The following is a 142,645-nucleotide window of genomic DNA, read 5'->3' on the forward strand; positions in this document are numbered from 1 at the left end:
CACCTCCTGCCCACAAAACATTGCTCCTAACTCCACCGCCTATCCCAAAACCTTTAAGAATTAATGATAATCCCATCACCCTTTGCTCTCTTTTCGGACTCGGCCTGCCTGCACCCAGGTGAAATAAACAGCCTTGTTGCTGAAAAAAAAAAAAAAAAAAAGAAAGAAAAGTGAAAATGGCCTGTTCCTGCCTTAACTGATGACATTGTCTTGTGAAATTCCTTCTCCTGGCTCATCCTGGCTCAAAACCTCCCACACTGAGTACCTTGTGACCCCCACTCTGCCCACCAGAGAACAACCCCCCTTTGACTGTAATTTTCCTTTACCTATGCAAATCCTATAAAATGGCCCCACGCCTGTCTCCCTTCACTGACTCTCTTTTCAGACTCAGCCCGCCTGCACCCAGGTGAAATAAACAGCCATGTTGCTCACACAAAGCCTGTTTGGTGGCCTCTTCACATGGACGTGCATGAAAGTGGGGTCCTCATGCCCACCAGTCCAGAGTGCTCTCTAGAGGAAGGCTACAGACACTTCCTGGCTCGCTCATCCAGATGTTAGCTGTCTTGCTGAAACTCCTTTTTTCACCCTTGAAAACCACTGGAAGAATGGCCAAGAACCCAGCTATCCTGAGTAAGTTCACTTAGAGAAGCAAAATCTAACATGAGTGGCAAAATGGACATTGGCACCAGGAGTGTGGGTCAGAATCCTGCCCCTTGGAACTACATCATCGCTTGTACAGTGTACCCCCCAGGCACCAAGAGACCAGGCCGAGACCCTTCAGTGTCCCTGGGCCTCTGGTCAGTGTCTTCCCACCTGGCACACAGGCAGGCCCTCATAAAACAATGAGTACTGAAAGTTCCAGCCTTCTTGGTGGGTTCTCAGCACCCCGTCGTGAGCCACACCCTGACCCAGGGAAATCAGGATCACCCTGATGCTACCCGTAGGCTAGTGCCCCTTCTGAAGTGCCCCAGGCTGGCACCCCTATACTTAGATCTCTTCAGCCTCCTCATGAAAACCTTCTTGTCCATCACCCCAGCAGTCCCCACACTGTGCAAAATGAGCAGCTGACCACACGTCAAATCAATTTTCAGAGTTTGCCTTTGGTTTAATATTGACGGCTCATCCAAAAGATCTTGTCACTATAGCTAGATGAAAAAAATGACAAGGCTCTGGAGAAGCAGAGCCACAACATGGAAGATACCTGGGTCCCAGGTTCATGAGGAGAGGAGCTGCCTGCTCCACAGACTGTCACATGAGTGGGAATGAAACTTTTTCTGCGTTTAGACCATTACCTTTCTTCAGTCTGTCCCATAGTCTACCCCCGCTAAACAGAACTTGACCTCCACCAGACCGTTTACATCAAGACCTGTATGTGCAGTGCAGTGGCCTGAGCCTCCAATCCATGCCCCACCTATCCAACCGGCCTTGCCATATTCTTACTCTGAGAGTGGTATTCTGGGGACAGAAGCTCAGTGCATAGAATTGACTAATGCCAGATCCTTCAGGCGCTTTGCACTTTGAAGTCTATCTGTCCTAGCACATTCCAAGTACAAAGAAGACACTTCAACAGTACAACCTGGCCTACACTCAGTTCAATTCCTTCTTCAAAAACCTAGGCCCGGCCAGGTGTGGTGGCTCACATCTGTAATCCCAACACTTTGGGAGGCTGAGACGGATGGATCACCTGAGGTCAGGAGTTCGAGACCAGCCTGGCCAACATGGTGAAATTCCATCTCTACTAAAAATGCAAAAAATTAGCCGGGTGTGGTGGCACGCCCCTGTAATTGCAGCTACGCTGGAGGCTGAGGTGGCGGAATTGGTTGAACCCCGGAGGTGGAGGCTGCAGTGAGCTGAGATTGTGCCACTGCACTCCAGCTGGGGAAACAGAGCAAAACCCCATCTCAAACAACAACAACAACAACAACAACAACAACAACAACAACAAACAAAGAAGCCTAGGCCCATATCCAGACAATGGAATGTTATTTAGCACTAAAATGAAATGAGCTATCAAACCACAAAAAGACATGGAGAAACCTTAAATGCATACTCCTAAGTGAAAGAAGCCCTTCTGAAAAGGCTGCACACTGTATGATTCCAACTATATGACATTCTGGATAAAGCAAAACTATGGAGACAGTGAAAATATCCACGGTTGCCAGAGGTCAGCAGAAAGGAGGAATGAATTGGTGAAAGACAGGATTTTTAGGGCAGTGAAACTACTCTGGGTGATACTACAATGGTGGATCCACGTCATTGTCCATATGTACAAACCCATGCAATGTACAACACCAAGAGTGAGCCCTCATGTAAACTATGGACTCTGGTTGATAGTGATGTGTCAATGTAGATTTATTGACTATGACAAATATCCCACTCAGGTTTGATATTGCTAGTGGGGAAGCTGCGCATGTGTGTGTGTGTGGCAGGTGGCAGTAGAGGTTGATGAAAACTCTGCACTTTCTGCTCCATTTTTCTTTCTTTCTTTTCTTTTCCCTTTCTTTCCTTTTCCCTTCCTTCCTTCCTTTCTTCCTTCCTTCCTTTCTTCCTTCCTTCCTTCCTTCCTTCCTTCCTTCCTTCCTTCCCTCCCTCCCTCCTTTCTTTCTTTCTCTCTCTCTCTCCTTTCTGTTTTTCTTTCTTTGTCACCCAGGCTGGAATACAATGGTAAGATCTCAGCCCACTGCAACCTCCACCTCCCAGGTTCAAGCAGTTCTCCTGCCTCAGCCTCCCAAGTAGCTAGGATTACAGGCATGCACCACCACACCCGGCTAATTTTTTGTATTTTTAGTAGAGACGGGGATTCATCATGTTGGTCAGGCTGGTCTCGAACTCCTGACCTCGTGATCTGCCCGCCTCGGCCTCTCAAAGTGCTGGGATTACACGTGTGAGCCACAGCACCTGGCCTCTGCTCCATTTTTCTATGAATCTAGAACTTCTCTAACACATTAAGTCTATTTAAAAGGAAAAAAAAAATCACAAAGGTAGCATTACCTTTGTGAGGAGAGGAGCTAACGTTAGGGAGGGGAGAACGAGGAGATCAGGCAAGCTGGCCATGCCCTGTTCCTTGATCTGCATGGCATGCATGTGCTTTACTTTGTGAAAGCTCACCCAGTTATCAACTTTGGATGTGTAAACAAAAATGTTTAAGAAAACTTCACCTGCAGTTATCTGATCCACACTCTTAAGCAATAAAGAAAGCCTAGGCACACGGAGCCTTGGGTAACTCATGGAGCAAGGGGGTGTGGAATGCCTTCTGTAGCCAGCCTCAGTCCCACGAGGATGTGCTGCTGGGTGACAGCAGGACAGGTTCATGAGGACCAGCCATCGCCCAAATGCTCTGTTCCTCCAGGCTGCCTGCCTATGTCTCAAGCTGTTTGGTCTACAGTGCCCAAAGGTCAAGAAGAAGGACAGTTAGAACAATCCCATGGTTTCAGCAACATGGAGGCCATCAAGAACCATTTTGAAACCATATGGAATGGGGGGTGGGACAGAAGCTTGTTTGGAAAAGGTTGAAAAGTGAGTGGAGGGGCCAGGTGCGGTGGCTCACGCTTGTAATCTCAGCACTTTGGGAGGCTGAGGCAGGCAGATCACCTGAGATGGAGAGTTCAAGACCAGCCTGACTACATAGAAAACCCCCGTCTCTGCTAAAAATACAAAATTAGCCGGGCGTGGTGGCAGGTGCTTGTAATCCCAGTGAGGAAGCTGAGGCAGCTGAATGACTTGAATCTGGGAGGCAGAGTTTGCAGTGAGCTGAGACTGCGCCATTGCATGCCAGCCTGGGCAACAAGAGATAATCTCCACCTCAAAAAAAAAAAAAAAAAAAAAAAGAAAAAGAAAAAGGGAAAGAAAAAAGAAAAGTGAGTGGGAGGTAAGAAAGTCAAAGATGGTCCATGTAGTAGTCAGAGTAACGGCCCCCAAAGATGTCCACAGGCCTTAATCCCCAGGCAGTGATTATGTTACCAGACATTCATGGTAAAAGGGACTGGCAGATGTGATTAAGTTCAGGATTTTGAGTGGGGAAGATTATCCTGGATTATCTGGAAGGGGTTTATATAATCACAAGGGTCCTTAAAAGGAGGAAGGTGGCTGAGTGCAGTGGCTCACACCTGTAATCCCAGCACTTTGGGAGGCCAAGGTGGGTGGATCACCTGAGGTCAGGAGTTCGAGACCAGCCTGGCCAACATGGTGAAATCCCATGTCTACTAAAAATATGAAAATTAGCCAGGGATGGTGGTGCATGCCTGTAATCCCAGCTACTTGGGAGGCTGAGGCAGGAGAATTGCTTGAACCCAGGAGGTGGAGGTTGCAGTGAACCGAGATTGCACCATTGCACTCCAGCCTGGGCAACAAGAGAAAAACTCCATCTCAAAAAAAAAAAAAGGAGGAAGGCAAGAGAGTCAGAGTCAGAGAGTCAGAAAAAGGAGTTGTGACAACAGAACCAGCAGTTGGAACGATGAAGCCATGAGTCCAAGAATGTAGGCAGTCTTTAGAAATGGGAAAAGGCAAGGAAAAAGATTTTGCCTTGAAACCTCCAAAAGGAATGCAGCCATGCAGAAATCTTCATTGCAAACATCTGACTACTAGAACTGTAAGAGAATACATGTGTGCTGTTTTAAACCACTGAGTTTGTGGCAATTTGTTACAGAAGCAATAGGAATACTAGTACAGTTTGTATAGATGACTGTGGCAACAGTGTGGTGAAGATGAGAGAAACAGAGCTGTGCCGGGCACAGTGGCTCACGCCTGCAATGCCAACACTTTGGGAGGCTGAGGTGGGCAGATCCCGAGGTCAGGAGATCGAGACCATACTGGCTAACACGGTGAAACCCCATCTCTACTAAAAATACAAGAAATTAGCCGGGCGTGGTGGCAGACGCAGGGAGGCTGTGGCAGGAGAATGGCGTGAACCTGGAAGGTGGAGTTGCAGTGAGCTGAGATCACACCACTGCACTCCAGCCTGGGCGAAAGAGCAAGACTCCATCTCAAAAAAAAAGAGAGAGAGAAACATAGCTGTAAGAAGGATCAGGGAGAGATTTTTAAATAATTGTGACTGAGTTAAAGTTGAAAGAGGCTTGTGTATATATGTATGTGTATAGATAAATACGTATGCAGATGACCCTCAGATCATAAGTATTTCGATTTCTTTCTTTTTTTTTTTTCCCCTGAGACGGAGTCTCCCTTTGTCACCCAGACTGGAGTGCTGTGGCGTGATTTCAGTTGGCTGCAACCTCCACCTTCCTGGTTCAAGCAGTTCTCCTGCCTCAGCCTCCAGAGTAGCTGGGATTACAGGTGCCCGCAACATGCCCGGCTAATTTTTGTTTTTGGCCAGGCTGGTCTGGAACTCCTGACCTCAAGTGATCCACCCACCTCAGCCTCCCAAAGTGCTGGGGTTACAGGTGTGAGCCACTGCACCTGGCTCATATGTATTAGATTTCTTACTGTGGGTTATGGTCCGACAAGTTTGAAGGGGGATATTGTCGAGAGACTGCTCAAAATGATGAACCGTGGGCTCCAAGCTAATTATAAGAAAGGAAATGAGCACAGAAGAGGCAAGGGGCCCAAGGGATCAGAGATTCTGATGAGGACCAGCAAGGTCAGAGTGAGGGAATCACACAGCAGGCTGGAAAGGCAGGAGGCTGTGCCCATGAGTTGTTTGAGGAGTGATTTCAAGGTGGATTTGCAGGTTATGGAAAAGTCCAGGAGTGGCCATAGAAGGAGGTTGGTGGAGAAGGTTGCTGGAAACAAGGATGCCAGGACTGAGAGTGAAGATGCCCTGTGGACCAGGCATCTCCCAGGATGAAGGTAGGAAGTGGGTTGGAGCAGGAGTCAGCTGCCAAGTTTGTCCTTAAACAAAAGGCAGATGACAGATGAGCTGCTCCCAATCTAACGCCCTTTTTGGCATTCTCCTTTCCCGGTAGGCAAGTTCACACATTCCAGTGTGCTGGGCAGAGTCATGCCACTGAACTTCCCACACCTTGGTTTCTTGGCTGGTTGAAGAGAGATCCTTTTTAAAGAACAGCTACTAATGCAGCTGTTTATTAATGATTCCCTCCGGGTCAAATTAGCCATCATGTTGGATCAGTCAAAACTGCTTTATTTCTTAATAATTTCAGCCAGAGCTTGTACGGTCTAACTCTATTTGTGGGCAAGTATTTGCCATCCTGGAAGACGGCAGTTGTGCACACTCTGTTAAGAAATCAGTCCTGGAATCCAGTAGAACTTGGAGATGCTCTGTTGATTCTTGTTAAACTGGTGAGGAGAGGAAATGGGAGGATGTAGATTCTTTTTTTTTTTTTTTCCTATCACCCAGGCTGGAGTGCAATGGCATGATCTCGGCTCACCACAACCTCTGCCTCCCAGGTTCAAGCAATTCTCCTGCCTCAGCCTCCCGAGTGGCTGGGACTACAGGTGCGTGCCACCATGCCTGGCTATTTTTTTATTTTTAGTAGAGACAGGGTTTCACCATATTGGCCAGGCTGTTCTCGAACTCCTGACCTCAGGTGATCCTTCTGCCTCAGCCTCCCAAAGTGCTGGGATTACAGGCGTGAGTCACCATGACCAACTGGATGTAGGCTCTTTTTTCTCAGCTTCACATTGCTCAGGGATCTTGGTACAGCTCATGTGTAACTCCAAGATTCTCGTCCCTGTTGAATCCTCCCACTGTGTATCAGCAGAAACTCTTACAGTTACTGCCATAGCTAAAACCTTCCTCAAAGGAGTATCCTGAAAGGCTTGGGTGGAGCAAATCTTAGAAAAGCTTAGATCAAAGTTCTCAGGTTTTCATTTTTAGAATACATATTAGGAGTTCACGACATGAACCCCTAAGAGTGGAGGGAGCTCTCCTCTGTCTTCTGAAAGACACAGGGAAATCCTTCTTGGGATTGGCATCCTCATCACATTTACAATGAAAATCCATTAATATTCAAATAATCCAGTGACTATAGAAAGACCAGCGTGAGAGGAAAATAAATCTTGGGGCCCCATACTTACTAAGCCAAAGGGAACAGTCAAGCTGGGAACTGGGTCACGCAAACCTGCCTCCCATTTGGTTCCTAACTAAGATGGCTACAAAGATAAAAAGCTACATACATCGCTCACCTTTTGCCCACAAGGAGATTCCTTGCAGGCCCCAAGATCTTTACTTGAAAACAGTTCTGTTGAATTTCACCCTGGCAATATCAATTGATAGCTTATCCACAGATGCGGGACGGGACAGGACAGAACTCAAAGTCATCCTTCTGCTCGCCTGAGAGCAATCACAAATGTATATCTGATTTCTGATTGCTTCCTCTGCCCTGTTGTTTACATCATCTTATGTAAAATTGCAGATTCCCTTAGCCAGATGAAGTGACAGCATGAATGACTATTTCCTCTACTCACCCTCATATGAAACTTGTATATTCCCCCAATATCCATCCTTTCCCCTTTAAATATTGAAGCCCTTAAAATTATCTTTGGAGAAAGGCATAGACCTGTCTCCCTGGTGGATGTCCTTAACTTTGGCAAATAAACCCCTTAAAATGATTACAACTTGCCACGGTCATTTTCATTGATTTATACCAGAATGAGGTAAATAACTGATTTTCAAAGAATCATGGTATGTGTCCCAAAGTGTTCTAAAGGAGTGTGATATTTTGAAATATATATTTGATCTTTCACATGTTTCCTTCCATACAACTCCTAAAACCCTTAGAATCTCCAAAGTGATGTGTTTTGGTATGCTAATAAGTTGACTGATGGCTGGCAGCCCCTAGCTATCTTCAGAATGGGGGCCAGTCCCTGGAACGACCAAGGCAAGATTAGAGAGTTGGGACTTTGAGCCTAACCCAAACTTCCAGGGAGAGGAGAGGAACTGAAGGTTTTATTGGTCACTAATGGCCAGTGATTTAATCAATTGTGCCTAGGTAATGATGCTTCTATAAAAGTCCAAAAGAATTGGGTTTGGAGAGCTTCTGGATAGCAAAACATGTACAAGTTTCTGGAGGGCAGGGCACCCAAGGTGGGCATAGAAGCTCCACACTCCTTCCCCATCCCTTTCCCTGTGTGTCTCCTCATCTGTATCCTTTGTAATAGCCTTTATAATGAACTGATAAACATAAGTAAACTTCCCTAAAGTTTTTCTGTGAACCCTCCATATTGATGGAACCCAAGGAGGGGGTTATGGGATCCTCAACTTGAAGCTGGTTGTTCAGAAGTTCTGGAGGCCCAGACTGTGACTGCTGGGAAGAAGGGCAATAATCTTGGGGACCCAGCCCTCAATCTGTGGGATATGATGCTATCTCCAGGTAGATGGTGTCAGAATTGAATTGGAGTATAGCCAGCTGGTATTTGCTGCAGAATTGATTGTTTGCTTGTTGGTGGGGAGGAATCCCCAAACATTTGGTCACAAAAATATTCTGTGTTGATTGTTGTTGAGTGAAAGAATAGAGAAAGTATTTTGAGTTTGTGTGTGTGTGTGTTTTCACACAACTAGTGTCAGAAGTGGGATTTGCTGGTCGAGGCCGTGGCTCATAGAAACCTGTGCTTTGGGAAGAGAAAGAATGAGAGGGGCCAGGCGCGGAGGCTCATGCCTGTAATCCCAGCACTTTGGGAGGCCAAGGTGGGTGGATCACGAGGTCAGGAGATCAAGACCATCCTGGCTAACACAGTGAAACCCCGTCTCTACTAAAAATACAAAAATTAGCTGGGTGTAGTGGCGTGTGCCTGTAGTCCCAGCTACCCGGGAGGCTGAGGCAGGAAAATGGTGTGAACCTGGGAGGCAGAGCATGCAGTAAGCCGAGATTGTGCCACTGCACTCCAGCCTGGGTGACAGAGCCAGACTCCTTCTCAAAAAGAAAAAAAGAATGAGAGGATGGAGGATAAGGGACCTTTGATTCCTGGATGGTCACATGGTCACCCATGGTATGAAGTCACAGCTGTGCTGCACTCAGTTATTAAAGGTGAAAGTTACCACTGGAATTTGGAGATAGATCCAACTCTTGGGAAGTTGGTTCACTGGATGTGCAAGGAAATGCAAACTAATAATAAAGAAGTGAAATATTCAATCCTTTGGTTATTGTTATCTGTAATAGCTAAAATAAAAATAAAAGAGGGCGCTAGGTCCAGCCTCAATGCTACACCAAGCTTAGATGGCAGTGAGTCTGGGATTTGGCCACTAGCTTTGGAGCCATTCCCTAAGGGCAAAATTATGCAGAAACAACAGAAAATGCCTCTGAGACCTGTGGTTACCAAGAAGGTAGTCAATTTCGGGGAAGGGCAAAATTAAGTAACTACTGAAACGAAGGGGTAGAGTGTGAAGGAATTGTTTTATTTTGTGTTTCAGTATCTTCAACTCCCTGAGGGACCTTTACTAAAATGGACTGTGAGAGTAACTAATTTAGGGGCAATATCTTTGGTTTTACATGCTGCAGAGGGGAGGAGAATGTTTGGGTTGATGCAGGATCCACAGCTCACTATGGAACAACCTCAGATGGCTACATGCGATCTGGACATACAGCAGGCTATTCCTGAGGCAACAGCCAGCCTAGTAGACTGGATAAAAGCCACCATAATGTTTGTTTACCCTGAGAAGGGGGACTGTCCAACTCCACCTATAAATGCCAAGTGGAGCCCTCCAGATGAAGCAGCTGACATGCTTTGTATGCAAGCCACATGGGACTGGCTTTATGGTGACTGGGATATCCACCCACTACATTGTCTGTTACCCAGGTCATGGGAAATGCTGTGATTAAGGGGTCCCATTTGATTTGCATGGACACCTCATGCAAACTCACTGCTGCAAAATCAAGCTATGGTCGGAGAAGCCTTATTGAATTTGCTATCTCAGCTTCCCCTCATGGGTCTTATAGATGCTAATAAAAACATTAGGGCAATTAATAAAATAATGTGGAAAAGCAGAGGACAGGGTCAAAGGACTCATCTCATGAAGGTGGATGTATTTAAGCAGTGATTGAGAAATAAAGAGATTAAAGAAAACATCAATAAAGCTAAAACTAAGAGGAAAAAGGGAAGCGCCATGGGACTCATCGCAGGAGGCTGAAAATCTTTAGTGGTGCTTAAGAAATGAGACGAATAGAATGGAAATTGATGGGGTGAAAACAAAGGTCTTAATACAACACTATTGAAGGTTGGGTGGACCAAAAAGAGCCCTTGCTGGCTGCCAACATTAAGGAGTTCCAAATGGGTTTGCTGTATTCACCTTAGTCTGGAGAAATTTTAAAAGTCATTAAGCAGAGATTACAATGAGAAAGCTGGTCAGCAATCACCTGGGCCAATGTTGAGGCAGGTTCATCCAGATAAAGATTGACAAAAGGGCCAAGGCTCCTTGGCTCAACCCTCTGCTGGCGACTCAAAGTTTTTTGCACTGGCTGATGGAGAAGAGAAACTCCTGGATCTAGAACTTAAAAATGTAAGGGTTGGTAGAATTATGAAAGTTGGTGTATTTGAACATGCTTCATATGAAATGGTTACATCTCTTTTACCTGATTGTATTAGGGAATGGACTTTGTATCTGACTTGTCCTTCAAGCAATATTAGTGGGACGTGAGATGGGAGCCAGTAAGATTGTCCCCAGCCCACAAAGTGCAGAGTGGAAGCTGCTGAGCTGGGAGGGACATATTCTCCATTCAATAACCCCTCTATGGAGCCTCTAATGCAGCATATGGAAAAAGCCTGTCACCGTCTCCCAGCAAAAACTCCCGGCCCATAAAATGATCTTGACACCTGAAATACCCATGCTGTCTCAAGTGACATCATAGAAACACTCTAATGAGGCTGGGCACAGTGGCTCACACCTGTAATCCCAGCACTTTGAGAGGCCGAGGTGGGTGGATCACCTGAGATCAGGAGTTTGAGACCAGCCTGACCAACATGGTGAAACTCCGTCTCTACTAAAAATACAAAAAATTAGCCAGGCATAGTGGTGGATGCCTGTAATCCCAGCTACTTGGGAGGCTGAGGGAGGAGAATAGCTTGAACCTGGGAGGCAGAAGTTGCAGTGAGCCAAGATCGCACCATTGCACTCCAGCCTGGGCGACAAGAGCAAGACTCCATCTCAGAAAAAAAAAAAAAAAAAAAAAGAAAGAAACATAATAAAACAGAAATGGTTTATACAGCATCATGCTATGTGGGGAATGCAGGGATGAGATATTCCCAAGGAGGGAACCTCTTTTCTCCTACGACTGACTGGAACAGTGAGGAGCTGCTGGATTCTATCAGCAGTTCGACAATGCCCTATATAACCAGCTCTCAACTCACTCACCCCCAGTTGTTTGGTCTATGGATGATAATTTCGAGGTGAACAAACAACATCCTGTTTGGAGGGCTGCTACTCTGGCTAAAGATGATAAAAATCAGTCTGCTCAGTGAGTTGAATTGCATGCTGTTTTCCTTGCTGCTGATTTATACTAGAATGATATCAATAACTGATTTTCAAAGAATCATGGTGTGTGTTCCAAAGTGTTCTACAGGAGTGTGATATTGTGAAATATATATTTGATCAGTCGAACAGTGGTAGAAGCCCCGTGTTTGGGTTTTGACTGACTCCTGGGCAGTGACCAGTGTCTTGGCTGTACACTCAGGCAAGAGGGCAATAGCCACCTGGCTTATTAACGGGATATCCATATGGGGCACAGCCCTGTGGAGATGGGAAAGATGTCTTGAAGTAGAACAGGTTCATGCCCATCAGAAAAACTCCCTTCCAGGCTCAGGAGGTGGCTGGGGTCACCAAGTGAGATTTTTCTGTGTGCTCCTGTGAGGTGGTCACCTGGGTCCATGAAATGAGTGAACAAGGTGGCTCTGCAGCAGTGCAGAGATGGGCTAAATCTAGCCATGACCCTCGGGCTCAAAATGCCAATAACTATTCTGTCACTGGGTGTGGTGGCTCAAGCCTGTAGTTCCAGCACTTTGGGAGGCCGAGGTGAATGGATCACCTGAGGTTGGGAGTTCGAGACCAGCCTGACCAACATGGAGAAACCCCATCTCTACTAAAAATACAAAATTACTGGGGCGTGGTGGTGCATGCCTATAATCCCAGCTGAGGCAGGAGAATTGCTTGTACCCAGGAGGTGGAGGTTGCGGTGAGCCGAGATGACGCCATTGGACTCCGGCCTGGGCAACAAGAGTGGAACAACCTCTCAAAAAAAAAAAAAAAAGGAAAAAAAAAAGAACTGTTCTGTCTGCCAGCAAGAGAAAAGAGACTGCCCATGGCTGTGAGGCACATTCCCTGGTGGGAAAGCTCTTAGCATAACTGGCAAGTGAGATGGATGCTGGCAGCCCTGGGGGGCTACATCTAGGTCTTGACAGGAATAGACGCTGTCTCTGGACTGGGCTTTGTTTGCATGGTAGAAGATGCAAATACTCAGAGTGCCATTAAAAAAAAAAAAAAAGGCCAGGCACGGTGGCTCATGCCTGTAATCCCAACACTTTGGGAGGCTGAGGTGGGCAGATCACCTGAGGTCAGGGGTTCAAGACCAACCTGGCAAACATGGTGACACCCCGTCACTACAAAAATACAAAAAAATTAGCCAATCCCAGCTACTCGGGAGGCTGAGGCAGAAGAATCACCTGAACCCAGGAGGCGGAGGTTGCAGTGAGCCGAGATCGTGCCATTGCACTCCAGCCTGGGAGACAGAGGGAGACTCTGTCTCAAAAAAAAAAAAAGAAAAGAAAAAAAAGAAAAGAAAAAGGGGAAAAAAAAAACAGAACAGGAGATACTGCATTAATCTTGATGGCCAACGTCATTGCTTCAGAAAAAGGAGCACTCTATACAGCCCATAATGTCCAACAATGGGCAGACAGGCATCCACTTCAGAGTCATAATTTGGCACAGAAGTGGAAGAGGCAATTCAAACGCTGGTTGTCTAAAACGGGGGAGGTGAAAGCAGGAGGGCTGGTGATAGAGTTTGGATCTGTATCTCCGCCCAATTGTGTGTTGAATTGTAATCCCCAGTGTTGGAACTGGGGCCTGATGGGAGGCAGTTGGATCATGAGGGCAGGTTTCCCATGAATTGTTTAGCACTATTCTCTTTGGTATTGTACTCACGATAGTGAGTGTGTTCTCATGAGATCTGGTCGTTTAAAAGTATGTGGGGCCGGGCGTGGTGGCTCACGCCTGTAATCCCAGCACTTTGAAAGGCTGAGGTGGGTGGATCACCTGAGGTCAGGAGTTCAAGACCAGCCTGGCCAACATGGCAAAACCCAGTCTCTCATAAAAATACAAAAAGTAGCCAGCATGACGGCGGGCGCCTGTAATCCCAGCTACTTGGGAGGGTGAGGCAGGAGAATCACTTGAGCTCAGGAGGTAGAGGATGCAGTGAGCCAAGATCACACCATTGCTCTCCAGCTTGGATGACAGAGCAAGACTCTGTCTCAAAAAAAAAAAAAAAAAGTGCACGGCACCTCCCCCAGTCATTGTCTCTGGCTCCTGCTCCTGCCATGTAGGAGGACTGCTCCTCATTCATCTTCTGCCATGATTAGAAGCTTCCTGAGGCCTCACCAGGAGCAGAAGCTGCTATGCTTCTCGTACAGTCTGCAGAAGAGTGAGCCAATTCAACCTCTTTCCTTATAAATTACCCAATCCCATTGCTTCTCAGCCTTTTGGCTAAGATCAAGTATAAATTACCCAGTCTCAGATATTTCTTTATAGCAATGCAAGAATGAACTAATATAGCTGGCTTGCACGCTTTGTGAGTGTGCACTCATCCTTAGCATTAGTGGTCTAAAGGAGTGGCCTTCCAGATTTTTCTCCATTTTTTTGGTTGATCTGGGGAAGGGGGCGTGGGGAGGATGCTGACATGACCATGCAATTTTTTTTTTTTTTTTTCCTGAGATGGAGTCTTGCTCTGTCACCCAGGCTGGAGTGCAGTGGCACAATCTCAGCTCACTGCAACCTCTGCCTCCCGGGTTCAAGCAATTCTCCTCTCTCAGCCTCCCAAGTGGCTGGCATTACAGGCGCATGCCATCAGTCCCAGCTAATTTTTGTATTTTTAGTAGAGGTGGGGTTTCACCATGTTGGCCAGGTTGGTCTCAAACTCCTGACCTCATGATCCACACGCCTCAGCCTCCCAAAGTGCTGGGATTACAGGTGTGAACCACCGCACCCAGCCCAATGAACAGTTCTTGAATGAATGACACAATGAAGAAGACTACCAGAACAAGAGCAGATCAAAGGTGAATAAGTGAGTAGTAGCTTCTGATTAATCCTCATCAGCAACCAACATAACCCAGGGCTTATAGATTTCTCTATGTAATATGCTACACACATGTCTACGGAAAGAGAGAGAGAGAAGCACATCAGTCAACCAATTTTAAAAAGTTACTCTAAATGTGCTGTGTTGGTCTTGTATTACAATCTTTAGATTACAGTATTATTTTATTTCAAACAGGACTGGTAGAAACTTCTTCATGCCTTTTCAACCAAAGACCTTCAATACGGTGAAACCCCTAAAAATACAAAAAATTAGCCGGGTGTGGTGGCGGGCACCCGTAGTCCCAGCTACTTGGGAGGCTGAGGCAGGAGCATGGCATGAACCCGGGAGGTGTAGCTTGCAGTGAGCCGAAATTGCGCCACAGCACTCCGGCCTGGGCGACAGAGCGAGACTCCATCTCAAAAAAAAAAAAAAAAAAAAAAATTCACACTTTGTTCTTTGACCAAGTACAAACCTTACAAAGTTATGCAGTGAACACCATCTGACTTAGATTAATTGAAAAGTAACTGGATCAATCCCCCTTTACCCCAAGCATCTAAATGGAACAATTTGCTTTTCTTTTCTTCGGGATGCAGCATAATCCTCAAACTACAGAGCCACTTGGCAATGAAGCCAGGATCACAGTGCATTTGATAACTTAATGCAACTTTTTACTAGCACTTAAAACTCAGATATGAAATCTATACTTGATCTTTTCTGCTTGGAATTGGCCAAATTAGTGGTTCTGCCCCAGTATACAACAAAAGGCTCTCAGAAACACTCAGGGTCGCTAACCAATCAGAAGGACCAACAGAGCTCGACAAACAGACAAGGGGGTGGAAGTGCACCGCCTTCCACCCCACCCGCTTAGACAGCCTTGCAACTCCGCCCACTTTGAGGATGTGTAGGATGATCAAGGTAAGCATGATACCTATCTTAACTTCAAGGTAGAAATTAAGGCTTGAGGGCACTTATTTGGTGCCTTATTCAGTTAATTGGAAGATTATATGGTAATTTCACTGCTCATAATAATTAAACCTTTTTTTTTCACTTTAGGGATGATAATGACATTTGGAGACTAGCACTGTAAACCTCAAAAATCTATTTTGAAGATGACTGGATTTAGGAGCAGGACAGGTTTGCTGTACACTTGAATGAACATGCTTTGTTCCCCAAAGCAGCAAAAAAGCCAGAGTCTGGAAGTTTCTAAAACTTGAAGAAGACGCAAGTGGCAAATCCAAAAAGCTGTGCCTAGAGAACAGGTCAGTTGACCGGCTGTATCTATTCCAGGCTCCCGAGTGGCTCGGTGGAGGATTTCGGACAGGTCTCTCAGTTTCCCCTTCTTTGGTTTCACCTTAGAGTGAGAGAAAGTCACAGCATTTCTTCCTTTGTATTTCACAGAAACACAGGTGGCTGGATTGACAGTCAGCAAATGTAAAGAAATACAGGCGCCCACATGGCACTTATGCTGGCCTGGCCTCAAGCTTCATATTCATCCTTAATTGGTTCCCTGGCACACTCACCAGTGACCTGGCTCCACTTCACCAAATGGACCCAAGGGCCCACACTTTCTTAATTCTCCTGTAGACCCTTTATTCACTCCCCCTCATCCTTTCTTTGCTGGCGGTGGTCGCTTCTGACTGCCCGAATCCTTTTTTTTTTTTTTTTTTGAGATGTAGTCTCACTCTGTTGCCCAGGCTGGAGTGCTGTGGTGAGATCTCAGCTCACTGCAACCTCCGCCTCCCCAGTTCAAGTGATTCTCCTGCCTTGGCCTCCCGAGTAGCTGAGATTACAGGCATGTGCCACCACGCCTGGCTAATTTTTTTTTGTATTTTTAGTAGAGACATAGTTTCACCATGTTGGCCAGGCTGGTCTCTAACTCCCGACCTCAGATGATCCACCTGCCTTGGCCTCCCAAAGTGCTGGGATTACAGGCGTGAGCTACCGAGCCTGGCCTCAATCTTATGCTTACTATTCTTAATCTGTTGCCTCATTTTATAGGCCGGGCACTGTGACTCATGCCTGTAATCCTAGTATTTTGGGAGACTGAGGCAGGAGGTGAAACCCTGTCTCTACTAAAAATACAAAAAATTAGCCAGGCGTGGTGGTTGGCGCCTGTAGTCCCAGCTCCTCCAGAGGCTGAGGCAGGAGAATGGCATGAACCCGGGAGGCGGGGCTTGCAGTGAGCCGAGATCGCACCACTGCACTCCAGCCTGGGTGACAGAGTGAGACTCCGTCTCAAAAAAAAAAAGGATGAAAACTCCTGGTTCGTGCTTTAGCTACATCCACAGGAGCAACAGACTAAGACATTCTTCCACACAATAACAGACCCAGGCAGTGCAGAGCCATGTGGGTCTTGTCTGTCCTGTTGTCCACAGTCTGGTTTTATCTTAGACCTAGCCTGGTGCAATCCATGTTGTGTATTGGCACTCCACTTAAGTTTCCTGTTTGTAAAAAGCCCCTTTCATTCGGTGATTCCTCAGGGCTTTAGGGGAACTTTCTGGAAACCAGGAAGAAGGAAGTAAAGGTTGTTTTACTGAGGATAGGTGATGTTGGGCGCGGGACCCAAATGAGTGGTTTGAGCAGAAAGTAGCCTCCACGCTGGACTAATGCTTGGCAACATTATGCGAAAATTTGGGGAAGCCGGGAGAGGAGAGGGCAGAGTTTCTTTCCCAGCCAGCCAGGGGGTCCAGGCAGTTTTGATCCTAGGATGTCTCTCTGTGCATTCCCAAGTGATTGCAAGGCTTCTTCTTGTCATCGTCTGGATTCCCCAAGCGTCCTTCTTTTCCTGGAGCCTCTGAGTCCTCTATTCCTGAGGCCTTTCTTCAGCCCTCCCAATAGCCCTGCCATGATTTCATTGCAGGGCTGTGACCGTCTATGACAAGCCGGCATCTTTCTTTAAAGAGACACCTCTGGACCTGCAGCACCGGCTCTTCATGAAGCTGGGCGGCACGCACTCTCCATTCAGGGCCCGGTAGGCCTGCCATCCTCAGCTGCCTTCTCTCCTGCTCGCCACTGCCCTGGCCTCTCCCCTTCTCACTGCAGAACTGGGAACCCACTCATCCAGGGGTTGGCAAACTAAGGCTACAGGCCAGTCTCCTGCTTTTGTAAATCAAGTTTTATTGGGACACAACACACTCATTGCCTTCTGAGTTGTCTACAGCCGCCTTTGAGCTACAATAGCAGAATTGCGTTTTGCAACAGAGAACCTGTGGCCCGCAAAGCCTGAAGTATTTACTCTCTGGCCTTTTAGGAAATGTTTGTGGACCCCTGCACTGTCTTACTCTCCTGCCAGTGGGTTCCCAGGCCTGCGGCAGGATCTGTGGACCTGTGTGTCCCCTGGGGTGTCTCACGGGGCTAAGGAGGGGACCTTTCTGCAGGTCCACACACCCTGAGGTGGGCACCTGGGTAAGCTGGGGTGGTGTGGGAGGGCGTCCTAGCATGCTCATCTTGAGTCCAGGGGATGATAAGACAGTAAGTCCCATGGAGAAAAGGAATGAGTCAGTCTTGTTTGCTGTTGTAACCTTAGCACCCAGCAACAATATTAGAGAAAGCAAGCCCAGGCCCCGGATGGCAGGGATGGCCTGGTGCTGCTGATGTGGCTGGCCACCCCAACCGTTGGGAGTCTGCAGGCCTCGCCATGGCAAGAGATGCCCGTTCTGGGTCCTGGGCCTGCTCTGTGGCCTCTCACAGGGTTTTTTTCTGCTCCTTCATCTCAGAACCTGAGGACCCAGCCACAGAGCGGTTGGCCTTCACAGAGCGGGATGCTGGGAGTAGGCTGGTGACACGTCTCCACGAGCGGCCAGCTCTGCTGGTCAGCAGCACAAGCTGGACAGGTCTGCATGACCCCTGGGGCACTTGGGGTTGGTGTGAAGGGCACCTGGCCAACCTGTGTTCTCCTCACCCCTGCCAGTCCTTCATGCCCCCACCCCGCCATGGTCTCAATGAGAAGGGGAGGGCGTGTGAGCTGGAAGAGTGCTGTCTAGAAACAGGCCCCTGATATTGAATTCTCTTCTCATAGAGGACGAAGACTTCTCTGTCCTGCTGGCAGCTTTAGAAAGTAGTTGTGTGGCTGCGGTGAGGAGCGCTGGGCTTGTCGGGGCCACTGAACTGTGAGCTGCTTGCCTGGCCTGCAACATGTTCCTGTCCCGGGCTACTGGGTGGGGCAGCCTGGGGACAGTAGGGGTGGTGGAGGTGGGCCTCCCTGAATCCCCATTTGGGTCATTGAGTGACCAGGCCCTCAGGCTGAAATGCCCCCTCCAGGAGAGTATCTCACAGAGGCTGGGGGACTCCCTGCCAGAGCAGTGCACTTTCTCCACCTGACCAGGTGACTCTGGCTATTGTTTATTCAAAAATTTTTTTCTGAATGGGGATGGTGGCTCACACTTGTAATCCTAGAACTCTGGGAGGCTGAGGCAGGCAGATCACCTGAGGTCAGGAGTTCGAGACCAACCTGGCCAACATGGTGAAAACTGTCTCTACTAAAAATACAAAAATTAGCTAGGTATGGTGGTGGGCGCTTGTAATCCCAGCTACTTGGGAGGCTGATGCACGAGAATTAGTTGAACCCGGGAGGCAGAGGTTGCAGTGAGCTGAGATCACACCATTGCATTCCAGCCTAGGTGACAGAGCAAGAGTCTGTCAGAAAGAAAAAAAAAAAATCTATCAGAAATTCCATGTAGAATTGTTTCTTTTTTAAACACAGAGTTTGAACAACTGACTCTTCATGGACACAACTTTCCTTCTCTCGTCTGTGTGATAACAGGTACCGCCTGGGACCCTGGGTGTCTGTTTCGTTGGGGGATGGCAGAGGGGGAGGGGCACGCAGCCTTTACCCTGTGCTTCCCACGATCTTGTCTCCTTAATCCTCACTGCAGCTCTCTGCCATAGGGTCTTATACTGCTTGACATGTGGGAAACTGAGGCTCAGAGGGTTTCACAGCAGGGCAGGGAGCCCAGATTTGAATCTGTAGATACCAAGCTTTCTACTTTTTCAGTAGTTTCCAAGCATCTTTTTTTTTGTTGTTACGTCATTGGTGTCTTTTTTTTTTTTTTTTTGAGACAAAGTCTCTGTCGCCCAGGCTGGGGTGCAGTGGTGCGATCTCAGCTCACTGCAACCTCCGCATCTCACATTCAAGCAATTCTCATGCCTCAGCCTCCCGAGTAGCTGGGACTACAGTTGCCCACCACATCCAGCTTATTTTTGTATTTTTAGTAGAAACAGGTTTTCACCATGTTGGCCAGGCTGGTCTTGAACTCCTGACCTCAGGTTATCCACCCGCCTTGGCCTCCCAATATGCTGGAATTTTAGATATGAACCACTGTGCCCGGCCATGTCATTGGTGCCTTAACCAAGCCTTTTTTAATTTTTCAAACGGAAGAGCCCCTGTCCCACAGTTACTGCTGCTGAGCCCTTTCAAGATGACTCAGTGAAGAGGGAGAAAAGTGGAAGCGGTGTGGGAAGAAGCGGGGTCTGGGCCAGCTGCTGGTCCTGCTCTCCTCCCTCCTCTGGCCTCTAGGCTTCCAGGAGTGGTTCGGAATCCGCGCCATGTGCTCTGGGGGCTGTGGCAGGGCAGGGGCAGCTTGGAACCTGCGCCATGTGCTCTGAGGGCTGTGCCAGGGCAGGGAGATTCCTCGTGTACCCTGCGCACAACACGGACAGAAGGCTGGGTCCACCCAGTGGGCGGTCGGGTGCCAGGCTAGTGCTTACCCCGCCTTGTTTGCAGCCCGAGGCCAGCTGGTTGCAGGTGCAGGGCTATGTGTCAGGGGTCAGGGTGCACACACCCCTGCAGGTCTCGGGGCTCCTGGGTTGCTCCTGGAAGGGCCCAGATAGGGCCTGACTGGAGCTGCTGAGGGGTGGAGCTTCTGGGAAAGGGATCCCTCCTAGCGGGGAGTGTCTTGGGCCTGGGGCCATGTGGCAGGGACAGAGACGGGTCCATGGCAGTGTCTGCTCTTCTCTGTGAAGGCAAAGGGCCTCTGAGGGAGTATTACAGCCGCCTCATCTACCAGAAGCATTTCCAGCACATCCAGGTCTGCACCCCCTGGCTGGAGGGCCGAGGACTACCCCCGCTTCTAGGTGAGAGGCCAGCAGGAGGCTCAGGGAGGAGGCGGGGCCTTAAGCAGGGGGAGCAGGGGTGGGCGGGATGTACATTTTCTGAAAAGGTGGCTCTGGAGGCCACTTGCGGACAGGACCTGGGCTCTGGCTGAACTCCCGGGTGGAGGGTACTTCCTGGTATGCCAGCCCCTCCCTGCCAGGTGGCCCCAGAGGCCCTTTACCAAGGGGTTTGAGGAGGCCACGTCCTTTCAGTCGGCCACGCCCTCCATTCAGTCCTCTTCCTTCCTGCAGGAGGGCTGTGCCTGGGGTTGGGGCCACTGTTGCCCAGGTGTGGGAGGGCAGTGGCTTTGGGAGGTACAGGGACGATGTGTCAAACAGCATCGCCTCTCCCAGTGAGATGGTTCTCCTTTGCCTCCGTCTCTTTCCCCGTTGATTTCTCCAAGTGGGGAGTCGTGGCTTGGTCCTGATGGGTCTCTAGAGCCGCATCTTCCAGCTTCGAGTGAGCAGAGCAGTTGGAGGCTGAGGGCCTTTTCCTGGCAGGATTCTCCAGCTAGTCTTTGTTTTAGATAGTCTTGTTCCGTTGCCTAGGCTGGAGTGCATGATCTCAGTTCATGCAAACTCCGCCTCCTGAGTTCAAGCGATTCTTCCACTTCAGCCTCCCAAGTAGATTACAGGATTACAGGAGCCCGCCACAACACCTGGCTTATTTTTGTATTTTTAGTAGTGACAGGGTTTCACCATGTTGGCCAGGCTGGTCTTGAACTCCTGACCTCAAGTGATCCTCTTGCCTTGGCCTCTCTAAGTGCTGGGATTCCAGGCATGACCCATCATGTCTGGCCCCAGCTAGTCTTTAGAAATGTTAAGCTATTTGGCTTTATTTTCACACTGACAGCTGGTTTGTGGTGGGTGTGCTGTGGTTTATTATTATTATTATTATTATTATTATTATTATTTTGAGATGTAGTTTCGCTCTTGTAGCCCAGGCTGGAGTGCAATGGCGCGATCTTGGCTCACTGCAACCTCTGCCTTTCCGGGTTCAAGCGATTCTCCTGCCTCAGCCTCCTGAGTAGCTGGGATTACAGGTACCTGCCATGACGCTTCGCTAATTTTGTATTTTTTTTAGTAGAGATGGTGTTTCACTATGTTGGCCAGGCTGGTCTTGAACTCCTGACCTCAGGTGATCCACCCACCTTGGCCTCCCAAAATGCTGGGATTACAGGCGGGAGGTGAACCTGGGAGGTGGAGGTTGCAGTGAGCTGAGATTGTGCCACTGCACTCCAGCCTGGGTGACAGAGTGAGACTCTGTTTCAAAACAAAACAAAACAAAACAACAACAACAACAAAAGACAAATTGTGGTTATGTATAAGAAGTGTCAGCTTACATTTTCAGATGTCCCAGCCAGGCCGTGTGGCTGCTTGGCCAGCTTAAGCCACTTGTGCTTGGGGCTGTCGGGGGCTTTATCCAATTCTCACTCCCCTCGGGGGATGTTGTCTCACTGTGCTGGGAGGATTTGTGTTCCCAGGGCACAGACCAGCGCTCTGACCCACCCCTCTTGCCTAGCAGGGTCGGCGGACCTGGGTGTCTGTCTGCACACGTCCTCCAGTGGCCTGGACCTGCCCATGAAGGTGGTGGACATGTTCAGGAGCTGTTTGCCTGCGTGTGCCGTGAACTTCAAGTGGTAGGAGCAGAACCCGAATCTTTCTGGGGATAGCTTCACAGATCCACCGCTGAGGGGGAAGCAGTGCAGAGTGAGCTGCTCACAGTGAGGCCCTGCCCCTCGGTCAGTCTAGCACACACTGGAGGCCATGAGGAGGAGCCCTGCGGTTACTGTGCCTGGGCTGAGCCTCACTGAAGTAGTTGCTTCCATTTAGAACTCATGTTATATTTAGGTTGGTAGAAAAGTAATCACCATTTTTCCATTAAAAATGGCAATTACTCTTTCACCAACCTAATATAAAAAAAAAGCACCTTAAATACTAGAACTCCACTCGGGGCTTTTGCTCCTAGAGTAGAATTGGCAGGAATTGCCTGCAGGCTTACATGGTTTTCTTTGTTTTTCTCTCCCACCATGTCCCTTTTGGTCAACCTCACGTGCTGGGTTTGAATCAGTTAAATGAGTGTCATGCTGTGGCCTCACTTCACCCAGCATAGACAAGTGTTTGGAAGGGTGGCGTTAGAGGAGATTCTAGAAGCAGTAGCCCCAGCACAAGTTGAGCCCTTGGCCCCTGCTCAGGAGACGGCCTCTGGATGGGATTCAGGGATGCGAGCCCCTCATGTGAGCTGAGCTCAGGGAATGTCGGGATCAAATCTGGTGTCCTAGAAAAGTCATCTTTTATGTGCTGAACCAGTCCCCAGGGGGTTGCATTTACTTGTTCCATGGCCATGGAATTTAGAAAAACATGCAAAAATAATTCTTCAGTCCTTGAAGAGCATCCAGCACAGAAGGTACAAACCCTCCTTAAGGCTCCCTCCTCAAATCGGTTTGGCCATTTTGATGTGCACCCCCGCCAGGCCTTTATACCCTTCAGATGCCAAATCTAAGAACCAGCTCCCAGAAACCACACCCCCTGTTCCAACCCCCAGCCTGGCTTGAGCGTGGGGTGGGTGGGAGCCCAGCTGGGCACCCCAGGGGTCTGGTGTCTTCTCCAGGAAGCTCTCGGGTTCCCTTGGTTCTCTCTGCAGTTTACATGAGCTGGTGAAACATGAAGAAAATGGCCTGGTCTTTGAGGACTCAGAGGAACTGGCAGCTCAGCTGCAGGTAGCCATGTCTGCCACCACGCCAGGGTGGGCAGGGTTCTGGAGACTGGCACCGAGCCACACTCCCTGATCCCTGCTTCCCACAGCCAGGGTGGGACCATGGGGGGTCTGGTGGAAAAGCTAGGGAGGGAGCAGAAGTCACAGAGGCTGGCCTACTCTGCTGTCCTGTTTCAGTACAGTAGGCTCGGGAAAGTTAGGACACAACGCCACCTGCCCTCTGGATTTATGGAGCTGACACGCCACAAATGATGCTGGATCCAGGTGGGCCAGGCTGCAGTTTAGGAAGTGATCAGGATCAGGTAGGTGCATGGGCTAAGGGAACTTCTGGGACCAGCCTTGAAAGATGGGTGGAATTCTGCAAAGGTTACTTGTTTCTTATTGCAAAAAGTAATACATCATTCTTGTCAACAGAATGATTGGGAGGATTTTCAGTAAAGGTCCAGGTCAGAAGTCATTTAGACTGGGTCCCCCAGTCTCTGTCAGAACCATGGTACTCTGTTGTGGTGTGAAAGTAGCCACAGATCATCTGTAGATTAAGGGGTGTGGCTTTCTTCCAATAAAGCTTTATTTACAAACACAGGCTGTGGGCTGGATTTGGCCTGCAGGCTGTAGTTTGTGATCCTTGATTCAGAGAGTTTAGCAAGGCTGAAAAGAACACCCACTCCCCCTTGTTACCCACAGATGGGTGGGACTGTGTTGGCCAGAGGCCGAGAGGAGGGTGCTCACAGGGGAACGTACAGCATGTAGAGGCCGGAAGGTGCTCCAGGGCACCAAGTGTGGGAAAGTGGGACATACGGGGAAGTTTCCAGAAAGCATGATGTCAAGTGGGAGGCGGAGCGCTGCTGGGGTGTGAAGGGTCTCAAGTCCAAGTGAGGGAGTTAGGGACTTGGGAGGGGTTGTTGTTGGGTCGGGGACCTGGGGTCAGCCAGGTGGTGACCTGGGATGGGGTGGGGACAGGCAATGAGGTAAGCTCTGCTCTTTAGTATTTTGCAGATGCTTTTCTCAAACTTTCCTGATCCTGCAGGCAAGCTAAACCAGTTCCGGAAGAACCTGCAGGAGTCGCAGCAGCTCTGATGGGATGAGAGCTGGGTGCAGACTGTGCTCCCTTTGGTTATGGACACATAACTCCTGGGCCAGAGGCTAAAACCCCAGGGCCCCTGCTGTCCTTCCCGCAGCTTCTTGGAGTGTCAGGGCAAACCCTTTCGAGCAGCGCCTCCCAGTGGCCAGAAGCTGAAATGACGGCAGTGGTGCCACCTGGTGAATGACCCGGGAAGCTGTGGTTGGCCCTGATTTCTTCTTTGGAGTCTCTGAAACGCTTCCTGTCTTTTGTTCTTCATGCCCCGTGCCCCTGTTAGCGTATTACTGTTCTCTGACTTCCCTGTGACCTCTGCAGTACTCCTCATCCTGCATTTGGTCTCCAGGTGTCACCTTTCTGCCGTGTTCCTAACACTTTGATCCCTGTCTTGAAAAAAGCACCTGCTGCACCATAGGCTCAGGGATGTGGCAGCTGCAGTGGGCTTGGCTTTGTGAGGAACCGAGTGTGTCCAGGGATGTGACAGCTGCAGCGGGCTTGGCTTTGTGAGGAACCGAGTGTGTCCAGGGATGTGGCAGCTGCAGTGGGCTTGGCTTTCTGAGGAACCAAGTGTGTCCACATTGGGGGAACGTCATACTTGATACACACTTTTTTATCTGCACAAAGCCAGAATTTTCATGTCTGATATATGGTGATTTTCGTAAGAACCAGAACTGCTGGCAGAAAGGGGGCACCCACACGCTTAGATAGCCGATGTCTTATTAGAGGGCAGTTTGTGGTTTCTGATTTGGAATTTAACATTCTCCAAACATTCCAGTACAATGAAAGTTTTATCCGCTTTCCCATATAAAAATTCTTCCCATGAGATTGACTTGATTCTCACAATCCCGTTGGAGTCGTGTGTGAGTCCTACAGTGTGAGGTTCAGCATTGCCATCTCCAAGTGCTCTCCATAGGGAAACAGTTTCTGGTCATGATGAGCTTCCGCTTCCCATATGATCCCAGCCCGGCCTGGAAACAGAGCACGTGCTTGAGGATGGCGGTGTTTGGGGACAGGACGTGAGCGTTTTGTGTGGGGCTGCTAGGACAGGCCTGGTGGGGTAGGGGGTGTCTAAGTCAGTTTACTTGTTTCACAGGTTCCCAGGCCCACCCAGGTACCTAGAATTGGCCACCAGGATGGGACTAGAAATCTGGTTTTGCATAGAAATGGCTAGCAGCAGGCACCATGCCACTGTCCACTCTCTGCCCGCGTCTGCCCCAGCACTTGGCACAGCAGGACAGAAGCAGAGATCTGAACCCACATCTACCTGGCTGCTCAGTCAACTCACTCTTCACAAAGCTTAGAAAGTGGCCGGGCACAGTGGCTTATGCCTGTAATCCCAAAACTTTGAGAGGCCTATGCGGGCGGATCACTTGTCTTCAGGAGTTCGAGACCAGCCTGGCCAACATGGTGAAACCCCATCTCTACGAAAATACAAAAATTAGCCAGGCACGATGGCGGGTGCCTGTAATCCCAGCTACTTGGGAGGCTGAGGCGGGAGAACTGCTTCAACCCAGGAGGCGGAGGTTGCAGTGAGCCGAGATTGTGCCACTGCACTCCAGCCTGAGTGACAGAGTGAGACTCCATCTCAAAACACACACACACACACACACACACACACACACACACACACACACAGCTTAGAAGGGGCTGGTGTTCTCATAAGCACAGATGTCTGAACAGCCATTAGCCAGGATGATTCTTTTTTTTTTTTTTTTTTTTTTTGCGATACGATGTTGTTCTGTCACCCAGACTGGAGTGCAGCGGCACAGTCATTGCTCACTAAAGCCTCGACTCCTGGGCTCTAGCAATCCTCCCACTTCCTGAGTAGCTGGGATGACAGATGCATGCCACCATGCCAGTAATTTTTTTATTTTGTAGAGATGGGGTCCTGAACGCATGGCCTCAATCGATGCTCCTTCCTCAGCCTCTTTTATTATTATTTTTTAGATGGAGTTTTACTCTGTTCCCCAGGCTGGAGTGCAGTGGTGCAATCTCAGCTCACTGCAACGCCTCCCAGGTTCAAGTGATTCTCCTGCCTCAGCCTCCCGAGTAGCTGGTATTATAGGCGTGCACCACCACGCCTGGCTAATTTTTGTGTTTTTAGTAGAGATAGGGTTTCACTGTGTTGGCCAGGCTGGTCTTGAACTCTTGACCTCAGGTGATCTGCTCACCTCAGCCTCCCAAAGCCTCAGCCTCTTACAGTGTTGGGATTACAGGCATGAGACACTGTGACCCGGGATGATTTTCAGTCACTTTTTTTGTTACAAGTGGAAAATGCGTATTCATAAAAATGACGTAGTACAGATATGAACGTGTAGAAATCTCTATAATCCTGCCATCCAAGGATGGCACCTGTTAACGTGTATATCAGGGATGTCCAATCTTTTGGCCTCCCTGCGCCACATTGGAAGAAGAAGAATCGCCTTGGGCCACACATAAAATACACTAAAGCTAGAATAGCTGTTGAGCTCAAAGAAAAAAAAAAAATCACAAAAAAACCTCATATTGTTTTAAGAAAGTTTACAGATTTGTGTTGGGCCACAGGTTGGACAAGCCTGCTATATAGATGTTCTAGGTTTTCCCCTATAGGTATACTTATGTGAAAATGATTATTGTGATAAATTTTTTTTGAGATGAAGTCTTGCTATGTTGCTCAAGGTGGCCACAAACTCCTGGGCTTAAGCCATCCTCCCACCTCAGCCTCTTGAGTAGTTGGAATATAGGTACTCATAACCATGTGTGGGTGATTATTATTAGTTTTTAAACAAAACTGGGGCTGGGCGCAGTAGCTCACGCCCGTATTCCTAACACTTTGGGAGGCTGAGACAGCAGATCACTTGAGGTCAGGAGTTCAAGATCAGCCTGGCCAACATGGCGAAACCTCAACTCTACAAACAATACAAAAATTAGCCAGGCGTGGTAGCACGCACCTGTAGTCCCAGCTATTCAGGAGGCTGAGATGGGAGGATAGCTTGAACCTGGGAGGTAGGAGGTTGCAGTGGGCCGAGATGGCACCACTGCACTCCAGCCTGGGCAATACAAAGCCAGACTCTGTCTCAAAAAGAAAAAAAAAAAAAAAAGGTGGGCGGGGGCTTATACTATGTGTGCTGCTTGGCACTGTTGTTTTTATTTAAAAGATATTGCAGGTTTTTTTTCACGTAAGTATCTGAAGAAAGACTTCCTTTTTTTTTTTTTTTTTTTGGTTTTTTGCTTTTTTGAGATAGGGTCTTGCTCTGTTGCCCACGCTGGAGTGCAGTGGTGAGATCAGGGCTCACTGCAGCCTCCACCTCGTGGGCTCAAGCCATCCTCCCACCTCAGCCTCCTGAGTAGCTGGGACTACAGGTGTGTGCAACCACATCTGGCTAGTTTCTGTATGTTTTGTGAAGACAGGGTCCCACTATGTGGCCCAGGTTTTTCTTGAACAACTGGGGTCAAGTAGTCCTCCTTTCTTAGCCTCCTAAAGTGCCGGGATGACAGGCCTGAGCCCCGCGCCCGGCCAGCCTCCTGTGCGAGGTTGTGCGGGACTCTGTCGTGGAACCCAGTATGCCTTCATGTGCTGGCTTGTTTGTTGGCTCTGTAGTTAACGGGCTGCCCCACGTGGACAGGCACTGGGTTGTCTGTGTCTCTGTGTGCAGGCAGAGGCTGCTGCGGGTGCATCTGTGCACATGGCTGCCAGGAGGGGCTGTGCTCAGGGGGAGCTGGGGCAGAGGCTGGTGGCATTGGGAGGCTTGGGTGTAGTGTGGAGGCACGAGAGCCTGGTGGCCGGGCTGCAGTCTGCAGGAGCTCGAGGGTCGCTTGGCCTCTGTGTGTCCTAATGTCTTTGTCGGTGAGATGGGACAATGACAGCACACCCTCACAGGTGCTGGGGGCTGACAAACGTCAGGTCTGAGGACAGTGGTTGGCCCACTGAGAAGTTCCCCTTCTCTATAGTCACCCTGCTCGTCTTCCATCAACTGGGTGCTCAGGACAGTGGTGTGGTGGATCAGCCTGTACAGCCTGTGCTCCAGCGTCCTGCAGGCCACAGCTGTGTCCAGCCATGACCCCGACTGCCCCTCCCACCACCTCCATTTTATAGATGAAACCAAGGCCCAAGGGCTTAGGGAACCCTGCTCTGAAGCACATAGTAGGGCTGCTGGGCTCAGACCCTCCCTCCCTCTGCTGAGCCGCCCTCCTCCTGCCGCAAGCCCCCCACACCCCAAGCCCACCCTGCTCGCCGGCCTCTGCCTGAGTTCCCCGCATGATGTGGGAGTGTGGGGCATCCTAGCTTTTCCCCGGCGCCCAGTTCTTTCACTTCCACTGGAGTCCCGCAGGGACAGCTCGGGGACCATGCAGGCCCAGGTGGGCGTGGGGGCTCACCTAGCTCGGTGGTGAACAGCTGGCACGTCTCTGGGTTGTGGACGGTAAAGGCCACGTAGACCTCAGGAGACTGCTGGTGCTCCCAGCAGGCAGCCAGCCTCCGCAGGATCCCGACCAGCGACACGATGGCTTCTGGGCAATACAGCACGTCTACGGTGAAAGCTTCAGGTTACTGAAAGGGATAAGTGGAAAGTTCCAGTTCATACTGACCTCAGCAGCAGGGCGAGGCCAGAGAGGCAGCGGTCATATGAGACTATTAGATGCCATTTGACCATTTGGGCCATTAGATGGAAAGGCAATTACTTGGGTGAAAAAGGAGAACCCTTAGTAGAGAAAGCTGCAAAAGACCGAAGCAAAAGAAAAAAATCTCCAGACTCACTGGTGTTCCTTAAAAAACCAGCTCTGGTTCTCGGCCTATCTAGAGGGCTTTGAATGACAGAAAGCCTGACCCTGCCGTGAACTTCGTGTTTCAGGTGTCTGCCAATTGGTCTGCTGGCTTGAGGGGGTGGGCCTGTGTCCCTGGCCACCGCTGGACCTGTGGGTTTCAGGGCTGGAACCCAGGACCACAGGCAGAGCTCTGTTCCACCAGAGAGGGGACTGAGTGTGCTGGCAGGGGTGAGGGGTTTTCGGTGGCCCAGCCAAACACCACCTTCTCTCAAGGGCCCTGTCCTCATCTCAGAAGTGGTTGTTTTCCTCCTGTGGTCTCTGAAGGACACAGGGCATGGCTCTGGGACAGAGCCATGTGGTGATGACTGAAACGGGAGTATGCCTGTATCCAACAAGAGGTCTGTGGCTTGAAGGTCACCTTAAGAGGCACCCCTGTCCTTTGATGTCACCCTGGAGGCCCAGAGTACCTCTTCTGGAAGCCCCATCATGTCCATTCCCGACAGCGTCCATTGTTCCCTTTTCCCAGAGCCAAGGGCTGGGTAGAGCTGCATGGACACCACCTGCACAGGATGCCTGGGGCTGGCCATTACCTGCTGCAATGACAACATCTGGCTGGAAGGCAGAGAGCTGATGGACCGTCGCTACGTCCCAGTCCAGCTGGGCCACTGTCACCCTGGGGCTGTCTAAGTTGGCAGTGATGTCTGCCTCTAATGAGAGGCCATTGAGAAGGACATTCCCTCGGAGCTGCTCGAGGACCCGGCTGTGACAGTCACTGAAGATGAATGCCCGGGGGCGGTACATCTTGCAGATGGCCAGGCCTGTGAGGCCGGCACCACTGCCAAGCTCTAGGACAGTCCTGGTGGGAGGAAAGGGGACCGTGTCTTCAACTGCACCAGGGTAAGCCTGCCTCAGTGCCCTGCCCTGTGCCACAAGGTCACCTGTTAGTGAAGGCTGCTGGGTTCTCGATGGCCCATTCTGCAAGGTAGAGGGTGGCATCCCATGTGACCAGGCCTGTGGTACCATGGGAGATGATGGCTGTGCTCTCGGAGAGTGTGACTGAGCCTCCCGAGGGCTGCACCAAGAGAGGGCGAGAGAGTAAGTCCAGCGATCAGAAGGCAAGTGGCTTAGAAGACAAGTAGCCATCCACCATATGTCTGAATAAACCATGACAGGACCAATCGCCACTCAGCAATGAGAAGCAGCTAACTGTTGACATACCAACAGCTTGCACAGACCTCAAGGGTGTCACATAGCATGAAAGACACTCAGGCCACACTGGAGTCCATTCATCGAACATTGCTGAGACAACAGAATTCTGGTGATGGAGCACAGGTCAGTGGTGGCCAGGGGCCAGGTGTGGCTATGAAGGGATGGCTGCCTTGTGATGATTCAATATGCTATGTTTTTCCTTTGTGGTTTTCTGTATCTATGTTTTATTTTTTTTTTTTTTGAGCTCTGTCACCCGGGCTGGAGTCAGTGGCACGATCTTGGCTCACTGCAACCTCTGCCTCCTGGGTTCAAGCAATTCTCCTGCCTCAGCCGCCCAAGTAGCTGTGACTACAGTTGTGTGCCACCATGTCCGGCTAATTTTTGTACTTTTTTTTGAGACAGAGATTCGCTCTCGTTGCCGAGGCCGGAGTGCAATAGCACGATCTCAGCTCACTACAACCTCCACCTCCCAGGTTCAAGAGATTCTCCTGCCTCAGCCTCCTGAGCAGCTGGGATTACAGGCGCCCAGTACCACACCCCACTAATTTTTGTATTTTTAGTAAAGATGGAGTTTCACCATGTTGGCCAAGCTGGTCTCAAACTCCTGACTTCAGGTGATCCCCCTGCCTCAGCCTCCCTATGTGCTGGGATTATAGGCATGAGCCACCACGCCTGGCCTAATTTTTGTATTTTTAGTAGAGATAGGGTTTCACCATATTGGCCAGGCTGGTCTCGAACTCCTGACCTCAGATCCACCCGCCTTGGCCTCCCAAAGTGCTGGGATTACAGGCATGAGCCACCATGTCCAGCCCTGTCAAGTATTCTTTGAGGACTGGGCACCAGGTCCTTGTGAAGCAGGTAGTGTGTGTCACCTATTGGACAAATGCCCAACAACCCCACGAGACATGCTGTTGTTGTTGAAGTGCTTGATTTACAGACAGGGAAACTGAGGCTAAAGAAGGTTAATGGACTTCATGTCTAAGACTGCAGAATGGGTGAGTCAGAATTTGAACCCACACCCACATTTTCACTTTGTCTGTGCAGGAAGTGTATCTGGGCTGTGAGGGGGAGGAGGGTGCCCTTCTCATACCAGCAAATAACTCCGGTGGCCCTGGGTGGACTCCTTGGCCATCAGGGTCTCTGCCAGTGCCTCATACAGCTCGTCCAAAGCCTCCATGTGGACAGCCTCGTGCTGGGGGCAGACAGAGTGAGAGCTTGTTTGCTTTTGTTCTAATCTGTAAAAATGGCCAGATGATTTTCACCAAGTTTGGAGGGGAGATTTGGGATGGAATGGTGTAACACCGGCCAGCTGGCATATAAAATATTCACTTCGTTGGGCATGGTGGTGTGTGCCGAATAGTTCCAGCTACTCTAGAGGCTGACATGGGAGGACTGCTTGAGCCCAGGAGTTCCAGGACAGCCTGGGCAACAGAGATCTTGTCTCTAAAAAAAAATAATTCCACTTGGTAGGGAAACATGAACGGGAGGGCCTTCAACAAGAGGTGTTGAGAGGGTAGGGTTAGATGTAGTCTAGGGCAGGAGACAAGGATTCCGTGAGAGCTGCCACCTGACCACGACAGAGAGCTCTGTGTTTGGATCAAACACAGAGAGGAGGAAAACAAAAGGTGCTTTTAAGTGAGCCCAGACAGAACTGTGAGGGCGGCCCATGCTGCAGGCTGTGGCTGTCAGCAGGCTGCTTCTCCACAGCTGGCCCCGTCCTATGATTCATAGGGCAGCAGAAGGGTACACTAGGTGACTGCTGCCCTCTCCTGGTGGCACAGGGCAGAACTGCTGGTGACCACAGATGCACCCTTTTGGGGAGGACTAGGGAGAAAGCAGGTATTGGAGAAGCAGGGGATTGTTTATTTGCTAAAAGTGTGGCCCTTTCATTCAGCAAGTCTGCTTCTGCCTACTGAGGAATGGCCTCTCGACATCCCCATGTCAAACCCTGCATATTCAGGCCCATCTTTAAAATCCATCCTAGGCCAGGTGAGGTGGCTCATGCCTGTAATCCCAGCATTTTGGGAGGCCAAGGCAGGCGGATCACCTGAGGTCAGGAGTCCGAGACCAGCCTGGCCAACATGGTGAAACTCTGTCTCTACTAAAAATACAAAAATTAGCCGGGCATGGTGGCGTGTGCCTGTAGTCCCAGCTTCTTAGAAGGCTAGACATGAGCATTGCTTGAACCCAGGAGGCAGAGGTTTCAGGGAGCTGAGATTGTGCCACGGTAATCCAGCCTGGGCAACACAGTGAGACTGTTTCAAAAAAGTAAATAAATAAGTAAAAAATAAAATCCATCCTATATCAGTCAGGAAAGAGCTCATTCCAGCAGGATCAAAGCAGAGAATTCACCAGAGGAACTAGTTCCAAAGGTATGGCAAGAGCTAAATCTTCCAAAAGGGGCCCGTGGGGCAACCCAGAGACGGACAAGAGCAGGAAACTCCAAACCCTTCAGCGGGCAGGACAGAGGGTGTGGGTGAGGGTTCCAGTGCTGTGGGCTGGACCAGCCTGGTAGGAATGAGAATTCATATGCTAGGAGCTGGCGCCCCAGAGAAGCAGCTGCTGTGGAAACCCCAGGAGGCAGAGTGAGGGAGAGACGCTGGCCTCCCCTTCTTCCTGCCCTGCACTGTCTCCCATGGGTCACACTCAGATGCAGCCAGTTGCCTGGGGAGGCCCCTGCCATGCTGGGGTTTGCAAAGAAGGCCCAGGGCCTGGGAAGGATGGGGTCTCCAGCACGCAGGTGGCTATGCTGTCCGGCTACTGGGCGGACACTGCCCATAACTGACCTTTTTGATGAGTTCTGAGAGAAAGCACCGGGCTTTCTTGACTGACGGCGGGTGCTTCACACACACACAGGATGCTTCACAGTCTACGGCAAAGGACAGAACGTTGGTTGCTCGAGAGCCCATCTTAAGTCTCCTATGAGCTTCAAGCCAACACAGCAGAGGGCAAACTCCAGGCTACCCGATCCCTCAGCAAAGATGTACATGGACACGGCGTTCTGGCCCCACGCATCTGAAGTTTGTCTTAAGATATAAGCCGTTTTCTAAAGATGCTTCCACTGCAGTGGCACAGGCTATGGCAGCATTTCTAATGCCCATTCTGAGCAGGAACACAGGGCATGTGGGCCCAAACCACCTCCCTCCCAGGGGAGCCAGTGTGAACCAGGGTTTGCTGTAAGGACAGTCGCCAACTGTCTGGCTTTATGGAAGAGGCGGGAAGGCCCACTCAGCAACTGCTCTCTTGGAGCGTGTGTCCCTGGGGACAGGATGGAGGGGAGGGAACGCTCAGGGTGACACTCCCACTAAAGCCGAGAGAAGCCAAGTGCAGGATGAGCAAGTTCCAGGCAGTGGGAACAGCCTGTGCAAGCTCTGAGGTGGGCACGGGCTGGCCCTTGGAAAGGAGGGCAGAGGGACTGGTGTAGCAGGAGTGGGGATGGTGGGAAATCAGGAGCCTGGAGGGAGAGGGAGGAGACAGTCCGCAGCTCCTGCTGGCTGGGTGGGATGCAGATTCTGCCCAAGGGCAGCAAAGTACCCCACACAATACACTGGCTCTTCATGCTGGTGTTGGTTTTTCATTTTTTCTGACACAGAGTCTCGCTCTGTTGCCCAGGCTGGAGTGCAGTGGCCCGATCTTGGCTCACCGCAGCCTCCGCCTCCTGGGTTCAGCGATTCTCCTGCCTCAGCCTCCCGAGTAGCTGGGACTATAGGCGTGCACCACCACGCCCAGCTAATTTTTTTATTTTTAGTAGAGATGGGTTTTTACCATGTTGGCTAGGCTGGTGTTGAACTCCTGACCTTAGGTGATCCGTCCACCTCAGCCTCCCAGAGTCCTGGGATTACAGGTGTGAGCCAGTGCACCCAGCCTTGTGCTGGGTTTTAAAGCAGCTCTCCCAACATTTCATGCTTCACCACCTATGAGAGTGAGGCTTAGGGTGAAACTCAGAGCAGGGTGTGAGATAACTTCAGGTATCTCCATGATCGAAGCCCTGACCTACTGTATTGCCCCGAAAGTCTTCCCTGCTGTGTCTGCATCTTTTCCATGTGGATAATCTTGGTTCACCTCTAGCACAGGAATTCTTCACCGGGGCTCCTAGGATGGGCTGGGTGGGTGGGGGTGGAGGATGTCTGTCTCCCCTGAGTTTGTATGGAAAACATATTCTTCTGGTGTACTTCTTTCTGGGAGGGAGTCTATTGCTTTGTCTTTTCAGAAGGGCTCATGGCCCTTCGAAGGTGAAGACCCAGGATGCAGGGTGATCTGCACTTGGCCCTCAAGGCCAAGGTCAGCCTCTAGCTGGGCCGGGTGGTGATCCTGGCTCTCACCTGCATGCAGATGCACTTGAGTCCAAACCCCACCCTGGGCAAAGCAAGGGCCCATTTAGGTCTAGAAGAGACAGGAGTGGGCAGGACAGGCCTCATGAATGCAAAAAAGAAAGTCTCTGAGCATCTACCAAATGCTAGAAGCTGTTTTGTACCTGTCATCTCTGTTTTTGCTGTGGATGGTTTAAAAAACATTCGCTAGATTTCACCCCTCTTGCAGATTTTTGTATATTCTGATGTCTTTGTCTAAGTCTTAGATAGACAACGAAAGTGCAGGAGCTGTCGGAGGTGCTGACACCCACCTGCAGTGCTGACTCAATGGTTTTGTTCTTTGAACAGGGGTGTTTTTAAAGGGTATAAGCACACCTATGGTTCTTCTCTCAGGTCTTCCGGAGAGATTCAGGAGGCAGGGTCATGAGTCCCAGGGACTCTGGGATTCTTACCTTCTGCAAAATATCCCGCAGCAGCTCAGAATCTGATGAGTCTCTTAACTTTGCTTCTAAGCTCTGTGTGGACGGGAGAGAGAGAAATCTCAAGGGCGCATTCACAGGAACATTAAAACACGCAATAGAATGTGTTGGCAAAGCGCTATGTGATCCCTCCCTGGGGACGTGGAGCCAGTTGGAAGTGGAAGCCACAGTGGCTGAAAGCCTGACCTTCAGATGTCGCTGGGTGCAATTGGATGAGTCACAGGAAGAAGACTGACTCTTGGCCGCATTAGTCATGGCTACTTAGCGGCCACCCGGGTCATGGGCCAGCTCCCTGGTTGCACTGGTCAGCCAGGAATTACCAGGGCAGCCATGGCAACAAGGTTTGATGGGCTTGCCATCTGAGTTTAAGTAGAAATGCAGAATGTGCTCATACCAGCCTGGGTTACATTGTCCTCTTACAGGGGCCTCAAGCCCAGCAGCAAGCTTTGGCTCCTGAGTTAGGCAAACTGTCTCGGCTGGTATGTGACCCACGGCAAGGCACTTCATTGCTTCAGAGCTCCTTCCATGCCATAAAAGGCCCTACAAGACCTGGTCCTAATCCCTCTCTCTGGCCTGTTCTCCCTCACCCCTGGCCCACCCTGCTCACTCCACTCCAGCCACACTGGCTGCCTTGCTGTTTTTCCTCAACCATAGCTGGCTTGTTTCCACCACAGGGCCTTTGCATATCCTGTTCCCCAAGCCCTTCCCATGGCTGGCTGCCTCACCACTCAGGCCCCAGTTCAAATACCACCTCTTTGGGGAAGGCTTCCCTGATTCCCCGACCTTGGTGACTCTTCTCCCCAGTTGCTCCATTCACCATTTCCCTGTTTTATTGGCTTTAAAGCCACTCTCATCTGGTCTTTTCTTGTTTATTCATTTATTTGTTTATTCTCTGGCTCTCCCATGCAAGCAGAGCCTCATCTATCATGGGTACTGCTGATCCATGGTGCCTGGCTCATGGAAGGCATTTATTAAACATTTTGTGACTGAATAAAAACACCAGCTAACACCGACATGCATTTACCATGAGCCAGGCACTGATCCACAGGCTTTTGTACTCAACGCTGACAACAACCCTAAGAGGTAGGTATCATTATATCCCCCATTTTATTAATAAGAAAACAATAGCACAGAGAGATGCAGTCACTTGCCCAAGGTCACACAGGGCCAGGGGTTGGGCCAGGATTCGAAGCAGGCAGGCTGTCTCCTGGGTCTGAACTCTCAACTACTTCACCCTAATCAAACAATCTCTCTGGTCAAAAGTGAGTGATAATAATAGTACCCACCTCGTCAGTGTTGAGGGTGAGCCGAAGTTAGCATTCAGTGTGGGCATGTGAACAACTATAGTCAATATTGAATGGAGACCTATGATGCTTTTATGAAGGTTTCTATTTTGGGTTAAAAATGCACAAATTTCTCCTGACTAAAATTGATCTCTGAGTGCTAAATATTTTATGTCAATGGAATAACGCAAATGATTAAGCAACACCCCATAAAATGGGGCAGACCCAGGGAGGAATATATATCCGAACTGACTCATCCCAGTGAGCTCACTGCACATGAATTACAAATGGAGAGGGGTGCATTAAGCCCCTCTGCTGGCAGAAGGGAGGCTGCTGCCTGCCAGGCGCCTGTGCTGAGAATGGCAGGTCCCCAGGGAGAGGAGAGGCCACCCCCTTCTCTGTCTCTTCCATCACAGGCGTGAAAGCCTCAGCGCATGATCCGATTCTGTGCAGTGCTCGACATACAGATGAGAACACTGAGGCACGAGGGACAGCCTGTGACCTGGTCACCGTGCTCAGGATGAAGTGGTTACCCGCGGGCCTGAGGGCGCTGACTTTTTAGAATGGGCGAGGGCAGCTGTGTCCCAGTGACCAGAACGATTACTACCTTTAAAAAGTCGTGAAAATGATCGTGAACTGTACCCCACACCGAGCACGCGTCTGCCCCCCCAAGGCGGTGGAGACGCCCTCATCTTCCGCCGCCAGCTCGCGGGGCAGGAGGGGTGCGAGCGACTCTGGCCAGGCCCCAGGGACGGGGACCGGGTCTCGCGGCCCTGACCGGGGAGAGCCCAGGAACTCACGTGGCAGGAGCGCCGGGGGTTTCAGCACGGAGACCCATCCCGTCTGCCCCTGGACTCCCGCGAGCCCCGCGGGCCTCTCCGCTCGCCCGCCGCCCCCCTGCCAGGGGAAGGAGCGCAGCGTGCGCGCCGCCAGGAAGCGGCGCTCGAAACTCTGCAGCAAGAGTTCGGTCCCCGCATTCTCCTCGGGCGCCATGACGTGGGCGGGGCCGCAGCGTTGCCGGGAGACCGGGCGGAAGCCGGGCCTGGACTGAAGAGGGGGTGGGCCCAGGGCAGTGCGCGGCGGCAGAGAGGGGGCGGGGCCTGGGGGTAGGGTCAGGAGGAGCGTCCTGGGGGCGGGCTGTAGGGCGGGGCCAGGATGAGCGTTAGGAGGGCGAGGCCTGGGGTAGGGCCAGGATAAGCGTCGTTGGGGCAGGTCCTGGGTAGAGTCCAGGTTGGCGGGTCCTGGGGCGGAGTCAGGATAGGGCGATCCTGGAAGCTGGGCTTCAGAAGCGTCCAGGTTGGTGGCGTCCTGGAGGCGGTGCCTTGCGTGTGGGCAGGATAAGAGTCCTGGAGGCGAGCATTAGAGCGGGGATAAACGCCATTGGGTTCAGGAGGCGGGACTCAGAGCAGAGCCCAGGAGACAGGTCTTAGGGTGGGGCTAAGGCCAGACCCAGAGAAGGGCTCAGGAGGCGGGGCCGGGGCGGGGGGTTGACTATGTCGTAGCACATGGCCAGGCGGTGCGCGGACTCTGGGAGGCAGAGCTTTGGACGGGCCGACGTGGGGAGGGGCCCAGGGTCCAGGAGGCGGGGCCGAGTCCGGGCTGCCAGCTGCGCTCAGGAGGCGGGCCCTGGGAGGCGGAGCTTAGGGAGGGGCCGGTGTCGGGAGGGACCCAGGGACTGGGAGGCCGGTCGGGGCTGGGCTCAGGGGCCGAGACCTAGCTGGGCTTGGGGCGGGGCCGAGACGGAGCGAGGGATCCAGGGTGTGGGAAACGGGGAGGGGTTTGAGGAGGGGATCGGAATGTGGCTCAAGTTGGGAGGCGTTACCTGCGGAGGGTTTGAGGCACGCCCAGGAGCGAGCCCACGGTCGGCCGACGCGGGGCCAGGGGCGGGCCCCAGGATCCGGAGCTTCGGGCGGGGCCGAGTCTGGGTTTGGGGCCCGGGAGGCGGGGCCAGTTAGGGCGAGGGTCCCTGGGATCGTCGGGTCAGGCCTTGGGCTAACGTAGACACTCTCGCAGTACCTCCGCCTTCAGGAAGGTCTTTTTAGCAGGGGCCTTACAGGTGCACGCTTCGGTCCTGGAGGCCTTATCCTAACCTCTCCATCAGCGCCACCCGTCTGGGGCCCGAAAGGAGGGAGCTTTCCCTCTGTCCTCCAGCCTTTGGACTGTCTCCAAACAAGCCATTCGTTCACCAAATACTTATTAAGCACCTACCATGTGCCTGACAAGGGAGATGTAACGGTGAGAAAGACTAGGTGTGGTCTGGGCCCTCCAGAGGCTCAGGGGCTCGTGGAAGAAGTGGACATTGAAGTACTTATCACACAAATGAGTATAAAAGTACAATAGCGATATCTGCCACAAAGATGAGCAGACAGAGCTAGCGGGGCTTGCAGGAGGAGTTTTGATCTTGCAGGGACAGGAAAGAGGAGTTAGCTCCTGCGGGGTGGGATGGGGGGGTGGTGGTGATATAGACGTGGGGACAGAGTGGAAAACAACAAAAATATAATTATTTTAGTTCAAAGTTATTGTGTCTTGAGTTGAAAGGCAGGGCAGTTAGCAACACAGTTCAGATTTCAGTACTGCCCCCGAAATCTGAACTGTGTTCAAAGTCTAAAACGTTTACCTTAGCAAATTCCTCATAAAACTCCATTTGGAAGAGTCTCGAGAGCTAATTTGTTAAGTATACTTGCAAAAGGTAGATGAGGAGACAGATAAAATCTTATTACCTCTTTCAGATGAGAGGCACTTGAGCCCTGCTCAGCTATGAGAATAAGAGAGGGGAATTAATTCGAATTGAATACACTTGTTCTCTTATAGCTGTTGTTCCCCACCAGAACCAAATGAGCGCAAGATCTGACAAAGAAAAAAAAGGTTCATCTTTTATTCCCCCAAACACTTTCATTTAAATCAAGAGGATGGGATGTGGTTATTGCTGTGTTTTTAGACAGAATCAACGGTTTCTGTGTCTGAGATGTTGCATACACCCTCTCAGTCCCTCTATCCTGAGATGGAGTCACCTGAGGATCCACAGCAAGTCCTAACCAGGGATGGGTCTGGGTGATTAAGGAAGGTTGGCTTCAGAACTGGGCCAGGGGCACTGCTTTGCTTTTGCTGTTTTGATCAGCTCTCTGCCTGCAGGAGACAAGGAAAACCAATGGGAACAGGTTAGCTATACTCATAAATCTTGGGCTTATTTTATTAACTCACATAATAGCTATTAATTGTCTTTCCTCCAAGGAGCAAAAGGGCATATACGGTCAATGCCATAGTAAGTAACACTGTATTATGTTATACTAAAATATTAATAAATCTAGGTTGGTTCAGTCTTTCCTGAGTCCATAGATTGGAAGCAGATTGAGGAAGGACGCTAGTGGACCACAGAGCTGAGCCATGCACACAGAAGAAATCTTTTTTTCTTTTTTTTTTTGGAGACGGAGTTTTGCTCTCTTGTTGCCCAGGCTGGAGTGCAATGGTGCGACCTCGGCTCACTGCAACCTCCACCTCCCAGGTTCAAGCGATTCTCCTGCCTCAGCCTCCCGAGTAGCTGGGATTACAGGCATAAGCCACCCTGCCGGGACATTTTTGTATTTTCAGTAGAGACAGGGTTTGAACACGTTGGCCAGGCTGGTCTCAAATTCCTGACCTCAGGTTATCCACCTGCCTCGGCCTCCCAAAGTGCTGGGATTACAGGCGTGAGCCACCGCGCCTGGCCAGAAGAAATCTTTATCTTGGTGTGCAGTCTCTGGTGAGGGACAAATGTCATCTCTCTTGGATCTGAATCTGGAAGGATAAAGGCACTGAAGGGATTTTTTTGTTTCAGGCAGTCTCCTTCTGTTGCCAGGCTGGAGTGCAGTGGCACGATCTCAGCTCACTGCAACCTCTGTCTCCCGGGCTCAAGCGATTCTCCTGCCTCAGCCTCTCGGGTAGCTGGGACTACAGGCACGCGTCACCATGCCCAGCTAATTTTTGTATTTTTAGTAGAGACAGGGTTTTACCATGTTGGCCAGTATGGTCTCAATCTCTTGACATCATGATCCACCTGTCTTGGCCTCCCAAAGGGCTGGGATTACAGGCATGAGCCACCATTCCCGGCCTCACTGAAGGGATTTTTTTAATGTCACGTGGCTCTCACAGGTGCTGTGTGTTCGGGTGCAAGTGAAGATTACGACTGATGCTTAAAAACAAACGTAAAATTCCAGGTGGTGTTGCTATGGGGAGCAGCATTAGGACAATCTGAGTGGTTTCAGTTGCAAGAGTGTGCGTGTACGTGCAAGAACTACAGTCAAGATTCAACTTCTGGCTTTCAGGGTCTCTTTAATAATAGTAATAACAACCTAAGGCAGTTTAACAGTATGGAATGGTTGCCTTTTAGAAGTTAAGCTATGGGCATGGAAGTTTCAATCAGTACATTGAAGTTTTTCTTTTATCTCTCCTATGGTTAATGGTTTCTGTAGAAAAGGACCAGTTGATTTCTTTCTAAAACGTTGCTTCAGGGTGTAGAGACCTTTATAGGTCATGTTTCAACTTACAGAAAATTTTTATAGTTCAAATATAAATTACGTTCAATGTGGGCTTTGTAATAGAATTTAAGGTTAAGTAAAGTTTCCACTTTCCTTAGGCTGTTTGCAGTGCCCAGCAGGCCCCATGATATCGAGATGGAAGTTATGTTAAAGGAGGAGATTGGTCAGGGATGGGCAGAATAAGGAATATGGGCAGCTCAGGCTAATGATACAATGATTGAGATGTAGAAAGAAGGCCAGGCACGGGATAATGTCTGTAATCCCAGTGCCTTGGGAGGCCAAGGCAAGAGAATCGCTTGAGGTCAGACCAGCCTGGTCAAGAGAGTGAGACCTAACCTGTACAAAAAAAAAAAAAAAAAATTAGTTGGGCATGATGGTGTGCGCCTGTAGTCTCAGCCACTTGGAAGGCTGAGGTCAGGGGATCCCTTGAGCCCAGGAGTTTGAGGCTGCAGTGAGCTATAATCACATAACTGTACTCCAGCCTGGGTGACAGGGTGAGGCCCTGATTCAAAAAAAAAAAAAAAAAAAAAATGGGTCAGGGAAAAAGTTGGAAATCTTAATCCTCGGTACCCAGGAATGTGACCTTATTTGGAAATAGGGTCTTTCTAGATGTAATCAAGTAACGATGAGTCATCCTGGATTGGGGGCTGCTAGTGAGGGGGCAGATGCAATGACTGGTGTCCTTATAAAAGAAGAGAATGAGGGCCAGGCATGGTGGCTCATGCCTGTAATCTCAGCACACTTTGGGAGGGTGACGTGGGGGTATCATTTGAAGTCAGGAGTTTGAGACCAGCCTGGCCAATAATAACAATAAAAAAGCCATTTTAGATTCTAATCCACTGAAAGAAAACTGTCCCTTAGTTAATGGCATGCTTATTGGATCCATGAAGTCTTTGAAAATTTAAACGGCAAGGACACTGCTCTCTGTGGTGGTGGAGAGAATACCAAGGATTTAAAGGTCTTTAAGAAAGAGAATGTAGAAAGCGTACCCATTGGAAACAGCAAGATGATGATAATCGTACTGACAGTAATAATAAGTTCAAATATATAGAGCTTACTATGTATCATGAATTGTTCTGAATGCTTTATAAATATATGTTACCTCCCTTACCCTCATGGCAGCCCAGTAAAGGCTCCATTCCCCATTTTACAGCTGGGGAAACTGAGTTACAGAGCTTTTCTGCACTGAGTCATCAGGAGCAAATGCTAGATCAGGTAATTGAACCCAAGCAATCTGGTTCCAGAGCCAAATAGATGTATTTTTTATGGTATAAAAACATATACATACATTTTTAGGGGAAGGGTGGGGGTAGGATGGGATGAGGATTCTGGGTAATTGCTTGGTAAATGCCAAATACCTTTCTTGTCTGTCCCTGTTTTCAAATGATAAAGTAATGTCAATTGCAACTTTTTTTTTTTTTTTTTTTTTGAGACAAGGTCTAGCTGGAGTACAGTGATGCAGTCATAGCCCACTGCAGCCTCAAATTCCTGGGCTCAAGCGATCCACCCACATCAGCTTCCCAAGTAGTTGGGACTACAGGCCCACACTACTGTGCCCAGCTAATTATTTTAATTTTTGTAGAGATGGAAGGTGGCGGTGGGGGGGTGTCTCGCCATGTTGCCCAGGCTGGTCTTGAACTTTGACCTCAAGTGAACCTCCTGCCTCAGCCCCACAAAGCTCTGGAATTATAGGTGTGAGCCACTGTGGCTGGCTACAATACTATTTATTTATATTTTAGACCAAGAGATATTCTAGCATATAAGAAATGTGATGCTCTCTGTAAATTGAAGAGTTGGTCTAATATTTCTCCTGGTGGATACAGAAATTGCCTGTCTGCTCCGCTCTGGTTGAAGAAACTAGTCCGACTGTCTCTGAGGCTATGGAGCAGTCCATCGAGAATGAAAGCCCTCGGCCAGGCACGTTGGCTCACACCTGTAATATCAGCACTTTGAGAGGCCGAGGCAGGTGGATCACTTGAAGTCAGGAGTTCGACACCAGCATGGCCAACATGGTGAAACCCTGTCTCTACAAAAAATAGAAAAATTAGCTGGCCCTGGTGATGCGTGCCTGTAATCCCAGCTACTCAGGAGGCTGAGGCAGGAGAATCACTTGAACTTGGGAGGCAGAGATTGCAGTGGGGAGCTGAGATCACACCACTGCATTCCAGCCTGGGCGACCGAGCGAGAGTCTCTCAGGAAAAAAAAAAAAAAATGAATGTCCTCATGATGGCCTCAAGCACATTGGTCCCTGAAGAGAGTCAAGGAAGGCCCACTGCACTGCAAAGCAGGCAGGTGGACAGGAATCTGAGAAGTGGATTCAGTGAGAGGCATTGACCCAAAGGATTTTCTGCCTAATGGTCGGTCCAGCAGAATATTAAACTGAGCACAGCATCCTGTTCCCTGAAACCATCTGGTTGGTCAGTGGGGAATGTTCTTGTCTCGTTAAATGTCCTCATGCTACTGTCAAGATATCCTGTTACAAAACGTCATAAACCAGGTTTACAAATAGGCCAGGTGACTGTGGAATTTCTCCTTGGCAATGCCTTAGCTATGGGCGTGCGATTAGTGTGCAATAATCACAGTGTTCCGGGCCACTTGAGGGATAAAATATACCTTAGGTGATTAACTGTTGTATTTTAATGTGAATATTTCCACCAACATTAAACAGTAACTCCATGAGTTTTCTCATACCTGTTACACTCTGGAGTTGCAACAAGCTGACATGAAGCAAGTTGCAAACATAATTATCGTATTTGGCTCCTATTCACAGCAAGGGTTCTTCAAGCTGTACGTGGGGCAGTCTTCCCTCACATGAGGTTTATAGCATCATTTATTTAATTATTTATTCATTTTTTGAGACGGAGTTTCGCTCTGTCGCCCAGGCTGGAGTGCAATGGTGCGATCTTGGCTCACTGCAACCTCCGCCCCCCCGGGGTTCAAGCGATTCTCCAGTCTCAGCCTCCCGAGTAGCTGGGATTATAGGCACGCGCCACCACACCTGGCTAATTTTTGTATTTTTAGTAGAGACAGGGTTTCACCATGTTGACCGGGCTGGTCTCAAACTCCTGACTTCAGGTGATCCACCCGCCTCAGCCTCCCAAAGTGTTGGGATTACTGGTGTGAGCCACAGCTCCCGGCTATAGCATCATTTAAACTTTGTTTCTGCCATGAATTGTTAGTTGGTAGTTAACAAAAAATAGACCACCTCATTTATGTCTCACAGTTAGCATTGGTTTTTGTGTTTTCTTTAGGCTTGTTTTTTAGTTGTTTTTAAAATTGTGAAACAGGGTCTTGTTCTGTTGCTGAGGCCAGAGTGCAACAACACAGTCTTGGCTCACTGCAGCCTCAACCTCCTGGGCTCAAGCAGTCCTCCCACTTTAGCCTCCTGAGTAGCTGGGACTACAAACACGAGCCACCACCTCTGGCTAATTTTTAATTTTTAATTTTTTTTTTTTTGAAATGGAGTTTTGCTCTGTCGCCCAGCAGGTTGGAGTGCGCTGGCATAATCTCGGCTCACTGCAACCTCCACCTCTCGGTTCAAGCGATTCTTCTGCCTCAGCCTCGGCACCCACCACCAGGCCTGGCTAATTTTTAAAAAATATTTTTAATAGCGACAGGGTTTCACCATGTTGGCCAGCCTGGTCTTGAACTCCTGACCTCAAGTGATCCCCCTACCTCAGCCTCCCAAAGTGCTGGGATTACAGGCGTGAGCCACCACGCCAATCCTAATTTTTAAATTTTGTGTAGAGACCAGGTATTGCCATGTTGTCTAGGCTGGGCTTGAACTCCTGGGCTCAAGTGATCCTCCTGCCTTGGCCTCTCAAAATGCTGGCATTACAGGCATGGCCCTTATGTCTGGCCCTTAAAGCTGCTTTTTAATAACAGCTTTATTGAAAGATAATTCATATACCATACAATTTACCCATTTAAAGTGTATCATTTGGCCGGGCATGGTGGCTCACACTTGTAATCCCAGCACTTTGGGAGGCTGATGTGGGAGGATCGCTTGAACCTAAGAGTTTGAGATGAGCCTGAGCAACATGGCAAAACCCTGTCTTGACCAAAAATACAAAAAAATTAGCTGGGCATGATGGTGTGTGTCTGTAGTCCCAGCTAATCAGGAGGCTGAAGTGGGAGGATGGTTAGAGCCTGGGAGGTGGATGGTGCAGTGAGTTGAGATTGCACCACTGCACTCCAGCCTGTGCAACAGAGCCAGATCCTGTCTCTAAATAAATAAATAATGTGTATATTTCAGTGGTTTTTAATATATTCACAGAGTTTTGCAGCCATCATCACCATCAATTTTAGAAATTTTAATTACCCCAGAAGAAACCCTGTATCCATTAGCAGTCACCCCTTATTTCTCCCCGACTATCCCCACCCCTGGCTCCTGGCAACCATTAATCTACTTTCTGTTTCTTTGGATTTTCATATTCTGGGCATATATATATATATATATATATATATATATATATATATATATATAATCATCTAATATTTGTCTGGCTTCTCTCACTTAGCCTAATGGTTTCAAGGTGTATCCAGGTTGTAGCATGAATCAGCCCTTCATTCCATATTTTGGCTGATTAATGTTCCATCACATGGGTAGACTGTATTTGTTTGCCCATTCATCTGTTGTTGATAGGCATTTGTGTTGTTGCCAACTTTTGACAATTATGAATAATTTTGCTACGAGCATCTGTGTGTGTCTTTGTATGAACAGGCTTGCATATTTTTTGATATGGGCAAATGAGAACCAGCAGCGGGGGGCCTCTGTAGTGACTGTTTTGGTGATCTTTGTGTACTCTGTATAATGATCAGCCACTCAGGCTTGGGGGCAGCACTTAACCTTACATTTCTTTCTTTTTTTTTTAAGATAGGGTCTCTCTCTCTGCCACCCAGGCCAGAGTGCAGTTGACGCAGGGCAGGGGAGCCCCGAAGTGGAGCATAGTGTGTCCGGAACTGGTGGGTTCTTGGTCTCACTGACTTCAAGAATGAAGCCGTGGACCCTCACGGTGAGTGTCACAGTTCTTAAAGGCGGCGTGTCTGGAGTTTGTTCCTTCTGATGCTCGGATGTGTTCAGAGTTTCTTCCTTCTGGTGGGTTTGTGGTCTCGCTGGCTTCAGGAGTGAAGCTGCAGACCTTCAAAGTGAGTGTTACAGCTCTTAAGGTGGCGCGTCTGGAGTTGTTTGTTCCTCCCATTGGGTTCATAGTCTCGGTGGCTTCAGGAGTGAAGCTGCAGACCTTCGAGGTGAGTGTTACAGCTCATAAAGGCAATGTGGACCCAAAGAGTGAGCAGCAGCAAGATTTATTGCAAAGAGCAAAAGACCAAAGCTTCCACAGTGTGGAAAGGGACCCCAGTGGGTTGCCACTGCTGGCTGGGGCAGCCTGCTTTTATTCCCTTATCTGGCCCCACCCACATCCTGCTGATTGGTCCATTTTACAGAGAGCCGATTGGTCTGTTTTACAGAGAGCTGATTGGTCTGTTTTGACAGGGTGCTGATTTGTGCATTTACAATCCCTGAGCTAGATACAAAAGTTCTCCAAGTCCCTACTAGATTAGCTAGACACAGAGTGTCGATTGGTGCATTCACAAACCCTGAGCTGGACACAGGGTGCTGATTGATGTATTTACAAACCTTGAGCTAGATACAGAGTGCCGATTGGTGTATTTACAATCCCTTAGCTAGACATAAAGCTTCTCAAAGTCCCCACCAGACTCAGGAGACCAGCTGGCTTCACCAAGTGGATCCCACACGGGGGCCACAGGTGGAGCTGCCTGCCACTCCCACGCCCTGTGCTGGTACTCCTCAGCCCTTGGGTGGTTGATGGGACTGGGCGCCCTGGAGCAGGGGGCGGTGCTCATTGGGGAGGCTTGGCACTCATCAGGGAGGCTCAGGCTGCGCAGGAGCCCACGGAGGGTTGGGGGGAGGCTCAGGCATGGTGGGCTGCATGTGCCGAGCCCTGCCCTGCAGGGAAGCAGCTAAGGCCCTGCGAGAAACTGAGCAAAGCAGCTGCTGGCACAGGTGCTAAGCCCCTCACTGCCTGGGTCCAGCGGGGCTGGCAGGCCACTCTGAGTGCTGGGCCCAGTGAGCCCATGCCCACCCGGAACTCGCGCTGGCCCGCAAGCGCCACGCCCAGCCCCGGTTCCTGCCCAGGCCTCTCCCTCTACACCTCCCTGCAAGCTGAGGGAGCCGGCTCCAGCCTCGGCCAGCACAGGAAGGGGCTCCCACAGTGCAGCGGCGGGCTGAAGGGCTCCTCAAGTGCCGCCAAAGTGGGAGCCCAGGCAGAGGAGGCACCGAGAGTGAGCTCGAGGGCTGCCGGCATGCTCTCACCTCTCAATAGCACGTGAGCGTTCTTGTCTTTACCCAAGAAAGAATTCAAGGGCAAGCCGGAGGTATAGAAGAAAACAGCTTTATTGAAGAGGCAGCATTACAGCCCTGTGACTGCTCCTGTAGGGCAGGGTTACCCTGGAGGCAAAGAGTAGCGGCAGAGAGTTTGCAATCACATTTATACCCACTTTTAATTGTATGCAGATTAAAGGGCAGTTTATGCAGGAATTTCTAGAAAATGGGTAGTAACTTTTGAGTCATTGGGTCATTGCCATGGAAAGGGGCAGTAACTCCCGGGTGTTGCCTTGGCAATAGTCAACTCACATAGCACACTGGTGGGCATGTCTGATGGAAAGCTGCTTCTGCCCCAGCCCTGTTTTAGCTAGTCCTCAATTTGGTCTGGTGTCCAAGCCTCGCCTGTGGAGTCAAGTCCTGCCTCCTATCTCACAGTGGCGTGATCATGACTCACTGCAGACTCAACACCCCCGTGCTCAAGCAGTTCTCCCACCTCAGCCTCCTGAGTTGCTGGGACCACAGGCACGTGCCACTACGCCCAGCTACATTTTTTTGCATTTTTTGTAGAGATGGTGTTTCACTGTGTTGCCTAGGCTGGTCTCAAACTCCTGGGTTCAAGCAATATACCTACCTTAGCCTTCTAAAGTGCTGGGATTACAGGTGCGAGCCACTACACCCAGCCCAAACTTACATTTTTAATCTCAAGTCACTTCTCTCTAGGTTTTGATTTCTTCTTTTAAATAGTGGAACTAAGAGCCTCTATTTTATAGGGTTGTTGGGAAGACAAAAATGAAAGAACTGCTATTCAATGTTTAGTGAAGCGCTATGCACAATTTTGAATAATGAAGTTGGTGTTTATTTTTTATTATTTGTTTATTTATTTTTTAGAGACGGGGTCTTGTCTGCTGCTCAAGCTGGAGTGCAGTAGTGCAATCACAGCTTCGTGCAGCCTTGACCTCCTGGGCTCAAGAAATCCTGCCACCTCAGCCTCCTGAGTAGCTGGGACTACAGGCATGCATCGCCATGTCTGGCTATTTATTTATTTGTTTGTTTTTTGTAGTGTTGGGGTCTCCCTATGTTGCCCGGGCTGGTCTTGAACTCCTTGCCTTAAGCAATCCTCCTGTCTTGGCCTCTCAAAACACTGAGATTACAGGTGTGAACCACCATGGCCAGCCTTATTTTTATTTTTAAATCAGCCTTGTCGAGTTGAATTGGTCATTAATCTTGTATAATGGTAATTTGGGGCAGCATTGGTTGGGCGGGGGGTGGGGAACATTTAGGACCCTGTGGGCTACAGCTCGTAGCGTGGGCACTTATTTTATTTTGTTTTGTTTTGTTTTGTTTTATTATATTATATTACATTATATTATATTATATTATATTATATTATATTATATTATATTATATTTTTTTGAGACAGTGTCTCACTCTGTTGCCCAGACTGGAGTGCAGTAGCACGATCTTAGCTCACTGCAACCTCTGCCTCCCAGGTTCAAGCGATTCTCCTGCCTCAGCCTCCAGAGTAGCTGGAACTACAGATGCGCACCACCACGCCCAGGTAATTTTTGTATTTCTAGTAGAGATGGGGTTTCACCATGTTGGCCAGGCTTGTCTCAAACTCCTGACCTCAGGTGATACACCTGCCTCAGCCTCCCAAAGTGCTGGGATTATAGGCGTGAGCCACCGTGCCCGGCTGTGCTCTTATGTTTGATTTTTGCAGAACCACCCTTCCCTAATGGATGTCTCCTAGATCCAAGGTGACTTTATTCATTTTAGAATGAACTTACCCCATTGATACTGTAACCAAAGTTGGCATACATCACGATTGGCAGAACCCGGTCATGTTTAGCGAGATGGAAGTGTTCTGGAAACCCCTCCTTCTTGTAGATGTGGAGGTGAGGGTACGCATTCTTCAGTGCCTGGTAAAGGGCTTCCTCTTGCCCCAATTTGGGCAGGGGCATCCCAAAGCCACCGTAGCCCACAATATCAAACTTGACCAAGTCCATAAACTTGATGTAGTTGGACAAGGGATCTTGTTGACATTGGGTCTCTTCTTCACGGTGGTCATCCCATGGTCTCATGTGATGATGACGCTGAGGTGTTCTGCAGGCTGTGCTTCTCAGTGGCTCCCACCAGATACCTGATGGTCCTGTCGATTTGCTGAATCATCAACTTCCTATTCTCTGCCTCTGGCCTGAATCGATGTCCCACGTTATCTGGCTCTCTGTAACACAGAGTCACAAAGTCAAAGTCTTCCTTGGTGAACCAGTTCATGACAGTATCGATGTTCGCACTCCGCTCTGTCTCGTTGCTGTTTGGGTGAGTGTAGGACTCCACCAGGGACTGCTTGACAGCCTCACCCTCGTATTTAGCACCTCCCCTGGAATAGTGGGATGATGCTGCTTTGTTGCCCTGCAAGTACAAGAAGAAAATTCCGTCAGGGCCATTTATCATACCTTTCTCACAATCAGCAAAGCTCGAGTTGTCTACATCTGTGCCCCAGTCCAAAGACATAGAAAATATGTGGTCTTTGGAGTCAGACAGGGTGGAGTTAGATTCTGGGCTTCCCCAGGATCTCATAGCATCTACAACACTGTTAGTTACAAGATGTGCTATTATTTTATGGGCTACTAAGCAGAAAAATGCTGCCAACGAGACCGTGACTTACCAGTGATTGTAAGGTGTATTCCAACTTCAGAGATGGCAAAATGAAAAATAATTCCTTAGAATAGAGGGAGACGGTAATTTCTGTGTTGTTGGTGGTGAATTTGTGCATGTGTGTTTTTTATATATATACATATATATATATATATATATATACACACACATATACGTGTATATATGTGTATATATAGACATACCTATATACATATACATATATATGTGTATATATGGTGCTGCAGTGGTACAATCATAGCTCGTTGCACCCTTGAACTCCTGGGTTTAAGCGATCCTCCCACCTCAGCCTCTTGAGTAGCTGGGGCCACAGGCATGTACCACCATACATATATATATATATATATATATATATATTTTTTTTTTTTTTTTTTTTTTTTTTTTTTTTGTGACACGGTGTCACTCTCTCACCTAGGCTGGAGTGCAGTGGCACGATCTCAGCTCACTGCAACTTCTGACTCCTGGGTCCAAGCAATTGTCCTGCCTCAGTCTCCCAAGTAGCTGGGATTATAGACACGTGCCACTATGCCCAGCTAAGTTTTGTATTTTTAGTTGAGATAGAGTTTTGTCATGTTGGCCAGGCTGGTTTCGAACCCCTGGGCTGAAGTGATCCACCTGCCTTGGCCTCCCAAAGTGCTGGGATTACATGTGTGAGCCACCGCACCTAGCCCTAATTTTTTTTTTTTTTTTTTTTTTTTTTGTAGAGATGAGGTCTCGCTAATTTGCCCAGGCTGGTCCTGAACTCCTGGGTTCAACTAATTCTCCTGCCTCAGCCTCTCAAAGTGCTGGGATTACAGGCATGAGACACCACGCCAGGCTGGTGGTGAGTTTTAAAATTTTCCAGTGCCTCAGTGTTTCTACCTGTAGAATGCCAAAAAGTAGATGGCATCTTTGCGAGGATGAAGCCGACTAGCTTTTTTTAATTTTTTTTTGAGACAGAATTTCTCTCTTGTCACCCAGGCTGGAGTGCAATGGTGTGATCTTGGCTCACTGCAACCTCTGCCTCCTGGATTCAAGTGATTCTCCTCTCTCAGCCTCCAAGTAGCTGGGATTACAAAGCCAGCTAGCTTTAAGATACAGTGTTGGGCATCACATTTTGGCACGGAGCAGGCACTCTTTTCTTTGCCCTCAGGTGGGACTTAGCCACCACAAGCCTTCCCTGGTGTGTGCAGTGGGTGATGAATGCTTGCCTGCTCAGCACCCACTACATGGTGGGCTGGGTCACATTACTCTGACTCCCCCTTGAGCTTCAGTCCGTGCCTGGTTCAAGATGTATTGACTCAACTCGAGGATCCAGAGGTGGGATGTGGCTCTGGCCTGGCCAGAGGACCGAAGATGCTGCATGCCATGGCTACAGCAACTGGTTCAGCTTTGGGCTCATGTCCTAGTCAGAGCCAATGAGATGTAATCTTGGGATATCTGCTGGGCTGTTGGGAAGGGGACAGGCTGCCCTGCTCATCCCCATTCCTGATGCTGAGGGATCTGAGAAAATCACTTGTAAAATTCGGGGGTGTTTGGAAGATGGGGAGACTGATGTCTCCTTCTCTCTACAGACATCTGATCAGCTACAGAGCTTGACTGACCTACCCAGAGGCAGAATGATATGGTGGTTAAAAGTGTGCCCTGGGCCGAGATCTTGCCACTGCACTCCAGCCTGGGTGACAGAGTGAGACTCCATCTCAAAAGAAAAAAAAAAGTGTGCTCTGGGCTGGTCGCAGGAGTTTATGACTGTAATCCCAGCAGTTTGGGAGGCTGAGGCAGGAGGATCGCTTGAAGTCAGGAGTTTGAGATCAGACCCTATCTCTAGAAAAATGTTTTAAAAATTAGCTGGGTTGGTGGTGAATGCCTGTAGTCCCAGCTACTCAGGAGGCTGAGGCGGGAAGATTGCTGGAGCCCGGGAGTTCAAGGCTGCAGTGAGCCATGATCAGGCCACTGCACTCCAGTTTGAGGGACAGAGAGAGACCCCATCTCCCTAAAGCACAAAAAAGTGTGCTCTGGTGCCACACTGCCTGGTTAGATCCTTTGTCCACCACTTAGATGCATGTTATATAAATGCTCTCCTCAGTTTCCTCATCTGTAACTTGGGGATGATAATGCTGCCCCATTAAGTGGTTATGGGGACTAAATTCATGTGGGCGCATTGGTAAGTATTCAACAAGCTTGATTTTTTCCTGGAGAGGGAGAAAGAGCATACAGTGAAGTGGCATGCTCAGGTGCATTGGGGCAAGGATTATTTCCTCTGGCTTCTGCCTCCTGGGAGGTACTAAGGATGGATCTGAAATGTGTCTGCAGACCCCAGAGTTGGGGACTGCAGAGGGAAATTGAGATCAGGGACCCCAGTCTGGCAGAAATGGGTGCAGCATGGGGCATTGGGTTCCTTCCATCAGAGGCATGGGGTGTGTTGCAGACAGTCATGAGATGTGGCTGAATCTTGCAAGGGAGCTGCAGTCCTAGGGTTGCTGCTTGAGACAATGACCGCTGTCAGTGGAACCTGGTGACCTTCACCCTTCTCTGTCAGGCTGCAGACAGCAAGAGATGGCAGGAGGTTACACCCAACAGGAAAAGGGCCATTGCTATCCCACAGGTTGCCATAGGAGGAGATGACATCTCTTCCCTCTCCTCCTCCAGCAGTGTCAGCTGGGGAAGAGGTGGGTGGGGGTGCACAAAAGAGTAGACCACAGACCATGCTCCTTCTCCTCCAGTCTGCTGGGGCCCCAAGAGAGTCTGCAGCCCTTGGCCAGGGACCGGCTGATACAGGAGAACAAAAGATCTCAGTCTGGGATAACATGGTGGTGCAGCTGATCCTCTGGAACTCCCTGTGAGATCAGACTGGAGCCAGTCTCCAGCTGAGACCACATCTCACTTAGCTCCTTCCCTGCCATATCCTGTTTTCCTTACTCCTATCTACTGAGAGTCCTGAATGAATTACATGCACTCAATCCCTGCCTCAGGCTCTGCTTTTAGGGAACTTGACCTAAGACAGATATCTTAGTACTAAATACTTTGCAAGGCCTCAGAAGCTCTGCTATCCACAGGCAGGTGAGATATTACCTTCCCTACCACCTGGCAGTCATAGTCTATGATGCGATTCAGCTTTGTGGAAGTGCTTCTGTAAAGAACTTCCCCCAACTTAAGATGATCTTAATTTGCTTACTTGTTTACTGTCCATTTAGCTGCTGTAAAATGTGAGCTCCAAATCAGTGGTCATGTCTGGTTAGTTACCCATTTCCTGGGACCTAGAACGGGCCTAGCTCAGAGCATGTGCTCACTATTGATGGAATGCATGTTGAAAGAACGCATGAATCTCATCTCCTTTTGTGGGTGAAAAACTCATCCTATTCTCACTCCTGATTAACTTTCCTTCTTTTTTTTTTTTTTTTTTTTTTTCAAAACGGAGCCATGATCTGTCACCCAGGCTGGAGTGCAATGGTGTGATCTCATCTCGCTGCAACCTCTGCCTTCTGGATTAAAGCAATTCTCCTGCCTCAGCCTCCCGGGTATCTGGGATTACAGTTGCACGCCACCACACCTGGCTAATTTTTTGTATTTTTAATAGAGACAGGGTTTCACCATGTTGGCCAGGCTTGTCTTGAACTCCTGACGTCGTGATCTGCCTGCTTTGGCCTCCCAAAGTCCTGGGATTACAGGCATGAGCCACCGTACCCAGCCACTCTTGATTAACTTAATGGAAATATTTACAGAGATTCTTTCTCTTCTGGGTTCTAGCGTCTTATCTGTAACCTCTGCAGGTAATACATTTTCCTTCCTGATAAAAGCATTTCTATGGTTGCTTTTACTTGCAAATCCTCTAATACTTATTTATTCCATTTCTGATTGGCATTAGACATAATTCTCAATTTTTAGTGACAGCACTTTTGTTAACTTACATATCAATCGACTTTGCCTTGAAATGTGACATTGACTAGAAGGATGAAACTTCTAACATGCTGTAGAACATAGTTTCACTGGCTAACTTATTATTTAGAAGAAGCTAATATTGCCATTATGAGGGACTTAGGTGGCTCTGAAGAACCAGTTGTATTTCTGATGTTTGCAATGTTAAATCACAGATATTGCCAATGTGAAATAGGTTCTGTATGCTGTGTTCTCAATACACACCTTTTCCAAAGATATCCCAAGCTGTAGTCTTAGGAAACTGTGATTTTTCTTATTTGGTCTCATAGGAATTTGGGGAGCTATGCAGGATCTCCATAAAATGAGCTCCAGAAAGACACATGTGTGCACATGCACACACACTCACACACACACTCACACATGTACCACACCACAATTGACTGTTTATTTGGGACCCACGATTATCAGAAGTGCTATTTTCAACAAACACTTCTGAGAAATAATCTGAACACTTAATTGGATGCAAAAGAGTCAGTATTTACTATTCTACCCTTTAATTAGCATAATCAGTGTTTCCAGCAGCAAAAGTAATTGGAAAATCGCTAGTTTTATTAGGTTAATTATTCTCCCTTATCGTAGTGTGGCATCAGCGTGGCTATTATTCTTAAATTGCCTCTTTAAAACAAGGGCTGGTGCTTCTTACAGGCAATTCCTAACTCTTGGGTTTTGTAGAGAGCCCAAAACTCTTTAGAACCTATAATTCAAGGAAAGGCTCCACTTTGGTTTTGCATTTTGTCTGGTGTCTTTGGCTGACAGAATTTATGTCACAAGGTGCACATATTTGGGGGAGGCTCATGGACAGCCCATCGTGCTTGTGCTTTGGTAGGAAGTACGTGCCGTTAAGGGGAAGGAGATAGTTACTGATTCTAGGGAACAATTGGGTAGAAAGAGATGGACTCCCTGTGTTTGAAATTCAAAACTCAAGCTTGGCTCTAAGTGTTTCCTTGCTTTGCTTTGCTCCAGGGGAGTCACTGAGCAGAACGAAGCGAGTTGCCTGAGATTCTTCAAAGCCCCAGCCCTTTTGGAGGTTACATTGTTATTCTCAGAGCCTTTATGATGCATAATAAAGACCTAGCTTGTACCAATATTAGGATGAGTTATCTTGCTATTAACATTCTTTTAGGTAGAAGTTGCTGGTCCCATCTTGCTCACAATCCTCCAAAGTTTGAAAGTTATTTTCCAGGAGACTTGGCTTGCACTGAGAGCTGCCCTCCCACTCTCTCTCCAAATTTCCTCTTCGGAGTAGCCTAACAAGGTGCTGTCACAGACCCTTGTCAGCCACGATGACCCCACCCAGACCATCCCTCTGCTGTTTCACTCTTTGATACTCTCTGGAGCTCTCTGGGGAGGGGTGAGACCTGCCGTCTTCTTTGTACGGTTTGCCCAGGTCTTACAGTCATGGCTGGCTGCCTCTCTCTGAGAACTGGGACTCCTGAACTTGGTGAAATACCTCAGCCATCGATCATGTTGAATTATTGGGAACACTCATTTAAAATCCGAGCCTGTTCCAGATAGACTCTCTCTCTTTCTGCCCTGACTGTGAGAGAAGCCCTGCTGGATGGTGGAGATGCTCGTGGGCTGTGAGCAAGGGATGCAAAGGCTGCCGGGAATCCCATCTTTCCAGCATCATCTGCTAAGTCACATTAGTTCCTGGGTATCTGGATGGGTTCTAGCAGCATTACTGTCATTGAAGGAAAAATGATAGCCATATTAAAGGTTAATGCAGCAATCTCCACATAGGCTGCCTTGAAGGGACGCAGGACAAGGGTAGGTTTTCCTTGTGATGGACAGGAGGCAGGCGGCCCTCCCACAGCCCTGCCTGGCAATGCAGGTGTGTCCCCAAAAGGCACTGGGGGCCAGCTGGAGTGCTATGCCGAGGCGGGCTGACCTGGGCCGTGGGTTCGCTGATTGCAGCGGTTTCCTGCCAGCTCCTTGGAGAGCTGGCAGATGGCCCAGCCCCACAGCAGGAGCCGCGAATGGCAGAGCGACATACAACAATTTGATATCCACTTGCCAGAGGAGCCGGGTGTCATCAGTCGCCTGGATCTGTGCCCAACTTCTTTTTGCATAAACACTTATGAATTCAGCCAAGAGGAAAAGCACTCTGATTATGAATTGAGCAGAAGGAAACAAAGTTCTGCAGATAAACACCAATGAGACAAAAAAACACAAATAAGAAAAATGACAGAAAAGAAGAACCTTCCCAGAAGCCTCCTGCCAGTGAACGGCCACCATAGCAAGAGCATGGAGGCCCTGGGTTTTGAACTGTGAGATAAGGAAGATGATGAAAACCTCCCTAGCAGCCAGGCAAGCACAAGATTCCTGTGAAATCCAGGTCTAAGTGTTTTGACTACAGAAGTAATATTATGTCATAGGTGAGAGCTGTGAGTTGCTGAACCCAAAGTGAGTTCAAATCCAAGTTCTGCCTCCTGCAACCTTTGTGACTTTGAGAAGTTCCAACACCACTTTGTGCCTCAGTTTTCTCATCTGTCAAATGGGCATAATCACAGCTCTTGCCTCAGAGTTGTTGTAAATTAATACATGTAAAGCACTGAAATCAGCCTGGTATACACTAAGTGTTATGAACGTTATTTTCTTGGAAGGACAGAACTTATTTTCATGGTCTAAGCCAGAAAATCTAAAAAATGTGAGAGAAGGGGAAAGAATCTAGAGTGTCACCATGAGGGGGAAAAGTCAACTTGAAGCAGGACAGGGTCATTGACAATTTCCTGTGATTCTACAGCTGCCTTGTAAACTATGGTAGCTCCTAGCCACTTGTTGTTTAGATTTTGTGCTTTAGAAATGAATTAAGGCCGGACATGGTGGCTCATGCCTGTAATCCCAGCACTTTGGGAGGCCAAGGTGGGCAGATCACCTGAGGTCAGGCGTTCAAGATCAGCCTGGCCAGCATGGTGAAATCCTGTCTCTACAAAAATACAAAAATTAGCCGGGCATGATGGCGGGTTCCTGTAATCCTAGGTTCTCAGGAGGCTGAGGCAGGAGAATTGCTTGAACCTGGGAGATGGAGGTTGCAGTGAGACAAAGTTGTGCCACTGCACTCCAGCCTGGGGAATAGAGTGAGATTCTGTCTCAAAAAAAAAAAAAATTAGGTAAAATAAGAGAAAATTGAAAATTCAGCTCTTCATTCTCACCAGCCACATTTCAAGGGCTCAACAGCCCATGTGGGTGGCTAGCAGCTCCCATATTGGACAGTGCAGAGTAGAGCAAGTCTGCCATTGCAGAATGTTTGATTGGACCATGACCGAATAGTCTAATGCAGTGGTCCCCAATTTTTTTTAGCACCAAGGACCAGTTTCCATGGATTTTTGGGGGGAAGTTTCCGGATGATTCAAGTGCATTAAATTTATTGTGTACTTTATTTTTATTGTTATGAACATTATAATATATAATGAAATCATTATACAACTCACCATAATGTAGAATCAGTGGGAGCCCTGAGCTTGTTTTCCTGCAACTAGATAATCCCATCTCAGGGTGGTAGGAGACAGTGACAGATCATCAGGCATTAGATTCTCATAAGGAACACACAACCTGGATCCCTTCCACATGCAGTTCACAATAGGGTTGGTGCTCCTATGAGAATCTAATGCCACTGCTGATCTGATAGGAGACAGAGCTCAGCCAGGGGGATCAGCTGTAAATACAGATGAAGCTTCACTCGCTAGCCTGCTGCTCACCTCCTTCTGTGCAACCCAGTTCCTAACAGGCCACAGACCACTACTGGTCCGTGGTCTGGGGACTAGGGACCTCTGGTCTATTGGATAACACTGGCTTGGAGCATACTGATCAGCCAAAGAAGTGCTGAGATGATTTGGCCTCCGTTAGTAAGAATGATGGACCTTTTTTTTTTTTTTTTTTTTTGGAGACAGAGTTTCACTCTTGTTGCCCAGGCTGGAGTGCAGTGGCACCATCTTGGCTCACTGCAACCTCTGCCTCCCAGGTTCAAGTGATTCTCATGCCTCAGCCTCCCAAGTAGCCGGAATTACAGGTGCCTGCCACCATGCCTGGCTAATTTTTGTATTTTTAGTAGAGTCGGGGTTTTGCCATGTTGACCAGGCTGGTCTTGAATTCCTGACCTCAAGTGATCCGCCTGCCTTGGTCTCCCGAAGTGCTGGGATTACAGGCGTGAGACACCGCACCGGGCCAGATGGACTTTTTTTAAGCATTTAGTTCCAAGCACTTTCCCTGCACTTTCTCAGTTAATCCTCTCAGTGACTCTTTGAAGCAGGGAGTATGACAATCTTAACTTCCCAGATGGAGCAACTCAGGCAGAGAGAGCAAGTCATTGGCCACGGTCGCCCAGCTGAGGAGGGATGGAGCCAGCTGAGATCCTCTTCTAGGGAGCTAACACTGCAGCCTGCATTCTGGGCTGTTGTATTCTCCCATGTTGCTATCTGACGAGCACAGCATGGGCTCAGAGTACAGAGAGGAGGAACCAGGTAATAAGGATAGGTCTGGGGTGAAGGCTGGTGCCTTGGGGAAGAAGAGAGAGGCCCCATTCTAAAGGGATGCCATTGGAAGCTCATAGTGATAAAGCAAAGCCGACAGGTTTTGGGACTGGGAGTTAAGCACACAGTTCTGGTTTCTGCCTTTTCACAGTGGTGATGAATGGGCACTGAGACCCTCTCAAGCTAAAGTTGTCATCATTGCTCTTCATAGTCTGAAGGTGCATGAAATGGTCAACTTTCTTCCAAAGGGCTTTTATGCCTAAGTCTGTGGATAGTGTATAAACAGATATTTACTGAATTCCTGCTGGGTGCAGACACTGTGGCCAGCCCTGAGGCTACAGTCGAGATGAAGCCAGTCTCTGTCCTCATGGAGACCTATCTATTGATAAGAAAAGAGAAAGCTCACTGAGCATTGACCCTGTGCCCACTGCTTTTGATGCATCTCTCATTTAATCCTTCTATCAAATCGGTGAAATAAACACATCACCATCATCCCTATTTCACATTTAGGGAAACATATGCTTAGAGAGGGTAAGTAACTTGGTCAAGGTCGCACAGCTTCGAACTCTCATCCCACAGGTGCAGGAATGAGAGGCAGCAGCCGGGGAAGCCAGGGTCTCCGGAAGTCCTTGTCTCTGGGCGGTGATCCAGAGAGAGAGAGAGAACACGATTGTCTCAGCAATGGGTCTTCTTCTGAGTCTTGAAGGAGCACTTCCAGAGCCTCTCAGTGTTAAACATCGTGTTGTGAATGACTCCGTGAGCTCTGACCCAGTGACCTTGGGGATAAAGGAGGGGAGGTACGGATAAGCTCTTCGAATGGATGTTGCCGGGGTGTCAGTGTTCTTTGAGGGCACAGACTATGTGTCACTAAAGAAAGAGCCCAGTGCCTTTTCTCATTGCTCAAGAGATTGAAGGGGTAGTAAGAAAAGATGTTAAGTTATAAACACGTTTCAGTTTTGGTACCAGTTGAACCAATTTACGTTTTGAAGAGGAAAGAGTCTTGCCTACAATGTCAGCCCCCGGGTTTTCCTTCTGCTTATGGAATCCAGGCAATGGGCAAAGAGAAAAAGAAAACTAAGGAATCAGCCAGGTGCAGTGGCTCATGCTTGTGATCTTGGCACTTTGGGAAGCTGAGGCAGGTGGACTTCTTGAGTGCAGCAGTTCAAGACCAGCCTGGCCAACATAGTGAGACCCCGTTTCTACAAAAAATACAAAAAGTTGCTGAGCATGGTGACATGCACCTGTAGTCCCAGTTACTTGGGAGGCTGAGGTGGGAGAACTACTTCATCCCAGGAGGCTGAGGCTGCAGCGAGCCATGATCGTGCCACTATACTCCTGCCTGGGTGGCAGAGTGAGGCCCTGTCTCAAAAGAAAACAAAAAAGATAAAAAGAAAACTAGGGAATCTAGACAGCATAAGTTTATATATATAATAAAGAACTGAGATAGAACTGGGTTGACTGAGTAATTATTTGAACTGCTTTTGACTGAATTTTTCCTATTGGAGTCAACCTTTGTTTGTGTGTGTGTGTGTGTGTGTGTGTGTGTGTGTGTGCGTTTGGTTTAGTTTTGTCTTTGTGTTTTTTTGAGACTGGGCCTTCTTCTGTTGTCTAGGCTGCTGGAGTGCAGTGGCATGATCTCAGCTCACTGCAACCTCTGCCTCCCGGGTTCCAGCAATTCTTCTGCCTCAGCCTCCCAGTAGCTGGGACTATTGGGCATGTACCACCAAGCCCAGCTAATTTTTGTGTTTTTACTAGAGATGGGGTTTCACCATGTTGGCCAGGCCTGGTCTTGAACTCCTGGGCTCAAGTGATCCGCCTGCCTCGGCCTCCCAAAGTGCTGGGATTACAGGTGTGAGTCCCTGCGCCCAGCTAGAGTCTACCTTTCTTTGAATTCACTGCAGTGCAAAGACTGGGACATGTGGAACTCCAGGTGTGTATGGGTTACATAGAGATGCTAGGGGCTGATTAAGGAAGGAAAGATATGAGAAGCCTGCAGAGCATGCTTTCCCAGACTGTATGGGCCCTGGGAAAGGAGAAGTGGACAGAAAGGGAACACTGGGTGCCCTGGAAGAGAAGATTCATCCAGGTCATCAGGGAAGTTACTAATGCAAGGGAAGAAATGCAGAGTCAGGGCCAAACACGCTTCTTCCAAGTCCTTTCTGTCTGCTCAGTCACCTCTATGCTTATTTTTCTTCTTTCCTGTAAGTAGTGCCACGTGTTTTCTCCCCATTCCTAGTCACTCCTAGTCAACTAACTCCTCTCTTTACCATCTTTTCATCAGAACTTGAAACCTCCTCTCCTTCATGTATTAGTGATCATGTTTCTCCATAATACTGCTAGAAACAAGAATTGAAACCTGGAAAACCTGCATTTGAATACCAGATCTGCCTCTGCTAACTATTTGAGAATTTATTTTGTTCAATTCTTTTTGTTGTTGTTGAAACAGGGTGTCACTCTGTCGCCCAGGCTGGAATGCAGTGGTTCAATCTTGACTCGCTGCAGCCTCAACCTCCTGGGCTCAATCCATCCTTCCACATCAGCCTCCTGAGTAGCTGGGACTAAAGGTGTGTGTCACCACACCTGGCTAATTTTTAATGTTTATTTTTTTTGTTTACTTATTTGTTTTTGTAGAGATGGGGTCTTGCTATGTTGCACAGGCTGGTCTCAAACTCGTGGGCTCAGGCGATCCTCCTGCCTTGGCCTCTCGGATAAAATGGGAAAAGTTCCCTTGTCCCCCTCGAAGGGCATGCGATGGAGGTGTGGTTCGCTTCATCAGTGCCCCATTGCTCAAACCTCTAGGGGAGCATGAAGACAGGCAGGGAGCCCCATGGCAGTGTCTAGGGGTGAATGTTTATAGTTGAAGCCCCAGTGGGCGTGTGTTACAGGGTGCTCTTTTAGTTTAGCCATCCGTAGGTAGCTTGTGTTAGTCGGCTCAATTAGACCCCCGCCTTATTGCAAAGACAGAGGGCTCTCTTTGTCCCGGGGTTCTTGCCTTGGTGTACCGGAAGTGGTGCGATCTCAACTCACTGCAAGCTCCGCCTCCCGGGTTCACACCATTCTCCTGCCTCAGCCTCCCGAGTGGCTGGGGCTACAGGCGCCCACCACCACGCCCAGCTAATTTTTTTGTATTTTTAGTAGAGGTGGGGTTTCACCGTGTTAGCCAAGATGGTCTCGATCTCCTGACCTCGTGATCCACCCGCCTTGGCCTCCCAAAGTGCTGGGATTACAGGCGTGAGAGTGCTAGGTTTTATTGAGTGGAAGTAGCTCTCAGCAGATGGGGGAGCCAGAAGGAAGATGGTTTTCCCCTGGAGTCGGGCAAGTGACCTGACTCTTTTCCGACTGTCCCAGCCAAACTCTGCCTTGTTCTGCCAGTCAGTGGCCTGCGGTGTGCCGGTGCCCATTGGTGCGTTCCTCTTGACATGCAGCGCCCATGTGTTCCTCTGCTGATATGCTCCTCTTGAAGTCTAGCTGCCTGTGTGTCTGCCTTCTAGGGTCTCAGGGTTTTTATAGGCACAGAATGGGGGTGTGGCATCCAAGGTGGTCTTCGGAAATGCAACATTTGGTCAGGAAAACAAAAATCCCTGTCCTCACCTAGGTCCTTGGGCACAGGCCCTGGGGTGGAGCACTAGCCAGCGACCACACCCTCCTCTACCCAGTACTTCCCTTCCTCACTTCCATATCATTTAAAGGGACCACATTCTTCCCTTCCGAGCACTTCCCTTCTGTATCACAAAGTGCTGGGGTTATAAGCATGAGCCACTGGTCCCAGCCAATTCCATTCTTTTAACGCAAACTAGAAAATAAGTGTTCAGAAAGGCCTGCCTTATCCACCTCAGGGAGTTGCTATGAAGATCAAGTTAGATCATATGCAACAGAAGTTTAGAAAAGATTCCAAAAGCACTGCACAATGGGAATGTATTTTTAAACTCTACTGAGTGGACTTAAAAGTATGTTTTTTACTTTCTTTTTTTTGTTTGAGACAGAGTTTCACTCTTGTTGCCTAGGCTGGAGTGCAATGATGCCATCTTGGCTCACTGCAACCTCCGCCTCCCAGGTTCAAGTGACTCTCTGCCTCAGCCTCCCAAGTAACTGGGATTACAGGCGCCCACCACCATGCCTGACTAATTGCTTTTTTTTTCTTTTTGTCTTTTTAGTAGAGATGGGGTTTCACAGTGTTGGCCAGGCTGGTCTCGAACTCCTGACCTTAGCTGATCCACCCACCTTGGCGTCCCAGAGTGCTGGGATTAAGGCTTGAGCCACCACACCCAACCTGTGTTTCTTTTTTAAGCAAGAAAACAAATGCCTCTCCCCAGCTCTCACTAAACCAATCCCTCTTTTTTTTTTTTTTTTTTCCCATAGGATTCTTTTCCTTCTTGCCCCAGTGCAAACATTCTATTTTCTTTTGGCCCTTCTGTCCATCTGTGAAAGGGTCAGGCTTTCTAGCTAACCCGTAATCAAATATTTTTGATGACCACAGTCAAGACAGTACTTATTATTTTTTTTGAGATGGAGTTTCGCTCTTGTTGCCCAGGCTGGAGTGCAATGGTGCAATCTCAGCTCACTGCAACTTCTGCCTCCAGGGTTCAAGTGATTCTTTTGCCTCAGCCTCCCAAGTAGCTGGGATTACAGGTGCACAACACCACGCCCAGCTAATTTTTGTATTTTTAGTAGAGATGGGGTCTCTCTATGTTGGTCAGGCTGATCTTGAGCTCCTGACCTCAGGTGATCTACCCACCTCAGCCTACCAAGTTGCTGGGATTACAGGGGTGAGCCACCCTGCCCAGCCAAGACAGTACTTATTAATGCCTGAAACACATTCAGGAGCACATGAGCTGGCTGTGGCTGTTCTAACAAAGTTCCCCAAATGGGTGGCTCAGGACAACAGAAAGTCATTCTCTCCAGTTCTGGAAGCTTGATGTCTGAAATGGGCAGGGCTGTGCTCCCTCTGAAGTCTCCAGGGATGAATCCTTCCTCGCCTCTTCTGGCTTCTGGTGGTTGCTGGAAATCCTTGGCTTGTGGCCACATCATTCCATTCTCTTCCTTCATTCTCATGTGGCCTTCTCCCCTGTGTGTCTCTGTCTCTTCTTCTCTTCCCATGAGGAAGCCATTATTACTCCATTTAAGGTCCACACTATTCCAGTATGACCTCTTTGTAATTAAATCTGCAGTGACCCTATATTCTTTTCTTTTTCTGAGATGGAGTCTTGCTCTGTTGCCCAGGCTGGAGTTCAGTGGCACAGTCTCAGCTTGCTGCAACTCTGCCTCCTGGGTTCAAGTGATTCTTCAGCCTCAGCCTCTGAAGTAGCTGGGATTACAGGTGCATGCCACCATGCCTAGCTAATTTTTGTGTTTTTAGTAGAGACAGGGTTTGGCCATGCTAGCCAGGCTGGTCTCGAACTCCTGACCTCAAGTGATCCTTCTGCCTCAGCCTCCCAAAATGCTAAGATTACAGGCATGAGCCACCATGCCCCATCCCTATTTTCTAATAAGGTCACATTCTGGGATTCCTGGTGAATGTGAATTTTTGGAGGACAGTATTCAGTCTAGCAAAAGGCAGGGCATCCTCATTTTCTTCCCTACTTCAGAAATAAGGAAGTTAACTTCAACCCCTCGCAGAGAGAGAGAGAGGCTTCCTGAGCTTCCAACAATCAATTACCCAAATATTAGTCGCAGAAGAGCACTAAGGGTTGTGCACAGCACGTGGCCAGCCCGTTCTCAGAGTCTGTCAAGTTTAAGGTGAACGCTAATACTGAATGAGTTTTAAAATGTATTTGACATTTTCTGGTCATTGTAACATGTTCTCACATCGTGATGGCTGGGGTTTCTCTCTCAGGTGTAATCTGCGAAGTCAGATGTGACACAGCCTGGGTGAGGTGGGCCAAGCTGGGAACTGGGTTAGGAGGGAAGCTGGGGAATGAGCGCCAAGGTCTCAGATCCCAAACTGGCTTTAGCCTGATTCACCCAGAGGGACCTGGTAAAAAATACACATTCCAGGGCCCACCCCAGACCTAATGAATCAGAATTACCTGGGAAGGAGCCTGGGGAGCTCTGTTTTCAGAAGCAGCCCAGCAGAATCCTACCATCAGACAGGGCTAGGAAACTGAGCTCAGGCTAGGGCAGTAGTTCCCAAACTCGTCTGTGCTTCAAAAAATACAGATGCTGATGGCCAGTCATGGTGGCTCACACCTGTGATCCCAGCAATTTGGGAGGCTGAGGGGGCAGGATCACTTGAGCCCAGGAGTTTGAGACCAGCCTGGAGAACATAGAGAGATACTGTCTCTGTAAAAAATTAAAAAATTAGCCAGGCTTAGTGGTGCCCACCTGTGATCCCAGCTACCCTGGAGGTTGAAGTGGGAGGGTTGCTTGAGCCCAGGAGTTGGAGGCTGTAGTGAGCTATGATTGTGCCACTGCACTCCAGCCTGGGTAGCAGAGTGAGGCTCTGTCTCAAAAACCAAACAGAACAAAAAACAAAAAACAGATGCTATGTCCCATTCCAGAGGTTGAGGTTTAATTATTCTGGGGTGGGGTGTTGCCTGGGTTTTGGAACACTTAGAAAATCCCATGTGACCCTAAAGTGTAGATGAGTTTGGAAACCACACATGTAAGGCACACTTGAATTGGGGAGCAGTGAGGTGGTGTGGGCTAGCCGGCCAGAACCCAGGGGTGGGGCGGTAGGAACCAGTATTGCAGAGGCCATGAAGGCTGGGAAGCATAGTGTCTGGGGCCCATAACAATGCTTGGACATGAATGCTTTAGACCTAAGACAATTGGCTCCTAAATGTGAAAACTGCAAGGCTGAAATGAATGCATGTTTAATGCTTTGCAACATTGTCAAGTGGTCAGGTGCAACTCCGTTCTGAGGGCATGATGCCTGAGATATTCCTGTAATGGGGGTTGATTTTAATGAATTTAATATGGTGTGGAGTGGTGCCTTCAAAAGTAAAAATGTCAGTTCTAAGTTGGTTGCGGGGGGTCTGGGCAAAGGTCTTAAAACACCGTGGTAAACACCCCAATTTTAAAACAGGGACTTTTTTCCAAGAGACTTTTTGAAAATAGCTCTTATTTTGAGGGGAGGAACCCTGGCGGGAGAAAGCCAGAGTTAAGCCCAGCTGAGAGGGAGTTGGCAGGCAGGGGTCTGCCTGGTCCTCACTGAGGCTTGCTACTCAGGGTGAGCTTCCTAAACCAGTGCAGATTTGCTGGCCCACTGAGCCTCCCAGATGAGAACCTGCATTTCAACAAGGTCCTCAGTGCAGCAAAGTTTGAGATATACTGGGCTAGAACACCCAGGGGACCTAAAGGTTCTTTGAAAACTAAGGAAAATAGGCAGGAGGTGGTGGCTTATGCCTGTAATCCTTGTATTTTGGGAGGCCAAGGTGGGTGGGTCACTTGAGGTCAGGAGTTGGAGACCAGCCTGGACCAACATGGTGAAACACCATCTCTACAAAAGATACAAAAATTAGCCTGGTGCAGTGGCAGGTACCTGTAGTCCCAGCTACATGGGGACAGGAGAATCGATTGAACCTGGGAGGCAGAAGTTGCAGTGGCCAGAGATCGCACCACTGCACTCCAGTCTGGTGACAGAGTGAGACTCCATCTAAAAAAATAAATAAATAAATAAATAAAATAAAAATAAATACTGGGCTAGAAGACCCAGGAGACCCAAAGATTCTCTCAAAACTAAGGAAAATAATCTAGGTCACATATATATTCTCTTTCTCCTTCTCCTCATTGCCCCTCTCCACCAGTAATCTTTATAGACTCAAATAGAGTTGATGTTCTATAATCAATTCTAGTCACTTTTATTTATATTTATTTATTTTAGAGATGGGGGTCTCACTATGTTGCTCAGGCTGGTCTCAAATTCCCGGGCTCAAGTGATCCATCCACCTCGGTCTCCCAAAGTGCTAGGATTACAGGCATCAGCCACTGCACTTGGCCGTTACTTTTATTTTTGATGTTCAAATTATAAGCTAATGTCTGTGAGACCATAGATTCTTTTTATGCACTCAATACGTTTTTGTGTTTACCTTACATTTTTATTATGGAAAAGATTCTGTTTTTTCCACTTGTTTCTATTTGATAATGAAGCCCTCTGTGCCTATCGCCAGCCTCAGCCGCCATCATCTCATTACCAAGCTGGGTTATTTTGAAGCAAACATCTTCAATATTTAGCCGGTGTTCAAATTTACCAAACCATCCTAAATGAGTGTTTAGAATAGTTGTCTCATTGGAAACAAGGTCAAAACAAGTACATTTTACATTTTTAGGCCAGTCTTGAAAGTAAGCGTAAAACCATGTGTGGGATAGGAGGTGGAACTAGCCTCTCAAGGTGGGACCTGGATACCAGACCCAATTGAGGACTAGCTAAGACAGATTCCACAGTGAATAACACCAGGAGGTGGGAATATTAAGGTCCATTGCAAAGGCTGGCTACCACAATTATTTGATCAACTAGTTATCAAACCTGACTGCAGCTGAGAGAGATTTGTTTTTGCTTTTTTTTTTTTTTCAGAGACAGGGTCTTGCTATATTGCCCAGGCTGGACTCAAACTCCTGGGCTCAAGTGATTCTTCTGCCTCAGTATCCCGAGTAGCTGAGACTACAGGTGTGTGCCACTGTGCCCAGCAAGATATTAAAAAATACATATGCGCGGACACCACTCTAAACCAACTAAATCAGAATCAGATATAGTGAAGTCATTAATCATTTTGCTCCTGGGTCTTTATGACAGTTTTGCTCCTGGGAAACTCCTGGGAATGTGGTAGAGAGAGAGAAAGAGATGGGAAAATACGATTTTAAGAAGTGTTGCTATGCATTTTGAAAATAATATTTCTTTGGTGTTTGTCTTGAGGGATGGCAATAAACATTTCAATTGCTTTTAAGTATGCTTGCATGCTGGAATGATGGTTCTATGAATGCAGCATCGAACTGGGATTGGGCCACATGGCAGCCAGCATGAGACTTTATGCCACATTTATAAAACATGAATGTCATGAGCCCACTCTCAGGGACCTTACTATTTGGAGGGTTAGGTCAGATCCACAAATCTCTTCTATCTCATGGTAAAGGAAGCCTGGCGTGTAGCAGGAGATGGTGTGAAACAATATCATATTGCATGATCAATATTTGTATTCTTAGCAATATTAAACTTTTTGACCCCCTCCATTGTGTCATCAATTTGCTTAATACAGTTTCTGCTTCAGCGTCGGTTTTTAAGCCTGGTGTAAGCTGTTTGAAACCCAGGCACGTACCCCGCCCATTATCTTTGGCCTAGTTAACACCTCCCGTCCCTGCGTGGTGGTTTGGAGAACCTGCTTGTTCCTCATCCCACTGATCCCAAACCCAGGACACCCCACAGCTGCTGACCATGACTAAACCTAATGGAGATTTAATGCCTTTCTTCTGATTCTCAGGGTCTGACATTCATTCACTTAAATACTTGCAGAGTCAGCCAGGCATGGTGGCTCACACCTGTAATCCCAGCACTTTGGGAGGCAGAGGTGGGTGGATCACGAGGTCAAGAGTTCAAGACCAGCCTGGCCAACATGGTGAAACCCCATCGCTACTAAAAATACAAAACTTAACTGGTGTAGCAGTGCGTGTCTGTAATCCCAGCTACTCAGGAGGCTGAGGTAGGGGATTTGCTTGAACCTGGGAGGTGGAGGTTGCAGTGAGCCAAGATTATGCCATTGCACTCCAGCCTGGGCAGCAGAGTGAGACTCTGTCCCAAAAAACAAAAATCCCAAAAACTTGCAGAGTGAATTTAGGAAACCATGAAGTCTAGAGTTTGATCCAATCCCTTCCTTTTTCTCTTTCTCAAATATTTTGAGCCAGGTGTTATTCTAGATTGTCTTGTGATATTTACAATCTAGGAGAAGGCAGGAGAGAGAACTAAGAACAGAGAGCATGTTCTGAGATGTCTGTTGTGTTTGCATGTACCTTCCCTCAATTTCCCTACTCATTGGCCATGCTAGAAAGCAGGTCTTGGCGCCATATTTGTACCATGGTACTTCCCCTCCCTATACTCAATTGGTTGGCCAGAAGCACAATTGTCATTCTCTCTCTCTCTCTCTCTCTCTCTCTCTCTCTCTCTCTCTCTCTCTCCCTCTCCCTCTCCCTCTCCCTCTCCCTCTCTCCCTCCCTCCCTCTCCAAGATATCCAGTAACTGACTGATCAGCTGGTGGTGGGCTCTGCTGGCTGCCATGATGGGCCACCAGAAAAGGGGGAAAATTGTTTGTGAGTGAGAGAAGCAGAGATAAGAAAGTCCACAGGGCTGATAAGAAAGACCATGGGCTGCCGGACGTGGTGGCTCACGCCTGTAATCCCAGCACTTTGGGAGGCCAAGACGGGTGGATCACGAAGTCAGGAGATCGAGACCATCCTGGCTCACATGGTGAAATCCCATCTCTACTAAAAATACAAAAAATTAGCCAGGTATGGTGGCGGGTGCCTGTAGTCCCAGCTAATTGGGAGGCTGAGGTGGGAGAATGGCGTGAACCCCGGGAGGTGGAGCTTGCAGTAAGCTGAGATCGCACGACTACACTCCAGCCTGGGCGACAGAGCAAGACTGCGTCTCAAAAAAAGAAAAAAAAAAAGAAAAAAGAGACCATGGGCTTCTGAGAGCCAGAAAGAGGCATTTTGGTTTCTGTAACTGCAGTTTCCATTCTCTCATGGCCTCTCATTTGTTTCTCGTGCCCATGAGTTTTCCTGTTAGAGATAAGGTGTGCTCCTTTCCCTCCAGCTCATGCAAATGGGTTTCTGTTTCTTACAATCATTGTTCCCAGATATGGATGGTGACTGATGCTCTACTAAATGCTGAAAAAAAGCAGAGTGGAAGCACAGAAAAGAGGGCTTCTCTGAGGAGGTGACGTTAGAGCCCAGTTGGAAGGCAGGGGTAAATGCGCACCATGATTTTTTAGGATTAAAACCAAGTATCTCACTGCTTGGGCACATGTAGATAGCTGTGATTTAACAGTAAACTGTCCCAGTTATACCCATTGTCAGTTACCTCACCACAGGGATTATGTAGCCCTGAGTTTGCTTAGTGATTATTTATTTTAGGTTGTTGTTTATCCAAACCTCTTAAACGGCACGCGTTTGGACCAAGTGACAGCATCGTTCATTGATGTTGTGGGCAAACCACTATTTTATTACTCAAGACTGGGTAATTTATAAAGAAAAAGAGGTTTAATGGGCTCACAGTTCCATTTGGCTGAAGAAGCCTTAAAATCATGGTAGAAGGCAAAAGGCACATCTTACATGGTGGCAGACAAGAGTGATGAGAGCTATTTTGGTTATTGTTCACTGGCCATAGAATTTACTTCTATATTTTGAACTAAGAAAAGAGCCGGGAACACAAGACGGTTACAGGTCTGTCTTTTGTTTTTGATAATGATGATGATGATGATGATGAAATGGCTGACATGGTTCATGATTGCTTTTTCTCATCATCTCAGACCTAGATTTTTGGCTGGACTATTGGCTTGGGATAGATGAAAATCATTCCTTGTATCCCCTGATCTTAAAGTCAAGACTGAACCAACCTCCAGACACAAGCCTTCATGGGGCTTCAGATACCATGAGGAATGGGCATCCCTGCAATATTGTCATGGCTGTCAAAATTGTTATTGGAGCTGAGCAAGTGGGCCCTCTCCTGCCATTCCATCCTGCTTAGATTTCCCATTCAACATCAATCGTATTTTTTATTTTTTATTTTTTTTTTTTGACAGAGTCTCACTCTGTTTCCTAGGCTGGAGTGCAGCGGTGGGATCTCAGCTCACTACAGTCTCCACCTCCCAGGTTTAAGCAATTCTTGTGCCTCAGCCTCCCAAGTAGCTGGGATTGCGGGTGCACACCATGAAGCCTGGCTCATTTTTTTTTTTTTTTTTTTTTTTTTGTATTTTTAGTAGAGACAGGGTTTTACCATGTTGGCCAGGCTGGTCTTGAACTCCTGACCTCAAGTGATCCACCTACCTTGGCCTCCCAAAGTGCTGGGATTACAGGTGTGAGTCACTGTACCTGGCCCCATTTCCTCTTATACCATAAGTCATTGCCTGCAAATGTGTTTTCTCCATTAGTTTGCAAAAGCTTCCTGAGAGTAGGCCTGTGCCTCATTTATTCTGGAATCTTCCTGGCACAAAGCACAGGGCTTTATCCTCAGTAGGCATCCAACAAATGTTTAATTTCATTCAACAGCTCCTCTTACCACTACCCCCACCTTATTTGCAGGTGGCTAAGTACAATCAGAACAAGTAGGTATCATAAGATTTAGTCCAGAGTCAATCTGGGAAGAAATTACTTTAGTGATATGAAAAGAAACCAAGCTATTTAGTCAGAATACTTCTGAGAGTATCCTCTGTCCAAGCATTTGCTGAATTTCGATCTACTAATTTTCAGGTGGAACAGTATGGTTGCAGAGAGTCCATTTGGATATATATACACTTTCATGCATTCATGTCTTTAACAATAATTTGTGGCCCTGCTGTGTTTGTTCACTAACTCCTTCGAACCTACCATATAAGCTATATCTTTATTTTCCTTGTAATTTGGGAGGTCCAATGCTTCATTAAGCTCACATGCCTGAAACTAATGAAGAAAATAGCTCGTTAACCAGCTAGTATAAAAATAGCCACCAAAATAAGTCAATCACCCGCCTTAAATCAGCTCAGTACTGCCATCTTGAGCGGAGAAGCCCATTCTGAATCGCAGTCAAGACACTGATGGAAAAGCAGCTCTCTCTGGGTATCAAAACCACGCTCGCCCCAAATCCTTCTCCCCAGAATTCTACTCATTGCTCACCCACTAAACCCAGAACAAACCAGAAGTGCTTGAAATGAGGATGGGTAGCTCCGTGTACCAATCAGAATTTAAAACTGTATCAATTCCTGCTATAGAAATGAGGCTTCTCCCCAGGACCAGCATTCCATGAAGGCAGCCCTTTTCTAGATGGAGAAAACACAACCTGAAGACACCCGTTTCCCTAAACTGCTCTCGCTCATGTATAAGTACAAATGAAAAATGCTGACGCTGCTTCCGTTGGCATTGCTTTTTAATTACGGCCATCAATAAATCATTTTATCCTTGAACAAGACTTGAGAATGGCCCGAAGGCAGAGGCATGATTCCTTAGGAATTAGGCCAAAAGAGAATGGGCTGTCTCTCTTCTCACCTCTTCTCTTACTCTGCTGTCAGAAACAGAAACGTTCTCTGTGAGTAGCTGGGAGCCGACGGCCGCACTTGAGTTCCATCTGGGGCTTCTGTTGACACAGTTTTACCCCAGCCTGCCTTGATGGCCACTGCCACACAAGCTGCATCTGTTCTTTCTTCTGCGCCTCTTGTTACATCGTTGTTGTTTTTCCTCTTTCTAGTGTAGTGAGCTGAATGGTGGCTTTACACAAGATATATCCAGATCCTTGTGCCTAGAATCTGTGGAGGTGGCATTATTTGGAAAAAGGGTCTTTGCAGATGTAATTAAGTTAAGGATCTTGAGATTATCCTGGAGTATTTTCGGTAGGCTGTACATCTAAAGACAAGTGTCCTTATAAGAGGACACTTTTGTCCAGGCGCAGTGGCTCATGCCTGTAATCCCAGCACTTTGGTAGGCTGAGGTGGGTGGATCACCTGAGGTCAGGACTTCGAGACCAGCCTGACCAACATGGAGAAACCCCATCTCTACTAAAAATAAAAAATTAGCCGGGCATGGTGGTGCATACCTGCAATCCCAGCTACTGGGGAGGCTGAGGCAGGAGAGTTGCTTTAACCCAGGAGGAGGAGGTAGCAGTGAGCTGAGGTCATGCCATTGCACTCCAGCCTGGGCAACAAGAGTGAAACTCCATCTCAAAAAAAAAAAAAAAAAAAGGACACTGTTTTTCACGTGCATCCAAGTGAAGAGACCACCAAACAGACTTTGTGTGAGCAATAAAGCTGTTTATTTCACCAGGGTGCAGGCAGGCTGAGTCCAAATACAGAGTCAGTGAAGGGAGATAGGGGTGGGGCTGTTTTTATAGGATTTGGGTAGGTAAAGGAAAAAGGGGTTGTTCTCTGGCAGGCAGGAGTGGGGGTCACAAGGTGCTCAGTAGGGGAGCTTCTGAGCCAGGATGAGCCAGGAGAAGGAATTTCACAAGATAATGTCATCAGTTAAGGCAGGAACAGGCCATTTTCATTTATTTTGTGGTGGAATGTCATCAGTTAAGGCAGGAACTGGCCATCTGGATGTGTACGTGCAGGTCACAGGGGATATGATGGCTTAGCTTGGGCTCAGAGGCCTGATGTTCCTGTCTTCTTATATTAATAAGAAAAATAAAATGAAATAGTGGTAAAGTGTTGGGACGGCGAAAATTTTTGGGGATGGTATGGAGAGATAATGGGCGATGTTTCTCAGGGCTGCTTTGAGTGGGATTAGGGGCAGCGTGGGAACCTAGAGTGGGAGAGATTAAGCTGAAGGAAGATTTTGTGGTAATAGGTGATATTGTGGGGTTGTTAGAGGAAACATTTGTCATTTAGAATTATTGATGATGGCTTGGATACAGTTTTGTATGAATTGAAAAACTAAACAGAATAAGAGAAGGAGAAAAACAGGTATTAAAGGACTAAGAATTGGGAGGACCTAGGACATCTAATTAGAGAGTGTCTAAGGAGGTTCAGCATAGCCTTGCCAGCAAAGATTATTTATTTAAGAGTTAAGAGTGGCGGTTTGGGGATAGCATCAGGAGATATCAGCTGTGATGGCTTGGAGAAACAGTGTAAATCAGCAGTGTAAACAAGAGCAGGGCATGTATGAGTAGTTGAGAACGGTGAATAAAAGTGTGACTAGAGAGAAGATAGTAGGGATGACAAGTTTTTTTGGGGCACAGTCCAAGTTGCTCTGGTGTCTGGAATGAGACTGGGGCTTAATAAAAAGGAGCATCTATACAGGAGCTCAAATGGGCTGTACCTTGTAGCATTCCAAGGACAGGCCTGAATTCTGAGAAGGGAAAGTGGTAAAAGTATTGTCCAGTCCTTTTTAAGTTGGTGGCTGAGCTTGGTGAGGTGTGTTTTTAAAAGACCATTAGTCTGTTCTACCTTTCCTGAAGACTGAGGACTGTAAGGGATATAAAGGTTTCACTGAATACTAAGAGCCTGAAAAAATGCTTGGCTGACTTGATTAATAAAGGCCGGTCTACTATTGGACTGTATAGAGGTGGGAAGGCCAAACTGAGGAATTATGTCTGACAGAAGGGAAGAAATGACCGTGGTGGCCTTCTTAGACCCTGTGGGAAATGCCTCTACCTATCCGGTGAAAGTGTCTACCTAGACCAAGAGGTATTTTAGTTTCCTGACTCAGGGCACGTTGAGTAAAGCTAATTTGCCAGTCCTGGGTGGGGGCAAATCCCTGAGCTTGATGTGTAGGGAAGGGAGGGGGCCTGAAGAATCCCCGAGGAGTAGAGAATAGCAGATGGAACACTGAGAAGTTATTTCTTTGTGGATAGATTTCCACACTGGAAAGGAAATGAGCGGTTCTAAGAGGCGGGCTAGTGGCTTGTACTATAGGATAGCCTGCCTTTGCTGGTGTGTGGCGATTAGGCCTGGTGGAACTGCCATCAATAAGTGTGATCAGGGTGAGAAACAGGAAAGAAGGAAATGTGGGGAAATGGGGTGAACATCAGGTGGATCAGAGAGATACAGTCACGAGGGTCAAGTGTGGTATCAGGAATAATGTGGGAGGCCGGATTGAAGTCTGGGCCATGAACAGTGGTAATTGTGGGAGACTCAACAAAGAGTTAGTACAGCTGAAGGAGCCGGGGAGCAGAAAGTATATGTGTCATCTGTAAGGAAGAAAATAGATTTTGGAAATTATGAGAGCTGTAGAGAGTGAGTTGAGCATAGTTTGTGATTTTAAGGTCCTCTAAAAGTATTAGGGCAGCAAGAGCCACTGCATGGAGACATAATGGCCAGCCTAAAACAGTAAGGTCAAGTTGTTTGGACAAAGAGGCTACAGGATGCAATCCTGGTCCTTGTGTAAGAATTTCGACTACACAGCGCTGCACTTTGGCTGTGTGTAGTGAAAAGGGTTGGGATGAGTCAGGGAGAGCTAGGGTGGGGGCAGCCTTTAAAGCTGTCTTCAAGGAACAGAAAGAGGAGTGGGGAAAGGATTTAGGATCTATGGGGTCAGCTAGGTTTCCTTATTTGAGTTTATATAATGGTTTTGTTAGGATGGCAAAACCAAGTATCTAAAGGCAAAAGTATCCAACCATGCCCAGGAAGGAAAGGAGTTGTTGTTTTGTAGCTGGGGTTGGGGTTTGAGAGATTAGTCGGACACGATCGGCAGGGAGAGCACGTGTGTTTTTATGAGAATTATGCTGAGATAGGTAACAGACAAGGAAGAAATTTGGGCTTGACTGAAGTCATAGGGACTGTCCGTGAAGTTTTGTGGCAGTGCAGCCCAGGTAATTTGCTGAGCTTGATTGGTGTCAGGGTCAGTCCAAGTGAAAACAAGGAGAGACTGGGATGAAGGGTGCAAAGGAATAGTAAAGAAAGCATGTTTGAGATCCAGAACAGAATAATGAGTTGTGGAGGGAGGAATTGAGGATAGGAGAGTATATGCGTTTGGCACCATGGGGTAGATAGGCAAAACAATTTTGTTGATAAGGCATAGATCCTGAACTAACTTGTAAGGCTTGTCTGGTTTTAGGACAGGTAAAATGGGGGAATTGTAAGGAGAGTTTATAGGCTTTAAAAGGCCATGCTGTAGCAGGCGAGTGATAACAGGCTTTAATCCTTTCAAAGCATGCTGTGGGATGGGATATTGACATTGAGCGGGGTAAGGGGGATTAGGTTTTAATGAGATGGCAAGGGGTGCATGATCGGTCGCCAAGGAGGGAGTAGAGGTATCTTATACTTGTGGGTTAAGGTGGGTAGCAATGAGTTGTAGCTATAGTCCAGGAATAGTCAGGGAAGCAGATAATTTAGTTAAAGTGCCTCAGCCTAATAAGGGAACTGGGCAGGTGGGGATAACTAAAAAGGAGTGCTTAAAAGAGTATTGTCTAAGTTGGCATCAGAGTTGGGGAGTTTTAAGAGGTTTAGGAGCCTGGCTGTCAACACCCACAACAGTTATGGAGGCAAGGGAAACAGGCACTTGAAAAGAAGGTAATGTGGCATGGGTAGCCTCTGTATTGATTAAAAAGGGGATGGACTTACCCTCCACTGTGAGAATTACCTAGAGCATCTGTGATGGTCCTGTAGGCTTCCAAAGTGATTGATCAGGCAGTGTCAGTCTTCAGCTGCTAAGCCAAGAAGATCTGGGAAGGAGTCAGTCAGAGAGCCTTGGGCCAGAGTTCCAGGGGCTCTGGGAGTGGCTGCCAGGTGAGTTGAACAGTCCAATTTCTAGTGGGGTCCCACACAGATGGGACATGGCTTAGGAGGAATCCCGGGTTGTGGGCATTCCTTGGCCTGGTGGCCAGATTTCTGGCACTTGTAGCAAGCTCCTGGGGGAGGTGGTTCTGTAGGAACACCTGGCCACTGTGCTTTAGGCGTTTGGAAGTTCTTGTGTGCTGGAGATGTGGCTGGGGTTTGTCTCACAGTGGAGGCAAGGAATTACAACTCAGAAATATGTTGCTACTTGGTTGCCTCTACTCTATTATTGTACACCTTGAAGGTGAGGTTAATTAAGTCCTGTTGTGGGGTTTGAGGGCCATAATTTAATTTTCAGAGTTTTATTTAATGTCGGGAGCAGATTGGGTAATACAATGTATATTGAGAATAAGACATCCTTTTGACCTTTTAGGGTATAGGGCTGTAAAGCATCTCAGGGTTGCTGCCAAATGAGCCATGAACTAGGCTGGATTTTTATATTTGATGAAAAGGAGCCTAAACTCTATCTGATTTGGGATAAAGAAAAAGGAGCATTAACCTTGACTATGCCTTTAGCTTCAGCCACCTTTTTAAGAGTAAATTGCTGGGCAGGTCGGGGAGGGCTAGTCATGGAACAAAACTGTAAGCCGGACGCGGTGTGAGGAGGGGAGGTGACAAAAGTATTATAGGGTGGAGGAGCAGAGGCTGAGGAAGAATTGGGGCCTAGCTTGGCCTGGTGAGGAGGGGAGAGGTCAGATTTTTCTGTAGAAAAGGAAGATTAGAAAGACTCAGTGATGCTTGGGGTTGGGATTGAGGGGGCAGCTGGGAGGGAAAGAAGGAAGATTTGGGATGAGTTGCACTGGGAACAGACTAGGGAGGGACCAATGTGTAAAAGAATGCCTGGACGTCAGTCACCTCAGACCGTTTGCCCATTTTATGACAAGAATTATCTAGATCATGTAGGATGGAAAAATTGAAAGTGCCATTTTCTGGCTATTTGGAACTACTGTCAAGTTTGTATTGGGGTCAAGCAGCATTGTGGAAGAAAATAAGGCATTTAGGTTTTAGGTCAGGTGTGAGTTGAAGAGGTTTTAGGTTTTTAAGAACACAGGCTAAGGGAGAAGAAGGGGGAATGGTGGGCAGAAGCTTACCCATAGTGAAGGCGGCAAGCCTAGAGAAAAGAGAGAGTAGAGACACAGAGAGAAGGGGTGGGGGGTTCTTGCCTTCCAGAAAAGCAGGAAAGGGGTTGGGGTGCAGAAATAAAGGGTTGTGATACAGAGCTAAGAGGTCAGGGCACAGAAATAAGGGGTTGGGGTGCAGAGATAAGAGGTCAGGTCACAGAAATAAGGGATTGGGTCACAGAGATAAGAGGTTGGGGCATGGAAATAAGGGATCGGGGCACAGAGATAAGAGAGGGTTCCTGCCCCTCCCCCAGAAAAACAGGACTTGCTGCTAAGGGTGAAGGAGAAGGGGTTGAGGGGTTCTTGCCCCTTCCCCCAGAAAAGCGGGACTTGCCACTAAGGGTGAAGGACCAAGGCAGGCGTCCCTGCGTGGTCTGACACCTCTGAAACCTGGGTGAATAATCAGAGAGGCATCCCTGCAATGATTAAACACCAAGGAAAGGGTGTCTTCCCAAGTCCGTGACAGGCGCTGGAGTTGTGGGTCCATGGATAAAACGTGTCTCCTTTGTCTCTACCAGAAAATGAAAGGAATTGAAATTAAGAGAAGGGAGAGATTGAAGTGTGGTGCCAAGATTGAAAGGATAAAGAGGTTGAGGGATAGTGAAGGAGGTTGGAGAAGAGAGTAAAAAGAAGTCACTTACTGGATTTGAAATTGGTGAGATGTTTCTTGGGCTGGTCAGCCTGAGGACCTGAGGTTGTAGCTGGATCTTTCTCTCAGAGCAAAGAGCAGGAGGACAGGGGATGGATCTCCCAAGGGAGGTCCCCCGATCCGAGTCACGGCACCAAATTTCACATGGGTCCGTGCGAAGAGACCACCAAACAGGCTTTGTGTGAGCAATAAAGCTGTATATTTCACCTGGGTGCAGGTGGGCTGAGTCCGAAAAGTGTGAGCGAAGGGAGATAGGGGTGGGGCCATTTTATAGGATTTGGGTAGGTAAAGGAAAAAGGGGGGTTGTTCTCTGGCAGGCAGGAGTGGGGGTCACAAGGTGCTCAGTAGGGGAGCTTTTGAGCCAGGATGAGTCAGGAGAAGGTATTTCACAAGATAATGTCATCAGTTAAGGCAGGAACTGGCCATCTGGATGTGTACGTGCAGGTCACAGGGGATACGATGGCTTAGCTTGGGCTCAGAGGCCTGACACTCTTCCTCCAGAGGAGGAGACCCAGACAGAAGAGGAGAAGAGGAGGAGGCAAGGTGATCACAGAGGCAGAGATTGGATCATGCAGCCACAAGTTGAGGAATTCTAGTAGCCTCTACAAGCTGGAAGAGGCAAGGAATGGATTCTCCCCTAGAACCTCTGAAGGAGCATGGTCCTGCTGACATTTGATTGATTTTGGACTTCTGGCCTCCAGACTTTCCTTTTTCCTTTTTTTTTTAGACAGAGCCTTGCTCTGTTGCCCAGTCTGGAGTGCAGTTGCACGATCTCGGTTCACTGCAACCTCCACCTCCCAGGCTCAAGCCATTCTCTTGCCTCAGCCTCCCAAGTAGCTGGGCTACAGGTGCCTGCCACCATGCATGGCTAATTTTTGTATTTTTAGTAGAGATGATGTTTTGCCATATTGGCCAGGCTGGTCTTGAATTCCTGGCCTCAAGTGATCCACCCACCTCAGCCTCCCAAAATGCTGAGATTATTTAGGTGTGAGCCACGGCACCAGGCCCAGACATTGTTTGAAGCCACCCATTTCATAGTTCTTTGCTGCAGTGGTTGTGGAATATGAATGCACTCATGCTGTTGGTTGGACTTTGCTGATCTTGTGTCTGTTATGCCCTGGCAGTTCTACAGGGCCTGGAGCTGATATGGAAAACCTCCCTTCTTTCCCAAATGGTCCCCAGTTTCCCCGTTCACTGAAGGCCCTGCAGTCAGGAACAGTCAGGACTTTGCACCCAGTTGTTGTGGGTGTTTGGCCGACCCCTCCTCTTGTGTGATTCGTGGACCAGCAGCATTGTGTCACCTGTGAGTTTTTGGAATTGAAGACTCTCAGGGCTCACCTGGGAGGACCTCCTGGGCCAGAATCTGCATTTTAACAAGATGCCTGGGTGATTTACGTAAACGTTCAGATCTGAGAAGCGCTGGTAGGAGAGGCTTTAAGGTGGTAATTAGATCTTTTCTCCACCTGCAAGAATCTTAGTTTCTTCATGTTAAATCTATTAACTGTGGCAATGGCATGGGGGTTATAAAACAAAACAAAATCCTTACATCAAGAATGCACCCTGGTGTGTTATGGATGTGAGTGAAATGAAATGTCTGGAATTTGCTTTAAAATATTGTAAAATAGCAAGAAGGAAAATAAAAGCAGGAACTGGAATGAGATTGGTGAAATGTTGACAAGTTCTTGCAGTGGGATGATGGGTGCATGGGGGTTCATGGTGTAATTCTCTCCCTGCTTTTTGTGCACATGGGAAATTTCCATAATGAAAAGTTAGAGGTCAGGCACGGTGGCTCATGCCTGTAATCTCAGCATTTTGGGAGGCTGAGGTGGGTAGATTGCTTGAACCTAGGAGTTCAAGACCATCCTGGACAACATGGCGAAAACCCATCTTTACTAAAAATGCAAAAATTAGCCAGGCATGGTGACAACATGCCTGTAGTCATGTTGAGGCACGAGGTTGAGGCATGAGAATCACTTGAACCCAGGAGGCGGAGGTTGCAGTGAGCCGAGATCGCACCATTACACTCCAGCCTGGGCGACAGAGTGAGACTTGGTCTCAAAAAAATTTTTAATTTTCTTTTTTTTCTTTCGAGATGGAGTCTTGCTCTTTTGCCCAGGCTGGAGTGCAGTGGCATGATCTTGGCTCACTGCAAGCTCCACCTCCCGAGTTCACTCCATTCTTCTGCCTCAGCCTCCAGAGTAGCTGGGACTGAAGGCACCCACCACCATGTCCGGCTAATTGTTTGTATTTTTAGTACAGATGGGGTTTCACTGTGTTAGGATGATCTTGATCTCCTGACCTCGTGATCTGCCCACCTTGGCCTCCTAAAGTGCTGGGATTACAGGCATTAGCCATAGTGCCCGGCCTTAATTTTGTTTAATTTTTTTCTTTGTTGAGACAAGATCTCACTCTGTAGCCCAGGCTGGAGTGCAGTGGTGTGATCCCGGCTCACTGCAGCCTCTACCTCTTGGGTTCAAGCAATCCTCCCACCTCAGCCTTCTGAGTAGCTGAGACCACAGGCATGTATCACCACACCAGGCTAATTTTTTCCCTTTTTCTAAAGGCAAGGTCTTGCTATGTTGCCCAGGCTGGTCTTGAACTCCTGAGCTCAAGCAATCTTCCCGTTTTAGCATGGGAGTAATCCCAAAGTGCTGGGATTACAGGTGTGAGTCACTCTACCAAGCCTCAACTGTTTTTCATGACTCCACTTTTTCTCACCTCTTGGAAATGAGTAGTCTTTGAGGGAATGTCTTTTTTGTCTCAATCTCTGGTTTCTTTGCTCAGTGCACCTGTGTTTGGCGCTTTGTTGATCTCCAGGCCTTTTTCAGCAGTGTTGTCCCTGGAGAGCATGATGGCAGCTGATGGCTTCTCAGCATCTTTTAACTCAGTTTAAGATGACTATCAACATCATCTAGTCAGCAACTGTTGCTCTCGACAGCTGGGACTTCATTTCCTTTCTCTTTCTCCACCTCTCTAACCTCTTTAAGACTCTGTCTTTGTCATGGGTACAGCATCACCAGTGTGGCCCTTAGGCTCTCTTACTTACATGTGATCTGCGTATTATGTCTTTACTTCAGGGCTTCTCAACCAGGGGGTAATTTTGCCCCCCCAGAGAACATGTGCCTATGTCTGGAGACAGTTTTGGTTGTTGCAGCTGGAGGAGGTGGTGCTACTGGCAGCTAATGAGTAGAGGCCAGGGATGCTGCTAAACATCCTACAATGCCCTGGACAACTCCCACTAAGACAAAATAATGATCCAGCCCCAAATGTCAATAGTGCTGAAAGTGAGAGACCCTGATTCCATCTTAGAGCTTAGAGATCATCCAAGCACATTTGGGCCAAATTGTTTTTGCTACTGTCCCATGAAGAAAAGGCAGACTCATGACTGATGGCAACATCGATGGGAATTTTGTTTACCTCTTCTTTGTGGACTTTGGGATACGATGACTTACCATTTGTGCAAGTTGTGCATCTCACACCTCCAGGCGCCACCCACATATTTATGAAAATGCCACCCCAGGAATTGCACAGTACATAGTCTACATGGCTATAAGCAGTTGCTCTGGTTTTGGGGTTGCCCTGGTGTGCTCTGAAACTAGGAGGAACTTTATTTCTGGCCATTAGAGGCCCTGAGCATGACATTGAGTATTCCTTCAAGAAAGGAGAAATGTTGAACAGAGAGGACCTCATTTTTATAACTCTTGACCATCATCTAGTTGCAGAGCATCCACTTTTCACCCCTGGGCCATATCCATTTGACGGATGTAAAATGATCAAATTATACTATCATGGCTTACGCTTTTGATAGCTTCTGCCCGGAACATAGTGGTAAGAGCCTCTCATTTTCAATTGATTCATTGGGGGAGAAAATATACACGGCTGCCCTAAGACTTTCTATTACACACCATTTGCTTGACGGGATTTCTTTAGTTTCTGTAGCATAACTTATTCTAACTGGTCCTCAATCACTTTGCAATAAAAACTGAGACTGTGAAAATGTTCATTGTCATTACCAGTGACAGAGCAGTAAGTACAGAGTTCTGGAGAGGGAAGGAATCGAGAGATTTAAACTAGCAGAATAAGCCACTCACCCTCAGAATTGCTTTTCTTCTTGGTGGGAACTGAGGGGAATTTCGACAGGGTTCAGAGGGACTGCGGGGAGTGGGGCTGGGAGATGGCTGTTTGCACGTGTGGTCAGCAAATCCAGTGAGGGGGTCCATGTACTGTGGGCAGCCCCACAGATGGAGTTGGGGTTGCCCTGGACTGAGTACTGGGTCATCAGACTGCAAACCGCCATTCTCAAGACATCGAGGCCCAGGCTGGTGCAGGAGATACATCGCAGTGTGTCAGCCTTTCTTCCATCGCTCCTCTCTAACGACAGTTCCCGATTTTCCACCAAGGAGTCACTAGTGCCCCAGGGCATGTGTGCGACTGGCCACTCCCCACCCTGATCTGGGGCTGGGGCATGTGGTCCCAGCCTGCATGTCAATATCCTTCCACCTCCTCCACCACCCTGGCCACAGTGATTGGGTCTGAGAAGCAGATTAGCCAAAGGAGAGACAATCTTGGAAATTTCATGTTCATGCTTAAGAAAGTAAAATGGAAAGTGGGGGGAGGGTGAGGGGTCATTCTGATGATATAGTTTGAGGACCTGGATGTAGCCACACCTGTAGCTGTCAACTCTGTGCCATAGTACTGCTTTTTTTTTTTTCCTTCATATTTAAATACTTTCTAGAGGCAAGGTCTTTTTATGTTGCTTGGGCTGGTTTTGAAAAGTCTCTTTTGGGGGGATGCTTTCACTGCTTCACTTCCTTTCTATGACAGGTCAGGGAATCAGAAGACAAGGGAGATGACTTTTTTTTTTTTTTAGACAGGGCTTGCTCTGTTGCCCAGGCTGGAGTGCAGTGGTGCAATCACAGCTCACCACAGCCTTGATCTTCTGGACTCAAGAGACCCTCCTGCTTCAGCCTCCTGAGTAGCTGGGCCTGTAGGCGGGTACCACCATGCCCAGCTAATTAAATAATTTTTTTTTTTTTTTTTTTTAGAAATGAGATCTCAGTATGTCACCCAGGCTGGCCTCAAACTCCTGGGATCAAGTGATTGCCCTGCCTTAGGTTCCCAAACTTACAGGTGTGAGTCCCCACACCAGTCAACACTGTGGTCTTATGCACCTGGTGTCCCCATAGGCCTGAGCAATGATCCTCCTGCTTCAACTTCCCAAAGTGCTGGGATAAGAGATGTGAAGCACCATGTGTGGCCCACACAGAATTCTTATGGGTTAAATTGAGTCCTCCTCAAAAGATGTTGAAATCCTAAATTCTAGTAGCTCAGAATGTGATCTTATTTAGAAATACTTATTGCAGGCCGGGCATGGTGGCTCACAGCTGTAATCCCAACACTTTGGGAGGCCGAAGTGGGTGGATCACCTGAGGTCAGGAGTTTGAGACCAGCCTGACCAACATGGAGAAACCCTGTCTCTACTAAAAATACAAAATTAGCTGGGTGTGGTGGTGCATACCTGTAATCCCAGCTACTCAGGAGGCTGAGGCAGGAGAATCACTTGAACCCAGGCAGCGGAGGTTGCATTGAGCTGAGATCGCGCCATTGCACTCCAGCCTGGGCATCAAGAGTGAAACTCCATCTCAAAAAAAAAAAAAAGAAAGAAAGAAAGAAAGAAAGAAATAGGCTTATTGCAGATGCTATTGATTAGGATGAAGTCATCCTGGAGTAGGGAGGGCCCTAAGTCAATGACTGGTGTCCTTATAAAAGAGGAGAGGACACGCTGAGTCATGGAGACACAGGGAAGAAGGCCATGGATCAGACAGAAGATTGCACTGATGCGTCTGCAAACCAAGGAACACTGAAGACTGCCAGGAGACTGCAGGAAACTAGGACGAGGCAAGGCAGGACTCCCCGACAAGTGCAGGAGGTAGTGTGGCCCTGCTGGCACTTCCATTTCAGACTGCTGGCCACCAGAGCCGGAAGACAATCAATTTCTCTTGTTTCAAGTCACCCAGCTTGTGGTACTTGGTTGTGGCAGCCCTGGGGAATGAATATAATTATTTTCTTTCTTTTTTTTCTTTTTTTGAGATGGAGTCTCACTCTGTCGCCCAGGCTGGAGTGCAGTGGCGAGATCTCGGCTCACTGCAAGCTCTGCCTCCCAGGGTCACGCCATTCTCCTGCCTCAGCCTCCCGAGTAGCTGGGACTACAGGCACCTGCCACCAAGCCCAGCTAATTTTTTGTATTTTTAAGAGACGGCGTTTCACCGTGTTAGCCAGGATGGTCTCCATCTCCTGACCTCGTGATCCACCTGCCTCAGCCTCCCAAAGTGCTGGGATTACAGGCGTGAACCACTGTGCCTGGCCAAATATAAGTACGTTTAAATTAACTCTCCTTTTCTCTCCCTCTTCTTCTAAATCATTTTTGCCTGAGCAACAGCTAGGGTCTAATACGGATGTGATGACTCACTTCAAAGTGGGGGAAGCCAGTCCCCATGTGCGCCCAAAGCTCCTGCTGCGTTGGCTCTGGGCTCAGAGACTGGACCATTATTCTGGAGGCTTGCTGAAGATCTGAGACAGGGCAGCATTCTCTGTTGCCTTTAAACAAAGGCTGGTGCTCGCCCAGGCATGTGAGCTCCACAGAGGATCTATTTGGAAGGCAGAATTCTGAGATGACCCCTTAGGTTCTTGCCCTGGATAAATCCCAGGTGTAATCTCCTCTCCCTTGGAGTGTAGGCAGGACTCGTGGCTTGCTTCTAATCTATACCTATGGAAAAGTTGAAAGGATTTTACAGATGTAACTAAGCCCCTAATCCGTTCCCTTTGAGTTAATCAAAAGGGAGATTATTCAGGGTGGGCCTGACATCTTCAGGTGAGATCTTCAATGAGGATCTGGAGGAGAGAGACTCCTTCCTCCTGGTTTTTGGTTTTTGTTTGTTTGTTTGTTTTTGGGATGGAGTCTCATTCTGTTGCCCAGGCTGGAGTGCAGTGGCACGATCTCGGCTTACTGCAACCTCTGCCTCCTGGGTTCAAGTGATTCTCCTGCCTTAGCCTCCCAAGTAGCTGGGATTACAGGCATGCGCCATCATGCCTGGCTAAGTTTTGTATTTTTAGTAGAGACGGGGTTTCACCATATTGGCCAGGCTGGTCTCGAACTCCTGACCTCGGGTGATCCACCTACCTCAGCCTCCGAAAGTGCTGGGATTACAGGCGTGAGCCACCATCCCCGGCTGGTTTTGAAGAAGCCACATGAGTTCCACAGTTCCATGGAAATAAATTCAGCCAACAACCATGAGAGGTTGGGAGAAGACCCCAAGCCTCATATGAGACACTAATTCCAGCCAACATCTTGATCACAACCTTGTAAGAACCTGAGCAGAGGACCCAGCTAAAGCTGCACCCCCAGACTCCTGACCCACAGGAAAGGAGAGGTAATAGATGGGTGTTTTAAGCTGCTAAATTTGTGTTGATTTGTTATGCAGCTTAGAAAATGAATACATCATTCCATTTTTTAAAAATCATAAGCTAATTACACCATTCGATTTTTTTTTTTTTTTTTTTTTGAGACAGAGTCTCACTCCATCGCCCAGGCTGGAGTGCAGTGGTGCAATCTCGGCTCACTGTAACCTCTGCCTCCTCGGTTCAAGTGATTCCCTTGCCTCAGCCCCCCAAGTAGCTGGGACTACAGGCATGCACCACCATACCTAGCTAATTTTTATATTTTTAGTAGAGATGGAGTTTCACCATGTTGGCCAGGCTGGTCTCGATCTCCGGACCTCAAGTGACCTGCCTGCCTCAGCCTCCCAAAGTGCTGGGGTTACTGACATGAGCCACCGCACCCGGCCCTACACACCATTCAATTTTAAGGAACTTCCAGGTGCTGTGGCCAAGCCCCTCTTGTGTGGCATGGAGGATGGGGGAGATGGGTTGGAAGATGACTGGATGGGGGCACGGAGCTAGGTGGGAAGAGGAAAAGTGTCTTGAAGGAAGTAAGTCCCTTCAGATAAGGGAGGAAGAAGCTTGATCAGTATGCAGACTTTCACAGTCCTTCAGTCATGGGGATATTGGAGGAGAGACAGGTGTTGCCTTGTATTTGAGAGTTACCATCCCAGGCAGTGACCCTACTTCCACCTTCTTGCAGGTGGGGCTGGAGGGCAAATACTTAGAGGAGAAATGAACACCCTTTGTAAGCATGTGAAAAGTTTCTGGAGTGGAGAGATGATGAAGCAGGATATTTGGAGTCAACAGCCAATGTTTTTATTTTATTTTTTATTTTTTATCATACTTTAAGTTTTAGGGTGCATGTGCACAACGTGCAGGTTTGTTACATATGTATACATGTGCCCTGTTGGTGGGCTGCACCCATTAACTCGTCATTTACATTAGGTATATCTCCAAGTGCTATCCCTCCCCCCTTCCCCCACCTGATGACAGGCCCCAGTGTGTGATGTTCCCCACGCTTTGTCCAAGTGTTCTTATCGTTCAATTCCCACCTGTGAGTGAGAACATGCGGTGTTTGGTTTTGTCCTTGCAATATGTTTGCTGAGAATGATGGTTTCCAGCTTCATCCATGTCCCTACAAAGGACATGAACTCATCATTTTTTATGGCTGCATAGCATTCCATGGTGCGTATGTGCCACATTTTCTTAATCCAGTCTATTGTTTTTGGACATTTGGCTTGGTTCCAAGTCTTTGCTATTGTGAATAGTGTCGCAATAAACATACGTGTGCACGTGTCTTTATAGCGGCATGATTTGTAATCCTTTGGGTATATACCCAGTAATGGGATGGCTGGGTTAAATGGTATTTCTAGTTCTAGATCCCTGAGGAATCGCCACACTGACTTCCACAATGGTTGAACTAGTTTACAGTCCCACCAACAGTGTAAAAGTGTTCCTATTTCTCCACATACCCTCCAACACCTGTTGTTTCCTGACTTGTTAATGATCGCCATTCTACCTGGTGTGAGATGGTATCTCATTGTGGTTTTGATTTGCATTTCTCTGGCCAGTGATGATGAGCATTGTTTCATGTGTCTTTGGCTGCATAAATGTCTTCTTTTGAGAGGTGTTTGTTCATATCCTTTGCCCACTTGTTGATGGGGTTGTTTGCTTTTTTCTTGTAAATTTGTTGGAGTTCATTGTAGATTCTGGATATCAGCCCTTTGTCAGATGAATAGATTGCAAAAATTTTCTCCCATTCTGTAGGTAGCCTGTTCACTCTGATGGTAGTTTCTTTTGCTGTGCAGAAGCTCTTGAGTTCAATTAGATCCTATTTGTCAATTTTGGCTTCTGTTGCCATTGCTTTTGGTGTTTTAGACATCAAGTCCTTGCCCATGCCTATGTCCTGAATGGTATTGCCTAAGTTTTCTTCTAGGGCTTTTATGGTTTCAGGTCTAACATTTAAGTCTTTAATCCATCTCGAATTAATTTTTGTATAAGGTGTAAGGAAGGGATCCAGTTTCAGCTTTCTACATATGGCTAGCCAGTTTCCCCAGCACAATTTATTAAATAGGGAATCCTTTCCCCATTTCTTGTTTTTGTCAGGTTTGTCAAAGATCGGATAGTTGTAGACATGTGGCATTATTTCTGAGGGCTCTATTCTGTTCCATTGGTCTATATCTCTGTTTCTGTACCAGTACCATGCTGTTTTGGTTACTGTAGCCTTGTAGTATAGTTTGAAGTCAGGTAGTGTGATGCCTCCAGCTTTGGTCTTTTGGCTTAGGATTGACTTGGCAATGCAGGCTCTTTTTTTGGTTCCATATAAACTTTAAAGTAGTTTTTTCCAATTCTGTGAAGAAAGTCATTGGTAGCTTGATGGGGATGGCATTGAATCTATAAATTACCTTGGGCAGTATGGCCATTTTTACGATATTGATTCTTCCTACCCATGAGCATGGAATATTCTTCCATTTGTTTGTATCCTCTTATTTCGTTGAGCAGTGGTTTATAGTTCTCCTTGAAGAGGTCCTTCACTTCCCTTGTAAGTTGGATTCCTAGGTATTTTATTCTCTTTGAAGCAATTGTGAATGGGAGTTCACTCTTGATTTGGCTCTCTGTTTGTCTGTTATTGGTGTATTAGAATGCTTGTGATTTTTGCACACTGATTTTGTATCCTCAGACTTTGCTGAAGTTGCCTATCAGCTTAAGGAGATTTTGGGCTGAGATGATGGGGTTTTCTAGATATACAATCATGTCATCTGCAAACAGGGACTATTTGACTTCCTCTTTTCCTAGTTGAATGCCCTTTATTTCCTTCTCCTGCCTGATTGCCCTGGCCAGAAGTTCCAACACTATTTTGAATAGGAGTGGTGAGAGAGGGCATCCCTGTCTCCTGCCAGTTTTCAAAGGGAATGCTTCAAGTTTTTGCCCATTCAGTATGATATTGGCTGTGGGTTTGTCATAGATAGCTCTTATTATTTTGAGATACATCCCATCAATACCTAATTTATTGAGTTTTTAGCATGAAGCATTGTTGAATTTTGTCACAGGCCTTTTTTGCATCTAATGAGATAATCATATGGTTTTTGTCATTGGTTCTGTTTGTATGCTGGATTATGTTTATTGATTTGCGTATGTTGAACCAGCCTTGCATCCCAGGGATGAAGCCCACTTGATCATGGTGTATAAGCTTTTTGATGTGCTGCTGGATTCGGTTTGCCAGTATTTTATTGAGGATTTTTGCATTGATGTTCATCAGGGATAGTGGTCTAAAATTCTCTTTTTTTGTTTTGTCTCTGCCAGGCTTTGGTATCAGGATGATGCTGGCCTCATAAAATAAGCTAGGGAGGATTCTCTCTTTTTCTATTGTTTGGAATAGTTTCAGAAGGAATGATAGCAGCTCCTCCTTGTACCTCTGGTAGAATTCGGCTGTGACTCCAACTGGTCCTGGACTTTTTTTGTTGGTAAGCTATTAATTATTGCCTTAATTTTAGAGCCTGTTATTGGTCTATTCAGAGATTCAACTTCTTCCTCGTTTAGTCTTGGGAAGGTGTATGTGTCGAGGAATTTATCCATTTCTTCTAGATTTTCTAGTTCATTTGTGTAGAGGTGTTTATAGTATTCTCTGATGGTAGTTTGTATTTCTGTGGGATTGGTGGTGATATCCCCTTTATCATTTTTTATTGTGTCTATTTGATTCCTCTCTCTTTTCTTCTTTATTAGTCTTGCTAGCGGTCTATCAATTTTGTTGATGTTTCCAAAAAACCAGCTCCTGGATTCATGGATTTTTTGAAGGGTTTTTTGTGTCTCTATTTCCTTCAGTTCTGCTCTGATCTTAGTTATTTCTTGCCTTCTGCTAGCTTTTGAATGTATTTGCTCTTGCTTCTCTAGTTCTTTTAATTGTGATGTTAGGGTGTCAACTTTAGATCTTTCCTGCTTTCTCTTGTGGGCATTTAGTGCTATAAATTTCCCTCTACACACTGCTTTGAATGTGTCCCAGAGATTCTGGTATGTTGTGTCTTTGTTCTCGTTGGTTTCAAAGAACATCTTTATTTCTGCCTTCATTTCGTTATGTACCCAGTAGTCATTCAGGAGCAGGTTGTTCAGTTTCCATGTAGTTGAGTGGTTTTGAGTGAATTTCTTAATTCTCAGTTTTAGTTTGATTGCACTGTGAGAGAGTTTGGTATAATTTCTGTTGTTTTACATTTGCTGAGGAGTGCTTCACTTCCAAATATGTGGTCAATTTTGGAATAAGTGCGGCGTGGTGCTGAGAAGAATGTATATTCTGTTGATTTGGGGTGGAGAGTTCTGTAGATGTCTATTAGGTCTGCTTGGTGAAGAGCTGAGTTCAATCCCTGGATATCCTTGTTAACTTTCTGTCTCATTGATCTGTCTAATGTTGAGAGTGGGGTGTTAAAATCTCCCATTATTATCGTGTGGGAGTCTAAGTCTCTTTATAGGTCTCTAAGGACTTGCTTTATGAATCTGGGTGCTCCTGTATTGGGTGCGTATATATTTAGGATAGTTAGCTCCTCTTGTTGAATTGATCCCTTTACCATTATGTAATGGCCTTCTTTGTCTCTTTTGATCTTTGTTGGTTTAAAGTCTTTTTTATCAGAGACTAGGATTGCAACCCCTGCCTTTTTTTGTTTTCCATTTGCTTGGTAGATCTTCCTCCATCCTTTTATTTTGAGCCTATGTGTGTCTCAGCACATGAGATGGGTTTCCTCAATACAGGACAGTGATGGGTCTTGGCTCTTTATCCAATTTGCCAGTCTGTGTCTTTTAATCGGAGAATTTAGCCCATTGACATTTAAGGTTAATATTGTTGTGTGTAATTTGATCCTGTCATTATGATGTTAGCTGGTTATTTTGCTCGTTAGTTGATGCAGCTTCTCCCTAGCCTTGATGGTCTTTACAATTTGACATGATTTTGCAGTGGCTGGTACCGGTTGTTCCTTTCCATGTTTAGCACTTCCTTCAGGAGCTCTTGTAGGGCAGGCCTGGTGGTGACAAAATCTCTCAGCATTTGCTTGTGTGTAAAGGATTTTATTTCTCCTTCACTTGTGAAGCTTCGTTTCACTGGATATGAGATCTGGGTTGAAAATTCTTCTCTTTAAAATGTTGAAAATTGGCCCCCACTCTCTTCCGGCTTGTAGAGTTTCTGCTGAGAGATCAGTTGTTAGTCTGATGGGCTTCCCTTTGCACGTAACCGGACCTTTCTCTCTGGCTGCCCTTAACATTTTTTCCTTCATTTTAACTTTCATGAATCTGACAATTGTGTGTCTTGGAGTTGCTCTTCTCGAGGAGTATCTTTGTGGCATTCTCTGTATTTCCTGAATTTGAATGTTGGCCTGCCTTGCTAGATTGGGGAAGTTCTCCTGCATAATATCCTGCAGAGTGTTTTCCAACTTGGTTCCATTCTCCCCGTCACTTGCAGGTACACCAGTCAGACGTAGATTTGGTCTTTTCACATAGTCCCATATTTCTTGGAGGCTTTGTTCATTTCCTTATATTCTTTTTTCTCTAAACTTCTCTTCTCGCTTCATTTCATTCATTTCATCTTCCATCACTGATACCCTTTCTTCCAGTTGATCGAATCGGCTCCTGAGGCTTGTGCATTCGTCATGTAGTTCTCGTGCCTTGGTTTTCAGCTCCATCAGGTCCTTTAAGGACTTCTCTGCATTGGTTATTCTAGTTAGCCATTCATCCATTCTAGTTAGCCATTCATCTAATCTTTTTTCAAGGATTTTAACTTCTTTGCCATGGGTTTGAACTTCCTCCTTTAGCTTGGAGTAGTTTGATCGTCTGAAGCCTTCTTCTCTCAACTCATCAAAGTCATTCTCTGTCCAGCTTTGTTCCATTGCTGGTGAGGAGCTGTATTCCTTTGGAGGAGGAGAGGCACTCTTATTTTTAGAGTTTCCCATTTTTCTGCTCTGTTTTTTCCCATCTTTGCGGTTTTATCTACCTTTGGTCTTTGATGATGGTGACGTACAGATGGGGTTTTGGTGTGGATGTCCCTTCTCTTTGTTTGTTTTCCTTCTAACAGTCAGGAACCTCAGTGCAGGTCTGTTGGAGTTTGCTGGAGGTCCACTCCAGACCCTGTTAGCCTGCGTATCAGCAGCAGAGGCTGCAGAACAGTGGATATTGGTGAGCAGCAAATGTTGCTGCCTGATCGTTCCTCTGCAAGTTTTGTCTCAGAGGAGTACCCAGCCATGTGAGGTGTCAGTCTGCCCCTAGTGGGGGGGTGCCTTCCAGTTAGGCTACTCGGGGGTCAGGGACCCACTTGAGGAGGCAGTCTGTCCATTTTCAGATCTCCAGCTGCGTGCTGGGAGAACCACTACTCTTTTAAAAGCTGTCAGACAGGGACTTTTAAGTCTGCAGAGGATTCTGCTGCCTTTTGTTTGGCTATGCCCTGCCCCCAGAGGTGGAGTCCACAAAGGCAGTCAGGCCTCCTTAAGCTGCAGTGGGCTCCACCCAGTTCAAGCTTCCCAGCTGCTTTGTTTACCTACTGAAGCCTAGGCTATGGTGGGCGCTCCTCCCACAGCCTTGCTGCCACCTTGCAGTTTGATCTCAGACTGCTGTGCTAGCAATGAGCGAGGCTCCGTGGATGTAGGACCCTCCGAGCCATGTGCGGGATATAATCTCCTGGTGTGCCATTTGCTAAGACTGTTGGAAAAGCACAGTATTAGGGTGGGAGTGACACAATTTTCCAGGTACCATCTATCACCCCTTTCTTTGACTAGGAAAGGGAATTCTCTGACCCCTTGTGCTTCCCGGGTGAGAGAATGCCTCACCCTGCTTGGGCTCACACTCAGTGCACTGCACCCACTGTCCTGCACCCACTTTCTGACACTCCCCACTGAGATGAACCCAGTACCTCATTTGGAAATGCAGAAATCACCTGTCTTCTGTGTCGCTCATGCTGGGAGCTGTAGACTGGAGCTCTTTCTAGTCAGCCATCTTGGCTCCACCCCCGTTATTATGATGCTTACACAGAGTCCTTTGCTTTCCAGCCACCTCCTCTCCCTCCTTTTTAGGTTGGAATCCCTGTATTTTAGTGGCCACTGGGATTCTGAAATGACCAGGTCTTTGTCTCAGAGACCTCACACATGCTGTTCCCTCTGCCTGGAACATTTTTCCTTGCTCTGGTCCCCTGAGATCTCTTTCAGCTCAACTGCCCCATGCTCAGAGAGCCCCTTTCTCCCTCTCTAGTTTGAAGCCAGTTTACCCCTGTAGTCTGTGCCTGGAAAACTCGTTTTCCTCCTTGGTGCCTCCTGAGTTGTCACAGGATGTATGTGCCTGTTAGGGTGTCTGGTGTCTGTCTCCCCAGCTAGACTGCATGCTCCTGGTGTGCTGGAGGGACTGGACTAGCACAGGCCAAGTCCCTGGGGCTGGAGGGAGCAGGGCAGAAGGCACAGGCAAAAGGCCTTTGTGATCTGGAGGGAAGTGAAGGAGAGGGAGAGAGATGAGAGAGGCTGGCAGAAGATAGGCCAGTGGCCAGGCTGCATGGGATCTTTTGGGCCACAGAAAGACATTTGAATTCTCATGTAAGAGAACCAGGACACCATTGGAGGGTATGAGTCACCTCATCTAACTGAGCTCTGTAAATGTCAATGTTTTATTATTTTTATACAATTCTTTAAAAGTGATTTAAATTATTTACCTTTTTATTTTTATTACTTTTATTTATTTATTTATTTTTGAGACAAAATCTTGTGCTATTGGCCAAACTGGAGTGCAATGGCATGATCTCAGCTCACTTCAACTTCCACCTCCTGGGTTCAAGTGATTCTCCTGTATCAGACTCCCGAGTAGCTGGGGTTATAGGCGTCTGCCACCACGCCCAGCTTATTTTTGTATTTTTAGGAGAGATGACGTTTCACCATGTTGGCCAGGCTGGTCTTGAACTCCTGACCTCAGGTAATCCACCTGCCTCAGCCTCCCAAGGTGCTGGGATTACAGGGGTGAGCCACCATGCCCGGCCTTATTTACTTTTTTAAAAAAGATCAGGCCAAGCACAGTAGCTCATGTCTCTAATCTCAGCACTTTGGGAGGCTGAGGCGGGATGATCACTTGAGGCCAGGAGTTCAAAACCAGCCTAGGCAACATAGTGAGACACCCCCTGCTCCAATCTCTAAAAAAATGAGAAAATTAGGCACAGTGGTTGGTCTGTATCCCCAGTTACTGGAGAGCCTGTAGTAGGCAGGACTGCTTGAGACCAGGAGTTTGAGGCTCCACTGAGCTGTGACTATCCCATTGAGCTACAGCCTGGGCAACAGAGTGAGACCCTGGAGCCGCCTCAGCCTCCCTAGAGCTGACTGAGGTCTGCTTCTTATTCCAGGAATGATGGGTGCTGGGGCTTTGATGGTCATCGGGTGAAATGGGCAGAGTGGTGCTTACCCGGGATGGTGGTGAAGTGGGACGGGGAGGTCATCGTGACAAAGGGCGGCATGAGGTACTTGGCCTTGAGGCTCTCCCCGGCCTGACGGTCCAGTTTGGGGGTGTCCACATCCTGATCCTAGTCCCAGTGGAAGCCCTGGAAGGAGATCAGCAGTAGCTCTGAGTGCTCTTCCTCCCTGGGACAGGGTGGCTACCCAGTAGGACAGGCGGCAGCAGCAGCAGCAGCTGGAGAGCCCCGAGCCCTGTCACCCCACTAGCACCTGTTATGCACTCCTCACAGAGTTCATGGGCTTCTCCCTCTTTAGTCCGTTGTTGAACAAAGTCCACATTAATAATTCTGCCCAGTTCTGTTGTGAGACAAACAACCCGGAGTGTAGCAAGGTGCCGCATATTTGCAGGACAGTATGAAAGCGTTCTGGAGATGGATGGGGGACATGGCTGTACAATGTGGTGGATGCACTTAACACCACTGAATTTTTCCTTTGAAAATGGCTAAAATAATAGATTTTGTATGTATTTTACCACAATAAAAAATTAAACTGGCCGGGCATGGTGGCTTACACCTGTAATCCCAGCACTTTGGGAGGCCGAGGCGGGTAGATCATTTGAGGTCAGGAGTTCGAGACCAGCCTGGCCAACATGGAGAAACCCCATTTCTACTAAAAATGCAAAAATTAACAGGGTGTGGTTGTACATGTCTGTAATCCCAGCTACTTGGGAGGCTGAGGCAGGAGAATTTCTTGAACCCGGGAGGCGGAGGTTGCAGTGAGCCGAGATTGTGCCACTGCACTCCAACCTGGACGATGGAATGAGACTCCGTCTCCAAAAAAAAAAATCAAACCATGTGAAATATTTTGGACTCTTATAATAATACCAACATTTTGAAGATCTGGGGAGAACGAACTAGATTGGCGCTTTCCTTGGCTTGTATGTCCTGTTTTTATAGGGAGAGCAAATTATTGTTCAGCAGCACTATTAAAATAGCTACAACAGGATGGGCATGGTGGCTCACACCTGTAATCCCAGCACTTTGGGAAGCTGAGGTGGGAGGATCGCTTGAGCCCAGGAGTTCAAGATGCCAGCCAGGGCAACATGGTGAGACCCTGTCACTACCAAAAATACAACAACAACAACAAAAATAGCTGGGTGTGGCTGCGTGCACCTGTAGTCCCAGCTACTTGAGAGGCTGAGGTGGGAGGATCACTTGTGCCCAGGAGGTTGAGGCTGCAGTAAGCTGTGATTATGCCAGTGTACTCAGCCTGGGTGACAGAGTGAAACCCTGTCTCAAAAAAAAAAAAAAAAAGCTGCAGTGGACTCAGTGATCATGAGCCAGGCACTGTACACGTATACATCATCTCATTTAATTTTTTCTCTTGTTTAAAATTAGTTTTTCCTCTAATCCCCATGTTGATCAATACTTTCTTAATCCAAGGATTTTATTAGTTGAAAATTTCGCACAAGAATTAAAAATTGCCTGGCGTGATGGCTTACACCTGTTATCCCAGCACTTTGGGAGGCTGAGATGAGAGAATCGCTTGAAGCCAGGAGTTTGGGCTAGTCTGGGCAATATAGTGAGAATGCAACTCTATAAAAAAAATTAGAAACCCTGGGTGTGGTAGCCTTCACCTGTAGTCCCAGCTACTTGGAAGACTAGGTGGGAGGATTGCTTGAGCCCAGGCGGTAAAGGCAGCAGTGAGCTATGATTGTGCCATTGCACTGCAGCCTGGGGGACAGAGTGAGACTCTATCTCTGAAATGAATGAATAAAATTGTGGTATAATATATGCAACATTTACCATTTTGTGCATCTGAAAGTGTACAATTCAGTGACATTTTGTACATTTATCATGATGTGCAATTATCACCACTACCTAGTTTCAGAGCTTTTTCAACACCTCCATTGGAAGCCTCATATCCATATCCATTCAGCAGTCACCCTGCATACCCCCTCCCGCAGCCCCTGGAAACCTCTCCTCTACTTTCTATCCCTGTCAATTGGCTTAGTCTCAACATTGCATATAAATGGAATTGTACAATATATGACCTTTCATGTCTGGTTCTTTCACTGAGCATGTTTTTAACGTTCATCCATATCACAGCATGGATAAGTTTTATTTTCTTTTTAGACCCTATCTAAAAAGAAAACAAAATGGTAAAACAAACAAAAAAAGTATATAGGATGGAGATCAGATGTGTCCTGCAAAGCTGATAATATTTACTATTTAGCACTTTACATAGAAGCTTGCCTACCTCTGAATGTTATGCAGGTACAGGGATGACATTTATCTTGGCACTTATAGAAAGACCTGTAAGTTGTATAAAGATGTCATCATTGGATTTCCAGTAACAAGAAGCGGCAAGACATGACGGTGTGTCCAGGTGTTCAGGTGAAGTTTAGGGAAGGTCTTGTCTCGATGAGGTCGGATGTGAGACCCAGATGAGATAACCCCATTTCCCCTGCTGAAATTGCCTGAGAATTTCATTCCAGTTATTTGCGTGGGTTGATTCTTTCGGTTGGGGGTGGGGTGGGTGAGGAGATGAAGTGTCAGGGGAGTTCTATTGTGTATTTGCACAACTTGGCTTTCTTTTCACTTGGTGTGGTGTTTTGCTGTATGAGGAATTTCATAGACTTTTGTAATGAATATGCAGCTTAGTGGTTTGAGTCCTGCCAGGCGGAGGGTCATATCTCAGCTCTGCAACTCATTATCTATGACGCCTTGGGGCAGGTCCCATAACTCTCTAAGCCTCTGTTCTATATTCCATGGGGTTGTGAGGTTCAGATGAAATAATGCATGCTGGCAGGAATGGTTACTGCTCATGGGATTTCCATGTGCTCCCCGTATTCCCCAGACCCCCAGTAGTTAGATGGATCCATGCCGGGGTCCAATGCTCTATAAGTGGAAGTCACTGACATCACCTCTAGTCTACAGATTTGAGGGCTTGGGAATAACTATCTCATCCTCTCATCTCCTGGTGCAGTAACTATGGGAGAATCCCTGCATTAAGATGGTAGAATTTCCATTATTCTAGGTCTTTGAGTGGCCATATGGAGCACACCATACCCAGCCAACCCATTGTGGACATGGAATGTAAGAAATCAACCTTGGTTGCTAAGCTGCTGAGACTCTGGGGTTAATTTGTTACTGCAGCATAACCTAGTCCATCCTGACACATGCAGCATGCAAGCCACTTACGTTGACCCTTAGCCATGGTAAGTGCTCCACAGATGTTAGTTACTTTTGGTAGGAAGACAGATTGCCTCTGAAAGTTTTGTTAGCTGATCTCATGATGCCAATGTTGCTATTTTCTAATTGGATAAATTGGACTTGGCTCTCCTTCCAGCATGTGGGAGAGACAGATGACTGAGAGACAATAAAGCACTATTATCTTCAGTTTGTGTCCTTGGATACCCTTGGTGGCAATGAACATTGTATGCTCCTCTGAGAAAACTGGACCTAAAGGAGAATGGGAGGTGATACCAGAATTGGGAATGTCCAAGGCCCCAGGTATTCCCTGGTCTGGAGTCCACTTTGAGTCCTTGGTTGGGAAGATTCTCCGAGGGAACATAAATGCTTTTACTATCTAGTTTGTCTCTTTGATAATTAAAACTCTTTTTTTTTCATTCCAGTAGCTTTTGGGGTAGAGTTTGGCTCTTTGAGAATTGCATACTAATTAATTTTAGGGGTCATCCATACACATCTCTATATTCCTGAAACACAGTAGAAACAGCCAGCAGTCAGGCAACCATCTACTGTGACCACTAAAACATCCCCAAAGTGAAACACCAGATGTGATCTGCTAGGTTTAGTGGAGGTGGCTGGCTCGAGAGTTGATTATATTCATTATCGTCACTGTGGTGATTATGGCCACAACATTGTGATGCATCTTGTTCTTCTTCTGGTGAGTTGCAGTTTGGAAGGAATAAATCCATTATTCTTTTTTCTTTCTTTTTATTTTTTCTTTTGAGTCTTGCTCTGTCACCCAGGCTGGAGTGCAGTGGTGCCATGTCAGCGTACTGTAAACTCTGCCTCCCAGGTTCAAGTGCTTCTCCTGCCTCAGCCTCCCAAGTAGCTGGGATTACAGGCGCCCACCACAACACCTGGCTAATTTTTATATTTTTAGTAGAGACGGGGTTTCGCCATGTTGGCCATTCTGGTCTTGAACTCCTGACCTCAGGTGATCCACCTGCCTCAGCCTCCCAAAGTGCTGGGATTACAGGTGTGAACCACCACGCCTGGCCCCATTATTCATTTAACCAATATCTATTAGCACGTTGGGTATAGTGGAGGATGAACTGCAGGGGAGGGAGGAAGCCTCCTCCTGCCACTATGTTTTCAAGTTGTGCTAATACTCCACCATGGGACATGCAGGCTTGTGGGTCTCAGAGCTCCAGAAGCATCTCCCAACCACACCATCCTGACCCAGGTTCTACTGAAAAATACATGATTCTAGCAGAGCCATCTCTGACACTTCCCTTCTTTTGAATGGCTGATCTGTCAGTCATGGGGATCCCTTATGAAAGTGCAGTGTGCTTTGTGAAACTTGAGGTTGATCAAAGAATACCATTAAACTTTGTTAAGAAATGTACATATTGATGACATACGCAGTGGGGTGGAGGTGGGGAAATTCCCAAATACATTTTAGAAATTATCTCACAAGGAGGTAATAGTCAGAATCTTGGTTGCCAGTGACAGAAACTCATCCTACTAGTGTGGAGTGGAAAAGGGATCATGTTTTGGTCTGCACTCCCCAACCCCAACCCCAAGCAGATGCTGAAAGAGGGACAGGATTGCAAGTGGATTATTTAGGAGATGATTCCAGGGAACACCAATAGGGGAGTGAGGAACTGATTCATGAAAAGGCAGGAGGCCACACAGGGGGCTTCAGTGAGAAGCTTACCACTCCAGGCAACTAGGATTTGACCCCACTGGGGACCTCTGGGAGGTGATGTGGAACACATTTCGAAGTTGTTCCATCTAGGGGACGAAGATACTGAAGCATTTATAGCCTGGTTCCCATCCGTCACTGGCTGAGGACTGGTCCCAGGGCATCAACTCTCTGGCTTTTTTTTCTTTCATTTTTTTTTTTTTTTTTTTTTTGAGACATAGTCTTGCTCTGTCATCCAGGCTGGACTGCAATGGCATGATCTCGGCTCACTGCAATATCTGCCTCCCAGGTTCAAACGATGCTCTTGCCTCAGCTTCCTGAGTAGCTGGGATTACAGGCGCCTGCCACCATGCCCTGCTAATTTTTTTATTTTTTTGTAGAGACGGGGTTTTGTCATGTTGGTGAGGCTGGTCTTGAACTCCTGACCTCGTGATCCACCTGCCTTGGCCTCCTAGTGTTGGGATTATGGGCGTGAATCACTGCACCCGGCTTCTGTGGCTTTTCTGACATATTCCATGCCTGACTTTGAAAAAACTCTCAGGTGAAAGTCTTGGTTGTATGCAGTAGCAAGCATGTACTAGATTGATAAATACAAAGGGGCTTACCACAAGATCTCTCTCTCCATCTCTGGATGGAGACACCATCAGATCTCTCTCTCCATCTCTGTCTCTAGGTTTGTCTGCATACTAGCTTAATTTCTTCTTACTCAAGCCTTTTCTCCATAAGGCGAGATATGTGGTCACAAAAGCTCCTGTATTTCTCATTACACACAGTTCCTGTCATCACAGAGAATGATTAACTTGGCCTGGTTCCAGTTTGGAAAAATATTCAAGGGAAGAATTCTGATTGGCCAATTTAGGCCAGATGTTCATCCCTGAGCCAATCAACTGAGGCCAGAGGGGTGGAGTCATGTGAGAACATGGCAGCCCCCATGAGAGGCACGTGACTGGAGTAGGAAGTGTGAGTCTCCATAGAGGGGAGAGGGCTGCTAGGCTGAAAAGGCAAAAGATGTCTGCAGTAAAAGGAATAGATTAGGAGATATATTCTGTTAAACCTGTTAATTATTAAAAAAAGAAACTTTCAATATACAGTTACAGTATACGTGAGCCGGTGGCTCACGCCTATAATCCCAGCACTTTGGGAGGCCGAGGTGGGCAGATCAGAGGTCAGGAGTTCGAGACCAACCTGACCAACATGGTGAAACCCCGTCTTGCGCACCTGTAATCCCAGCTACTCAGGAGGCTGAGGCAGGAGAATCACTTGAACCCGGGAGGTGGAGGTTGCAGTGAGCTGAGATCATGCCACTGCACTCCAGCCTGGGCAACAGAGTGAGATTCCCTCTCAAAAAAAAACAAAAAGTTACATTGTGGTTCCTTCAGCATGATTTATCAGAAAGGAAAAACTTACCATATGCATATTTCCTATGCATAGGCTACTGCTATGAATTCAAATTCTTTTTTTTTTCTTTTTTTTTTTTTTTTACTATACTTTAAGTTTTAGGGTACATGTGCACATTGTGCAGGTTAGTTACATATAAATTCTTAAGTTCCAAAGATTAATTACTATGTTTCTCAAGACACATAAACTGTGTTAGAATCTGCTTATAATAAGGCTGAAGTTGAGTAAGAAGAGAACTGGCATTTAGTACACTACTTTTCTTCTGTCGAGTACTGTCAAGTTTAAGTTCTGCCTGGAAGTAGATGCACCTCAAGGGAGGGGTACATGTAAAGGTGTGTGTGTGTGTGTGTGTGTGTGTGTGTGTGTGTGTGTGTGTGTGGTAGTTTCCAAAGATGGGTACAATTTTCTGCAAACGCTCGTGTAGTGTAATTGAACCAATCTTTCCTTTAAGACGTAGAGTTTATATTCCTCTACATGAATCTGGGCTGCCTATGACTTGCTTTGGCCAGTGGAATGCTGCCAAAGTGATGGTGACCAACTTCTAGCCGTGAAAGGAAAATAAACCTTGGGGACCCAAGATCACTAAGCTAGGCCGGGCTCGGTGGCTCACGCCTGTAATCCCAGCACTTTGGGAAGCTGAGGCAGGCGGATCACCTGAGGTCAGGAGTTCCCAGCACTTTGGGAAGCTGAGGCGGGCAGATCACCGGTCAGGAGCTCAAGACCAGCCTGGCCAACATGATGAAACCCCGTCTCTACTAAAAAATATGAAAATTAGCCAGGTGTGGTGGCAGGCGCCTGTAATCCCAGCTACTCGGGAGGCTGAGGCAGGGAAAATTGCTTGAACCCTGGAGTTGGAGGTTGCAGTGAGCCGAGATCACACCACTGCACTTCCGCCTGGGCAATAGAGTGAGACTCTGTCCCCCCCCAACAAAAAAAAAAGTTACTAAGCTGAAGAGAAATGTCAAGCTGGGAACTGCTTAGGGCAAACCTGCCTCCCATTCTATTCAAAGTCACCCCTTTGCTCACTGAGATAAATGTATATCTGATTGCCTCATTTGGAGAGTCTAATCAAGAACTCAAAAGAATGCAACCATTTGTCTCTTAACTACCTATGACCTGGAAGCCCCCTCCCCACTTCGAGTTGTCTCACCTTCACCTTCACCTGGAGTTGTCCTGCCTTTCCAGACTGGACCAATGTACATCTTGCACATATTGATTGATGTCTTATGTCTCTCTAAAATGTACGAAACCAAGCTGTGTCCCTACCACCTTAGGTACATGTTGTCAGGACCTCCTGAGGCTGTATCACAGGGGTGCATTCTCAACCTTGGCAAAATAAACTTTCTGAATTAACTGAGACCTCAGATTTTTGGGATGCATATAGTCTTAGGCCTTGAGGGCCCTCTCGTAGTTTCCATATTTTTGCCCTCTTGGATGCTGGCACCAAGCAAACCTTGGCTATCCTGCTTAAAGGGTCATTTGGAGAGGGGCTCTGGAGGGCGAGGGGCCACATGGAGGAAAAGAAGGTTCCCCGGCTGACAGCCAGCACCAACTGCCAGGAACATGCGTGAGGCTGTCCTGGATGTTCCGCCCATCTGGCCCTCCAGCTGCAGGTAGCCACACAAATGAGCCCAGGTTAAGCCAGACAGGAAGTCCCCATGCAACTCACAGGGTCATGAGCAATAATGACTTATGGTGGTTTAAAGTTTCTAATTTTAGGGTGCAATAGGTAACTGAAATAGCCCACAAGGGTGTGAGCCTGTGGAGGGTGCATTTCCCACTTGAGGAAACTTCTCAATTCCCAGGATCCAATCCAGATAAGACTCTTGTTCTCAGTGTCCTTGATGGAAATGGCAATGAAATTTTTGCAGATTGGACCATCTCAGGGGAATCCCAAAGATCGGAAACTATTTTCTTTCTTAGAAACTTCCACACAGCATTGAGCCTTAGGAATTTCTAAGAAGGATCTGAAATGAAAAAAAAATCTTTTGAAAGGTATTTGTATAGCTTCACTTCAGCAAGATTCATGGTGGGTGTTAAACTAAGTGCTGGTGTTAAGCCAAACCATGTTTTTCAAAGACTCATCTGGCCTTAAGGTTGGCAGGATCAGAGTGGCCTCCCAGGATCTAACACATCCTCAGAAGAGTTGGTTCAACAGGCATGTACCCAGATCTCTTTGAGCTAGTATAATACTCCCTTGAGTCAAAGGCTGCCACATCACATCTCCTTTAAGTCCCCCTAAGTACGACCCCAGAAGCATTGATAAAGTGTGCTATTACTGAAGATTTCAGGAGGACATAAATGAAGAGATTAAACTGCAAGATACCAAAACTTCCATCTTTGCTAAAGACCCTCATCCAGCCTGGGTGCTGTGGCTCATGCCTGTAATCCCAGCACTTTGGGAGGCTAAGGCGGGGGGATCACCTTAGGTCGGGAGTTCAAGACCAGCTTGATCAACATGGAGAAACCCTGTCTCTACTAAAAATACAAAATTAGCCAGGTGTGGTGGCACATGCCTGTAATCCCAGCTACTAGGGAGGCTGAGGCAGGAGAATCACTTGAACCTGGGAGGTGTAGGTTGCGGTGAGCTGAGATCATGCCATTGCACTCCAGCCTGGGCAACAAGAGCAAAACTCCATCTCAAAAACAAACAAAAAAACCCTTATCCAATGGTCATGCCACTCTATCTCTCCATGTAATTTCTCCTCCTGGCTGTCTGTAGCAACAGCCTTCTGAGGAACCTCACTCTGCCTTTCAAAATCCCTTCAAATTGTACCCTTCATCAGCAAAGTATTTAGCTCAACATGTATGCCTCTGGGGGAACTCATCCACATGCCATTTAAGGATATTTCCAGCAACATCATCTTCACTACCCCAGGACAGCATTTTAGAGTGGATTACGTGCCTGCTGGATGTGTTGTTCTTGAGAGAGTTAGAGAAAACGCTACAGTTTGAGATGAATTAAGAGTCTGTTTATTTAGCCGGCGGCTAAGGAACGGCTAACGTTTAAAGTTCTCTCGGCTTCGAAGAAGGGGCTAAGATTTTCTTTTATACTTTGGTTTAGAAAGGGGAGGGGGGTCTAGTTAAAACAATTTTACATAAGTAAAGTAGGCAAAAAAGTTAAAAGGATAAATTGTTACAGGAAAGTAAACAGTTCTAGGTCTAGGGCCTTTAAGACTATTATAAGGTGATAGACACGGGACTTTGGGCGTTATCAATAGGATGAATTCCTGGGAACTGCGGTTATTGCTCACCACAGTATCTTATCAGTTAATTGCATTCTTCGATGTGCTGGGAGTCAGCTTGCACAAGTTAAGTCCTTGAGGAAGGGGCTGCCAGTGAAAGAGCCAAGAAATGGAGTCTGTCTGGCTCTCTTAGCTAAGGGAGAGTCAATTCAGGTGGAAACAAGGCTAGGTCACTAAAAGAAAGGGAGAGTCTAAGAACACGGTTAGTAAAAACAAGGTTAGGCATTACATTCCTCACTTGTGTTTTTGGGGAATCAAATCATTGATTCTTCAGTTATAAAAAGGGGGTTATATTGAGTCTTAAGATACATAAGTTTGACAGAAGCTATGCGTTGTTCTACAAACTTAAGGAACTAATTTAATATACAAGGCCCAAAAATTAGACTTATTAGTAGGATGGGGAGGGGGTCTGGCTAATTTAGTAATTAGAGTGGTTAGCTATGGGTTCTAGTTGAACATGTTTTGATACTAGGGGATGTTATTTTCTTGTTCTTGTTGGCGCTTGTCTAGATTTTCTTGCACTTTTTGGAGTGTATCTTTTATGACTAAGAATGGTGGAGGAACTATTAAATCAACTTTGTCAGGGTGTTTCTGGAACATAGGGTTACTTAGATCAGTTAAAGGTCTGATTGGCTTGGGTGGGCTTCATGAGACTAGGGTTTTTTTGGATGGTGAACATAGACTTAACATTAAATCCTGGGATATAAAATCTTAATCTTCATGCCATGCCATGATACTATTGAGTTGAATTGAGGTCATGGACAGTTATAATAAGAGGATTACAATTTTTTCTAGTACATAATTTAGGATGAGAAGCATGACTTATGGAAAGAGTTGAAGATCTGGTTGATCTTTTAGAGTAGGTGGCTAAAGTTACACATGTCTAATCAGGGCAGAAAAACTGATAAGCATCTTGACAGCTAGCATCAGGGTGATTTCTAGGACAGAGGTAAAAGTCAATATTTTGGAGTCTTTTTTCTGCACTTTTGGAGCTTCTTCATTTAGTTTGGCTCTTGGAATGTCTGAATCTTGCTGCAAGGTCGACACTTCCTGCCCCTGGGACTGGAAGATTGTGTTGCTTTTCGTGGGTATGGGCTGGCTTTGGGAAAAGTACAAATAAATCAACTGCGAAGGAGACTTCCTTGGAGGTACTGGCCTTCTAAGTGGTGTTTGCAAATACACGTCCTGTTGTGAAAGAGGTGAGGAGAAAGGAGTAGGAAGGCACAGAGGACATAAAGCGCAAAAACAAATAAGTGAGGTAGATAAAAAGAATTAATCTAATGGCTTCACCTGACTTAGGTGCAGTTTTAAGGGGTCTGACTTAGGCCTGGAGACTTATGTTTTTAGCTGGGCTCTGTTGGCTTTTTTGATGCGGGGGTGATGAATCTAAGCAGGAATGCCGTCTACTTTCAGAGCAGTTGGAGTCGTGAGGATGACGGTGTGAGGTCTTTTCTAAGCAGGAGTGAGTCTTTCTTTTTGGAACTTTTTAACAAACACTAGGTCTCCTGGCTGGAATGAATGGCAGGAGTGCACCTTACTTTAAGTAGGGCTAAAGGAAGGAGACTTACTTAATTTACACTGGTTTTTAAGATTTTGTAAGAGTGTTTTTTAGGGTGTGGTTCACGCGTTCTACTTGCCTGGAGCTCTGGGGTTGATAGGCACAATGGAGCTTCTATTGAATGTTTAACGCCTTACTGACTGACTGAGCTATAGGCGAGGTGAAGGCTGGTCTATTATCAGACTTTATGGCAGCAGGCAACCTATATTGAGGGATGATTTCATTGCATAAAAACTTAACTACTGTGTTGGTGGTTTCGTTTTCGGTAGCAAATGCCTTAGTCTATCTGGAGAAGGTGTCTACTCGTACTAGAAGGTATTTGTACTTAGCCTGGTGTGGTTTTACTTCTGTAAAGTCAATTTCTTACTTTTTTCTTGGCGAGTTTTTTCAGAGACAGTGGCCAGGGCTGGGTTTAGGACTCTGTTTGGCATTTACATGAGCGCAGGTTGTGCACTGGAGAGCTGCTTAATCTGTTAGGCTTTGAAGACGGGGGATCTTAAAATGGCTCCGGAGGAGCTGAGGTAGCTTTGCTCTTTTTAAGTGGGTGGTAGACTGTAGGTGACTGATTAAAGTTTCTTTAATAGTTCAGGATATGAAGAGTCTAGAGTCAGGAAGAATCTACTAACTTTCCTGATTTTTATTGGCTCTGAGATCTGAAGCCAGTTTTTTGTTGTTGTTGAGTATATGGGATTGTCAGGCAGATCTGGCTGTGGAAAGGAGACTGTGGGCAGCAAGTTTAGAGGCGTGACTGAAAGTGGCGCTGTGACCTTAGCTGCTGAATCAGCTTTCTGGTTACTATGGGCAACAGCCTTGTTTTCTTTTTGATGTCCTTTGCAGTGGATCACAGCTACCTGCTGAGGTGAGTAGCCTGCTTTCCTGGTAGATGGCTTTATGTACATGCACAGTAGCAAAGGCGTACTTGCTGCCAGTGTAAATGTTAATACGTTTATTCTTAGTTTATCGGAGAGCCTGAGTGAGGGCGATCAATTCAGCCTTTTGTGCTGAGGTGTTCGCTGGTAAAGCTTGAGCTTACAACACGTCTGTCTTCATGGTAACAGCTGCACTGGCTTTTCCTACTTCCTGCTTGAGGAAGCGGCTACTGTCTGTGAACACGGCGGCATCTGCCTTTTCCAGGGGCACATCTTGAAGATCAGATCGGCCAGTTTCGATAGTTTCTAACAGTTCTTGACAGTCATGAGCAGGAATAGTGCACTCTGAGTCAGGAAGTAGTGTAGCTGGATTGAAACACTTTGTGGGATAGAAAGTCAAACGAGGCTGATCTAACAGTAAACTTCGATACTGCAAGATGCGAGCATTTGACATCTATTTGCCAGAAGCACTTCGTAGTAAGGTCTTTACAGCACGAGGAGCTGTAAGGGTTAAATTTTGGCTTAGAGTAAACTTATCTTCTTGGGCTAGGCTTGCTGTAGCCTCTACAGCTCACAGACAACTTGGCCATCTAGAGGCCACAGGATGTAGCCTCTTAGATAAATAGGCCACTGGGTGTCTTTAGGGTCTTAAAGCCTGAGTAAGCACCTCTTTAGCAACTCCTTGGCTTTTATGGAGATATTAGGGAGGGCTAAAGCAGGGGCTTCAGTTAATGCTAAATTAATGGGCTATTTTATTCTGCACTTCTTGGATAGCCGCCACTAAGATTTTTGTTTGTCTTTTGAATGCTTTATCAGCGGCCTTTTCAGCTGCCTGTGTTGCTTGTTTTTGTTTTTTAGCCTTTTGATGGTCAAAAGCTTTTTGGGCTATTTGTAAAAGCTGACTGATATTTATTCTAGCAAATCTTTCTAGTTTTTGGAGTTTCTTTTTAATATCCGGGGCTGCCTGAGCCACAAATGCTAAATTAAAAGCACGGCTATTTTCCGGAGCTGCCGGGTCAAAAGGGGTGTAAATCCAATAAGCCTCCTGGAGACGCTCTAAAAACTTTCTTGGTGACTTATCGGGCCTTTGGACAACTTCAGTGATCTTAGACAAGTTTATGGGTTTCTGAGCGGCTCTTTTAATACTTGCGAGGAGATAGCGGTGAAAATCGCCTAAAGCTCTCCTTCTACTTGAGGAATTTGGGTCCCAGTTAGGCCAGGTAGAGGGAAAGACCTCTTCAAGGAGGTCTCTAGTGTCTTCTTCCGGTCTATTGGCTGATGTGAGGAATTATTTTTGGCTTCTTTTCGGATACGTTCGTTTTTTTCAGAGGTGAAAAGGGTTAAAAGGAGCTGTTGGCAATCATCTTAGGTGGTCAGGTGAGTCCAGAGTACGGACTCTATTAGAGAGGTCAAAGCCTGGGGCTTCTCAGAGAAGGGAGGATTATGGGTTTTCTAATTATATAAGTCAGAAGTAGAAAAAGGGACATAAACTAAGAAGGGGGCTGAGCGCTCATTACCTGGAGGGACTTGTGCCTCTCTCAGTGGTAGTAGAGGGGCTACTTCTTCCTGCCACGGTCGCGATTGAGAGGCAATGGGTGGCGAGCCTACAGGGGACGTCGTCGAGGAGACATGGGATAACTTTAAGGGAGCAGGCTGGTTGTAAGGCGGTGGGACTGGGTGAGGGAGACTCTCCTCTTCTTCAGAGGGAGGCAGTACAGGGGAAGCCGAACCGGCTGAGGGTCGAGGTGAAAACGCGGTCTGGCTTAGGAGGACCTTGGAGGTAGAATTCTGAATGGCGCATGAGCGGAGCTATGGAGGGGCTCCTGACTAAACTTAGCTATTGATCAAGGTAGGGAAACTGATCAGGGTGGCTAGGAGTTTCAGTAAGAACCTGCCACACAGTTTGAACAATTGTGAGGTTCAACGACCCTTCAGGGGGCCACTTGACTTTAAACTTTGGCCATTTTATTTTGCACAGTGTCTGGAGTTTGCCTTTTTTAAGGCGGACTTTATAATCCTCTGAGAAACTGAGAGGAAAATTCTGCAGCACACATTGGAGAGGGCTTTAACTTTTACAAGGCTGGGAGGAAGTGTTTCTTATTTTTTTTTGAAGGCAATTTAATAAGATTTGAGCATAAATATTAAACTTAGCATGGACAGAGAAACTTATTTCTTAGGGGACTGGAGTATTGAAAGAACAGAATCAACATGACTAGAAAGAGCAGAAAAACTACAACAGCTAATGCTACTTGCTACATTACTGTAGCTTTAAGATTGAGGGAGGAGGACTAGAGCCAGCCTGAGATCTTCTGGGTCAGTTTGATCTAGGCGTTCTTCTTCTTCTAGATCTGTACTTTAAATACTTTTGGTGTCTTTATGACTTAAAGGCAAATAGCTTAAACTTAGCTTTTTCTTTTAAGGGTTTAAGGAGTGAGAGCAGAGTCAAGTCATGGAGATGCTGAACTTGCTGTCACACCAGAAAATGAGACGTGCAGGGTAGAGGGCAGGGACGATGCAAAAAGGACTACTCAGATCATTTTTAAGATGGGAGAGTAGCCACAGAGGAACAGAGTAAGAATCTCAACGAAGTAAAGTAGTACGGGCATACGTTCTACTTCAGGGCACAGGAAAAGTTACAGAATGACAAAAGAAGTGAGCAAGGAAATCTGCATGGTGGCTGTTTTGAATTTACTACTGGTTTAGTTTAGAGGAGGTCTAATCACTTGGACGTGGGGTATGACAATCCAAATACTTACAACTTTCATGGTGCTAGAAATCTTAATCAGGCAAATGTTTTTCACACTTGTTCTTGTAACAACACTTGACTTGCTTCTGGCAGAAAAGACAGGACTGTGGTGGCCAGCCTAAATGATTGATAAGAAATTTAACCTCCTGTGACAAAAAATCAGCACTAAGGACTTTGAAGAAGTTTTTACTTAGATGTCTTGGGCAATATCAACGTCTTGACATGCAAAACTTTGACAACTACTAAACAAGAAAATAGACACTGAACAGAACAATCAACATAAACAATTGACTTTAGGGCATGTAAACAGTTATGACAGTTTCTTCCTTTTTTTTTTTTTTTTAGACAGACAAGGGGAGGGGGTCCTGTGATGAGATCAGTCAGATGCCTGCCTGGCCGCTCCCCCTGAGGGAACTTGGGCTCCTCTTAGCATTGGCAGGCCGGTATAAACTTCCGGCTCAGATCGAGATATGCCTGATGCTGCCTTAAGCCTTATGAGGTCGCCACGGAACCGCAGGTGAGGGCCCACTTGAACTCCGTAGCTTTCACCGTGGAGCTATAAACTGGAGGACAAGCGCAAGCCCTTGTCCTCCCTCATTCATTCATTATTCACACAGAGTTTATAACAGTTTTTTTTTTCTTTCTTTCTTGGAGATTCTTCAAGAAACTTGAACAAGAGAAAGATGAGAGATAGAAAGAGAGAGAGAGAGAGAGAGAGAGAGAGAGAGTGACCGGTCTGCCAGAAACCAGGACTCAGTCCTCCAGCATCCTGGGATGTGGACTGAGTCAAGGGAGGGCCCCTGTCAGGGCCACTTCCCTCCTAGACAGAGACACAGACGTGCCTAACAGAAAACCAGGGCTCTACCTTCTAGCATCCTAGGGAAATGGGCAGAGTCAAAAGAGGGACGTCGTCATCAGGGCCGCTTCCCTCTTACTAGAACTGAAGTCAAATCTGACCTACCTGACCTCGGGGTCACAAGTTGAGGACTCAGAGGTGGAATTTTTGTGGGCACCCACACGGTAGTCGATCTGCTCTCCTCCGGAAGACGGTCACCTTTCGGGGACCTGAAAATTTTTTTTCAGGTGGCGCCCCCATTACAAGCCGGCCGTCCTTCCGGGGGGGCCCGGAGCAAGCCCGGCTCTCGCCTGGTGGCGTTTCTCACTAGGGCCTCCAAATGTTGTACTTGAGCGAGTTAGAGAAAATGCCACAATTTGAGACGAATTATGAGTCTTTATTTAGCCGGTGGCCAAGATACGGCTAATGCTTAAAGTTCTCTCAGCCCCGAAGAAGGGGCTAGATTTTCTTTTATACTTTAGTTTAGAAAGGGGAAAGGGGTCTAGTTAAAACAATTTTACAGAAGTAGGCAAAGAAGTTAAAAGGATAAATTGTTACAGGAAAGTAAACAGTTCTAGGTCTAAGGGCTTTAAGACTATTACAAAGTGATAGACACGGGGCTTTAGGCATTATCAATCAGACGAATTCCTAGGAACTGTGGATATTGCTCGCCCCACAGTATCTTATCAGTTAATTGCATTCTTAGATGTGCTAAGAGTCAGCTTGCACAAGTTAAGTCCTTGAGGAAGGGGCTGCCAGTGAAAAAGCCAAGATAAAGTCTGTCTAGCTCTCTTAGCTAAAAGAAAGTCAATTCAGGTAGAAACAAGGCTAAGTGATTAAAAGAAAAGGAACGTCTACGAACAAAGTTAATAAAAACAAGGTTAGGCTTTACAGATGGGGTCATCCTTATATTCAGCACAGTGTTTGTTCTGAAACTTCAATGGAGTGTTCCTAGTTTGATAACTTGGGCCATGCCAAATAAATTGAATTTCTCTTTCTTAACAACAGATGTTTGAATACAGCCCCGTGTCCCTCTCTGCTCCTTCCTGCCTTCCTCCTCTCCTCTTCCTTCCCTTCCTTTTCAAGAGCAGGCTTTGTAAAATTTCTTGAAAGCATCAGATAGTAAATATTTTAGAATTCATGGGCCATACAGTCTCTTGTAGTAGTTACTCAACTCTGCCACCCATAGCATGAAAGCAGCTGATATAGGGTGAATATGTCTCCCCGCCGAAATCTCATGTTGCAATGTAATCCCCAGTGTTAGAGGTGGGGCCTGGTGGGGACAGATTGGATCATGGGGGTGGATTTCTCATGAATGATTTAGCATCATCCCTTTCGTCCTGTCCTTGCAATAGTGAGTGAGATCTTGCAAGATCTGGTTGTTTACGAGTGCGTAGCACCTCCCTCCTCACTCTCTTGTTCCCACTTCACCTTCTGCCATGATTGTAAGTTTCCTGAGGCCTCCACAGAAGCTCAGCAGATGTCAGTGTCATGCTCCCTGTACAGCCTACAAAACTGTGAGCAAATTAAGCCTCTTTTCTTTGTACATTACCCAGTCTCAGGTATTTCCTTATAGCATGAGAGAACAGCCTAATCCAGCAGCCATAGACAATATGTAGCAAATGGGCATGGCTGTGTTTCAATAAAACTTTATTGACAAAAACTTGTGCAGCAGGTCAGATTTGACCCATGGGCCATAGTATCCCATCCCCTGCTCTGGAATATTCTCTTCAGCCTGGATGGACATTTCTAGGTTTTTGTTTTTGTTTTTTTGTTTTTTTTTTTTTGAGACAAAGTCTCACTGTTGCCCAGGCTGGAGTGCAGTGGTGCAATCTTTGCCCACTGCAACCTCTGCCTCCTGGGTTCAAGCAATTCTCCTGCCTCAGCCTCCCAAGTAGCTGGGATTACAGGCACCTGCCACCACACCTGGCTAATTTTTGTATTTTTTAATAGAAATCGGGTTTTACCATGTTGGCCAGGCTGGTCTCAAACTCCTGACATCAGGTGATCCACCCACCTCAGCCTCCCAAAATGCTGAGATTACAGGCGCCCACCATCACACCTGGCTAATTTTTGTATGTTTAGTAGAGATGTGATTTCACTATGTTGCCCAGGCTAGTCTCGAACTCCTGATCTCAAGTGATCCACCTGCCTTGGCCTCCCAAAGTGCTGGGATTACAGGTGTAAGCCACTGCAGCTGCCCTCTAGATTTTTTTTTTTTTTTTTGACCATGGCTTATTTGGTTTGACTTTCATTTTCTTCCCCATTGTGGTAGCCATTTTCTGAATGCCTGTTAGTTTGTCCATCTCTCTCCTCTGTAGTCCCTAGAGTCAGATGAACTCCTCTGCAGGTGCAATGGTGTAACACTCTCTAGTGCTGAATTTTGAGCAGGAGAAAGAGAGCAAGAGTGACAAGCACTCTTGGAAACTCTGGCCTCCTGAGAATTTGGTGTCTTCTCTGCAAAGGCTGCAAACCTGTTACCCCACAGGCCAGAGAGAGAGAGAAGCCAAAAGCATGATCTGTTAAGCTTGAGTTTAATATTTGATGCACAGAGATCACTGTGTTTTTTGATGAGAATTAGAGGGGGAGACACGGCCACAGAGAACAATTTCTATCCCCACGTGATGACTTAGGAGATAATTCTGTGAACAGAACTTCCTGAGAACTGAGATGGGGGAAAATCGCTAGTGTTAGAAGGGTGAAAACGTCACTAATTAAGGCTATGACTATGTCTGAGAGGCGAAAGAAGAAAATGAGACTGCCAGGCATGAAAAATGAGAAATCTTTGATGGAATTAGCCATGCAGAGCAAATCTAAATGCATCCTCATTCCCCTCATAGTCAAAAGTTTTTGCTTAAGCTGGATGGGAAAAAGAGAATCCCATTTCACTAAGTATAAAAGAGGGGATTTTAGAGAAGGTCTCAGAAGAAAGAGATGTGGGGGTTTGGTGAAACTCACCAGAGGCTGAACCCTCTCCAGCATAACACAGGGATTGGGAGGAGTGGGGTAGCATTAGGCCAGGTGCATGGCCCAGTGCTGCTCTCTCTGGACTTTCTGCTCTCTCTGGACCTGTTTGCTAGCTGAGCTCATCCATTTGCATAATTTTCAGTGCCATTTCTCAGCTGATGAGTCCTGAACTTTTGTCTTGAGGCTAGACTTCTCCTTCAAACAGCAGTCTTAAACACTCAACTTCTTTCTTGTTTTTTCCACTTGTCAACCCATGAACACCTCAATCTTGTTACATCCAAAGCCAAACTCATGGCTTGGAGTGGTAAGTGATGGCTGTAATCCCAGTGCTATGAGAGGCCGAGGTGGGAGGATTACTTGAGGCCAGGAGTTTGAAGCCAGCCTGGAAAACACAGTGAGACTCCCTGTCTACCAAAAAAAAAAAAAAAAAAAAAAAATTAGCTAGGCATGGTGAAGTGCATCTGTAGGATCTGTAATCCTGCTGCTTGGGAGGCTGAGGCAGGAGGATTGCTTGAGCCCAGGAGTTTGAGGCTGCAAAGAGCTATGATCACACCAATGCACTCCAGCCTGGGTGACAGAGCCAGAGACCCTGTCTTAAAAAAAACCCAAAGCCAAACTCTCTTTTTCCTCCTTCTCCATGGGCTCTGTCTGTGCCATCTCTGTTCTGTAAATGGCACCACCCCCTACTGGGCTGCTCAAGGTGGTCATAACTCACGTGTTGTGCTAACTCTGCTTTTGCCCTCTTCTCCAGTCAGCAAGTCCCATGATTCTAAACTTTATCCAACTTGTCCACTCTCTCTATCTTCACTGTCGTTATCTTTGCCTAGGGCACTGCTATCCCAGCTGGGCTACAGCAGCAGCCTCCTAACTGGTCTTAACTGGTCCTCTGCACCTGATCTTGATGCTCAGCAATCCATTTCCCACCTGGCAGCTTCAGTGATCTTGAGGTGTCCATTGAGTCTCATCCCTGCCTTTCCTGCCCATGGCACATAGAATAAAATCAAGAGCCTGAGTCTTCTTCCTGTTCCTGCCACCTCTCCAGCCCTCTCCTATCTCCTCCCCTTGGCCTACTCTATTTCAGCCACTCTGGCTTCCTTTTGTTTTGTTGGACTTTCAAACCTTTTTCCACAACAGGGCCTTTGCACTTGCTGCTTCAGTCTGGAATGATTTTCCTCTGCACCTCCCCAAATTAGACCATCCTTTAGGTCTCAGCTAAAATGGTGCTTCCAACAGAGAGCTCTTTCCTGACCCCTTTATAAAGTGGACTTCCCTGCTCTTCTCCACCTTAGCCTCCTATTATTTCTTGTTGTGGGAAGTCAGGGACCCCAAATGGAGGGACTGGCTGGAGCTGCAGCAGAGGAACATAAATTGTGAAGATTTCATGGACATTTATCAGTTCCCAAATAATACTTTTATAATTTCTTATGCCTGTCTTTAATCTCTTAATCCTGTTATATTCATAAGCTAAGGATGTACATCACCTCAGGACCACTGTGATAATTGTGTTAACTGTACCAATTGATTTTAAAACATGTGTGTTTCAACAATATGAAATCAGTGCACCTTGAAAAAGAAGAGAATAACAGCGATTTTTAGGGAACAAGGGAAGATAACCATAAGGTCTGACTGCCTGCAGGGTCGGGCAAAAAGAACCATATGTTTCTTCTTGCAGACAGTCTATAAACGGATGTGCAAGTAGGAGAGATATCACTAAATTCTTTTCCTAGCAAGGAATATTAATACCCTGGGAAAGGAATGCACTCCTGGGGGGAGGTCTATAAATGGCCGCTTTGGGAATGTCTGTCTTATGCGGTTGAGATAAGGACTGAGATAGGCCCTGGTCTCATGCAGTACCCAAAGGCTTACTAGGGTGGAGAAAAACTCCGCCCTGGTAAATCTGTGGTCAGACTGGTTCTCTTGTTTTCTGTTGTTTAAGATGTTTATCAAGACAATACATGCGCCAATGAACATAGACCCTTATCAGTGGTTCTGCTTTTGACCTTTGCTTTGTGATCATTGCTGGACCCTTATCAGTAGTTCTGCTTTTACCCTTTGCCCTGTTCCCTCAGAAGCATGTGATCTTTGTTAGACCCTTAGTAGTAATTCTGCTCTTTGCCCTTTGAAGCATGTGATCTTTGTACCTACTTCCTGTTCTTACACCCCCTCCCCTTTTGAAACCCTTAATTAAGAACTTGCTGGTCTGAGACTCAGGGGGCATCATGGCCCTACTGATAGGTAATGTCACCTCCAGTGGCCCAGCTGTGAAATTCCTCTCTTTGTAGTGTCTCTCTTTATTTCTCAGCTGGCTGACACTTATGGAAAACAGAAAGAACCTATGTTGAAATATTGGGGGCAGGTTCCACCAATACTTCTTTCATGGATTTACTTAATTTTTGTTTATCTCCCTCTGTATCCTAGAAACTCCTGGAGAGCAGAGCCATGCCTGCCATTTCCATCATTGCATTACCACCACCCAGCACAGTGCCTGGCACAAAAGAGTTGCTCAATAAATAAATCAGGATGAATGGATAAATACACGGACAGGCACTTTGAACTACAGATGAGCTTAAATACTTTGTGTTTTTCTTAGTCAAACATGTGCAATTAAGCATGTGATAAATTATATGATGACCACACCTGTGTCTTGCCTGATGATCTTTGCAATCACTAAACAAAGTCAATTTTGCCTGTTTTGACAGTTCTGTTTTCAACCTAATCTGGTTCTTTTAACTTCTGGCTGTTGGCTTTGTTTGCGTTGTTAGCCTGACAAAGTGGCAGATATTGGTATAAGCTCTTTTGTTTAAATGCCACGAACTTTAAAAATGCCTTTGCTTTTGGTAAGAAACCCTAGTTAGGACAGTCTAGTGGTCAGGATGATTTGGGTTCTGGTGCAGTAACAACAATCCCCAAATCTCAGTGGCTCCATGCAGTGAGGTATTTGTTTGCTTGTTTGTTTTTGAGACAGGGTCTCACCCTGTCACCCAGACTAGAGTGCAGTGGTGCAATTTCAGCTCACTGCAACCTCTGCCTCCTAGACTCAAGTGATTCTCTGCCTCCTGAGTAGCTGGGATTACAGGCCCATGCCACTACTGTCTGGCTAATTTTTGTGCTTAGTATTGACAGGATTTCACCATGTTAGCCAGGCTGGTCTTGAACTCCTGACCTCAAATGATCCACCTGCCTTGGCCTCCCAAAGTGCTGGGATGACAGGCATGAGCCACCATGTCTGGCCACAGTGAGGCTTATTCTTGGTCATGTTACATGTCTGGGCTGTGTTAGGGCATTGTGGTGTGGTCTGTTCATTGTGTTCACTCAGGGATCCAGGTTGACAAAAGTCCCATCTCTGCATATGTCCTTGATCATCACTTCAGGGGAAAGGGAATGTGGTGGATCACAGAGCCTCTTAGCACTTCCACCTGGAGGTGACTCAAGTTGCTCCTGCTCATGGTTCATTGGACAAAACAGATCACAGAGTCATGGGCAACTTCTCTGTGCCTGGAAGGGGAACCAAAATATGAATAGCTACATTGATTTTCTCTAGCTAGTACACAGAAGGCCTCATTTAAACACAGTTACTTATTTGTGTTTTGAAGCTAATTGTAGTCCATCAACTTTCACAGAAGATATGTGCACTTCCAAGCTATTTTTAAGCACAGCTTTTTTTTTTTTCTTTTGAGACAGAGTGTCACTCTCTTGCCCAGGCTGGAGTGCAGTGGCATGATCATGGATCACTGCAACTTCTGCCTCCTGGGTAAAAGTGATTTTTGTGCCTCAGCCTCCCAAAGTGCTGGGATTACAGACACCCACCACTGCGCCTGGCTAAGTTTTGTATTTTTAGTAGAGATGGGGTTTCACCATGTTGGCCTGGCTGGTCTGGAACTCCTGACCTCAGGTGATCCACCTGCCTCAGCCTCCCAAAGTGCTGAGATGACAGGCGTGAGCTGCCGTGCCCGGCCTTGAGTATGATTTTTGATTGGGAACGTCAGAGTTTGGGATTTAGTCTGAGGACAGTATGACGTGAAGGTGAAAAGCAGAGCTTGGCTGTGAGTTTGCTGGGATTCCTGTGCTACTTCTACAGTTCTTTGGCTGTGTGAACATCACCTTTGGCAAGTTCCTTTACCTTTCTATGTGTTGGTTTCCACATCAATAAAATGGAAAAAAATAATCATAATCATAATATCTATTGGTGTTGGGATAGCCCAGTGGTTGACACATAAGGACTCAAAAATAGTATTTTTTTTTTTTTGAGATGGAGTCTTGCTCTGTTGCCAGGCTGGAGTGCAGTGATGCAATTTTGACTCACTGCAACCTCTGCCTCCTGGGTTCAAGCGATTCTCCTGCCTCAGCCTCCTGAGTAGCTGGGATTACAGATGCCTGCCACCACTCCCAGCTAATTTTTGTACTTTTAGTAGAGATGGGGTTTCACCATGTTGTCCATGATGCTCTCGATCTCTTGACTTCATGATCCACCCACCTCAGCCTCCCAAAGTGTTGGGATTACAGGCATGAAAAACCATGCCTGGCTCAAAAATACGATTATCAATTTTGGGGGGTAGTTACTATATTTTGTGAAAATCAGAGTTCAGTACCTTGTAACACTGGGTTGGGATCTAACCCTGAAAGAACAGGCTTCTAAAGAGGAAGGCATGGAGAGAGGGGCAAAATTTCATTGGATGTTGTAATGACTTTAGGTATATGGATCTGGGGTTGAGTTCTAGCTGGGCCACCAGATAGCAAGGTGGACTTTGCTAAATTCTATCACTTTCCTGGGCCTCAGACTCACTTGTTACAAATGGGGTTAAAGCATCCCTCTTTCAAGGCTAAGATAAAGATGATTAAGTAAGAGGGGATGAAAGCAACTTCCATCAATGCTCAAAAGTTATTCGTTTAACTTTTTTTTTTTTTTTTTTTTTGAGATGAAGTCTCTCTCTGTTAACCAGGTTGGAGTGCAGTGGTATGGTCCCGGGTCACTGCAACCTCCACCTCCTCAGTTCAAGTGATTCTCCTGCCTCAGCCTCCTGAGTAGTTGGGACTACAGTTGTGTGCCACCACACCTGGCTAATTTTTGTATTTTTAGTAGAGATGGGGTTTCACCATGTTGGCCAGGATGGTCTCGATCTCTTGACCTTGTGATCCACCCTCCTTAGCCTCCCAAAGTGTTGGGATTACAGGCATGAGCCACCACGCCCAGCCCACTTAACTTCTATATTACTTTCCTGTTGGTGGATTTACCAGTGCAAACTGAGCAGCTTAAACACCACCCAGTTATTATGTGTTTTCATGAGCCAAGGGTCTGGGCAGGGTTTAACTGGGTCTTCTATTCAGGGTCACAATACTGCAACCAGAGTGTCAGTTGGAGCTGGGGTCTCATCAGATGCTCAGGGTCCTCTTTCAAGCTTATTCAGTTTGTGGACTGAATTCACTTTCTTCCAATTGTTGAATGAAGGCCCTCAGCTACTAGAGCTGCCACCTCCAAAGACAGCTCACAGCAGGGCCATTTGTGTCTCCTTGGAGGCTAAGAGTTGAATCTCTGAAACTTCACCTTTAAAAGGCTCACCTGATTAGGTCTGGCCCACCTAAGATCATACTGCTTTGGATGAACTCAAAGTCAGATGAGCAAATGTGTTTAACAAAGCAAGTGTGACCATAATTACATCTGCAAAATTCCTTCCCCTTGGCCAAATCACAAGCTCTGGACACACTCAAGAATAGGAGATGATACAGGGAACAGATATAAGGGAGTGGGTCTCTTGGGAGCTGTCCTAGAATTCTGCCCATTACAACTTCCTTTCTCGAGGAACAGCAGGCCTGGGGAGAGATGATCATGGATGAGAACAGCCCACAGGTGGTGAGCACCTGGTGCTGGGGTAGGATGCAGGAGCCTGCAAAGCAAGTATGAAAAGCCTTCTCTGGGCTGGGTGCAGTGGTTCACGCCTGTAATCCCAGCACTTCGGGAGGCCGAGGTGGGCAGATCATGAGATCAAGAGATTGAGACTATCCTGGGCAACCAACATGGTGAAACCCCATCTCTACTAAAAATACAAAAATTAGCTGGGCGTGGTGGCGCACATCTCTAATAACCCAGCTAACCAAGTGAGCAATTCCTGTCCCTTTTAAGGGCTCACAAGTCTAAGGGGGTCCATGTGAGAGGGTCGTGATCATGAGAGGGTCGTGATCGGTTAACCAAGCAGGTAGTATGTGACTGGGGGCTGCATTTGGCAAACTCCATCTCTACTAAAAATACCCAAATTCAGCAAAGTCTCAGATACAAAATCAATGTGCAAAAATCACAAGCATTCTTATATACCAATAACAGACAGAGAGTTAAATCATGAGCAAACTTCCATTCACAATTGCTTCAAAGAGAATCAAATACCTAGGAATCCAACTTACAAGGGATGTGAAGGACCTCTTCAAGGAGAACTACAAACCACTGCTCAAGGAAATAAAAGAGGATACAAACAAATGGAAGAACATTCTATGCTCATGGGTAGGAAGAATCAATATCATGAAAATGGCCATACTGCCCAAGGTAATTTATAGATTCAATGCCATCCCCATCAAGTTACCAATGACTTTCTTCACAGAATTGGAAAAAACTGCTTTAAAGTTCATACAGAACCAAAAAAAGAGCCTGCATTGCCAAGTCAATCCTAAGCCAAAAGAACAAAGCTGGAGGCATCATGCTACCTGACTTCAAACTATACTACAAGGCTACAGTAACCAAAACAGCATGGTACTGGTACCAAAACAGAGATATAGACCAATGGAACAGAACAGAGCCCTCAGAAATAATGCCACATATCTACAACTATCTGATCTTTGACAAACCTGAGAAAAACAAGCAATGGGGAAAGGATTCTCTATTTAATAAATGGTGCTGGGAAAACTGCCTAGCAATATGGAGAAAGCTGAATCTGGATCTCTTCCTTACACCTTATACTAAAATTAAGTCAAGATGGATTAAAGACTTAAATGTTAGACCTAAAACCATAAAAACCCTAGAAGAAAACCTAGGCAATACCATTCAGGACATAGGCATGGGCAAGGACTTCATGTCTAAAACACCAAAAGCAATGGCAACAAAAGCAAAAATTGACTAGTGGGATCTAATTAAACCAAGAGCTTCTGCACAGCAAAAGAAACTACCATCAGAGTGAACAGGCAACCTACAGAATGGGAGAAAATTTTTGCAATCTACTCATCTGACAAAGGGACCCATGACTTTCTTATAACCAAGAGAATATGGCAGAGGTGATGGGATGTGGTGATTATGTTAGATAGGATGTTAAGTTGTCTTGCTAGGAGGCTGTCTGACTTGCTGGCTTTGAAGATGTGAGCTGCCATGTCATGAGCAGCCAGATGGAGAGGCCCATGTGGCAAGAAGCTGAGGGCAGCAAGAAACTGGGGCCCTGTGTCCAGCAGCCTGCAAGGAACTGGATTCTGCCAACAACCAGATGAGCCGGGAAGCAGATCAATCACCAGTCACGCCTCCAGATGAGAACCAAGCCATGGCTGACACTATGGCTGCAGCCTTGCACTGAACACAGCTGAGTCATGCCTGGATTCCTGACCCACAGAAACCGTACAGTGATAACTGTGTGCTGTCTCAAGCCACAAAGTTTGCAGTAATATTGTTGCACAGCAATAGATAACTAATATAAAAACTGTCTTACATCATGTACATTACTGAGGGAAATGTAGAACCTGGATTTGAGCTCTGATTTCAGAGTTGTGGCCTCAGTCTCCCCAGGAAGACCTGTCCTGGGAGACAGTTATGCTAGGCTGTGATGCTGTGATTGTTCTCTTCCTACCCAGAAGCTTTCAATAGGCATGTCAAGCATGTGACCCCAGCTACATATACCAAATGTATTTCTGACAAATGCCAGGATATCGTGAACTTTCTTGTTTTACTGAGAGCTCCATAAAGGAAGGACCATCTCTGTCTTTTTTTTTTTTTTTTTTTTAAGAGTCTCACTCTGTCACCCAGGCTGGAGTGCAATGGTGCGATCTCGGCTCACTGTAGTCTCTCCCTCCTGGGCTCAAGGGATTCTCCAGCCTCAGCCTCCTGGCTAGCTGGGATCAAAGGCGTGCATCACCATACCCAGCTAATTTCATATTTTTGGTAGAGACGGGGTTTTGTCATGTTGGCCAGGCAGATTTTGAACTCCTGGCCTCAAGTGATCTGCCTACCTCAGACTCCCAAAGTGCTGGGATTACAGGCGTGAGCCACTGCACCTGGCCTGTCTTTTTTATGCTATGTCCACGTGCAACAGCCCAGTGGTCAGCACACAAATGGGTCCAAATGTGAAAGGAAAGGGCAAACACAGGGGAAACATAGGGGTGTTCAGAAATAGTTCCCAGGTCACTGCCTGTTTCAATATGTACAGTCCTCGGCCCCACCCACAAGATTCTGACTTGGCAGGTCAGAGTTGGAGATGGGAAGCTACCTGGTTATGAGGGATCCCAGTGCATTTTGAGGCAGCTGGTTGTTAGACTGCATTGTAAAAATTACTCCCCAAAGATGTGAAGTGAAACAGAAAGGCAAAGGCAGGCTAGAAAACAACACAAGTAAAACATGAACAAGTTCATTCCAGAAGGAGATTCTCAACCACAGCTGCACATCAGAATCAGCTGGGGAGATTTTGCAAACCCAGTGCCCAGGCTCTGCAACCCAGATCAATTATTACAGAATCTCTTGGGGATGAAACATGGGCATCAGTATTTTGTGTGTGTTTGTGTGTTGTTTTTTTTTTTTTTTTTTTTTTGAGATGGAATCTTGTTCTGTCACCCAGGCTGGAATGCTGTGGTGCAATCTCAGCTCACTGCAACCTCTGCCTCCCGGGTTCAACCCATTTTCCTACCTCAGCCTTCCGAGTAGCTGGGATTATAGGCATGCACCGCCACGCCTGGCTAATTTTTGTATTTTTAATAGAAATAGGGTTTCACCATATTGGGCAGGCAGGTCTCAAACACCCAGCCTCACGTGATCCTCCCGCCTTGGCCTCCTAAAGTGCTGGGATTACAGGCATGAGCCATTGCTCCTAGCAGTATTTTTTTAATGAGGCAAAATTCACATAACATACAAATCCCTGTATGAAACCATACACTTCAGTATCATTAAATACATTCATAATGTTAAGCAATCATCATCTCTGTCTAGTTCCAAAACATTTTCATTAACGCCCCCCGCCCCCCCCAAAAAAACCCTGTATCCATCAAGAACCCCACATCCCCTCCCCTTTCCCCCAGCTCCTGGCAACCACTTACCTGCTTTCTGTCTCTATAGATTTGCCTATTCTGGACCTTTCACATAAATGGAATCATGTAATATATATAATAACCAAAAGGTAGCAACAACCAAGCTGGCCATTTGGTTGATGAATGAATAAACAAAATGTGCTGTATCCATACAGTGGAAGCACTGGTGCCTACTACATGGGGATGGACCTTGCAAACATCATGCTAAGTGAGAGAGAGCCTTGTTATTGTCTCATCTCCCCAGGAGATTCCAAGGTGCAGCAAAAGTTGAGACCCACTGACAAGCAATGGATATGGTTGGGTGCAGATGAAATAAGGCAGCCAGGGACAGGAGGGACTTCTCATTGAAGATGACTATTTGTGGATGCCTAGCAGGGGTGGGGATGAGGTATGATAACAGCAACCCCAATCTCAACACAGCGTGACCGATTTTATCTTCAGTCAGCTGATACACCTCATGGGGTGTGGACACAGGACACTTCTGCCTCCCAGGCTCAAGTGATAACTCCTGCCTCAGCCTTCTAAGTAGCTGGGATTACAGGCATGTACCACCATGCTTAGCTAATTTTTGTATTTTTAGTAGAAACGTGGTCTCGTCATGTTGCCCAGGTTGGTCTCAAACTTCTGGCCTCAAATGATCCACCCACCTCAGCCTCCTAAAGTACTGGGATTACAGGCATGAGCCACAGTGCCCAGCCTCCAAATTCTATTTGAAGTTTGACTTTCCACCTCCAGAAAATCCAAACCTTTGCCCAAGTCACAGTGGGACACCCCGGAGTTAATTTGAGAGAAATGTGCTTTTAAAAACAACTCCAGGCCAGGCGCAGTGGCTCACACCTGTAATCCTAGCACTTTGGGAGGCCGAGGCGGATGGATCACGAGGTCAGGAGATCAAGACCATCCTGGCTAACACGGTGAAACCCCGTCTCTACTAAAAGTACAAAAAATTAGCCAGGCATGGTGGCACATGCCTGTAAGCCCAGCTACTCGGGAGGCTGAAGAAGGAGAATCGCTTGAACCACGAAGGCGGAGGTTGCAGTGAGCCGAGATCGCACCACTGCACTCCAGCCTGGGTGACAGAGTAAGACTCCGTCTCAAAACAACAACAACAACAACAACAACAACAACAATGATAAAAGGTCACCTTTACTGAGCACACACTATCTCAGTCCATCTCTACATCAGCCCTGTATTTCACCAGTGAGGAAGCTGGGACACAGAGTAGTTACGTGGGATGCCCAAAGTGGGACCACTCCTATGAAGTTTCAACACCCTAATGTGAGACCCTCCATGACCTAGCCCCTCTCTTTCTCCAGCCTCATTTCCTGATTCTCTCACTTGCCCTGCAGGCTTCAGCCACACAAACTTCTTGAAAGTCCCTTAAATCTGGCTGAGCGCAGTGGCTCATGTCTGTAATCCCAGCACTTTGGGAAGCTGAGGCGGGTGCATCACCTGAGATCAGGAGTTCGAGGCCAGCCTGGTCAACATGGTGAAACCCCATCTCTACTAAATATCCAAAAATTAGCTAGGTGTGGTGGAGGGTGCCTGTAATCCCAGCTACTCGGGAGACTGAGACAGGAAAATTGCTTGAACTCAGGAGGCAGAGATTGCAGTGAGCCAAGATCACACGACTCCACTCCAGCCTGACCGTCAAGAGCGAAACTCTTTCTCAAAGAGAAAAAAAAAAAAAAAAGTCCCTTAAATCTGCTCTATGCCTATCACCCTCAGGGACTTCACTGTGCTGTTCCTCACCCTGAAATGCTTTTCCTCATTTTCTACCTAGTGAATTCATCCCACCCCCTACACCTCTCCTTAAGTGTCATCTCTTCAAGGAAGATTTTATTTTTAATACAACTATTAAAATATAATTCAGGTACCGTATGATTTGCCCATTTAAAGTGAACAAATCAATGGTTTCAGTGCATTCACAGAGCCTCAGCAACCACTATTATGATCAATTTTAAAACATTTTCATCACCCCAAAAAGAAACCCTGTATCCATTATCAGGTACCTGCCATTTCTTCCTCCCACTAAGCCCTGACAATGTACTTTTTTTGAGATAGAGTCTCTGTCACAGGCTGGAGTGCAGTGGCACAATCTCGGCTCACTACAACCTCTGCCTCCCGGGTTCAAGCAATTCTCCTGCCTCACGAGTAGCTGGGATTACATGCATGTGCCACCATGCCCATCTAATTTTATATTTTTAGTAGAGACAGGGTTTCTGTCTTCATAGACTTGCGTGTTCTGCACATTTCATATAAATGAAATCTTATAATATGTGACCTTTTGTGACTGGTTTCTTCCACTTAGCCTAATATTCTCATGGTTCATCCGTGTTGTAGCACGTGTTAGTACTTAATTCCTTTTGATGACTGAATAATATTCCATTGCATGGTGAAACCATGTTCTATTACTCCACTCATCAGTAGACAAGCATTTGTGTTGTTTTCAATTTGGCGTTATTGTGAGTAATGCTGCTATGAGCATTTATGTACAAGTTTCTGCATAGACATATATTTTCATTTCTTTCATAAACTGGAGTGGAAGTGCTGGGTCATAGAACTCTGTGTTTAAGCTTTTGAAGAAATGCCAGACTGTAAGAAAGAAAGCCTTTCCTCACCCTGCAAGACTGAGCTCCCTCTCTCCATTTATGTGTTCTCTTTATGCCCTTTGCTTCTCTTTCAGAGCAATTCACGTTGACCTGGGTCACCCTCAACTTAAGGCTCATAACTCCCCTAGACCCTCAGGGCCCACACTAAATGTGATGAAATATGATGCAAGCCACACATTCACTTTTGCATTTTGTAGTAACCACATTTTAAAAAGTAAAACAAAAGAAGTGAAGGTAATTGGAATAATATCACAGATTTAAATAAATCTATCCAAAATACCAGGTCTACGTGTATAAAATATTTTAACATTAGTAAAATACTTTGCTTTCTTTTTATATTAAGGCTTCACAATCTAACGTGTATTTGACACTTCTCGCCCATCTCAGTATGATGGCAGCACCCCATATGGGAGGCCCTCCCATGATGCCAATGATGGGCCCTCCTCCTCCTGGGATGATGCCAGTGGGACCTGCTCCTGGAATGAGGCTGCCCATGGGAGGCCACATGCCCATGATGCCTGGGTGCCCAATGATGAGACCTCCTGCCCATCTCATGATGGTGCCCAGTCAGCCCAGAATGACTCGACCAGACAGATAAGGATAGAGTGGAAGCCTCATTACATCAGTGTTTGTTGTTGTTGTTGTTGTGTTTTTTTGTTTTGTTTTTGAGACAGAGCCTTCCTCTGTCACCCAGGCTGGAGGGCAGTGGCACGATCTCAGCTCACTGAAACCTCCACTTCCTGGGTTCAGGTGATTCCCCTGCCTCAGCCTCCTGAGTGGCTGGGACTACAGGTGTGCGCACCATGCCTGGCTAATTTTTTTAATTATAGTAGAGACAGGATTTCACCATGTTTGCTGGGATGGTCTCAATCTCCTGACCTCGTGACCCGCTTGACTCAGCCTCCTAAAGTGCTGGGATTACAGGCGTGAGCCACTGCGCCCGGCCTATATGAGTTTATATTTACCTGCTCCCTTCACCAGGAGATCATGCGCTGATACTGGGTTTTCTTAACAGCATAAGGAACACTTGCCCCCTTACCCTATCAAAGAGAATAGTTTTGGAGGGGAGAAGTGGGACCAAAAAAGACGCAGTTTTCATTTGTATTGGGAAATGTGAAAATAAAATTGTCAACTCTTTTAGTTAAAAACAAAAAAAAAGAAAAGAAAACAAGATGTGGGGCTGCCATGTGCAATACCGTGGTTTCCAAGGATCTTCTACTCTGGAGGCAAAGATTATCTTTCTTTGCTGAAGCCAGACCAACCTGACACAAAGACCTTTTGTTTTTTTAATGTGACTGTGTTTTATTTTACAATGTGTAATTCACTTTAGAAGAGCAAAGTACACGTTTGGGGAAGACTATTTAATTTCCTGCATTTATTTAGAATATTGGCTGATGTTACTATGAAGGGAAACAGCTCTAACAAGTGAGTGCCCCCCACATAGGCACAGCTCATGAGTTCAAGGGGCAAAGGAATTGAACAGCAGCTTCCTAATAGCCGGCCTTCTTTGTGGTATGGAAATAATTATCAGCATGTAAAAGACTATATATATATTCAACAATTCTGACCCCCTGCAAAATTCAAATCTACAACTGATTTGCTTCCTGGGCTCCTGAAAACAACTTTGTCATAACTGTTCAGAAATAAAATCACCCAATCGTTGCCCCTTGGGGACGCAGGACAAAGCAAGTCAGCCATGACCAATGTGGAGTCGGCCGTACACAATTACATGCAGACCTGCAGGGCATTGAGTCCCTGCTATGGTCCCTCCCCAGTCAGGCCCCCATTGCCTGGGCTGCAGCAAGAAGGATTCAGGCACAAGTGCATTCAACAAATACTTATTTAATTGTATTGGTGGTTAGAGGGTTGCCGTTGATTAAGGTACATTAATGGATCCATGTCCTCCCTGTATCCAAGACTCTGTCATTTGTCTCTGCAGTTCCTCCCACTGAAGAATCGGAGTATATTTCTCCAGCCGCTAATGTTGGATTTAGTCATGTGTCTAGCTTTGGCCACTGGAATATTAATCTGCATGACCAAAAACTTGGAAAGTGTGCATTCATTTGTGCTCGCTCACTCCTGCTATCACCATGAGAACAAGCCGAGGCCAGAATGCTGCTTCCAGAAGAAGACAAGAGACATCAAGTGCAAAGTCAAGCTTCCCAGACATGCTCATGCCAGATTAACCAATCCTCAGCTGACCCATAGATCCATGAAAATAAACAATTGTTGTATTAAGCCACTGAGATTTGGAGTGACATGTTATGCAGCATTGTGTGACAACAACTAATGGATACAAGGGTCACCATCCTTTATCTCTGTAGATTTTAACCAATTTTTAATAGCTAGATGGAGATCTTCTAGTTGCCCTTATTTATAATGAATATGACTGTAGAGCTAATTTGGCCTGACACTACCAGTAACCTACCCAGAAATTCAGAAATACTTTCTTCTCCAACCCGCCCCAACCAACCTTTTTTTTTGTTTGTTTTTGGGTTATCCTTCTTTGCCTAGGCTAGAGTACAAGTGGTACAGTCAGAGCTCACTGTAACCTCAAAATCCTGGGCTCAAGTGATCTTCCCCTTCAGCCTCCTGAGTAGCTAAGACTACAGACATGTGCCACCATGCCTGGCTAATTTTTTTATTCTTTGCAGAGACAGGGTCTCAGTATATTGCACAAGTTGGTTTCAAACTCCTGGCTTCAAGCAGTCCTCCTGCCTCATCCACCCAAGGTGCTAGGATTATAGGCATGAGCCACCATGCCCAGCCTCTTCTTCTTTTTAAATAGAAACACTATTTTATTCTGACAGTGGGTTGCTTTCTTTTTTTTTTTTTAAGAAAAAGTTGACCCAGCCCCAGGGAATAAATTCTGACTGTTCTAAACAGGGTTGGCAAACTATAGACCAGGGGCCAAATCTGGCCCTCTGACTGTTTGTATAAATTAAGTTTTACTGGAATAAACCCAGGTCCACTCATTTATGCATTGTCTACATATGCTTTTAGGCTACGATGGCACCACTGCGTCACTGCAACAGAAGTTATCTAGACCAAAAGCCTAAAATATTACCGTTTGCCTCTTTATGGAAAAAGTTTGCCATTCCCTAGTCTAAGGTTTAGAGTCTGAGCTTATCATTTTAGCCTAATCCCCCTTACCAGTGACTGGCTCAAAACAAGTCTGTGATTCCATTCTGACTGTTCTACTGAGGGAATTCCCCCTTCTTCTCATGCAGAGCTGATGAGGGTAAGTTGTATTAATAGGACATATGCTCAGGTTTTCTGAAAAATACTTTTATCTAGAAATGCATAGGAATATGCTGGTGCCTGAATGTACCATCTGGGGGCCTGGAGATTGACTCACACTGCCTCCAGAGCTAGTGCTCACACTTACTACTGAGAGGCCTGAGGAAACGCCTGCCTACCCACCACCAGAACCTGCACACATCACCTGGAGAACTAGAGATCAGACTGCCACACACACCACCCAGGAGCCCAGTGGCACACCTGCCCACCTGGCCCAGTGTTGCCACTGCCAGCAACCAAAGAAGCCACCTGGGGACCCAAGGATTGGCACATGCAGACAGGCTATCATCAGTGCCCATATACACTGCCCATGGTCCCTAGTATTGACCAACCTGGTCCACCACCACTACCACTGATGCTGAAGGACAAGACTTCCTGGCATCCCTATCCTCAGCAAAGCCTCACCACATCCTCCAATAACAACTGTGGTCTGTCCAGGCATGGTGGCTCACCCCTGTAATCCCAGCACTTTGAGAGGCCAAGGTGGGTAGATCATGAGGTCAGGAGTTCGAGACCAGCCTGGCCAACATGGTGAAAACCCCGTCTCTACTAAAAATACAAAAATTAGCTGGGCATGGTTACACGTGCCTGTAGTCCCAGCTACTCAGGAGGCTGAGGCAGGATAATCACTTGAACCCAGGAGGCAGAGGTTGCAGTGAGCTGAGATTGTGTCACTGAACTCCAGCCTGGTGACAGAGCTAGACTCCATCTCATCAACCACACACACACACACACAAAAACCAAAAAAAAAAAAAAAAAAACTGCAGTCTAAGCCACTGAATGACTCAGAGACACCACTCAGGCCAATTACAGCTGAAGAAATCATATGCAGACTATACCACTGTACCCACCCAGAATCAAAGCCAAAGTGTGGTATCCAATGAACATTGTAGATACAGCTATAAGAAAAGGTCTTTCCCATATAAAAGCCAATCCATAAAATTGGAAGAAGTGACTGTTATGTCAGAGGCACAGATAGTCACATAAGGATGCAAGAAATATGAAAAAGGAAACATAACATCTCCAAAGAAGCACAATAATTCTCCAGCAACAGATTCCAATGAAAAGAAAATCTATGAAATGCCTGAAAAAAATTAAGAATAATGTTATTAAAGAAACTCAGGGAGATACAAGAGAACACAGATAACGAATACAAAAAAATCAGGAAAACAATTCATGATCTGAATGAGAAATTCAACAGAGATAGACAGCATAACAAAGAACCAAACACAAATCCTGGAAGAGAATAAATCATTGAAAGAAATACAAAAGATAATTGAAAGCTTTAACAACAGACTAGATCAAGCAAAACAAAGAATTTCTGAACCTGAAGACTAGTCTTTTAAAATAATCCAGTCAGACAAAAAGAAAGAAAAAAGAATGAAGCAAGGCTACATGACATATGGGACACATATGTGACCAAAAACTGAAATTCTGGGAGTTCTGGATGGAAATGAGATGGGTAAAGGCATAGAAAACCTATTCAATAAAATAATAACTGAAAACTTCCTGAAAGCTTCCAAATGCAGGAAGCTCAAAGATTACCAAATAAATACAACTCAAAAAGGTCTTCTCCAAGGGACATTATGGTAAAATTGTCAAAAGACAAAGAGAAAATGCTAAAAACAGCAAGAAAAAAGCATCAAGTCACTTAGAAGAGAATCTCCATCAGGCTAACGGGATTTCTCAGCAGAAACCTTACAGGCTAGGAGAAAAGGGGATGTATACTACAAGCAAAAAAAAAAAAGAAAAAAATGTAAGCCAAAAATACTATACGCAGCAAAGCTATCCTTCACAAATGAAGGAGCCTGGCACAGTGGCTCACATCTGCAATTCCAGAGACTCAGAAGGCTAGGCAGGAGGATCATTTGAGCCCAGGAGTTCAAGGCTGCAGTGAGCTATGATCATGCCACTGTACTCCAGCCTGGGTGACAGAGTGAAACTCCATTGCTATAAAAAAATAAATACATAAATAAAAAAGTATTTCCCAGATAAGAAAAAGACTGTTTGGGTCTTGTTTGTTGTGGTCCTAGGGGAAATGCTTAAGAGAATCCTACATTGGGAAGCAAAAGAACAATATCTACCCTCAAGAAAATAGATGAAAGTATAAAACTCAGTGGCAGAGCAGACACACAAAGAAGAAAGGATTCAAACAACACCACTAAAGAAAACCACTGAACTGCAACCATAAATAATGAGAGAAAAAAGGAACAAAGGTGTATTAGTCTGTTTTCACACTGCTGATAAAGACATACCTGACTGAGACTGGGCAATTTACAAAAGAAGGATGTTTAATGGACTTACACTTCCACATAATTGAGGAAACCTCACAATCACGTTGGAACGCAAGAAGAAGCAAGTCATGTCTCACATGGATGGCAGCAGGCAAAGAGAGAGCTTCTGCAGGGAAACTACCCTTTTTAAAACCATCAGACCTTGTGAGACATACTCACTATCATGAGAACAGCATGGGAAAGACCAGCCCCCATGACTCAGTTGCTTCCCACCAGGTCCCTCCCACAACATGTGGGAATTCAAGATGAGATTTGGGTGGGGACACAACCAAACCATATCATTCTGCCCCTGGCCCTTCCCAAAACTCATATCCTCACATCTCAAAACCAATCATGCCTTCGCAACAGTCCCCCAAACTCTTAACTAAGTTCAGCATTAACTCAAAAGTCCACCATCCAAAGTCTCATGTGAGACAAGGCAAATCCCTTCCGCCTCTGAGCATGTAAAATCAAAAACAAGTTAGTTACTTCCTAGATACAATGGGGGTATGGGCATTGGGTAAACACAGTCATTACAAATAGGAGAAAATTGCCAAAACAAAGGGGTTACAGGCCCCATGCAAGCCCAAAATCCAGTGGGGCAGTCAAATCTCAAAGCTCCAAAATGATCTCCTTTGACTCCATGTCTCACATGCAGGTCATGCTGATATAAGAGATGGGCTCCCATGGCCTTGGGAGAAAAAAGGCCACAGCCCCACTCCTGTGGCTTTGTAGGGTATAAACCCCCTCCTGGCTCCTTTCATGGGTTGGCATTGAGTGTCTGCAGCTTTTCCAGGCACACAGTGCAAGTTGTCAGTGAATCCACCATTCTGGGGTCTGGAGGATGGTGGCTCTCTTCTCACAGCTCCACTAGGTGGTGCTGCAGTAGGGACTCTATGAGAGGGCTCTGACCCCACATTTCCCTTCTGCACTGCCCTAGTAGAGGTTCTCCATGAGTGCCCTGTCCCTGCAGCAAACTCCTGCCTGGATGTCTAGGCATTTCCATACATCTTCTGATATCTAGGCAGAGGTTTCCAAACCTCAATTTTTGACTTCTGTGCACCCATAGGCTCAACATTATGTGGAAGCTGCTAAGGCTTGGGGCTTGCACCCTCTGAAGCCATAGCCCATGTTGTACCTTGGCTCCTTTTAGCTGCAGCTTCAGTGGCTAGGACTCAGGCACCCTAGGCTGCTCACCGCAGGGGGGCCCTGGGTCCAGCCCAGAAAACCATCTATTTTTCCTAGGCCTCTGGGCCTTTGATGGGAGGGGCTGCCATGAAGATCTGTGACATGTCCTGTATACATTTTCCCCATTGTCTTGGGGATTCACATTTGACTCCTCGTTACTTAAACAAATTTCTGCAGCCAGAATGAATTTTTCTTGAGAAGATGGGATTTTCTTTTCTATTGCATTTTCAGGCTGCAAATTTTCCAAACTTTCAGGCTCTGCTTCCCTCATAAAACTGAGGGCCCTTAACAGCACCCAAGTCATCTCTTCAATGCTTTGCTGCTTAGAAATTTCTTCTACCAGATACCCTAAATCATCTCTCTCAAGTTCAAAATTCCACAAATGTCTACAGCAGGGGCAAAAAGCCACAAGTCTCTTTGCTAAAACGTAACAGGAGTCACCTTTGTGCCAGTTTCTGACAAGTTCCTCATTTCCATCTGAGACAACCTTGGCCTAGACTTTATTGTCCATATAACCATCAGCATTTTGGGCAAGTCTCTAGGAAATCTCTTCCCAATTTTCCCACATTTTCCTGTATCCTTCTGAGCCCTCCAAACTGTTCCAACCTCTTCCTGTTTCCCAGTTCCAAAGTCACTTCCACTTATTCAGGAATCTTTTAGCAACACTCCACTTCTGGTACTAATTTACTGTATTAGTCCATTTTCACACAGCTGATAAAGACACATTCAAGACTAGGAAATTTACAAAAGAAAGAGGTTTAATGGACTTACAGTTCTACATTGCTGGGAAGGCTTCAAAGTCATTGCGGAAGTCAAGGAGAGGCAAGTCACATCTTACAGGGATGGCAGCAGACAAAGAGAGAGCTTGAGCAGGGAAACTCCTCCTTTTAAAACCATCAGATCTCATGAGACTTATTCACTATCAAAAGAATAACATGGGAAATACCTGCCTCCATGATTCAACTACTTCCCACTGGGTCCCTCCCACAACACATGGGAATTCGAGATGAGATCTGAGTGGGGACATAGCCAAACTGTATCAAAAGGATATACAAAATAACCAGAAAACAATGAACAAAATGACAGGAATAAGTCCTCACCTATCAATAATAACTTCGAATATGGGTTAAATTACCTACCTAAAAGATAGAGACAGGCTTAATGGATAAAAAATGACCCAACAACGTCTACAAGAAACTCACTTCACTTGTAAAGACACACACAGACTGAAAGTGAAGGGATTGAAAAAGATATGCCACACAAACAGAAATCAAAAGTAACCAGGAGTAGCTAAACTTACATCAGATAAAACAGACTTTAAGTCAAAAACTGTAAAAAGGACAAAGAAGGTCATTATATGGTAATAAAGGGATCAATTCAGCAACAAACTGTAACAATTCTAAATATGCATGCAACCAACACAAGCACATCCAGACACACATAGCAAATATTATTAAATCTACAGGGAAAGATAGAGTCCAATACAATGATAGTTGAGAACTTCAATATCCTACTCTCAGCACTGGACAGTTCATCTAGACATAAAATCAACAAAGAAACATTAGATTTAAGCTGCACTTTAGACCAAATGGAGCTAACAGATATTTTCAGAATATTTCATCCAGCAGCAGCAGAATATACAATCATCTCATCAACACATGGAACATTCTCCAGGATAGACCATATGTTAGGACACAAAACAAGGATCAACAAAATTTTAAAAATTAAAATCATATCAAGTATCTTCTCAGACCACAATGGAATAAAACTTGAAATCAATAAGAAGAAGAAATTTGGAAACTGTACAAATACATGGACATTAAACATGCTATTGAATGACCATTGGATCAATGAAGAAATTAAGATGGACATTAAAAATTTTTTTAAACAGAAAACGGAAACACATCATGCAAAACCTATGGGATACAGCAAAAGCAGTACTAGGAGGAAAGTTTATAGCAATAAATGCCTACACCAAAAAAGTAGAAAGATTTCAAATAAACAACCTAATGATGAACCTCAAGGAACTCAAAAAGCAAGAACAAACCAAACACGCAATTAGTGGAAAGAAAAAATAATAAACAACATAGCAGAACCAAATGCAACAGAGACAAAAAAGAAATGCAAAGAATCAACAAGATAAAAGTTGTTTTTTTGAAAAGTTAAACAAAATTGATAAACCACTAGTGAGGCTAACCAAAAAAAAAAAAAAAAAAAAAAAACAAAAAAAAAGGAGACCCAAATAAATACAATCAGAAATGAAAAAGGAGACACTACAACTGTTACCAAGGAAATAAAAAGGATGATTAGAGGCTATTATGAACAACGATATCCTAACAAATTGGAAAACCTAGAGGAAAGGGATAAATTCCCAGACATACACAGCCTACCAAGATTGAACTAGGAAGAAACAGAAAACCTGAACTGACCCAAAATGAATAGCAGGTTTGAATCAGTAACAAAAAGTCTCCCAAAAGAGAAAAGCCCTAGACTAGGCTTTTATGCTGATTTCTACCCAATTTATAAAGAAAAACAAACACCAATTCTTCTCAAACTATTCCCAAAAATTGAAGAGGAGGGAATTCTTCCTAACTCATTGTATAAGGCCAGCATTACCCTCATATCCAATCAAGACAAGGACACAACAAAAAGAGAAAACTACAGGCCAATATTCCTAATGAACACAGATGGAAACATTCTCAGCATAATACTACCAAGCCAAATCTAATGATGAATGAAAAAGATAATATACCATGATCAAGTGGGATTTATCCCAGGAATGCAAAGATGGCTTAACATACACAAATCAATACATGTGATACATCACATCAACAAGATGAAAGGCAAAAACTATCTGATCATCTCAGCAGATGCAGAAAAATCACTCGGTAAAACTTACCGTTCCTTCAACATGAAAACTCTCAACAAATTATGCATAGAAGGAACACTTCAAAATAAGAAAAGGCATATATGACAAATCTACAGCTAACATCCTACTCACTGGGAAAAATTGAAAAGCCTTTCCTCTAGGAACTGGAGCAAGACAAGGATGCCCACTTTCACCACTCTTTATTCAACACAGTATGGGGCATCCAAGCCAGAGTGATCAGACAAGATAAAGAAATAAAAGGCATCCAAAATGGACAAGAGGAAGTCAAATTGTCTCACTTTGCAGATGACATAATCTTATACTTGTAAACAGAAAACCTAAAGACTCCACCAAAAAACTCTTAAAATGGGTAAATTAGGCTGGGCATGGTAGCTCATACCTGTAATCCCAGCACTTTGGGAGGCCAAGGTGGGTGGACCACCTGAGGTTGGGAGTTTGAGGCCAGCCTGGCCAACATGGTGAAACCCTGTCTCTACTAAAAATACAATTAGTCAGGCATGGTGGTAGGTGCTTGTAATCCCAGCTACTTGGGAGGCTGAAGCAGGAGAATCACTTGAACCCCAGAGGTGGAGTTTCAGTGAGCCAAGATTGCACCACTGCACTCCAGCCTGGGCAACAGAGTGAGAGTCTATCTCAAAAAATAAAAAATAAAAAAATTTTTAAAAAACGGATGTATAATTCAGTAAAGCTTCAGGACACAAAATCAACATACAAAAATCAGTAATGTTTCTATATACCAGTAACAAACTAGCTAAAATAGAAATCAAGGAAGAAATTCTATTTATAATACCTACAAAAATAAAATACCTAGGAATAAACTTAACCAAGGATGGGGAAAAAAAAAAAAAAAAAAACCTCTGCAAAGAAAACCACAAAACACTGATAAAATAAATTGAGAAGGACAGGAAGAAATGGAAAGGAATCTCATGCTCGTGGGTTGGAATAACTAATACTGTTAAAATGACCATGCTACCCGAAGCCATCTAGAGATTCAGTATAATCCCTATCAATTATATTCTTCACAGAAACAGGAAAAAAAACCCTGAAATTCATATGGAACCAGAGAAGACCCCAAATAGCCAAAGCAATACTGAGCAAAAAGAACAAAGCTAGAAGCCTCACATTACCTGATTTAAAAATATACTGTAAAGCAGCCAGGTGCGGTGGCTCATGCCTGTAATCCCAGCACTGTGGGAGGCCGAGGCGGGTGGACCACAAGGTCAGGAGATCGAGACCATCCTGGCTAACATGGTGAAACCTTGTCTCTACTAAAAAAAAAAAAAAAAAAAAAAAAAAAAAAAAATTAGCCAGGTGTGGTTGTGGGCGCCTGTAGTCCCAGCTACTCGGGAGGCTGAGGCAGGAGAATGGCGTGAACCCGGGAGGCAGAGCTTGCAGTGAGCCAAGATTGCGCCACTGCACTCCAGCCTGGGCAACAGAGCAAGACTCTGTCAAAACAAAACAAAACAAAACAAACAAACAAACAAACAAAATATATATATATATACTGCAAAGCTATAGTAACCAAAACAGCTAGTATTGGTATTAAAACAGACACAAAAACAAAGGAAACACACTAAAGAATCCAGAAATGAATCCACATATTTACAGCTAACTGATTTTCAAGAAAGCTGTCAAGAACATACATTGAATAAAGGACAACCTCTTCATTAAATGGTGCCAGGAAAACTAGATATCCAAACACAGAAGAATAAAACTAGACCCTTATCTCTCATCACTTACAAAAATAAACTCAAAATCAATTAAAGACTTAAGTGTAACAGCTACAACTATAAAACTACTGGAAGTAAACACAGGAGAAACGCTTCAGAACAAACAATGTATGGCTAACACTTAAAAAGTACAAGCAACAAAAACAGACAAATGGGATTATATTAAATTAAATACCTTCTGCATATCAAAGAAAGCAATCAACAGAGTGAAAAGACAACACTCCTTCCTTACACCATACACAAAAATTAACTCAAGATGGCTTGAAGACTTAAATGTAAAACCCATAACTATAAAAACGCTGGAAGACAACCCAGGCAATACCATCTGGTACATAGTGATGGGCAAAGAGTTCATGGTGAAGATGCCAAACACAATTGCCACAAAAGCAAAAATTGACAAATGGGATCTAATTAAATGAAAGAGCTTCTGCACAGCAAAAGAAACTATCAGAAAATAAAGACATTTCTCAAAAGAAGATATACAAATCACCAAGTTTATGAAAAAATATTCAACATCACTAATCATCACGGAAATGTAAATCAAAACCACAATGAGATATCATCTCACACTTGTTAGAATGGTTATTATGAAAAAGACAAAGCACAACAAATGCTGGCAAGCATGTGAAGAAAATTATTGTATATTGTTGGTGGGAATGTAAATTAGTACAGCCATTATGAAAAAAATACAGAGATTTCTCAAAAAACTAAGAACAGATCTACCATATGATCCAGCAGTCCCATTCCTGGGTATATATCCAAAAAAAAAAGGATATCAGTGTATCAACGGGATATCTGTACCCCCATATTTACTGCAGCACTATTTACAATAGCCAAGATATGGAATCAATCTAAGTGTCAAACAATGGATGAATGGATAAAGAAAATGGGAATATACGCACAATAGAATAGTATTCAGCCACAAAAAAGAATGAAATCCTGTCATTTTCAGCTAAATGTATGGAATTAAAGGTCATAATGTTAGGTGAACTAGGCCATGCACAGAAAGAAAATCATTGCCTGTTCTCACTTATATGAGCGGTTTATGCTCCTGGAAATCAAAGTGGGGGCCATGTTTCAGGTCAGTAGGGTCAGGGATAGAGACCGCAGTTATGGACTTGTGTGCCCTGGAGCTATATAAAATTGACATCATGGAGATAAAGAGTAGAATGATAGTTACCAGAGGCTGGGAATAGGAGGGGTTTGAAAAGAGGTTGATTAATGGGTATAAAAATATATAACAGAAGGAATAAGATCTAGTGTTCATTATCACAGAAAGTGACTACAACAATTTGTTGTATATTTCTTTTTTTTTTTAATTTCAATAGTTTTTAGGGAACAGGTGGTATTTAGTTACATGGATAAGTTCCTTAGTGGTGATCTCTGAAATTTTGGCATACTCATCACCAAAGCAGTTTACCCAATGTATAGTCTTTTATCTCTCACCCCCTCCCACCTTCCCCCTGAGCCCCCAACGTCCACTGTTTCATTCTTGTGCCTTTGCATCATCATAGCTTAGCTCCCACTTACAAGTGAGAACATGCAATGTTTGGTTTTCCATTCCTGAGTTACTTCATTTAGAATAATGGTCTCCAACTCCATCCAGGTTGCTATGAATGCCATTATTTCATTCCTTTTTAAGGCTAAGTAGTATTCTATGGTATATATATATATACATAAAATACATTTTCTTTATCCACTAATTGATTGATGGGCATTTGGGCTGGTTCTGTAGTTTTGCAACTGTGAATTTTGCTACTGTAAACATGTGTGCAAAAGCATCTTTTTCATATAATGACTTATTTTCCTCTGGGTAGATACCTAGAAGTGGGATTGCTGGATCAAATGGTAGATTTACTTTTAGTTCTTTAAGGAATCTCCATACTGCTTTCCATAGTGGTGGTACTAGCTTACATTCCCACCATAAGTGTAAAAGGGTTCTCTTTCACCACGTCCGTGCCAACATCAATTTTTGCTTTTTTTGTTTTTGTTTGTTTTTTTTTTTTTTTTTTTTTTTTTTTTTTGAGATGGAGTCTCACTCCGTTACCCAGGCTGGAGTACAGTGGTGCGATATCAGCTCACTGCAACCTCTGCCTCCCGGGTTCAAGCAATTCTCCTGTCTCAGCCTCCTGACTGGCTGGGATTACAGGTAACCACCACCATGTCTGGCTAATTTTTGTATTTTCAGTAGAGACTGGGTTTCACCATGTTGGTCAGGCTGGTCTCAAACTCCTGACCTCCTGATCCACCCACCTCGGCCTCCCAAAGTGCTAGGATTACAGGTGTGAGCCACTGCACCCGGCCCTATTTTTGTTTATTTTACACGTGGTATTGCATTGTGGTTTTGATTTGCATTTCCCTGGTAATTAGTGATATTGAGCATTTTTTCATATGTTTGTTGACCATTTGTATATCTTCTTTTGAGAATTGTCTATTCATGTCCTTGGCACACTTTTTGATGGGATTATTTTTTTCTTGCTGATTAGAGTTCCCTGTAGATTCTGAACATTAGTCCTTTGTCAGATGCAGTTTGTGAAAATTTTCTCCCACTCTGTGGGTGATCTGTTTACTCTGCTGATTATTTCCTATGCTGTGCAGGAGGCTTTTAGTTTAATTAAGTCCCATCTATTTATCTTTGTTTCTGTTGCATTTGCTTTTGGGTTCTTGGTCATGAACTGTTTGCCTAAGCCAATGTGTAGAAGCGTTTTCCAATGTTATCTTCTGAATTTTTATGGTTTCAGACCTTAGATTTAAGTCTTTGATCCATCTTGTGTTGATTTTTGTATAAGGTGAGAGATGAGGATCCAGTTTTATTCTTTTACATGTGGCTTGCCAATTATCCCAGCACTATTTGTTGTATAGGGGGTACTTTCCCTACTTTGTTTTTGTTTACTTTGTCGAAGATCAGTTGGCTGTTAAGTATTTGGCTTTATTTCTATGTTCTCTACTCTGTCCCATTGGTCATGTGCCTATTTTTATACCAGCACCATGCTGTTTTGGTGCCTATAGCCTTGTAATATAGTTTGAAGTTGGGTAATGTGATGCCTCTAGATTGGTTCTTTTTGCTTAGTTTTGTTTTGGCTATGCAGACTCTTTTTTAGTTCCAAATGAATTTTGGCATTTTTTTCTAGTTCTATAAAGAATGATGATGGTATATTGATAGGAATTGCATTGAATTTGTAGACTGCTTTTGGCAGTATGGTCATTTTCACAATATTGAGTCTATGCATCCATGAGCATGGAATGCGTTTCCATTTGTTTATGTCATCTATGATTTCTTTCAACAGTGTTTTGTAGTTTTCCTTGTAGGGGTCTTTCACTTCCTTGGTTAGGTATATTCCTACGTATTTTATTTTTACAGCTATTATAAAAGGGTTTGATTTGATTCTCAGCCTGGTAGATGTTGGTGTATAGCACTGCTACTGATTTGTGCACATAGATTTTGTATCTTGATAAATGGATTTATTGTATATTTCTAAATAGCAATAAGATTTGAAATATTCCCAACACAAAGAAATGATCAATGTTTGAGGTGATTAATATCCTAAAGACCCTGATTTGATCATTACACATTGCATGCATGTACCAGAATCTCACATGGACCCCATAAATGTGTACAATTATTCTCTATCAAAAACGTTTTTAAGAAACATGCAGGAATACACTGTACCTCTTCCTTGCTGTCTCTGGATATTGTCACAGGAGGACTTGACATGCGGATTGTGGCAGCCTCTGTGACCAAGAGCAGAAGACAATAGCAGCATAGAAACCTCAAATGAAAAACCTAACATCTCAAGCTACTAATTTAGCCAACCTTGGCATCAGCTATCTCTGGTCTTAGTACATGAGGTGATAAGCCCCCACTGTTCAAGTTGGGTGGCCATCAATTGCTGCAGAATAGAAGTTAATGAGGCTTCCTCCTCCTGGATCCCCTACTAGACCCTGACATACCCATTCAGTCACAGGCAGAAAGGGAAGCAGAGGGTAAGGAGACCTGGCTGGCTGTGCCAGACGCAGATCTTACCTGTCCTGCTTAGAACACTCAAAGCTCAATTGGTTAACAAAAAAAGGAAAAACACAGTAAGGAGTATAACACTCCCCAGATGCAACTTAATCTAACACTCTATACTTTAAATTTTCTGAACATACATAGAAATCAGACCACTACTTCTGCAGAACATTTTACTGGTAAAAAGAACAGCCCACATGAGGGAAAACTGATTTGGTGGAAAGACAACAGAAACAAAATATGGGAAATAGGTAAGGTGATAACATGGGGGAGAGGTTTTTCTTGTGTTTCACCAGGAGAAAATCAGCTTCCTGTTTGGATACTCACTAGACATTTGAAGTTCTACAATGAACCCATCAGAGATGCAAATGAAAGTGCCTCCGCAGAGACAGAAAACCCGTAATCGAGCATCATCGACTCGCAGGGTGAACAAAATGGTGATATCAGAAGAACAGATGAAGTTACCATCCACCAAGGAAACGGCACATGTGGAGAGCCAGGGAGAGGAAGAGAAAGAAAAAGAGACAGAGATCAGAGAGAGACACAGAAAGTGAGACTGGGGAGAGAGGTAGTGTAAAAGAGAGAGAGAGAGACTGTAAGAGAAGGGAGACAAAGATAAAAGGTGCGAGTCAGCAGGTGAGGAGAAAGACTGAAAACTATGAGAAATAGCAACTAAGACACAAAGGACATGGGAGACTGCCTGCGTGCCGCAGCACCCACACCGTCCTCTTGCCCCCTGTCACTTGGGTTAAGACCACTGGAAGTTCCACTATTGTAAATTTTGTATTAATCCTTGTATGTCTGTCCTTTGTATTGTTACTCTACAGGTGTATCCAGCAGCTCAAGAGAGACATCGACCAGCGAGAAGGGGCCATGATGATGGTGGTGGTTTTGTGAAAACGAAAAGGGGGATATGTAGGGAAAAGAAAGAGAGATCAGACTGTTACTGTGTCTACACAGAAAGGGAAGACATAAGAGACTCCATTTTGAAAAAGACCTGTACTTTAAACAATTGCTTTGCTGAGATGTTGTTAATCTGTAGCTTTGCCCCGGCCACCTTGCCCCCAACCACTTTGACCCAACCTGGAGCTCACAAAAACATGTGTTGTATGAAATCAAGGTTTAAGGGATGTAGGGCTGTGCAGGATGTGCCTTGTTAACAAAATGTTTGCAAGCAGTATACTTGGTAAAAGTCATCGCCATTCTCTAGTCTCAATAAACCAGGGGTACAATGCACTGTGGAAAGCCGCAGGGACCTCAGCCCTTGAAAGCTGGGTATTGTCCAAGGTTTCTCCCCATGTGATAGTCTGAAATATGGCCTCGTGGGATGAGAAAGACCTGACGGTCCCCCAGCCCGACAACCATAAAGGGTCTGTGCTGAGGTGGATTAGTCAAAGAGGAAAGCCTCTTGCAGTTGAGATAGAGGAAAGCCACTGTCTCCTGCCTGTCTCTGGGAACTGAATGTCTTGGTATAAAACCCGATTGTACATTTGTTCAATTCTGAGATGGGAGAAAAACCGCCCTATGGTGGGAGGCGAGACATGTTTACAGCAATGCTTCCTTGTTATTCTTTACTCCACTGAGATGTTTGGGTGGAGAGAAACATAAATCTGGCTTATGTACACGTCCAGTCATAGTACCTTCCCTTGAACTTCATTATGACATAGATTCTATTGCTCACATGTTTGTTGCTGACCTTCTCCTTATTATCACCCTGCCCTCCTACTACATTCCTTTTTGCTGAAATAATGAAGATAATAATCAATAAAAACTGAGGGAACTCAGAGGCCGTTGCCAGTGCAGATCCTTTGTATGTTGAGCGCCGATCCCCTGGGCCCACTGTTGTTTCTCTACACTTTGTCTCTGTGTCTTATTTCTTTTCTATCTCTCATCCCACCTGACTACAAATACCCACAGGTGTGGAGGGGCAGGCCACCCCTTCATTATGAGATTACAGGCATTAATAACCCCCCCTGGCCACCTAACTCACTCTTGAGAGGCCAGAAGTGATGCTGGAACTTTCTTCCTCTGTGGGTTAAAAAGGGAAAATTAGGGAGAACACAAGGCATGAAAGATGCAGCGATGGATATGTCTATATGGAGCTTCTGTCTGCATCCAGTAGAAAATTCATTTCTAGGCACCAGGTTTAAGAGCGAAAACCTGGAGTCTTGTCTGTTAGCATTCTCCTTCCCCACAAACCAGAGAGGGAATACATTTTGCTCCAGCACACCCGGATGTAGGAAATGTCACATTCCTATTTCTGTAACTTCAGTTAAATCTGCTCTGAGTTCCTGGATGCCTGGCAGGTGGAGAATTCAATCTTGTCATTACCAGCATTCCTTTCCCTTCTCCATGGGCTTACGTAAGAATTCTGGGCATACACACTGTTGGAAACCCTGGCAGGAACTACATCCCCCGAACTCTCCATTCTTCCAGCTGCTCATGATCCGTCAGCCTTTTTTGGGCCATCTGCTATAACAAGACCCTCCTCACAGCATCATTCCACTGACCCACAGGCTCAGCCCCAGGGACCCTCACTATAACAGGTCTCCACTATGCATAGGAACTCACAAAAACCTTCTCTTCATCTTGCCTTCCTCTGATATCCAGCCACTCCCCCACTTCTCACCTTAAACACAGATGGCAGCTCCTTCCCATCGTTCCAAGCCTTGGGGATTGTCCAGCCAAATTCTCTTCAGACACCAAAGCTTCACCCCGCCCTCTTCAGGGAGGTGATGCAAGGGCATCTGAGATCTTTGGAAGCCCAATTCTGGCCTCTCTTTGGGGTGGGCTGAGAGTGGGAACTAGATTCTCTTTTCCAAGTGCCATGTTTATCTTGTTCATCATTATATTATTTCCAATGCCTGGCACAGAGTAGGCACTACAGACTGAAACATAGTAGGTGCTATTAGTGTCTGCATAATGGGACTCTTGAGGTTGAAGCTATTAACAGAAACCTGCCAAGCAAAAGGATGGAAAACCAACCACCAAAAAAAAAAAAAAAAGAAAAGAAAAGAAAAGAAAACAATCGTGGCTTTGAGCTCTAAACACACAAGGCACCAGCCCAAGTTTGGGCAATTTTAATACAACAGCCACTTTGACTCCAAACAAACTGGCACTGGAAACCTCCCTCTGCCTCTTAAAGAGAACCAGTTTCTCTTTCTCTAAGTGGGCAGCATTTCTCCCCGGTGGCAGTACCCAGCCCACTGCCACCAGCAAAGGACTGCAGCCAGGAACCAAGAGCTTGATAGTTTAAAGAATGTATTTTATAGGGAAAAACAAAGTAACAGCCACATAAATCTGGAATTACCACCACTTTCCAGAGGCCGAATCCCATTTGTGGAGTCTCTTGCGTCTCAAGCACCTTGCAGTCAGCTCAACTACATACTTTTGGGATTCGTTGCAGAGAAGAGTGAAGGTTATCTGCAAAATAAAGGAACCAGGGCTCAGAATTCCCAGAGCAATCCATGACAGAGGAGGTGAGTAGAAAAGGGAAGGGTGAAGTCAAAGGAGAGAAGTCAATGAGTCGGCCAACACCAAGCAAGGACCATGGGACCCTCTCCCTGGCCCCACATCTCAAATGCAGTCAACAAAACCCATCAGTGCTTGGTGTAAGTGTTGTATGCTCCCAGAAATGAAAGCAGGGGCCACATTTCAGGTCAGTAGGGTCGGAGATAGAGGCAGCGGTCATGGACTTGTGGGCCCTGGAGGATGGGATGATTCTGAGACATTGAATCCCTACATTGATCTCAGTAGAAATCTCAGGTAGGGCTTCAACATTCGTGGACCAAGGACTCTGCGGGCCTGAGAGCAACAGCCTTGGTGCATGTCCCATCTCCATCAACCTCGACTGGGGCTTTG

At 46.4% G+C, this 142,645-nt stretch overlaps 1 long non-coding RNA gene and 4 pseudogenes across 4 annotated transcripts, besides 7 other annotated features; 3 read left to right on the forward strand and 2 right to left on the reverse strand.

The window, feature by feature from the left end:
* On the forward strand, positions 17,047-26,711 carry ALG1L6P (ALG1 like 6, pseudogene; annotated as a pseudogene).
* Positions 23,532-37,095, reverse strand: FAM86DP (family with sequence similarity 86 member D, pseudogene; annotated as a pseudogene). The gene is made up of 8 exons (NR_024241.1): positions 36,898-37,095; positions 34,788-34,850; positions 32,812-32,894; positions 31,116-31,217; positions 29,755-29,888; positions 29,407-29,672; positions 28,430-28,579; positions 23,532-25,041 (listed from the first exon to the last, which is right to left on the reverse strand). The product of NR_024241.1 is annotated as a family with sequence similarity 86 member D, pseudogene (transcript).
* Positions 27,126-27,627: an enhancer, noted in NCBI's record as "H3K4me1 hESC enhancer chr3:75474297-75474798 (GRCh37/hg19 assembly coordinates)". NCBI's record gives its function as "activates a minimal SCP1, AML or CMV promoter by ChIP-STARR-seq in naive H9 embryonic stem cells {active_cell/tissue: H9 hESC(naive)}" and the evidence as "EXISTENCE:reporter gene assay evidence [ECO:0000049][PMID:30033119]".
* Positions 34,858-35,152: an enhancer, noted in NCBI's record as "tiled region #2645; HepG2 Activating DNase matched - State 5:Enh, and K562 Activating DNase unmatched - State 5:Enh". NCBI's record gives its function as "activates a minimal TATA promoter and a strong SV40 promoter by Sharpr-MPRA in HepG2 and K562 cells {active_cell/tissue: HepG2 | K562}" and the evidence as "EXISTENCE:reporter gene assay evidence [ECO:0000049][PMID:27701403]".
* Positions 36,552-36,611: an enhancer, noted in NCBI's record as "active region_20103". NCBI's record gives its function as "activates an Ori minimal core promoter by ATAC-STARR-seq in GM12878 lymphoblastoid cells {active_cell/tissue: GM12878}" and the evidence as "EXISTENCE:reporter gene assay evidence [ECO:0000049][PMID:35858748]".
* Positions 36,842-37,251: a silencer, noted in NCBI's record as "silent region_14535". NCBI's record gives its function as "represses an Ori minimal core promoter by ATAC-STARR-seq in GM12878 lymphoblastoid cells {active_cell/tissue: GM12878}" and the evidence as "EXISTENCE:reporter gene assay evidence [ECO:0000049][PMID:35858748]".
* On the forward strand, positions 37,288-114,157 carry LINC02018 (long intergenic non-protein coding RNA 2018). Of its 3 annotated transcripts, none has more exons than NR_151706.1 (4): positions 37,288-37,393; positions 45,488-45,626; positions 53,190-53,382; positions 58,597-59,466. It is a non-coding gene; the product is annotated as a long intergenic non-protein coding RNA 2018 (long non-coding RNA). The 3 variants fall into 3 exon arrangements; NR_151707.1 differs by lacking the exon at positions 58,597-59,466 and adding an exon at positions 54,672-56,108; NR_151705.1 differs by lacking the exons at positions 53,190-53,382; positions 58,597-59,466 and adding an exon at positions 113,940-114,157.
* Positions 37,322-37,501: an enhancer, noted in NCBI's record as "active region_20104". NCBI's record gives its function as "activates an Ori minimal core promoter by ATAC-STARR-seq in GM12878 lymphoblastoid cells {active_cell/tissue: GM12878}" and the evidence as "EXISTENCE:reporter gene assay evidence [ECO:0000049][PMID:35858748]".
* Positions 37,572-38,001: a silencer, noted in NCBI's record as "silent region_14536". NCBI's record gives its function as "represses an Ori minimal core promoter by ATAC-STARR-seq in GM12878 lymphoblastoid cells {active_cell/tissue: GM12878}" and the evidence as "EXISTENCE:reporter gene assay evidence [ECO:0000049][PMID:35858748]".
* Positions 46,127-46,671: an enhancer, noted in NCBI's record as "H3K27ac-H3K4me1 hESC enhancer chr3:75493298-75493842 (GRCh37/hg19 assembly coordinates)". NCBI's record gives its function as "activates a minimal SCP1, AML or CMV promoter by ChIP-STARR-seq in naive H9 embryonic stem cells {active_cell/tissue: H9 hESC(naive)}" and the evidence as "EXISTENCE:reporter gene assay evidence [ECO:0000049][PMID:30033119]".
* On the reverse strand, positions 48,745-93,183 carry ENPP7P2 (ectonucleotide pyrophosphatase/phosphodiesterase 7 pseudogene 2; annotated as a pseudogene).
* SNRPCP10 (small nuclear ribonucleoprotein polypeptide C pseudogene 10) lies at positions 123,765-124,541 on the forward strand (annotated as a pseudogene).

This window comes from Homo sapiens, chromosome 3 (genome assembly GCF_000001405.40).
Source record: "Homo sapiens chromosome 3, GRCh38.p14 Primary Assembly".
Classification (NCBI taxonomy): domain Eukaryota; kingdom Metazoa; phylum Chordata; class Mammalia; order Primates; family Hominidae; genus Homo; species Homo sapiens.